This window comes from Suncus etruscus, chromosome 2, assembly GCF_024139225.1.
Source record: "Suncus etruscus isolate mSunEtr1 chromosome 2, mSunEtr1.pri.cur, whole genome shotgun sequence".
NCBI classification, from domain to species: Eukaryota; Metazoa; Chordata; class Mammalia; order Eulipotyphla; family Soricidae; genus Suncus; species Suncus etruscus.
The window spans coordinates 130,789,512-130,933,690 of NC_064849.1; the positions used below are offsets into that span (position 1 = coordinate 130,789,512).

The window sequence follows — 144,179 nt, forward strand, 5'->3', positions numbered from 1 at the left end:
CTTTTCTGTACATATGAGGCAAAACTGCCTTCTTCATTAGCAATTACCTTCTGCAAAGCAACAGTCCAATGCAGTTTAGCAAAAAATATATGGTCTCAATTTACCTATAACATGTGCCTGAAGATTAACAAAATTCTTCTCTGGAAAAATTACAGACTCCCTGTTCTGTGCAAAACTTGTCCTGTTTCCTTGTGAACACAGTTACCATTGCAAATAGAAGAATGCCAGAAGGATCTGCCAGAGTAAACAGACTCTGAGGCTAGATATCAGAAGGAACCAAGGGGAAGGTGTTTGATTATCATTTGTAAAGTGTAGCTGTCATGGACTGGGACTCAGACTCCCTGGGAGCAAAAGAACCAGCTGGTCAACATGCCTATCAGATCCAGCCTGGTCAACATGCATTTGGGAGCTAGCCTAGTCAATATGTGTGTTCAATTAGCAAGCAAATAACTTAGAGTGAGTTCTTTTTCCTTCCCATTTCATTTGGAGGAATGAAGATTAGAATTGGGGTCTCATCTCTCTTCCTATAAACTTTTTCATATTTAAGAAATCAGAACCAGTACTATAAGGTAGTCATTTCTGTAAAAAATACTGAAACTTTGTTTGGAATAATGAAAATATGAGCACTAAGTTTTGGATGATTGTTTAATGTGTAAGCTAACACAACTAAAATAAGAGTCCTCCTAAAACCTGGAGATGGGGCTCAGCAGTAGAATACAAGTGATGGGAATACCTAGGGCCCTAAGGTCCATTCTGCACTGAACAAAACAAGCAAGGAAAGGAAAGAAGGAAGGAAGGGAAGAAAGGAAGGTAGGGAGGAAGTAAGGAAAGATAAGAGGGGTGAGGGAAGGAAGAAAGTAAGGGAGAAAGAGAGGGAGGGAGGAGGGAGGGAAGAAGGAAAAGAGAAAAAAGGGAGGGAGGCAGGAAGAAGGAAAGAAGGAAGAAAGGGAGGGAGGAAAGGGGAGGAGGGAGAGAAGAAGGGAGAAAGGAAGAAGAAAAGGAGGGGAGGGAGGAGGAAGAAGAGAGGGAGGAGATGAGAGAAATATAAAGGGGGGAAAAGGAAGAATGGAGGGAAGTACCTTGAAAGATTAAATTTGGTCTACTAATAAATTTAAGAGCATTAATCACATAACACACACAAACACAACAAACACACCAGGCGCGCGCATCCTAAATCTGGGAACAGATTAGCTACAGGAAACAGATTCTGCATTTAAAGAGTTGAAGGTCAGATAGGGTTTAAAAAGCAATTGTTTTAATATTATGCTTGAGCTGAGCTTTTGATAATATTTATAAGATGAATTGGAGGAAAAATGTTTTTAAAATTAGTGATGGACAAAAGCTGGTGCTTGTAAATTATTGACATTTGTACGACACTGGGAACAACATCCCTTCCAGGCTCAAGTTAGGTACAAGCACCACCTACTAAATGGTGTGGCTCAGAATAACTCCTTTGTAGCCCACAGGACTCACTTAAATCTAAAACAGAATGCAGCAAGGGACTTCATGAAAAAAATCTGTCAACTCCTCATCAAAGAGGACTAATGGCCTGTGAGCTATGATCAGAATAACAAACAAAAAGAAGATCGTAACCCCCCAGAGAAACGTGGCAGAATTCATCTGTTCTCACACCATGCCGAAGCACCTCCACTAACTGTCTCATCTAATCTCCAGGCCCCCAAGCAGAAGGTCTACTAGTGTCCACTGACAGTAGAGTGAACAGGGAGAGCAGGGAAGAGCTCTTGCAATAATGTGGGTAAGAAATGGCAGAGGCAGAGGCTGCAATGAGACATTCTCAGGTCCCAGGACTGGGTTGAGGCAATGGCAGGGGATTTTTCATGGCATTTCCCATAGTGGTCCTGACTTTGGCATAAGGTAGAATAGGATAACTTGTATATTCCATAATGGGTCAGACCCTGAGACTCTAGCTTTCCAAAGCTAAAAATGTGAACCAAGGAAGACAGAGAGTGAGCATGGCACAGAAAACCTTTTCAACTTTTTCAACAGGTGGGTCAAAATGTTAATTTTTTTAATATCCATTACAATAAGAGTTTTGAAAATTAAAATACTGCCAGTAACTGGTACCTTAATGGATTCTCAGACTAGAAGCTTGATACTAGGGAGATTCCACACACAGGAGGAAAAAAAAAGTCTGAATTTCTAATTTTTGTGAAATTGGAAATGTTAGCATTTTCACCTCTTTCCCCATATGACAAGAGGCCTTTCATATCGCTTTCCATAATTTCAATAAATCTGGTAAGTGATATACGTACTCTGCATGCCAAGAAACATAGAATCTGTATATCAAAATAGATGTCTAGGTTAGTTTGTGACAAAAACCAGACTTCAGTGACTGAAGTGAACAAATCTGGCCTGGCTTGGGTTCAGCGAGTGGGCGAATACAGTCCAGGATCACTTTCTGCTTAGTTTCTCTTTCCTTCATTATTCAGTGTTTCTTCTCCATGTGCTTCTTCTCTAAAATCCCCGAACTGTCTTGATAATTTCTTCTTATTAACATCCCTTTCATAGCTGTCTTATGGGGATAGAATTTCTGGCTGATAGCACCAAAGACTCAGGAACTTGTTCATCTATTCAATAAATATTTAGTAAGCTCCAGCTTGTGCCAGGAATAGTTTAAGACACTTGCAAATACTTTTATGAACACAAGAAAGCCCCTGCTCACAAAGAAAGCCTGACAATCAAGAACGAATCCATACTCAATGTGTCAAGTGATCATAAATAATATAAGGAAAATTGAAAGCAAGGAAAATGGAGCAAGAGTGAGAAGGTGTCAAGGCCTCATTGACAAGATATCTGTCATAGACTATAAGAAAACTGAGGAGCTGATTTTCAGAATAGAGCATTCTAATGAGAGAGTGCATGTGCAAAGGCCCAGACATACACCCTTTTTTGAATTCAAGGACAAGTCAAGCTGAGAAAGACAGAGTAATAAGAGTTGAGGCCTTGTAGGTTTTATCATTGGATTTTATCCTTAATTAGGAAAAATGCTATTAATGAATTTTAAATAAGAGAATAACATGATATTACTTTATAGTTACTAAGTTTATTCTGGCTTCTGTTGGGGAATCTAATGAAGTGGCTGGGGGCTTTGGTGGAGACAAGAAAGTTTCCACAAAATTCAGCATTAGACTGAATTTTGTGGAAACTTTCTTGTCTCCACCAAAGTCTAATGCTGACAATGCCAGAGAGAGACTGTGCTAAAGGCAAAGTATACAGTGTATTGATCATAACATGTTAGGTGAAAGAGAAGGTGAGTTTTCTTTGAATTTTGTGTTTATAGCTATAGATGTTATAAATATTAAAAAGATGATCAAACCGCAGCTAACACCCATTTGTGCTATATTTTGTCCAAAAACATAAGGCTACATTAGCAGGTGTAATTTGAGAGTGTGATGATGCATCAGGGATCCTCTGATGCTGATCTCCATCATATTTTTTTGTTCTTCAACATTCCTAGTAGATATGGTCCTTTTATCTTTCCACTATTTAGTACATATCAAAATGACAGGCTTCTTCTCTGGAGCAGATTCAAAATGGCTACACTATAGTAACTGGTCCAGGTGTTGTGCTTGCCCAAAAGGAATGGATGGAGCATGTGGCTTAGAGTTGGAGAACACATCACCTGGCAGGTGTGAGGCTTCGGGTTCAAGCCATGGCATTTTTAAAAGGAATAGTAGAGCGCTCAGGAAGTAAACTCAAAATTTCCAATTTGTATTAATTTGACACACTGAGATTTATAGGCCAGGCAGTTGTTTTTCTCCATGGAATAACACTGTTTTATCTATTTATTTTTACTGATGTAACTTGGCTTTTAAGAGTGTAAATGTTTATGTTTTAGGAGTACAATGTTTTGTGCCACCAAAGTATCCATATCCTTTTACCACAGTCCATAGGACCCTTCCCATCTGCCTGGACCACTCATATTAGCACTGTCATCAAAGTCTAAGGGATTCTTTTCATTAGACATGCTATTGCTCTGCTTTATTTCTTTCTATATTATATGAGAGAGATCACTGGCCATTTTTCTCTTTATTTATGACTTATTTTGCTTAACATGACACTCTATTAACATTTTTTTATTCACATTGTAGCAAAAGGCAGAAAGAAGCAGTAAGGGCCTTGCCAGTACCAAAAACACTAAGATTTTTCCTCTACCCATCAGGGCACATGAGAAGCAGACATGTACTAAAATTCTGGGGATAAAGAGGATAATCGCTATGCAGGAAAAAAGTCTGTGTATAAAGAGGAAAATAAAAATGAAGCAAAAAGTCAAGGAGAGTAGAACACTTAATGTGATCCTTTCTTTCTTAATTTTATTTATTTTTTTTATCTTTTTTATTTTGAGAGGAACATCTGACTTTCTCAGGGCATTTTTCTGGCTGTTTGCGGAGGATCATTCCTATCAGTGCTCAAAAGACCATATGTAGTATCAGAGATTGAACCCTGGTCAATTGAATACATGGCACATACCTAACCACTGTACTATCTCTCTGGATCTTCCATTCTATTTTAAAAAGATATTATCCTTGTCCTAAAACACTTATCTCCTGAGAACATTCTTCTCCTTTTACTTTGCTAACTTTCCTGGAAAACCCAAATTTCTGTTGCTTTAAATAAGAAAAACAAATAAGTCCTCTTGTTCAACTTGGGGCTAATCCAGAGGTTCACAAATTTATTTGGTCAACCACTCCCTTTATGGGAAAAAATATCACTCAGCACCATTATGGAAATTTATCTTTTTTAAGCAAACAGAAAGCAAACCCTGACTGCATATGATTCTATCACCCCCTGAATCATTCCACTACACTTTCTGGGGGAACAGTATCACCCACTTTGGGAAACTGGTGTAGTTTCTAGACCACAAAAACTCATTAAATTATGGAGCACATGGGACCAAGGTTTGTCTGCTGGTATGAGCCAGAACCACTGGCCCACTCTGCTCTCTTCATTTCCTCTTTTCTCCCTGCGCAGCAGGGGCATAAAGATGGAAAGAAGGAAGGCTCCATTATTTCTTCATATGGCAGGAATCAACAAGAGTCAATCATTTTATTCAAGGAAGAACATTCCATGCCCCCACATCCTCCTCAGTTCTCTACCAGATGACATTTCTCTATCACTTCAGCCATGGTCTAAGTGAGGGTACAAACCAGCTTTGGTCCAACTACATAGAGTCCATACAACTCCAATTGAGACATAGAGGACAGCATTGGCTGCCCTTGACATTGCTATTGCTGTCCTGTTGCTTTGTCCTTGGACTTCTCTGTTTCTTTTTTTTTTTCCTACGCTCACCCTGAGAGTTTATAAATATTTCCTGGACACACACTGAGCAAATGTTTATAACAAATCTTACTCAGAACCCAGGATAACTCCCTGGGTTTTAGTTTTAGGAAAACTCCCTAATCCCTAAAAAATTTCCCAGTTAAAACAAGTCCATGGAGTTTCATCTATGCCAAGGCTACTACTGCCTGCAGGCTGAATGGCCCCTTTCAAAGCCCAGGAAGCCCTGCTGCAGCCAACAAGTGTCCATGCTTGTGGGATTTGTGCAGCTTTTATGGAGAGGACCTTCATTCAGATGGAGCACAATAATCTTTCATGGTTCCCATAAATCAGCAAGCTGCATATGTCAAAGAGGGTTATGTCTCTAGGGGGGCTCCTGTCTGGAGTTTAAGAAACAGAAAAACAAGGCTATGAAAGAAGCAGGGGGCAGGAATGTTATGAATTGTGTTCTGAAAAAAAATCTTCTCAACAGTTCTGAAAGGGCCAATATTTAGGCTACAATATTTGGCTAGATCTATTATCCAATTCATCTTCCCACAAGCAGACACAAATGCTCTTACTCTGAGCCAATTTATTTTTATGGAGTTAAATGAGTCACTATTTATAAGATGAAGAGGTTGCCGAAAGGTTATTTAAGAGGGTGTCATTACTTTGTCTACCAGTTTGTTTACCATTTGATCATTCTACGTTTCTTTTGTTTGATTATGATTCCTGAATCATAGGGTAGAAATTATTTAAAATTTGGGCAAAATCATTTTAGCTATTAGTGTACCTAGATCAATCATTTTTGGAGACGGAGTAGGGGACAGAATCGGAATGAACAGTTATATGGGTCTGAGGCTTGAGTTCCCTATGCCATTGGGTCATATGCTACCTGGATCTATGTTTTAATGAAGCAAGAGGAAGGAAGGAAGGAAGGAAGGAAGGAAGGAAGGAAGGAGGAAGGAAGGAAGGAAGGAAGGAAGGAAGGAAGGAAGGAAGGAAGGAAGGAAGGAAGGAAGGAAGGAAGGAAGGAAGGAGGAAGGAAGGAAGGAAGGAGGGAGGGAGGGAGGGAGGGAAGGAAGGAAGGAAGGAAGGAGGAAGGAAATGAAGAAAGAAAGCGAAGGAAGGAAGGAGAAAGGAAATGAAGAAAGAAAGTGAAGGAAGGAGGAAGGAAGGAAAGAAGAAAGGAAGGAAGGAAGGAAGGAAGGAAGAAAAGAAGGAAGGAAGGAAGGAAGGAAGGAAGAAGAAAGGAAGGAAGGAGGAAGGAAGGAAGGAAGGAAGGAAGGAAGGAAGGAGGAAGGAAGGAAGGAAGGAAGGAAGGAGGAAGGAAGGAAGGAAAGGGGAAGAGCTGGAGAGACAAAAAGTACACACACTTGCTTTGTGTGTTTCAGACTCAGATTGGATGGATTCTGTGTACAGAACCAGAAGTAATCTCTTGGTATGGTCCTAAAACAAACAAACAAACAAAGGAAACTAAAGGAGGGATAGAGGGAATGGAGGGAGGTGGGAGGAATCTAGGAAAGGAAAAAGAAAGGGATGGAAGTAGGAAGGGAGGGAGGAACAAAGAAGGGACAGTGGTCATCAAAGCTACAGGGATTAAAGTGTTTACCTTACATGTACTTGACACTGGTTTGATTCTTGACAGCAAATGTTTCCCTGATCATTGCCAAAAACAGCGAGTTGGGTGTAGCCTCAACATTACCAAGTATGACCAAAAATACCCAAAAATGAATAGAGGTATTAATTTAAAACTTTTCTTAAAATAAAGGGGGCCAGAGAGGTGGCGCTAGAGTTAAGGTGTCTGCCTTGCAAGCGCTAGTCAAGGAAGAACACACGGCTTACTTCTTTTTTCTTTCAGATCTTCCTTAAAAGAGTAACCTTTCCAAGATCAAGCCTAGTGTATTTTTAGCCACACCCTATCATATGTTGAGTTTTCCCTCATTTAATTTGTCACCATTAGTGAACTGGTGTATTTTCGTTTTCTATGACCTCTACGACCTGTTCCTCCAGAGTGTGTTCTGTGCAAGGAAAAGCTTGTGTCTATATTGCTCACTGCTGGATGTCCTGCTTCTAGAACACCATAGGGCACATATAGTCTTTTCCTGAATATTCGTGGAATGAATAAAAATCGCTTTCTCTGGGATTGGAAATAACATTCTAATGCTTTAAAATCATATATAATGATGAATGTTTTCTATGGCAACAGTACTTTCATTATTAGGAAAGCCAACTGGAAAATATCAGCTTAACCAACATTTGCTCTATTTTTCAAGCCTCCTAGACAACCTCTATTTTGTAGTTAGGGAAATATAGTTTCTTTTCAAAATATGCTAAGAATGATTTTCATACCACTAAAAGTTCTTTTTTTTCTGCAACAGTTCTACAAAGAAGGTTTTCACATTGTAGAAAATGACCTGCCTTGTCTTAGGCAATTTAGTAAATAATGTTTTTTCCCTTTTTGTTTTTGAATCAGTATAGAAATTACTACTCCCCTGGGGCTGGAGAGATATCGTGGAGGTAGGGTGTTTGCCTTGCATGCAGAAGGACGATGGTTCGAATCCCGGCATCCCATATAGTCCCACGAGCCTGCCAGGAGCAATTTCTGAGCATAGAGCCAGGAGGAAACCCTAAGCACTACGAGTGTGACCCAAAAATGAAAGAAAGAAAGGAAAGAAATAAAGAAAGAAAGAAAGAAAAGAAAGAAAGAAAGAAAGAAAGAAGAAAGAAAGAAAGAAAAATAAAGAGAGAAAGAAAAAGAAAGAAAGAAAAAGAAAGAAAGAAAGAAGAAAGAAAGAAAAGAAGAAGAAAGAAAGAAAGAAAGAAAGAAAGAAAGAAAAGAAAAAGAAAGAAAGAAGAAAGAAAGAAAGAAAGAAAGAAAGAAAGAAAGAAAAAGAAAGAAAGAAAGAAAGAAAGAAAGAAAGAAGAAAGAAAGAAAGAAAGAAAGAAGAAAAAAAAGAAAGAAAGAAAGAAAGAAAGAAAGAAAGAAAGAAAGAAAGAAGAAAGAAAGAAAGAGAAAGAAAGAAAAAGAGAAAGAAAGAAAGAAAGAAAGAAAGACAAAGAAAGAAGATAGAAAGAAAGAAAGAGAAAGAAAGTAAAGAAAAAGAATGAAAGAAAGAAAAGAAAGAAAGAAAGAAAGAAAGAAAGAAGAAAGAAAGAAAGAAAGAAAGAAACGAAATTACTACTCCCTTGAAGAAAGTCGAATAAAATATCATGGTCAGGATACCAGTTTTCAGTAAATTTCTTAAAAATGAGGTCTACATCTCTGCAGTGAATGCTCAATTTTCCTCAGGGAAGTGAATTCTTCCTCAGGGTTTCTCACCATAAATACAGTTAGAACTCTATGGAGTTTTAATATCAAAATGAACATCTACCCCTAAAAGGTCAAAACTTTAGAAAACCAAGCAAAGAGGATGTGAAAGACAGCTGGAGGAGAGGTCCTCTGACTATGTGTCTCACATCAGGCCTAGACTGCTGTGTGCCATAAAGGGAACTGCCATTTAGTCCTCCACTTGGAAAAGTCCAAGATTCCCTGGATCCCTGGGCTTGAGACAATTCCAAAAAAATGAAAAGGAAAACACTACATTATATTTAAGAACATGAAATTTATTTTTGTAGGGCCAGAGTGGTGGTACAGCAAGTAGGGTGCTTGCCTTTGATGACTTAGGACACACCACGGTTCAATCCCCTGGCATCCCATATGGTCCCCCAAGCCAGGAGCAATATTCTGAGCGCATAGCCAGGAGTAATCCCTGAGCGTCACCTGTGTGGTCCCAAAAACAAACAAACAAACAAAAAGCCAAAAAAAAAAAAAAGCCCACCACCACCAACAAAAAACCCAGAAATTTTATTTTGTAATTCAAGAACTGCAAATACTATGAAATTTTTTCTTGTCTTCCATGAATTCTCTTGTCCCTACCTTTCCTTAGTCACTCCATATCATGAGAGACTCCCAACAGTAAAAGGAGCTTCATTTCTCCCAACAGGCTGAAGCCATTCTAGCACATAGGACTATCTCCCCTGGAATTTATTTTCTCCTCACTATTATAAATCTTCCTTCAAGAGAGTAGTTTCAAAGGCAGAATAAACTTTTCTGAGGAACTTTATGTAAACTAGCAAGTGACCCAAGATTTCTTAACAAAGATTCCCACTCCCAGGAGGTAAAGATGCTCAGCTGGGACTCACAGAACTTCTAATCTCATCTGCTCAACAAGAGCAAAGTCAAGACCCCCCTCACAGGGTTCTATGATTCATGAAGAACTATAGGTCTCTTATTGCTCTTTCGAGACCATGCCAAGAATGACTTCATCTCACTGGATTATTAGCAGGCCTGATCAGGCAAATACTCTTCCATCAGTTCACATCAAAGCTGTCCCCACATATGTTCAAGCTGGTTGGGGGAGCCCAGTTTTCCATCAGCTTCATGCCCTACTTAAAAAAATTCCCAAGATGGTCTTGGCAACTGAGAATCACTGCTTGCCTTATTTTGCAACACAGAGAGAAGATGCAGAGAGCACTATGCTAAGCAATATTAATAGGTAGATTGTTTTTAACATATATCTCTATGACTGCTGAAATTTGAAATAAATCACAAAAATGTACTTATGGTATGCACCTGGGTTCACATGACATCCAATACCAAAACTGTGTGGGAGCATATATGACAGATTTAACTCTGATTTTAAGCTACCTGGTTTTACACTCTTGTTGTGTTCATACATATTGGCTATGCCAAGTGACCTGGGGCTCAGTTTCTTTTTTTCTAAAATGTAGAAAACAATATCCAACTTTATAGTGGAAGAGTATACTATTTAATTCATGGAAATAACTTTGTGCCATACCAAATTCATAGCATAATTACTCAATGAATGTTAGCTTTTATCATTAGACTCCACTTTAGATGGAATCTATTATATAGGTTGAGTAATGTAACCTCTCTACCAAAATAAAAGAAATACTTGACCTTAATCCTTTGCACTTCAATATATTCAGTACCACTCACATATAATCTTAGAAAAGTCTTTATAGGGATAATCAAATTAAAATGAGTTTATGAGGGCAGAGCCCAATCCAATATAGTTGCTTCTTTCAAAAAAAAAAAAGAATTATATGCACACAGAGAGATAGATACCCATGGAAGAAAGGTGATGTAAAGATACATAGGAGAAGATGGCCATCTCAAGCCAGGGAAGAGCCTGAAATGGATCCCTTCTTCACAGCACTCAGCAGGAAATACCTATGCCAACACCTCAACTTCAGGCTCCAGTCTCCCCATCAATGAGCAGGTACAGATCCACCTCAGAAATACTGTAATTTTGATCTCAGATCACTACCTTAAAGCAAGCCACACAAAATGTTTGGGTTCCCAGTATTTATCTAGTTAGGAAAACTATAGTGTACTCTACTCTTACGCAACAGATTTATAGAACAGCACCAAAGAAAATATGCTCACCTTAATTAAAAATCCAAGATTACTGAACAGTGCTAATTATCAGCAGAGTCTTCAGAGAGTCATCAGGTTTGGGCTGTTGGGTCTTCTACAAAACATAGTATCAACGAGGTACCACAGAGTGTTGTACAATGAAGTATGCCTGGGCCATGCTCTTATTTAAGCCATGGCTGTCCTTGCCAGTCCATACATAGTCCATTCTTAAATTCTGCATCTGGTCTTTTCTAACCAAGTTGTGAGTGATAACACTTGTCATAAGTGGGGCATTGGTCCCTGACCCAAGGGACTGGAGCTCTCCCAGCATTTTTTCTGGGAGCTCTGCCAGACTTTTTCAGTGTCAGAGTCCATTTGACCTGACAACCTCTTTTCCCAGTGCCAGAAATGTTAGGCTCTTGCATGGGGGTTGGTCCCCTGCCTTGAGAGACAGAGACACTAAATGGCGTATATATATATATATTTTTAGATCAAATCCAATGTAACCCACAGTGGCAGACTTGCAGGCATTTCCCACAATTGCTATGATCCAGCCCCAGCAGCTCTCAAGAATGAAAGTGCCACACACCATCGAAAGCAGATGGTTCCCCAAATGAGCAGATTAAAACATCAGAGTTGAACTTTGCTATAACTTCTCATGAACTCATCCTGAAAACATGTGGCTGAATAAACTAGGCTCATTCAAGAGACTTTGAGGGTTTGCTTAAACAATAATTTCTCTACTTAAAACACAATTTCATCTTATTCTATGTGAACTCTGACCTGGTCAGAAGTTTTGGGGTTGAGAGGATATAAAAAGAAGGGGGAAGCCACAGTTCTTTGTCTGATGTTATCAGTGGTTGTCTAAGAGTAATGCAAACTTAAAAGAGCTTTCATCTGAATTTCAACCAATTTAAGCCTTTCCATTTTCTAAATGTATCAGTTTTTCACTGTCCTGCGTATACTATTTAAGAGACGGATTTCTCCCATCAGCCTGATGGGTGACCTCATCACAGTTGTCATAATAGGGGGTGGGGCAGGAATCATTGCTGGGGAGTTATACTCTGAGACTAGACTGCATGTCACCTAGGAAAACCTAGTAGGTTCCTAATAGTTAGAAGTGCCTGGGACTGGAGAGCCTGATGACCTCTTACAATGGAAAAAGGCTCAAGGCTCATTTCTTGAATTGATAATCAACTTTCACTCCAGAAGTACCAGGAAACCACCAAGGGCTAGCCCCTTTTTCTTCTTTCTTGTTCTTTTTTTATTTTTGGTTTTTGGGCTACAAGTAGCAGTGCTCAGAATTTACTTCTCACTGTTCATATAAGGATCACTCCTGGTAGGACTCAGGACTCCATATGGGGTACAGGGGAACAAACCTGGGCTGACCACTGCCATACTATTAATCTGCCACTCCCCTTTCTTTCTTCATTTTGGTTTGGGTTCCCGAGCCCTACCTGGATGTGCTCAGAAGTTACTCTTACGGCACTATGCTCAGGTTCTCAGGAGTCTGTCCTGGCAGGACTTAGATATTTAACCTGGGTCAGCTTGTGTGCAAGGCATGTGCCACTATACTATTTCTCCAACTCTGATTTTTTTTTTTTTAAAGAAGATTGCTTTTTAAAAGATTTTCAGGAAGAACTGAAAGCATGAAATTAGAGGCCACTTATAAATGCTTCCAGGATAAAAGAAAATGCCTGTAAGAGCAAGAGCTCTCTGTTCAGTGGGTCTGGTCAAAGGAGGGTGAAGCTTATGAAGCAAAACGTTTCACACACCCACCCACCCATCTTTCTGTCTCGCCTGACTGGGATTTACATTGGTGAATTTATTACTCCGTTTTATCATCTGAAACCAGTGTGTGGATGAATTGGAATAACCCCTCCATCTGAGCAGATTTAGGACAGAGGGTGTGGAGTAGAAGAGAATAAATCACTGGTTCTCAATGCTGGCTGCACAGTAGAATCACCACCTGGAGAGCATTTAAAAATACCTTTCCCAGTTGTGGCTCCAGATACTCTAATTTGAAGGGCAGCACTAGGGTGCTGGCAAATGGTAGCTTTTACAAGTTCTCCCAGGTAATGCTAATGTGCCTCCTGAGTTGAAAACCAACTAAATAGACCCTTACCTCGGGCAATGAGGCAGCAAGACAGGTAAAGTGTTTCCCTGCTCCTGGGTGTGGTGGCCCCAGTCGGGCTGTCCAAAATCTGACTGAGAAGCTTCAAGACACAAATCCAGTTCATGGAAGATCAGAGGCAGCCAAGAAAGAGTCCACAAGTTAACTCCTGTGTGAAGCCACTAAAATCAGTCTCCAGAGACTGCTCTCTAGGCCTGAGAGTGAGAGTGAGAGGGCATGAAAGCAGAATATGAAATTTAAGGACAGATTTTTTTGAAAGGAGGGCAGAATTTTCTAACCCAAAAGAGAAAAATAGAAGTGCTCTTAGAGCACTTAACACGTTTGTAAAACCAGGATTTATTGCAAAGGCATATGGAAGAGTCGTCCTCTATAACTCTGATATGATTTTCCCACTCTGAGCTAAACTTTTCCTCTTGTTCTGGCACCACAGCATCCAAATAATTGAGAAAACAGCATTCATATAACCCATGGAGTAGTCATGACAAACTTCTTTCCTGTCTTCAGAATATGTAGAAGTGTGCTTTCACCCTTAACTTGAATGCTCTTGTTTGTACAGTTGATCCTTGCACATCATGTGCCACTAATGTACAGAACAACCCATTCTGCCATGTTAATTGATTAAATGCTTGGATATGGGGCACATACATGTGGATGGATCAAACACAAGTAATCTGAAAATTTCTCAGTGTGAGGAAACAGTGACCCCTCATTTTTACATAGGGGTAAATTGTAGTTCCTTTATGACATCATTTCTGTTCAATTGCTATTTTCTTCTGGAAGTGGAGGAATATGGAATGTCTTCAGTTTCCATGCTCCCTCCTGGGGTTGCTGAGTTTATGGTGCTTAGGGTCACTAGAACTTGAGAAAGTGATGAGCAGGGAATGAGTGTGACCATTCTGTGAAGGATCTTAGTCCTGCCTCAAAGCTGTCACTTTTCATTCTAAATTTGAGGGGTGCTTCTGGGCCATATTCAGTGGTATTCAAAGCTTATGCCTGGATCTTGTTCAGGGCTTACTTCTGGTGCTCATTGAACTAAATGCAGTACAGGAAAATGAGCCTATGCAAGCCATATGCAAGGCAAGTGCCTTAATTCCTGTATTCTCTGGCCCCCATCCTTTTGTGATGTGGTATTGAAAATGTACACATACAACTAATATCTCTGATGAGAGAGAAGTCACAAGTGGAAGTCTGTGAATTGTGGCATTAATTCTGAGTTACATATAAGTACTAAAACTTTTGGAAGTAATTGACTGATAAGTGCTCAAAGAATTCCTGAGGAGGTAACTAAACCATGTGCCTTTGTCAGCCAAGTTTTTGATTCTTGTGTCTCCTAAATCTCTGAATGAAGAGAATCCATAGCTCTCTAAGCATATCAGTAAACCACTAAGAGTTAAATGAGAATATGACATACATTGTCTCCTCTGAGGACATTTTGCTCCTAGGATGGTTCCTTCTGTACCATCAGGATTGAAAACTTCTAGAAGTGAGAAATGTTTTCGCCTCTTACCTACTGCAGGGGGAGTTGCTAGGAAGACTAGTGTGTGTGTTTTCTGATGGCCCTCTTAGCTCTTTTGTTCACAGAGCACCCCAAGCCCTCAATAGAGTCTTGTAGGTCTTCCGGGGGGCAGCAATACCCTGTTGTCCCTATAGTGGGTAGAAAGGTGGCATGAAGTAGCAAGGGAAAGCTTGTGTCCAGCTGCTGCTCCCACCTGAGCAGCTCCATCTTGAAACGCCACCTATAGGGCAAGCATTTCCTATGGCTGGTGAGAAGAGACACTAGGCTAGGAAATGAACACAAATTCTATGAAATGGAATGTAGAATGCAGCTTTAAAACTTTAAAACTTTAAAACTTCAGTAACCCCTTTTCTGATTAAGGTGGAATGGCTTTGCTAAACTGTTGGGCTCCTGTTGGTCATTCTTAACTACCACGCTAAGTGACCACAACTTCAGAGAGGAGAGAAAAGCTGTGTAAATGACAGCTCTGGAGAGGGTGTGGGCTGAAAGGGCGCTGCCAGGGGCAGCAAGCCAACACTTCCCTTCCCTCCTATGCCCTCTGGCCACAGAAGTTCAGGCCACACTCAATCCAGCCACGTGGCCCTTAAATTAATTTGGAGACTGGCCTGGACAAATTTTCCTTCCTTAGTCTATCTCTTCAACGGTCACAACTCAAGCATTAAATTCTCAAGAATCTCACTGACTATATCACTCTTCCATGAATGCTCACATCATACAGGCTCATCATAGCACAAGCCAAAGTTTTGTTATTTTACTTTACTGATTTACTCTCTAGGTGTAAATGGCTCCACACTCTGTAATCCCACTGGGGGCAGCAGGTCTGGACCAGGAAATAATCCAAACCTGGCTGGAAATAAATGAAACACAAATCCAGAGACCTTTAAACCATGTGGAGCAAGAGGAAGAGACAGGTCAGGTCTACAGTATGTATTGGGAAACTAGGACCAGTCCCATCAACAGGGGGAACTAAGGTAAATTTGGACCTGTCTAGAAGTTCTATCCACCTAGGTGGGTCTTTGACATGTAAAAAAGGAAGTCATCATTGTTTAGGGTGAATGTTCATTAACCAGACACCTTGGTAGACGAGACGTGTCATAAATCTAGTACCTGTGTATGTCCTATGTAGTTTTATTTCCATTATTCTACATAGTACCACATAACAGATACTCCATATTTAACTGGCCACTTATAATAAGATATGTACACTTGCACACACAATGTGAAAGCTTTCTATCTTATAAGCAACAGTAGATTTTACTTGAGGCATGGACATTAAAGGATGCCACACTGGAATTAGGACCATATGTGGTATCTGGGATAAAAACTGAATCAGCCACATGTGAGGCAGACACCTACCTACGATATTGTCATCATGGCTTCTAATCAACTCTTAAGTTTAACAACTATGTTTCAGAACAATAAGTCCTCCTATGTAAATCTACACACACTTACATAAATATGCATGCACAGGTGTATAAACTTTGATTTCCTTTCTGAAGGCAAATATGGATCATTAAAGAGCCATTTATTGGAGCTCCCGGAACAGGCCAGAGTGGGTGCAGGAGGTCGCCGACTAGGGCGGGTGGAAAGGGGCCATTCTAGGGAACCCTTAGCTTCCAGAACAGGCCAGAGTCGGTGCAGGAGGTCCCCGACTGGAGCGAGTGGAAAGCGGCCATTCAAGGGAACCTGGCGCTCCGGAACAGACCAGAGTGAGTACAGGAGGTCGCTGACTAAGGCGGGTGGAAAGCGGCTATTCTAGGGAACCTTGAGCTCTTGGAACAGGCCAGAGTGGGTGCAGGAGGTCGCCGACTAGGGCGGGTGGAAAGCGGCTATTCAAGGGAACCTCGAGCTATTGGAACAGGCCAGAGTGGGGCGGGTGGAAAGCGGCTATTCTAGGGAACCTTGAGCTCTTGGAACAGGGCAGAGTGGGTGCAGGAGGTCGCTGACTAGGGCGGGTGGAAAGCAGCCATTCAAGGAAACCTTGAGCTCCCGGGACAGGCCAGAGAGTGAACCTGCACTGTCTGGCTTGAAGGGAGTGGTGATTGTCAAGCTGGACTGAGGACGAGGGAAGGTCCAGAACTCAGTGACATCACCCAACATACGTAGAACCACATCCCAAGAAGAGACCCAGCCCCACACCACAGGTGGCAAAAGTGGGCTGAAACCTAAAGGCACTGCACTTTAAGCCAAGCCAATAAATGCAAAGAAAGATGGGTAAACCAAGGAAAACATTAACAACAGGGGAGATGGAGAGAAATCAGAACAAGTTCCCAAGTCCACCAAAACACGCAGACCCAAGAGAGGAATATCTAAAAGCAGCCATGAAAATAGAATTCCAAGCCAGGCTATAAGAAATGAAAGACACACTGGCCAGAGATTACAATAAATCAATAGATGAACAAATGAACCAATTTAAACAAGAACTCCTACAAAATATGAAAGACTCCATAAAAGCAGAATTAAAAGAAATTCGTAAAACCGTAGAAAACCAGAAGAGCAGAATCGCACAGCTCAAGAATCACATAGAACAACTCAAAGATAAACTGCAATCAAAAGACAATAAATAAGCCAACAACAACAACAAAAAAAATAGAAGGAAAAGCACATGAAGTAAAAGTCCAGTATTTATGAACAAAGACAAAAGAAACAATCTAAGAATTGTAGGTATACCAGAAGGGGAAGAAACAGGGAAAGGGGAAGAACAATTAGTCAGGGAGATAATAGCAGAAAATTTTCCCACCCTCTGGAAAGACACATCTGAGCAAATCCAGGAGGTTAAAAGAGTCCCCAACAAAATAGACCCTAACAAACCAACTCCAAGACACATAGTAATTCAAATGGTAAGAAAGAAAGAGAAAGGCGACCTACTTAAGCAATAAAGGAGAAAAACATCCTCACATACAAAGGAAGGAACATTAGAATCAAACCAGATCTCCCATATGAAATACTTCAAGCAAGAAGACAATGGAATGACATATTTAAACAACTGAATGAAAGAAATTTTCAACCTAGAGTCCACTATCCAGCAAAACTCTCATTCATATGGGAGGAAATACTAAAATCATTCTCAAACAAAAATGAACTTGCACTATTTGCTCAAACAAAACCGACCCTAAATGACCTACTCAGAGACGAATTATAAATCCAAACCCCCGATTGTAACAACCACCCTAAACAACACAACTGCATAACAGCCCTCTTTGTCATTAATTTCCTTAAATGTTAATGGACTAAACTCTCTCATTAAAAGACACATAATAGAGAACTGGATTAGAAAACATAAACCAGATTTTTGCTGCCTATAAGAAACACATCTACAAGTACAAGATAGGCACAGGCTTAGAATAAAAGGATGGAAATCAATTATCCAGGTCAATGGAAATAAAAAAAGCAGGAATGGCCATTCTTTTTTTTTCTTTTTTTCTTTTTTTGGTTTTTGGGCCACACCCGGCATTGCTCAGGGGTTACTCCTGGCTATCTGCTCAGAAATAGCTCCTGACAGGCACGGGGGACCATATGGGACACCGCGATTCGAACCAACCACCTTAGGTCCTGGATCAGCTGCTTGCAAGGCAAACACCGCTGTGCTATCTCTCCGGGCCCAGCCGGCCATTCTTATATCAGACCAAATTGCATTCAACCTCAAAAAAGTGATCAGAGACAAAGAGGGTCACTACGTACTGATCAGGGGAACATAGACCAAGAAGTGCTAACACTGGTTAACATCTACGCACCTAATGCAGAGCCAGCAAAATATGTACAGCAACTGCTTGCAAAACTGGAGAAACACATGAAGGGAAATTTGATAGTAGTAGGAGACCTTAATACTCCACTATCATCACTGGAAAGATCCACCAGACAGAAAATTAACAATGAAATAAGAGCCCTAAATGAAAAATTAGAAGAACTAGTGATAATAGACTTATATAGGGCCCTCCACCCCCAGAAAGCAGAATACACATTCTTCTCAAGTCCACATGGAACCTTCTCCAGAATAGACCGTGCCTTAGGATACAAATATAACCTGCATAAAATCACAAAGGTAAGAATCATTAGAAGCACCCTGTCAGATCACTATGCAACAGAAGTCAAAATTTACTGTAAAAAGAAACAATGGAGAAAATCCAACACCTGGAGATTAAACAACATGCTGCTCAAAAACAGCTGGATCAAAGAGATACTCAAGGAAGAAATAAAAAGATTCCTTGAGACAAACGACAATGAAGAAACAACATGTCAAAATTTGTGGGACACAGCAAAAGCAGTAATCAGGGGGAAACACATAGCAATACAATCCTATGTCAGGAAAGAGAAAAACGACAAAATTAGCAGCTTAAAGAACCATCTTAAAGAACTAGAACAACAGCAACAAAGAAACCCAAACACAACCAGAAGACATGAAATAATAAAAACCAGAGCAGAAATAAACAACATAGAAACTAAGTAAACAATACAGAAAATCAATGAGACCAGGAATTGGTTTTTTGAAAGAATAAACAAGATAGACAAATCACGGCAAGACTCACCAAAAAGAAGAGGGAAATAACCCAAATAAGCAGGATCACAAATGAAAGGGGAGAGATTACAACAGAACCCCAAGAAATCCAACACATCATGAGGACATAGTATGAACAGCTATACTCAGTTAGGCTAGAGAACCCAGAAGAAAGTGATAGATTCTTGGAAAAATACCAGCTTCCAAGACTAGAAAAGTAAGATTTAGAAAGCCTAAACAGGCCAATCACATCGGAGGAATTGAAACAGTAATTAAGAAACTCCCCAAGAGCAAAAGTCCAGGCCCAGATGGTTTTACAGGTGAATTCTATCAAACATTCCAAGAAGGATTACTTCCACTGATCTACAGGCTCTTCCAAACCATTGAAAAGACAGGAATCGTCCCCAATTCCTTTTATGAGGCCAATATCACTCTGATTCCCAAAGAGAGCAAAGATACCACCAAGAAAGAAAATTACAGACCAATCTCACTAATGAACATAGACGCAAAAATACTCAACAAAATCTTAGCGAACCAAATCCAGCACTACATCAAAAAGATTATACACCATGACCAAGTGGGTTTCATCCCAGGGATGCAAGGCTGGTTCAACATATGCAAATCAAACAACATCATATACCACATCAATAATAAAAAAGACAAAAACCACATGATCGTATCAATCGATGCAGAGAAGGCATTTGACAAAATCCAACACCCATTCATGTTGAAAACACTAAGCAAAATAGGTCTGGAAGGAACCTTTCTCAAGATACTTACAGCTATCTATGAAAAGCCCACAGCTAACATTATCCTTAATGGTAAAAAACTGAAAGCATTCCCACTAAGGTCAGGAACTAGGCAAGGATGTCCTCTCTCTCCACTTTTATTCAACATAGTCTTAGAAGTCCTAGCAATAGCAATCAGACAAGAGAAGGAAATCAAAGGAATTCAAATAGGGAAAGAGGAATTAAAACTATCTCTTTTTGCAGATGACATGATGATATACAAGGAAAACCCTAAAGAGTTCACAGTAAAACTCCTAGAAACAATAAACCAATACAGCAAAGTGGCTGGTTACAAAGTCAATACACAAAAGTCAGTAGCATTTCTCTATACAAATAACGAAGTAGAAGAGAGAGAGACTAAGAATACAATTCCATTTAAAATAGTATCAAAAAACATCAAGTACCTAGGAATCAACCTTATCAGGGAAGTGAAGGACTTATACCTGGCAAACTTCAAAACACTTCAGAAAGAAATTGAAGGGGATCTTGGGAAATGAAAGAACATCCCATGCTCATGGGTAGGTAGAATCAACATAGTCAAAATGACCATCTTACCCAAACTCCTATGTAGATTTAACGCAATCCCATTCAAATTCAGACATCATTCTTTAAAGACTTAGAACAATCAATCATAAAATTTATCTGGAACCACAAAAAACTAGGATAGCCAAACAGATACTAAAAAACAGGAAGCTGGGTTGCATCTCCTTACCTAACCTGAAGCTATACTATAAAGCCATAGTGATCAAAACAGCATGGTACTGGTACAAAGACAGAGCCTCAGACCAGTGGGTTAGAACAGAATTTCCAGACACAAGCCCAGATATACAGTCAACTGATATTTGACAAAAGAGCCAAGAACTCAAAATGAGACAAAGAAAGTCTTTTCAACAAATGGTGTTGGTACAACTGGAAAACCACATGCAAGAAATTCAAAATTAACCCATACCTCACTCCTTATACAAAAATCAACTCAAAATGGATCAAAGACCTTGACATTAGACCCGAATCTATAAAGTTTATAGAGAAGAAAATAGGTAGAACACTCGAAGACCTACATATCAAAAAGGTCTTTGAGGATGGAGCACCAATGGCAAGAACTTTAGCATCAAACATAAACAAATGGGACTAATCAAACTAAAAAGCTTCTGCAAGGCAAAAGAAACTCTACTTAACACAAGAAGACAGTTAACTGACTGGGAAAAAAATCTTTTCACCCATCATATCAGATAAAGGGCTGATATCCAGAATATACAAAACAATTAGAAAGCTGAGCCCCCAAAACCAAATAAAGCCATAAAAATGGGAAGATGAAATGAATAGACACTTCTCTGAGGAAGACTGAAAGATGGCCAACAAACACATGAAAACATGCTCACCTTCACACATCATTAGAGAAATCCAAATAAAGACAACAATGAGGTACCACCTTACACCAGTGAGGATGACTCACATTAAAAATAATAGGAACAATTTATGTTGGTGGGGATGCGGCATGAAAGGCACTCTCTTCCACTGCTGGTGGGAATGCCCCCTAATCCAACACCTATGGAGAACAGTCTAGAGAGTGTTCAAAGAACTCATAATTGAGCTACCATTTGATCCAGCAATTGCTCTCCTAATTATCTACCCCCAAGTTGGAAGGACATTCATTCCAAAGTATGTGTGCACCCCACTATTTATCGCAGCACTCAGTATAATAGCCAAGTCTTGGAACCAACCTCGATGTTCAACAACAGATGAATGGATCATTAAGATGTGGTATCTATACATAATGGAATACAACATGACAGTCAGAAATGATACAATCACAGACTTTGCAGCAACGTGGATGGACCTAGAACATATTATGTTAAGTGAAGTAAGCCAGAAGATGAAAGATAAACACAGAATGATAGCACTATTCTGCAGCACCACAGTGGTCCTCAAACTATGGCCCACGGGCCACATATTGTATTTGTATCTGTTTTGTTTCTTCATTGCAAAATAAGATATATGCAGTGTGCATAAGAATTCGTTCATAAGTTTTGTTTTTACTATAGTCAGACCCTCCAATGATCTGAGGGAAAGTGAACTGGCCCTGTGTTTAAAAAGTTTGAGGACCCCTGACCTAGAACATACACCTTATATACAACTAATACTCAACAATCAAATAACAGGATTTAACAGGGTAGAAATCCCAAACACTGTAACAATCAACATATACCGGAGAGCAGTGCCCAAAACACATAAAAGAGGAACAACACAAACTCTTGACTACACACTATACCACAAAAAAACCAGCAACAGCAGAAACAGCAGCATAGAAAGACTAGGTAAGTAATCAGCCTTTACTACAAAGGCCCATAATAAGCCTTTAGGGATCTTGTACAGGATTACAGGTAAAGGATACCATGGGAAACCACTGATTCCAACGGAAACATTCCATAAAAATATGTTTTAATGCCTTAATCTTTCTATACTTAAAATAACCTCTCAGCTTTTCTGTCCACAGGCGTTCTTGGACACAAAGGGTGGACAAACTAAGATGGCACTTCAGGGCCCAGTCACAAGAGATACCATACCCAGCTTACACTACGAGAATGTTCCGATAAAACTCTTTAACATACCCTTTATCCCTAGGTAATACCTTTATTTAGGACTTGAAGCACGTGACCACCCAGACCACTGAAGCAGCAACTATGACCTATAGACTTATACTACAGGCCCTACTCACCAAACACACTCAAACAAACTAGCATTCCCTCGCTCTTTTCTCTACTCTTCTCGCTACTAGTTTTTTTCTTTTTCTTTTTTTCTTTCCTTTTTAATTTATTTTCTCTTTTCTTTCCTACCCCTTCCATATACTTTCCCCTTTCACCCCTTTGAAAATTCGACTATCCCTTCACCCCGCAATCCCATCCAGATTCCCCACATTAAAACTCTTCACCCTCAGTTCCTATTTCATTAGGCATCAAGAATGACCTCCTACCCCAGCGAACCAGTACCCAGCACCCAAGCGAAGGAACAACCAGTCAAACCCACACCTCGCCCCCTACAAGAAAAGGCAACCAACTCCCCTGCTGACTCATGCTGTGTGGTCCTCCTTACCAACCCTTCCTAACGTGGACTGTTACTTGAAATCGGACTTAGCTCTACAAGTATCCCCCAATGCATGAACTCTTCCCAAGTCCTCCCTGCCGCAAATCTTTTGCCAATCTCAAGAAGGTCAGGTTGGGAGATAAAAAGGTGCCCGGGAACCTACACACCACAAGAAAATCTCAAAAGACAATGGGGAAACCTATACTACCATCATAAATATAAGACCTGTATTACACTACCTCTTTACCTGCTTTTCCCCAAATGCAAGATACTTTCGTGCATCACCTTGTTCCTTTAATTAATTTTTTACTTCATTCTTAAAAATCTTTTTTCTTGTCATATATATACATGAGCACATATTTTTTTATTTCTATTTTTATCTTTGTGGGGTGTGTGACCTGTTTTTGTTTTCTTCTCTCTCCACCCTCAAATGCACCGGCAATATAATGTAGCACCATTTCTCCCTGCAAAGGCACACTAAAAAAAAGGGGAAATCTTACGTATAAAAACAAGCTCTTATTTATTAGGGATAAGAACTCATACTTGTTTACAATACAGGGGTATCTCCCACCTTGAAAATATGTCACGTGAACCCAACTTAGACGCCAGGCGATTAGACACCAACCGTCCAGCCTTGAACCCTGGACCACAGACATAGAAATGACACACTTCTTCACAACAGCCACAGAAAACAAATCCCAATCGGGACATCCTTAATAGTGCTCGGACACCAACAAGTGCCAGCCCTAATATGATACCCTGACAACAAGGAAAATGGGAACAACTTGATCTAAGAGCAAGTTATCCTACCTCACCAGCTAATGATAAGACAAAATCAGAAGACTTGTCACCCTTTGGTCTGTCCAAATGCCAAGATCGTGATTTATAGATGACTGGCTGACAGAACCATGGCCAGACTGTATGTATTCTGGAACCAATAAGAAAGCCCTAGTCTAGGGTGTGAGCTACGACCTGCATAACAACTATGATCCCTAGTTCCAGAGGTCTGTCTGAGACTATTGCAACGGAAGGGGACCTCTGGAAACATAACGGAAGATGCTATCCCAGGCCCCTTCCTAGGATCAGCGCAACGACCAGGACCACCAACCACAGAAGACGGATTAAAATGACACTGAGCGAACAGAACTTCTAGATCCACAAAGAAAGACATAATCATAAGTTCAACTCCTTGACTCGTGCAGATACGAGACCTCTAGATGCAGAGGTCTTATATTATCACCTAGGACGGAGCAGAAGTCTTCCATACACCACAAAAGCACCAAGGGGAGAGTAAATGAACCTGAAAGGAGTCTATAGTTAATCCCATGACAATATACTTCAAGGGTGGAGAAACCCTGTATCTCTTAGGCAAAGAAAATTCCTTTTCGAATGACCCCAATATTTACTGTGCATCTGCAGGAGGGGGGAAAAAAGCACAAAACAATTTTTTATTATTATTTACTTATCTATTTTTTGTTGATTTCATGGTTGTGGTTTGGCTATTGAAGTGGATGTCTCCATTTATATTTATTTATTTATTTTCTTCTTTTCTTTTCTTATGTGCTTTGCCACATTTTTTTTATCTCACTACCATGGCTTTTATATGGTGCTTACCCTTTTGTTTTGTTTTGTTTTGTTTGTTTGTTTGTTTTTGGAATGCTCACTGTATATTTTATTTGACAGTTCTTTATGTACTGTTGTGGTGTTTCACCTTCTTTTTCCCCTTTGTCTCTCAAACCAAAGATGAAAGCCTCTAGAAGGACTCCACCCATTGCCGAAGTATCTAATTCTTTTTTTTCTATTTTTTCTCCAGGTTATTACTTTTCTCTTCTTCAAACAAAACAGCATAACTTGAACTATCTAGTCCTGCCTCCCAATTGGGGTGGGGGAATAAGGGAGGTACCAAGACCAAATAAGTGTAAGACCACTAAGTAGTAAGCTAGGCACAGGAGGGACCACTTATTCTAGCAGCCCTGGGGGTAAGGGAAGAGGATATGGGAATAAGAACGGGAATGGTGTTGAAGGGAGGACAATTTGGTGATGGGAATTCCCCTGATTTTATGTTAGTATGTACCTAAAATATTATTGTCAATGATATGTAAGCCACTATGATTAAAATTAAAATTATATTTAATAAAAAAGAGCCATTTATTGCCAATGCTTTGAGAGTCTGCCAGGTATCAGCCAATCCTTGTCTACTTCCCTTCTTCTATGAGTATACTAAGTCTCAAAGGCTCCAAGTAACCCTTTCCAGTGGTCCTCAAACTATGGCCCTTGGGCCACATATTGTATTTGTATCTGTTTTGTTTCTTCATTGCAAAATAAGATATATGCAGTGTCCATAAGAATTCGTTCATAAGTTTTGTTTTTACTATAGTCAGACCCTCCAATGGTCTGAGGGACAGTGAACTGGCCCTGTGTTTAAAAAGTTTGAGGACCCCTGCTAGACCAACAAAGGAAGTAAAAAGAAAATGGCTTCTAGAAAAATAGAGATATAAAACCGCAAAGGCTATGAGATTTAGGAATATAAACCATTAGAATAAATTCTTAAGCATATAATCTCATCCTTAGAAACACAATTCCAGAACCATAGTGAATCAGATGTGTGTTAGCTCCACCTCCATTTATTAAAGCCATCCGTTGGCCCTTTGAGGAAAAGCAAACTCCATGCTGTGCATTCTATGGCATCAGGTTAAAGAAACAGGCTGGTGAATGCATTTGGAAATGGGCCACACACTATTTCTAAGCAGTGGAACCTTATGGAATTGGTTCTATTCAAACCCTCTTGGGAGAAGGGGTTACAGAAATGTTATTAGAAAAATGCAATTGCAAAGCAGAGGAACTTTTTCAGATGCCCGAGAAGGATGGTGTGTGAATAAGACTGTTTGGCACTCGATCCAGCTAAGTGTTTAAGGATAGGGATTTAGTTTAGGTGGGGAAAATAGAGTCTGAACTAGTTTAACAATTTACTAAGTAAATCAAGTAAAGGAAATTATCTAAAATTAATAATGCTTTACTTTCATGTAAAAATTGAAATAATAATGGATTCTATCACATAAAGTCTCCTAGGAATTAGTAAGGTAATTTATGTAAAGCACATTGGCTCACATATAGAAAGAGCTCAATAAATTTATTCCGATATTAATATTACTAAGCATGAGATGGGATAAAATGTATACATTCTAAACAAACTTAGCTCCTTTCTGAGTGATTAAATAAAATATTATTCTATTATTTATTTCCCAATAAAACGTTTAAAAAAAAATCCCACCACTCCCATACTTACTGACCCACCAATGTCCCTTGCTTTGAGAGTAAATGAGGCTTCAAAGTAAATGAGATCTACTCATGTTTTCAAAGCTGAATTTTTATTTGAAATGATGTACTATTTAAGAGAATTATAGATAAGGAACATTTGGGGTTGTTTGGATACCATGAGTCAGGAGAAATTTGAGTGCATGGGATTACTGTCTTTTGTGCTATTGAGAATTCCAGCAACGTTTCTTTAAAGGTATATTCAGTTCTCCAGTGACTAAAGCATAGCTCTCTAAGTGATATGTCTCTCAGAACATTCCTTAAATGATTTGCTTTGTTTGAGGCTCTTTTAAGAAACCACATGTAATTATGTTCAAGTATTCAGAAGGTTAAGCCTCAAACTAGCAAATGCCAAGAAATTCAAAGTTCTGATTGCCACCCCATTTCTAATTCAGCAAGCGGGCCTTTGTTCCTCCCTTCAAGCATGATGCTTTCAGAAAAGAATGTGAGCAGCAGTGTCCACGGCTTCTGGCTTCTCTCTGTAGCATTCTTTTCCATTATTTGGGCATATCTTTTGTTATTAATAAGATCTAGTATTATTTTAAAACAGTCAGGAGAAGGTGCAAATGTATTTTAAGACAGTCACTGCATGCTAATAATGGGATGTTGTGAGTTTTTTTCAAAGTTCAATGCTGAGTTAGGAGGGCTAAAAATGATTATAAAACTAACTTCTACAAGGTATGTTATTGCTTATTTTGACTAACTTTTAGCATGTGTGTTCATGCCTCCTGCAGGCAGACATTTTGCTTTTATTCAGCATTGAAGAGCCCTTCATTGAATTTGATTCTTGTAATTACCTAAGACCATACCAAAAAACCCCACAGTGGTTCTTTATTTTCTTTTCTTTCATTCATCCTATTATTTCCTTCCTTCCTTCCTTTCTTCTTTCTTTCTTTCTTTCTTTCTTTCTTTCTTTCTTTCTTTCTTTCTTTCTTTCTTTCTTTCTTTCTTTCTTTCTTTCTTTCTTTCTTTCTTTCTTTCTTTCTCTTTCTTTCTTTCTTTTTTTTTCTTTCTTTCCTTTCTTTCTTTCCTTCTTTCTTTCATTTTTTCTTTTCTTCTTTCTTCACTTGCTTTACTTATCACCAATATAAATAGGAAAGAAAGAAAGAAAGAAAGAAAGAAAGAAAGAAAGAAAGAAAGAAAGAAAGAAAGAAAGAAAGAAAGAAAGAAAGAAAGAAAGAAAGAAAGAAAGAAAGAAAGAAGGAAGGAAGGAAGGAAGGAAGGAAGGAAGGAAGGAAGGAAGGAAGGAAGGAAGGAAGGAAGGAAGGAAGGAAGGAAGGAAGGAAGGAAGGAAGGAAGGAAGGAAGGCCAGGACCAAAGAAAGACAGTCTTTACTATGATTTGCAGTTAAAGACACATGTAATAACTCTGCAATACACCTGTCTCTGTGTTGCATTTTATTAAGCTTCTGTTGCTCAGGGACTACCTTCAATACTAATATGAATGGAAAATAAAAAAAGATTGCTGAGAGGTAGCATTGTATATGAAAACTTACAAACCATTGTTTGAAGTAGTCTAGCCAGGTACTGTTTGGGATACAGACACAACTGCCTGCACTTGTGGAGCACATTTTGGGAAGTAGGTCCATAGATGTATGTAGTTGTGGTAGATTAGTGTATGTGATAGCTAGAGGAACTGGTAATAAGAGAGGTATGACGAGGACGAATCAAGAACTCTAGTATCATAGAATAAGTGTCTACAAGTTACAAAAAAGGTGATCAAGAAAACCCTGCTAGTACTCAAACCAACAGATAAAATAATTAGCAATCCATGCAGAAATATGAGGGGAAAATGTATCCATAACAATCTGGGAATTCTCAAAAACTAGTAAGATTGGAGAGATGATAGAGGATATTAACAGTTAAGGTTAGTTAGGAACATGTTGAAATCAGGGATAATCATATATAAGGATGAAAAGATGTGGGGTTTTATTTCCCACAGTCATGATAGTGTTGTAAGTAGGGTTAATAGGAACTGGATCCTGCTCTACTAGACTCCCTGGACGCCATGTTAAGAGTAATTGTGTGGACCTGAACATTTGTCATGGGGAATTTACTTAGGCCTCAATTGATTGGACATTGACTATCCAATCCCAACCTTAAAACTAGCACTGTTTTTTGCACCAGCACCAGGAATCACACTCCTCCCAAGGGAGGCACTAATGCTGCTGTGGCACCAACTTGCTCCAGGTTAGGTTCATATGACACCCTGACAATGAAGAATCAACAACTACCTTGCCACCTAACAGTTAGATGAAATCAGAATATGCTCAGTGACACCCTGGCTTCATCCTAGGATCTCTGCAAAAACCAAGGTCTCTAATTACAGAAGACTGACTACTACAACCCTGACTAAGGAGAAATTTTCCTGGAACCATAAAGATCTTGGGGTTGAACAACTAACATGCCCAGAGCCTGTCGTCAGTTTTATGACAGTATGCTTTATGAGTAGAGACACCCTGTATCTCTTAGGCCAAGAGAATTTCCTTTCTAATTTCTCATTGTTTACAGTGCCTATAAAAAAAACCTGCCACATCAGCCCCTCATTTTTTATAAATTTATTCATATCTTCCTGATAGGGCTACCACCTTTTTCATAGAGCCTTGGAATATTAATTATTTTGTTTTGCCCCATATTCCTATGTCTCCCTACAAATTGAAAAAAAGAAAAAAAAAGTGAATAGTACCCAAGGGCCAAGTGGTCTCAGGTGCATTGAGCAGAAAAGTAAAGGGTCAGAACTAAATACTCATACCAGTCAATAACAATAGACTCAGAGACACAAACTATAACAAGCTAAATACAAAAAGGACTTGTTACACTGGTAGATCAGTGGGTACCTAAGATGCATGCCGAGAACTCTGTTGAAGGGAGGTCAATGCTAGTGGTGGGAATGGCCCTAATTCACTGTCACTATATGCCTGAAATACAACTATGAAAAACTTCTAATTCACATGGTCTCAATAAAAAAATAAAGAGTAATTGTGTGGAGATAAAGATAAAAGTGAGATGCAGAAAGATCAAAGCAGCAATTAGATTCTGAATTAGTTTAAAGGCAGAACAAATGGGACTTGATAATGAATTAAGATGAGTGTTGTGAAAAAATGACAGGCATCAATATTTTTGGTGTAAAAAATTTTAAATAATATCTTTATTTAAGCACCTTGATTACAGACATGATTGTAGTTGGATTTCAGTCTAATAAGGGACACCCCCTTTACCAGTGCAACATTCCCATCACTAATGCCACTCATCAACCTCTCTCCCCTTCCCCATCAGTATTCAAGACAGCCATTCTACTTCTTTCATTCATGAACATTGTTATAGTGTAGTTATTTCTCTAACAGCACTCACCACTCTTTGTGGTGAGCTTCATATCATGAGCCAGTCTTTCCAGCCCTCATCTCTATTGTCTATGGGCATTATTACAATAATGTCTTTTATTTTTCTTAAAACCCATAGATGAGTGATGGGGCTGGAGAGATAGCACAGCAGTAGGGCTTTTGCCTTGCACGCAGCTAATCCAGGACTGATGGTGGTTTGAATTCAGGCATTCCATATGGTCCCCTAAGCCAGCCAGGAATGATTTCTGAGTGCAGAACCAGTACTAATCCTGAGCGCCACTGGCTGTGAACCAGAAACCAAAAGCAAAACAAAACAAAACAAAAAATCCATAGATAAGTGAGACTATTCTGCATCTATCTCTCTCTCTTACTTATTTTACTCAGCATAATAGATTTCATGTACATCCATGTATAGGAAAATTTCATGACCTCATCTTTCCTGATGGCTTCATAATATTCCATTGTGTATATGTACCACAGTTTTTTTAGCCATTCATCTGTTGAAGGGCATCTGGGTTGTTCCCAGAGTCAGCAATGTTCTTTGTGATGTGTGCCAATCTCTGTGGCGTGAGATGGTACCGCATTGTTATTCTGATTTTCATCTCCCCGATGATTAGTAATGTGGAGCACTTTTTCATGTGCTTTTTGACCGTTTGCATTTCTCCTTTGAGGAATTGTCTGTTCATTTCTTCTCCCCATTTTTTAATGGGGTTAGATGTTATTTCTTGTTAAATTCTGTCAGTACCTCGTGTATCTTAGATATTAGCCCCTTATCTGATGGGTATTGGGTGAGCAGTTTCTCACATTCTGTGAGTGGCTTTTGTCCTAGGCACTATTCCCTTTGAGGTGAAGAAGCTTCTCAGATTAATATAGTCCCATTGATTTATCTCTGCTTCCACTTGTTTGAAGAGTGCTGATTCTTCCTTGAAGATGTCTTTAGTCTCAGTGTCATGGAGTGTTTTACCTATATGTTGTTGTATAAAGCTTAGGTTTCATGCCTGATATCAAGGTCTTTAATCCATTTGGATTTGGCCTTTGTGCATGATGTAGATAGAGGTCTGAGTCCACTTTCTTGCAAGTGGCTGACCAGTTGTGCCAAAACCACTTGTTGAAGAGGCTTTCCTTGCTCCATTTTGATGTAACATTTTTTTAATTGAGAAAGAGTAGAGAAAGTAGGGAGATTTGAAGTCTAATTTAAGTTTCAGATGCATATAGCAATACAACTAGAAATGTTGAGTAGGCAGTTTTGAGAGCAAAATACAGGATTCAAGGACAAATTCCATACTTTTTTTTAGTTTGAAGGAATCAGCAACACAGTATAGTGGGTAAGGAGCTTGATTTGCACACAGTTGATCCAGATTTAATCCCCAGAACCCAGATGGTTCTCAGAACAGCACCAGGAGTTATCTTTGAGCACAAAGGTAGGAGTTTGGTGGTCACACCTGACCAACTTATATGTCCCAAAACCAAAGAAATAATCACTTGTCCTTTGAAATTAATTGTGTATCCCCATTTTTCTTTGGGGAGACATACCAGGTGAGACTCAAGAGCTATTCTTGGAGCTCTACTCAAGGATCACTCCTAGCAGTGCTTGGGATTGACTCAGGTTTAGACACATGCAAGGGGAGAACCTTAATCTCTATTAGCTATTTATACCTTCCCCTTGTCTTTTAAACTTCTAATTGCTGCTTTTGATATGTCATTGAATTAATGATCATTAACTGTATTTTTCAAATAAAAAAAAGAAAGAAGAAATTAACAGAAAATATTGCAGGTAAAAACGACCTAGAAGAAGTATTTAGCTATGATAAAAAAAAACACTACAGTATTTTTATGGGTCATGGCTAAAATGAGTGATTTCCATAAATACAAAATATGAGCACGACATCAAAGCATGCTTGATAAAAAATAGATACCTTTGCTTCATGCAAAAGACCAAAGAAACACTCATGTAGTCAGGTGGGCTAAATAAATACGAGCTTGTCAGCTCATGCTTAAAGACCTTTGGAGAGACTGTAATCATTAAAAAGCTGTTAAATACTGAACAGGAATAACACATGACATCTAGCCCCGACTAGAGTCAAAGCAGACACATCACAAACTAATGAAAATATCCCTCTCAATTCTATTTATCTTGCAAGGTCAAAAGCAAGAATTCTTTCAACCAGAGCAAATAAGTCAGCTGTAAGCAACCACAGTAGGCCCGTGGTTAGAAGGGTGGAGCCATGTTTCGGCCCCATCTCCTCTTCTTCCGCTTGAGACACAAACACCACAGCAGGTAATTTTCTAGTTGAGCTAGCAACCAGTCAATCTTCTTAATCTTGACCTGTTTGGAACCTGAGCGCAGGGTCCACTCTCTAGCTTCAAGCCCAGCCAAGTGTCCAGAGAGCTTGCACTTTTGCAGAGATTACCAACAGGTAGTAATCAAAGACTGTCCCTTGGAAGATCAACGTTACAATTCTACTATGGAGACAGTAAAATCTTCCTCTCTAATCCATCCTTATCAGCCATACAGCAAACATGTCAGGTTTCAGTTACAGTGTCCAGATTTGAAAAATATATTGTATGCTTGATGTTTCACATTTTCCACTGCAGTGCTTCCTGATTTCATGTCAGAGTTCTTGAGATCCCGTGAAACCCAAGCCAGAAACTGGTGAGACACGCTGAAAGTTGGGGCTCCTTGGCAGAGTTAACTTTGGAGAAGAATGGAGGTTCAGTTCACAGCATGTGTAACCTATTAACACTGGGCTTTGAGGGTAAAGTCAAGAAGAAAGAATGGAAGGAGAGACTGAGATGGAAGAAATCACATCATGGTTTCAAAGTCTTAAGTTCTCCTAATTCTTAGACATGCAAAGAGTTAAGAGTTAGGGAAGCTTTACAATATAATGAATTTGGACATATGTTTGCATTTTCAGTTTAATAATAACTATATTCCACTTCAAATTTGTTAAAAGGCCAAAAGAGTTATTGTGTTAGCCATCTCATTTGTTATAGATACATTGCCAAGCATTAGCCTGAAAATCAAACTCTTTGATAATTATTTGTTATTAATAGCTAATTCTGAGGTAGCTTTGACACTAATTTGGGGATAGTTTTTAAATTTTAGACTAACAAGAAGTTGGGAAAAAGATAATTTCTAGTTTTCTGAGTCACATTCTTTTTTTTTTTTTTTTTTTTTTTGGTTTTTGGGCCACACCCTGTGACGCTCAGGGGTTACTCCTGGCTATGCGCTCAGAAGTTGCTCCTGGCTTCTTGGGGGACCATATGGGACGCCGGGGGATCGAACCGCGGTCCGTCCTAGGCTAGCGCAGGCAAGGCAGGCACCTTACCTCCAGCGCCACCGCCCGGCCCATGAGTCACATTCTTACAAGTTTTATATGTAATAAAATGTGAGAAACTTAACATGAGATTTATGTTTTTGCCATGATAGGCCATGTAAAGGCCAAATCATGCTTAGATTATAAATATATGCATTAACATAATCATAACGTGCTGTTTGAGGTCTCATCAGAAAACAAATAAGCACACAAGAAATGCTTTTTAAATTTGGGTCCTGTCTTAAAGTGCTAAAATTTGGACTGAGTTGATTCATATTTCGATTAAGTTTAAATTTCAAATAAGATTGGTTCATGTTAGATGAATAGTATATTTAGTTTTAAGTCTGATTATGGGTGTACATATTTAGACTAAAATTAATAACAAGCACAAGTGCAACTTCAATAAGAATTTATCATAGTTATGTCATAAATCCTAAGGTAATGTAATGTCTAGTTCATCGCTGTAGTAACAGGAGCCCTGATACTATTGCAAGATGACAACTACATTGTTTCTCAACAAGCCCAAGACACAGCCGAAAAATAGGAGATGTTAATATTAGCAAGCAACATCTGTCCCTTTTTATCAGAAATTCTAAAAACTGCACAGGCCATCTTTACTTACATAATCTGTTCTCTAATTCAGTTTAGTGGTAAAACCCAATGCTGAGGGAGGCTAAGAAAGCAAGAATGTAGCTACTCCATTTGAGCACACCATTTGAGAGGTGAGAGATGGAAGAAGAGTTACAGGAATAGATGTTGATTCATCAGAAAATCTATTGACAGAAATGTCATTGATCTAGGGATGAGCAACAGTGAAGTAAGTTCTGAACATAGGTCAGTTCTGAAACTTCAAATACAACGTTGACCATTGTCCACATTAAGACAAAGTTATACTTTCTTAATTAGAATTAAAAGTAGGAATCTGGGGTCGGAGAGATAGCACAGCAGTTACATTAGTGTAACATTCCCTTCACCATTTTTCCAAGTTTCCCATCCTCCCTCTAAGCTTTCCCCTTGTTAAGAACAAAATTATTTTGTATTGCTATTATAAGAAAATGTCTAATGGAATTGTTAAAAAAAATACTTCAGTAAAACAAAATGTGTGAAAATTATTATATCACAAGTTACCATTAAAGTTATTCTCTAAGAGCTTACAGAGGTGTTTGTTACTAGTTTTGCCTTCTGTGCTATTGTTTTTGTTAATTGAGCTCAGTTGGTTTCTATGCTACTCTCCGGCCTTGTATGCAGCTGACCTGGGAGGGACCCAGTTTGATTCCCAACATCCCATATGGTCCCCCAGCCTGCCAGAGGTGATTTCTGAGTGCAGAGCTAGGAGTGACCCCTGAGCATTGCTGGGTTTGGCCCCAAAACCAATCAATCAATCAAGCTTAAAAAATGTAGAAATCTGGACTATAAAAAACAATGGGTAAATTCACTATTAATTTTAAACTTGGGGGGGGGGTGTTGAGTTTAATCTGGCAATGTTCAGATGTTACTCCTGGTTCTTTACTTAGAAATTATTTCTTGTAGTTCTTGGGAGATCATATGGGATGCTGGAAGAGGGTAAGCCTGGGTTCCTTGCATACAAGAAAATTGTCCTATCAGCTGTACTATCATTCAAGACTCTTCAAACATTTTTATAATACTGTATAGAACTCATGGCAATCTCAGTACTTCCATTAAGACTAAAGACCAAGACTCAGTCATAATTACAAATGGGAAATTATAGTAGTTGTAAACTATACATGCTAAAAATCAATTGATGCTTAATATGATAATTATGAGCAGCAAATAATATATATGATACCTGGTTTAAATTGCATTTCTATTTTTATTGTACTAACATTAATTTATTGAATTATATAAGATTCAAGGTATATATTGACAACTGTTCTACCTTACACTTGTTGCCAAAAGTATAGTTCTGTGTACTAGTATACAACTCCCTTTAGAACTAATTCCTTCTAAACTTTTTTAAAACTTTATTTAAACACTGTGGTTTACAATGTCATTCATATTGCAATTGTTATAGACACTTAATGTTCCAATGCCAATCCCACTATTAGTGTAACATTCCCTTCGCCATTTTCCCAAGTTTCCCATCCTCTCTCTAAGCCTTCCCTCTTACTAAAAACAAAATTATTTTGTATTGCTATTATAAGAAAATGGCTAATGGAATTGTTGAAAAATACTTCAGTAAAAGAAAAAGTGTGAAAATTGTTATTTTACAAGTTATCATTAAAGTTATTCTCTGAGGGCTTGCAGAGCTGTTTGTTACTAGTTTAGCCTTATGTGCTACTGTTTTTGTTAACTGAGTTCAGTTGGCTTCAATGCTACTTTCCCATTTACTTTGATGTGCTCCTATTGGGCTGTCAATGTCATAGAATTTGGAGGTGTTGTGCAAGTTGTGTATGTGGTTGGGTGTTCCAGGAACTCCAGGTTTTGTAGAATTGGACTGATGAATTTCAGTTGCTTGGCTTGGCTTGCTTCAGTTTTGAGACTCATGCTCCAACTGTGAAGCTGGGCCATTGCTTACATAGTGGTGACTCTGGGATCAACAACAACTCCTTTTATATAATTTGCCCACAGTTCTATTCTTTTAACAAGCTTATACTTCGCTTGTTTATTTGTTTTGTTTCTTTACTATGATATTTCAGTGAAATAAAATATAATTTATACTTATTCTGACTGTTACAATAAGTATAGCATACTCTGACCCATCTATGCTGTCACAAATTGCATGATTTCATTTTTTTCTTTTAGCTGACTATATTTCATTGTGCATATCCCACATCTTTTTCTACCTATGCACCCTAAATTGATAGGCACTTGGTTTATTTTCAACTCCTAGTTATAGAATATAAAGGCGTGAGGAACATGGATATGCATAGAACTCTTCAGATTAGTAGTTTCATCTTCTTTGGATGAATTCCAGCCATGGGATTGCAAGATCATACACAACATTTTGTATCATCATCTCAGTTCTCATCTATGCATTTATTCATTCAAATAACCACACCAATATTGCATCACGCAATTCACACATTTAGTGGATATGTGTTTTGCCAAAAACTTTCTTGACTTTTTCTTAAACTTTTCTTAAAGTTTTTCCACTTCAGGAAAAACTTTAGTGCAACATAGATTGCAACCAAGATTTTCCACTTGAAAAGTATTACTCTCACTTGGGTAGAGATACAAAACCTATGTAGAACAAACAAACATTGACTAATAATAAATAATGATAAAATTTATTTTAAAATGGGCCTTCCACTTACTAATCGACCTGATAAGGGGTTGCAACCCACAGTTTGAGAAGCTGGGTTATGGATTCTGATCTGTAGCAGTAGTAGTGGGACCCCCATAAATTATATGGTTTAAACCAGGCCTTTAATTAAGGCCATAATGAGTGTGATCAAGCATAAATTGCTAAGAGAATGTCTTCAAATGTGACGAGCCCATGAAAAGAGACAAAGGTGAGTTGACAAGAACTCTACTTGAGATCACTTGTTAGATTCCAAGTTCTAGAAAATTCTCAGGAGTCAAAACGAGAGAAGAGAAAAGTAATCTTCAGGGTAGAATAAACATTTCTAGAACCTAAAAACCTAGCTAGCATTCATCATGACTCTAACCAAAAAAATTTACAGAAGAATATTTGTTCAAGCATACTTGAAAGTATCTGTCTTTACTGTTTATATCTAAAGCACAGTTAAAGTAATTGTAAAATAATGCCTCAAGTTTTGTTGTGGGGCAGGGTCAGAGTGCCAGTAAGTTACATAAGTTTAGTAGGCACAAGGTACTAAGTCTGATTACAGTGCTTCATGCCTTCTATTAACACAATACCATATGGTGTGTCCCTAGATACCCTTGAGCATGACCTGAGCACTAAACATCAGTCCTCAATGCCAGGTAAAAAACTGCTAGTTGTTCTAGGCTCCACCAACTTCCTCAGGTATAAACTCTATAAAAATGTTTATTTATAAATAAGATATATATCATAAGATATATATTATATATAAAATATATGAGATATATATCATTTGAAGTTACAATGAAAACCATTTAATTTCAAATACAAAAAGTGATCTCTAAAATTAACACTATTTATATTTAAGAGTGGACTTAATCTCAGAAGACTTAAACATACTATAAGACTTGTACAATCATTCTGTCTATTCTTCTCCTCTGACACATAATGGAAAAACTACCCAATGTCCATCTGATAAAGGGCTATATCTAAGATATACAAGGTACTGACAGAACTTATCAAGTAAAAAACATCTAACCCCATTCAAAACTGGAGAGAAGTAATGAACAGCTATTTCCTCAAAGAAGAAATATAATGACCAAAAGATACAAGAAAAAAATACATCACTAATCATCAGAGACATGCAAATCAGATACCAACTCACACCACAAAGAATGGCACACATTACTGTGATACCAAAACCAGACAGACATCCTGCCAAAAGAAAACTACAGACCAATATCCCTAAGGAACACAGATGCAAAGATCCTCAACAAAATTCTAACAAAGAAGATCCAATGCCTCATCATAAAAGTCATGCACCATGTCCAAGTAGGTTTCATTCCAGGAATGCAAGATGGTATAACATACATAAATCAATCAACATAATACACCATATCAACAAAAAATAATAAAAACAATATCATCATATCAATAGATGCAGAGAAAGCATTTGTAAAGGTCCAACACTCATTCTTGATAAAAACTCTCATCGAGATGGGAATGGAAGGAATTTTTCTCAATATAGTCAAGGCCATTTACCACAAGCCAATGGCAAATATTATTCTCAATGGAGATAAATGAAAGACTTTTCTCTAAAATCTGGTACAAGATAAGGCTGCCCTCTCTCACCACTCCTATTCAACATAATGCTGGAAGTTCTTGTGATAGAGATTAGGCAAGAAAAAGATATCAAAGGCACCCAGATTGGAAAGGAAGAAGTCAAGATCTCACTGTTTGCAGATGACATGATACTATATGTTGTATTAATTATTAATTGTAAAGTCATAGTGTTGTTGCATGGATGAATGGGGCCTTTCTAGGCCCAGCTCAGTGCCTGCCACCCGTTGGGCTCAGGGGTCTATAGGTGCAGGGTGATGGCGAATAAATGGTCCACAGGCAGTCAGATGAAGTTTCAGGGGACATCTAGTTTAATTACAAGGCCCAAACCTCTATGTGCATATTCCTCGTGTGGCCTCTAAGCTAAGCAGCCTCTCTGCTTCCATCCTGTCTCTGATCTTTCTTGCTGCATCTGCCTCTCACCCCTCCCCCAGGCCACTCTTAATACCAACCCAGACCCCTCCCAGCTGTGGGAGGGTCTCATCATCCATATAAGATTGGCATTTGGCTTTGGGGAGGGGTAACATCTCCCCCTTCCTTGTTTAAATAACAAAAGAGGAAAGGTTAACTTATTTTTCTGACTTCCACCTTTACCAAAGGCGGGAACCCTAATATTTTCCAAAGCAACTAAGTTTAAAGTGTATAATTAAAATATCAGCCTTTTCCATAAACAGAACTTATCTGCTAATACACTTGTAGTGTAAAATACTTAACACTATTTAACCAAGCACTTTTATAGTGGAACATCCTAATTCCTTTCTATAAACTTCTCTAAACAAAATTACAGGAACACTACTGCAGAAAATACAGTGTGAGGGGCGGGGGCAGTGGCGCAATTGGTAGGGCGTTTGCCTTGCAAGCACTAACCTAGGATGGACTACAGCTTGATTCCCTGGCATCCCATATGGTCCCCCAAGACATGAGTGATTTCTGAGCGCATAGCCCAGAGTATTTCCTGAGCATCACCAGGTGTGGCCCAATAAGCAAAATAAAAGAGAGAGAGAATACAGTTTAAAAACAGGCTACTACATTAAGATACACAGTAAAACATTATAGCAATTAGGAAATATTAATTAGGAAAAACTATAAAACACATTTTAACCAGCAACACAAGGACTGATACAACTAGGATTAAGAGATTAACCTGAAACAAAATTAAGATGCAGGAGGTTTTTAAAAATCAGCTTTTCAGTTGGGCTTCGCTGGGCTGTTCTTTTTGTCCTTTTTCTTCTTTTTCTTCACCACCGTCACTATGTTGTCCAGAAGCCAATAAACTGTGGGCGACTCTCCATGGTGCTCTGGTTCATCACTTGGCTTTGGCTCGAAAAACCCTGGGATCTGCGAGCAGCTTTGCTTTGGAGCCATGAACTCAGACCTCAATCTAACATCATGCACAAAGGTAAAATCCAAATGGATTAAAGACCTTGATATCAAGTCAAAAACCATAGGTTTATATAACAACATGTAGGTAAAACACTCCGTGACACTGAGAATAAATACAAAAGGCACATGAAAAAAATAATCCACATCACTAATCAACAGGGAATTGAACATCAAAAACAACAATGAGGTACCATCTCACACCACAGAAACTGTCACACATCACAAAGAACAAGAACAATCCGTGCTGGCAAGAATGTGGAGAGAAAGGAACTCTCATCCACTGCTGATGGGAATGTTGTCTAGTCCAGCCTTTCTGGAAAACAATATGGAGATTACTCAAAAGACCTGAAATTGAGCTTCCATATGATCCAGCTATACCACTCCTAGGAATATACTCTAGGAATACAAAAACACAAAACAAAAATCCCTTCCTCACACCAATATTCATTGCAGCACTATTTATAATATCCAGACTCTGGAAACAACCAAGATGCCCTTCAACAGATGAATGGCTAAAGAAACTGTGGTACATATACACATATACACAGTGGATATGCAGCCATCAGGAGAGATGAAAACATGAAATTTTCCTATACACGGATGTACATGGAATCTATTATGCTGAGTGAAATAAGTCAGAGGGAGAGAGATAGACACAGAATAGTCTCACTCATCTATGGGTTTTAAGAAAAAAAAATACATTGTAATAATGCCCAGAGACAACAGAGATGAGGGCTGGAAGGACTGGCTCTCGATGTGAAGCTCATCACATAGAGTGACTATGCTATCATGACAATGTTAATGAGTGAGAGAAGTAGAATGCCTGTCTCGAAGGCAGAGGGTGGGGAAGGAATGAGATGGGGGGAAGGTTGCACTGGTGAAGGGGGAGTTCTTTATATAACTAAAACCCAACTACAATTAATTGTATGTATGTAATCGTGGATTGTAATTGTGGTGCTTAAATAAAAAAAAATTTTAAATGGATGGGGCCAGAACAATAAAACAATGGGTAGGGCATTTGCCTTGCACATGGCCGACCCAGGTTCAGTCTCTAGCATCCCATATGGCCCCCAAGCACTGCCACATAAATCCTGATAGCAGAGTCAGGAGTAACCGCTGACCACCACCAGTTACAACCCAAAAATCAACCAATCAACTAACAAACAAATAAGTGAAATGCAGTCATTAGAACACAGTAAAAGATCTTAGAGTCTCATGACTTGGGCTTCTTTGCAGGGACATTTTAACAATTATAGTTCTGATGGTATATTTTCATGCTGGCTATTCACAAAATGGAAACTTAAAAACCTAATAAATGCATTCTGATACTCATTATTATTATTATTTATCATGGGTTTTTTTGTTTGTTTTGTTTTGGGGACCACACACTGTGACGCTCAGGGGTTACTCCTGACTATGCGCTCAGAAATCACTCCTGGCTCAAGGGGACCATATGGTACACTAGAGGATTGAACCAATGTCTGTCCTAGCTTGGCCACATGCAAGGCAAACACCCTACCCCTGTGCTATCGTTCCAGCCCTGGTATTTTTTTCTCTCAGAATCCTCTAACAAGTGAATTGCCCAACTCTAAAGATATAGATGTGAGGAGATAAGTTTAAAGAATTCGACAACAATATAATTTCATAGGTACTAAGAATGCAGTTTAGAAGATTAGAAAATACAAAAGTGGGGCCGGAGAGATGGCATGGAGGTAAGGCGTTTGCCTTGCATGCAGAAGGTTGGTGGTTTGAATCCCCACATCCCATATGGTCAGGAGCGATTTCTGAGCATAGAGCCAGGAGCAACCCCTGAGTGCTGCCGGGTGTGACCCAAAACAACAACAACAACAACAGCAACAACAACAACAAAATACAAAAGTCATATTTTAGAAAAATGAAGTGGGAAACTTCTTCTAAATTGAGATGACGCCACTTTTATGTGTGTGTATCCATTTGTGTGCATATACATGTGACTAGAGAGTAAACTCGGGGTTTTACACATACTAGACATGCCTTATCACTAAGCTATATCAAGGGAAAAATACAAGAATATTTTTCTTGTTTTTTTTTTTTTTTTTCTGTGCCAGGAAGCAAATCCCAGCCTTAAATATATAAAGCATGTACTCTTCCACTCAGCTACATCCCTGACCTCTGATGCAAGTTTTATTTATTTGTTTGTTTATTTATTTATTTACTTATTTAGAGTTTGTTTTGAGAGGCAAACCCAGTGGTGCTCCAGGAATACTCCTGGTTCAATGCTCAAGGAACCTAGCAATGCTTAGGAGCCATATGATCCTCCAAAGGAAACCTAAACTTTTTTTCCCAGCCTTTATGTGGGTCTGTAAAAATAAGTTATATGGACACTGTCATCATGAAGAAGCTGGAGGGGCATGCAGGTGATTTTTGGTTAGTTAGACTGCTTCCAAGAAGTTCTAAGAAGAAATAGAACTAGGGAGAAAAACAAAAAAGTGGGTTTCCTTGGGAAGCTGGGATCTGTATTCTTGAGTAATCAAGGTGCAAATTAGGAGAAATCTTTTTTAATTATTATGTTTTTCTACTGTTATACTTTTTATTTTTTTACTTAAACCATTGTGACTTACAAAGTTATTCATAGTTGTATTTTAGATATACAATGTTTCAGGACCAATCCCACCAGTCGACCACCAGAGTCAACCTCCCAGGAGTCTTTTAAGTTAGAGTTTTCTGGGCTCTTGTATCTACAACATGGAAGGTTAATACTTCTAGGTGAATTTGGCTGTTGAATGTGCTTGTCAGTTACCTCTAGCAAAAATGACCTTTTAGAAGAGGAGAAATCAGTTGCCACTGGAGTTGGCACCATCATTTTCTTTTCTTTTTCTTTTTTTTTTGGTTTTTGGGCCACACCCGGTGGTGCTCAGGAGTTACTCCTGGCTGTCTGCTCAGAAATAGCTCCTGGCAGGCACGGGGGACCATATGGGACACCGGGATTCAAACCAACCACCTTTGGTCCTGAATCGGCTGCTTGCAAGGCAAACGCCGCTGTGCTATCTCTCCAGGCCCCCATCATTTTCTTGATTTGTCTTAGCACAGTCTCAATCTTAAAGAATGAAGGGGCTGGCAAGGTGGTGCTAGAGGTAAGCTCTCTGCCTTGCAAGCGCTAGCTAAGGAAGGACTACGGTTCGATCCCCCGGCTCCCATATGGTCCCCCCCCCCAAGCCAGGGGCAATTTCTGAGCGCTTAGCCAGGAGTAACCCCTGAGCATCAAACGAGTGTGGCACGAAAAACCAAAAAAAAAAAAAAAAAAAAAGAATGAAGCCATCCACCTCTAACCAATACCACTCTTCACTCCACAATGAGTTTTCCCTATATGGAGAATTGAATGGAGCCTTGAAGACATCATTTCCATTTCTGTCAGATCTCCTGTATGAAATTATCTACTCAGCAACAAAAAATTCCATATATCTTTGCAAGCTTAAATAACACAACATAGAAAGGAGAGTAAAGAAGGAATGGGAAGTGAAATATGATTCTGCTTCTCAAGGAGAAAATCCTGTAAACTCTGGGGCAGTTAGGGAAATATTTTCTCTTTCTCCTTAGACATTTAGCTTCTGCTGGGTAGAGATACAGTAAATCAGCTTTGCACATGGCTGACATGGTTCAATCCTTATCCCCTCCATCCTATCTCCGGAGATCCCCCATGAGCACTATCAGAAATTATCCCTAAGCACAGAACCAGGAGTAAGCCCTGAGATCTGCAAAGTATGACAGAAATCAAAGAAAAAAAATAAAGAGTTAGAAGAGATTGCTCACAGATCAAGTGCATGCTTTGCCTGAAGGAGGTCTGGTTCCATTCCTTGGTACCATATATAGACTCTTGAGCATTATCGGGTATCTACCTCCCTCCAAATAAAAATAAAGTGTCTTTTACTTTTAAAGGATTCTTTAAAAAGCCTTTTTTGTATGTTAATATACTTACCATTCAGATAATTTTTTAAAAATAACAAGATAGGGGCCGGGCAGTGGCGCTGTAAGGTAAGGTGCCTGCCTTGCCTGCGCTAGCCTAGGACGGACCCCAGGTCGATCCCCCGGCCCCCCATATGGTCCCCCAAGAAGCCAGGAGCAACTTCTGAGCGCATAGCCAGGAGTAACCCCTGAGCGTCACAGGGTGTGGCCCAAAAACAAAATAAATAAATAAATAAATAAAATAACAAGATAGGAATATAACTCTTCTTGGAGTATATATGTTCATATATATACTCAATGAATGATTCTTGAATGAATCTATAAGAACGCCAGATTTTTTGCTGGAAATATCTTAGGAATCTGAAATAACCATGTTCACCATTTTCTATCTTGTTGGAGTCCTTTTGGGTATCACTATAAACTAAATAATTCAGGCTTATGGCTGGATGTGGGGGTTTCCAGGCAGAGTGCTGATTGCTCTACCTGCAGAGTCTCCACCCGGCTGTGCTTCTTCTGAGGAAACTGAGCACCTGAAGGGAGCCCTGTCCTATGCTTCTCTGTCTTTCCTGAACTCTGGAAGCTCTCCTCAGAGCCCTGGGAAGCGAACCCCAAAGAAACTACATTTGGAAGCTACCCAGCGAGCCAGGGAGTGAGTAAGAAATGGCTGGATGTGGGGGTTTCCAGGCAGAGTGCTGATTGCTCTACCTGCAGAGTCTCCACCCGGCTGTGCTTCTTCTGAGGAAACTGAGCACCTGAAGGGAGCCCTGTCCTACCCTTCTCTGTCTTTCCTGAACTCTGGAAGCTCTCCTCAGAGCCCTGGGAAGCGAACCCCAATGAAACTACATTTGGAAGCTACCCAGCGAGCCAGAAACTGAGCACCTGAAGGGAGCCCTGTCCTACTCTTCTCTGTCTTTCCTGAACTCTGGAAGCTTTCCTCAGAGCCCTGGGAAGCGAACCCCAAAGAAACTACATTCGGAAGCTACCCAGCGAGCCAGTGACTCTCCTCAGAGTCCTGGGAAGTGAACCCCAAAAATACAGCATTCTGAATACAGCTGCCCAGCGAGCGAGTGAAAACTACGCCTGACCAGTGGGGCCCGACTGTGAAAAACTGTGAGTGCTGCCTGTGTGTGTCTCTCTGCTATCCTGTTGCGTGAACCTCCTGAGAGTGGGCTGAAAAGAGGCTCCAGAAGGCACTTAGCTCCACTTCGCTACGCAGCTGTGCGCTCTTTCTAAAAAAAGAACACCATCACAAGAAGAAAAAAACCACACTAAGAACTGTGCTGGATCACAGAAGCAAGAATTTCTCTCCAGACTGTCTTCTCTGCTGCGTGCTCGGGCCTAAGATTTGATCCTGTGTGAGGCTTCATCCACAGAGGACTCCCCTACCTTGGAGGCAAGTCGGCCCATCCAGAAAGGGCGGAGCCAGAGAAGTGTGTTGCCTGCATCATATAACCAATGAATACCACCACAACACGTAGAAAAACCCACAATACAAGTGTGACAATGGGGAAACAACGCAGGCCAGCATCAGACATAGAGAATGAAGATGACAATTCTGATGACCAGTTAACGACCAACCAACTAATCAATCTCTCAGATAAGGACTTTAGAGTAGCAATATGGAATATGCTCAAAGAACTCAAAGAAACCATGAATAGAGTAGAACAGAACACTAATAAGAATCAAGAAAATATGAAGACAGAAATCACAAAACTCCAAACTGAAATAACATGTCAACTAACAGGCCTGAAAAAATCAGTAAACGAAGTGAATGACAAAATGGATAAGCTCTGGGACAGGGTATCAGAAGCTGAGAATAGACTTGGTGCTGTGAAAGATGAGATACATAACAATTCCATACAACAGGAGAGATTGGAAAAAAAACTTAAAACAAATGAACAGACAATGGAAAAATTAGTCAAAGAATGGGAACAGATGAAAATAGAGGTCTATGATAAGATCAACAGAAACAACTTAAGAATCATTGGAGTCCCAGAGACCCAGGAAGAAAATTTCCAGGAAATAATTCAGGCTTAAGAAAATAAAATGTCAGAAAAAATGAACTGAAGCTGGGGTATGGGGGATATAATTCCCTATGTACAATTGGGATTTTCCAAAAAGGCAATGACAATTTGCATACACGTTTCAGAAAGGAAGTTCTCTAAGAGATCAAGTCAGATGTGAGAACAGACACACATGAGTGACACCTTTTCCAGTCCTTGGAGTCTTGTCACCAGGATACAACATAGTGGAAGCCGTTAATGCCTTTCTCTTCAAATTGTTGTTCCTATTGGCTCATTCACACAGTCTTATGAATTCACACTGATGTGAATCATGCTTTTGTCAAGGGAAGCGAGAATAGGGCATGGCCCATGTTGCCTGTCTTCTAAGTGGAGAGACAGTAGCATTGCAACACTAAAGCCACAAGCCATTATCGAATGCCAAGATCTTTAGCAAGAGAAAGAGTGACATTTATGGAGCTGGGGAACACACACACACACTTTCAGGGTGAACAGTAGCTATTAGGGACTAATAATGGAGTTAGCCTGCCTTGCCCAAGCATATCACAGAGAACCAAGCCTTATTGGAAAAGGGAAAATGGTTTCTGATGTTAAGGATTGTAGTGTTAAAATTCTAGGCATGTCTTCCTTTAGTAACTAGTGTTTATCTCTCCACAAACCAAATGGGCGGGCTTGTCTGCTCAGACCAATGAAGCATGACAGAGGGAAGTTATGTGACTGCCAAACTTATGGGACACTCACCTTACTCTAGGCTTCCTCTTATATAGGTGCTCCAATTTACAACTCCACCTGAACCCAATTTTTCTTTCTTTCTCTTTTTAGGTTTTTGGGTCATACCCGGCAGCACTCAGGGGTTACTCCTGGCTCTATGCTCAGAAATTGCTCCTGGCAGGCTCAGGGGACCATATGGGATGCCAGGATTCGAACCATCGACCTTCTGCATGCAAGGTAAACACCTTACCTCCATGCTATCTCTCCAGCCCCTGAACCCAATCTTTCCTTCTTTTCCAACTCATTATGAAGAAATCTCTATATGATTCTTGTCAGAGCTGTTTTAGTTAGTTATCAATGAGTTCCAGGCACTATGGTATAGATATAGCCATGCCTACTGTATCCTGTTCACTTTTCTGATACCCCAGAGTCTGTGAGAATTATAAAATAATTGCTACTTTGGTGTCTCTGAGTTTGGGAATGTGTTAGGTTTTTAAACATAACCAGGACAGCCACTTTACAAATGTGATTCCATTGCCTGCCCTCCACTACTTTCCCATGGCTCACATTCTCTGCTCTATTAATTTATGCAAGATCCAGTAAACTATGTCTGTCTTAGCCATTGTCTCTGTTAACAATCATTGCCATGGGCAATTTGGTTGCATCAATGTGCAGGGTGCACTGTGCTAAAAGCATATTAATAAGGTTTTAAATATCTGATGAAGGGAGGTATTAGTTTATCAGTCCCACCAAACTTCAGGAAGTCTGACTGTTCATAATACCCTTCTAAACTGTTGCTTCAGCATAAAGCACCTCAAATAATCTCCACTGTTTTTTGATGTGTAGATTAAATCAGAACAAGGGCCTTGTTTAAGAACAGCTAAGAGCAAATTCTAGTGCCAGTCAATAAGCTAGAGATGCCCAAAAAATGACTGTAACTGGTCCAACTATATCCCTTTCTGAGAGAGAGACACACACACACAGTGAGACAGACACACACACACAGAGAAAGAGAGAGAGAAACACACACACACACACACACACACACACACACAGAATCTAGAGTAGAGTGCAGAGATAAATATATAGAAAAACAGAAAGTCACAAGCAGAAGTCCCAAGAGAGCTAAAACCATAGGAGGGATTGGAGAAATAGTATGGCATGTAGAGTATTTGTTTTGCATGAGGCCAGTCTGGGTTTAATTTCAGATACCATACTGAGTACTTCTAGGAGTGATATCTAAACACAGAACTAGATGTAAGCTCTGAGCACTGCCAGGTGTGGCCCCAAACAAAAGGTAAATAAATAACCGTAAATATGGGACACAGAGCAGAGCAGGACAAAGCCAGAAATAGACAGAATCTCTAAGACAATAAAAGGGGATCCAAGTCTATCATAGATATGAAAATCAGCAAAGCCAAGTAGAAAAGTGGTATTAGAGATCAAAGCAAAATCATTCCAAAGTGAGGTTCAAAGCGCATGTTTCACTTCAGTTGTGTTCACCAAGCTTTTACTCTCAGACAAATCTGTTAATTAGAAACTTTTTTCTTAGTGGTGACCAGATGCTTTCTGGTGCTACTAATAGGAATCTGTTTAAAAATAAAGTGTGTGATGTACCTGCTTATTGCTACAATGTAAAGCCATGCTGGCCACGGTCTGTGCCTTGTGGTGTTCGACTCCAGTACCACTCTCAAAAGATTTTTGTCAGTTGAACTAAGATGCTGGAAGGATCCCTGAGTCCTACTTCTTTTTTTTAATAATCTTTATTTAAACACATTGATTACAAATATGATTGTAGTTGGATTTCAGTCATGTAAAGAACATCCCTTCACCAGTGCACCACCAATGTCCCAAATCTCCTTCCTCCCCACCTCACCTCCCATGTGTACTCAAGACAGGATTTCTACTACTTCCCTTATTCATTCACATTGTTATGATAATTGTCAGTGTAGTTATTTCTCTAACTGCACTCACCACTCTTTATGGTGAGCTTCATATTGTAAGCTGGACCTTCTAGCCCTCATCTCTTTTGTCTCTGAGAATTATTGCAAAAAAATGTCTTTTATTTTTCTTAAAACCCATCTATTAGTGAGACTATTTTTTGTCTGTCTCTCTCCCTCTAACTGATTTCACTCAGCATAATAGATTCCATGTACATCTATGGATAGGAAAATTTCATGACTTCATCTCTCCTGACGGCTGCATAATAGTTCATTGTGTATATGTACCACAGTTTCTTTAGTCAGTCATCTGTTGAAGGGCATCTTGGTTGTTTCTAGAGTCTGGCTATTGCAAATAGTGCTGCAATGAATATAGGTGTGAGGAAGGAATTTTTGAATTGTATTTTTGTGTTCCCAGGGTATATCCCTAGGAGTGGTATAGCTGGATCATATGGGAACTCAATTTCCAGTTTTTTGAGAAATCTCCATTTAGCTTTCCATAAAGGTTGGCCTATTTCTAATGACATCATTGTCATAGCCAATAGCACTGGATTGTGAGTTCCAAGGCTACAGTAGTGATAGCTGCAGAGTCCTATCCTGAAAGGTATACTGAGGACCATGTGTCAGCTTCCTTCATGAGTCCCTTCTTGCTTCTGTAAACTCAATACTGGGCTGTGAAAGAGAGGCCAAGGAAAGGCCACAAAAGTCCTTGCTCTCCTTAAGTCATCTCCTAGTGATGGTGAGTAGCTTCAGAACCATCCAGAGCAGCCAGTAATGCTCCTGAGATCATCACCCCTCTGGAAAGATGTTGAAAAAAAGGCAGGTAGGTTTGAGAGTGCTTTTTCTCATCTGAACCCACATAGACCACCCCCCTTTTCTGCAGAAATTCTTTGAGTAGAAAACCAAGCAATTTCCCAAAAAGCCTGGGCCTTCATCTAGCAACTTCAGAAGTTCCTCTAGAGATGAGGCTGGGGCAGAGAGATCCATTTCCTGTCCTGAAGTCTACTTCTTTAAGTGCTAGCAAGAACCTCAGCATTCTCTAAAGATACTACAGGAGGAATTTCACCCAGGAGATGCTTTTACCATGCTAGCTCATACTAGCTCAGGCAACTCCCTGCCGATGACTGACCTGGGTATAAATTAAACAATGGCGATTTGTCTTATATACCCTAATGTTGAACAGCTGTGCACCCTCCTTAAGGCAGCTTTCAGTCTAAGGACCACTTAAAGTGTGTCTGTAAATGACTAGTGAAATGTCCTTAGCCAAACAGGTAGCTTCACATGAGCAAGATAGAAGGCTTATATTGGGAGTAGTGAGAGTGGAAGGGGTTGGATGCCTGGAGCTTGGGGAAGCTTGAAGTAATCCCTGTGTACCCTCATGCCATGTTTCCATGAAAAATCCACTTAGTCACAACAAATAGTTGCCTGAGAAATGGAGAGATGACAATATGTGCACAATAAAGAGGATTAGGGGTGCTTAGGCGGAACCCAGGAAGGGCCAGTTAATGTTTGGGCAAACAGGTAAGTTGACAGGTGTGGTGAGTTGTGTACACGAAATGGTGGAGAGGGCTGTGGCAGCTTCATCCAGCAGCTGGTTTAGTAATTTGAGATTTGCATCGAAGACCAATTGACATTCATTGTTAGAGCCTTTGGCAATAACTCTCCCTTTGTTCATGTCCTTGGAGGAAATAGAAAACCTCTCCTGGTTGATTTTGCTTTCATTGACTTTCTTTACCTTATTCTGGTCATGGCAAGGCAATGTGGATACCAGACTTTTCCACAGTTGTGACTTAAAACCAAATACTGAATCCTTTTGCAAGAGAGGAAGGAGAGGTTTGCTATGAGTTGGTCATTGTTCAAGAAATTGTGATTCTGGGGTGTACAGTATGGGAAGCACATCTGTCAATCTAAGTAAAAGATCTCTGACATCTGTCCATACATCTGTCTCCCTGACAGCATCTTTCTTTCATTTGGGAAAGGAAGTTCCACCTTTTACTCGCTGAATGCTCCTGTGTCTATCAGGGATAACTGGTATACCCTTCATCCCAGGATAGAGACCTAGAAAAGTTGAAGTATTCACACAATAGCAGTAAGCATTTTTTTTCCTCTTTGGGCCACACCCAGTGATGCTCAGGGGCCACTCCTGGCTATGTGCTCAGAAATTGCTCCTAGCTTGGGGGACAATATAGGATGCCGGGGGAGGGGGTCAAACTGCAGTCCATTCTAGGTTACTACATGCAAAGCAAATGCCCTACAGCTTGCGCCACCTCTCCTTCCCTGAGCAGTGAGCACTCTAAATGAATTATTGGAAATTGGAAGGTTGGGGGAAAAATTTAAAAAGCAAAGTTTTACTATGTCTTGAGTACATCCGCTCAAATGCTTATGGGGTACAAGGTGGCAAGGGAGAGAGAGTCCTTTACCATGGATAAACCTGGCCAACACCATCCTCATAAAATGATCAGAGTATAATGATTCACAATAAAATGAGAAAATAAATCTGTGCATCACCTAGGAGTATCCTAGAAAGAGTAATGTCATACCTCTGATATTACTACCTAAGAAAAATAGCCTGAACCTAAAAACCAGGAGACGTCATACAAATCAAATTACAAGGAATTTTATACAACAATTGACTTGTAAGCCTTATTTCAGAATTTATAAGTCATGAAAGAAACGACTGAGTAACTATTACAAACTTAAAGAGGTTAAAGACACAGAAAACTAATTACAACAATTAGTGGCTCCAAACTAAGTTCTTTTACTTCAACAAATACAAGACTACATTGGGTGATGTCATGCAAATTATATGCTCAGGCCATTGAACTATGCCTCTAACTCTTGTATTTAGGATTTTAAGAAGCTCCCAAAATTACTTGGACCCATTTAGCATACAAAGTCATAGGCTAAGTCCTAGACCTAGAGCAACTGGTCAGTGGTTTGCTCTTCCTTCCTGGCTCTGAGTATGCCTACTCAGCCCAAAGAGAATGTTGCCAGCTGCAGCACAAGTGAACCTATGTATGGCCTTGGGGAAACTGCTAATAGCAACCGACATCTTACAGCAACTAACGCTGAGCCAGATGTTTTGAATATATTATCTCTGATGTTTACAATAACTAGACGGTTGGGATGTCTGTTCAATTTTTCAGATAAAGAAACAGGTTTAAATAAGATCTGTAACTTGCCCAAACACAGCAAGAAACAATGTTAAGTTCTTGTCAGAGACTGAGATCCCCAGAAGCAAATAGTGCTCAAAGATTCACGTGAAAGTGCTTTGAATAAAAGAAAGCTCAAGGTAAAAGAAAAGTTATCCCAGTGAAGGTAAACTGTCAGGAAAGATCTAGAATGAGTTCAGAAAACAATACTAATCTCAATTGATCCCATTTGGGCCAAGGAAACTGGAGTAATTATATCCCTAACCCCTTTGGTTCTTAGCCAAGAACCACGACCAATAGGATGTAACACTCAGGTATTTCCAAGGTTTATTGAAAAACTGCTCTAGCATTCTGAGAGGAAAAAAAGAAGCCCAAACTGGCCATTCAGAAGGCAGATTGAGAATAAGGTACTTGTAAGTGAGTTCTAGAAAAAATGGGGAGTCTATGCTTCTTTGACACAGATGTGTTCATAAAGCTGATCACCTAGTATCTGCCTTGATAGTGGCCTTGACTGGCTGCCTCATTGAGGGAGTCTGGGCTGGGTGTTGGCAGAACCTATTCCCACAGAATATTAGAGATGTAGAGCAAGATCATTTAAACCTTCCATGACACTCATTTACAAGAGCCTCATTTTTCATACTTGGCTTACAGCAGAGATAATATGAGAGAATGGAGAGACATCATCATTCAATTTTGAATTCTGATACCAAGATTGTCTCTAATGTGCTACAAATTAATTTTTCTGTATTCCTGTAATTCTTTTATAATTAGCACATTTATATTATGTGACACCTCCTTCTGTGGTGGGACATTTGGGGTCTATAATTTAAGAATTTAATTAGTAGATTATGATTAGAATGTAGAAGTTATTTAAATCATAATGGTATTGATACTCTTATAATAGGTGGTATCATCAATGTTTAATGCCATATTATTTATTGTTCTATGAAACTTTTGATAGGCTACATCAATCACCTATTTTAATCCTATTTGTATATAAAAATTAAGTGTGATATATCTTATTTAAGGCATCATTTTCTAAAATGTACATTTAAAATAGATGGGATCAGAGAGATAGTATGGGGTTAGTACACGTTTTTTGTTTTGTTTTGTCTTTTTTGGGGGGCACACCTGGATGGAAGTGGTCAGAGGTTATTCCTGGCTTTTTACTCAGGAATTACTCTTCTGGCAGGACACAGGGGCTCATCAGGGATATCAGGGATCAAATTCAGGTCAGCCACATGTCAGGCAAGTACTCTACCTACTGTATTATTGCTCAGCCCAGGATAAGTCTTGTACTTAGTCCCACCCTAGTTTGATCCCTGGTATTACACACACCATGGCATCCCTGAATGTGTCCCTGAGTGTATCACCCCTGGTGATCCCTTGCATCACAGTACTCAAGCAACACTGCATATTTGGGATTTTTGCCCTAAATTACCACCTTAGTTGGTTGAGAATCTCTGAGAGGCCACCAGACCCTTTGAGTACAAGTTTGGAGGTCTGATATTAAAAAAATACATATACTACCAATTTTTTTTTTGCCAGTACTGGGCATCTTTGTTTATATATAGAATTGTGGATATACAAGGGAGGCTCAGCTTCTCTTAAATTTTGATGGAGGGCAGGAGCTTACTTACCAGGCTGCCTACCTGGTCCAATATCAATTATGATCCCCTGAGTACCACCAGGAGTGACTCCTGAGTACAGAGCCAAGAGTAAACCTTGAGCACCATCAGTTGTGGTGAAAAATAATGCATAAATAAAATCAAACTCTGATGGAGCTACCAGGGAAGTAGCAGAGACAGACATCAATGAGACAGCAGTCTTCCTGGATAAGAAAATCACCAAGATACTGGTTTTAGAAGCAGAAGGTCCCTCCTCCATGCAAATGGCTACCAAATATTTGTGCTTTGGAATTCATTGGGCAGCCCAAGAAGGTGAAATGTACTCAGTTAATTTGGGTCTACCTGAAAGGGTGAAGCAACCCTAAGACTCATGCAATGAAGCAATAGTTCCAGATTGCAAAAATCCTTTAGGAATTCTGAGACAATTTTTTGGAGGCAAAAAAATCATCTGAGCAACTCTAGAATCAAAGAGGGAGCCGGAAGCCAGATATCTGCCCACCCTCCTCCCCATGCCCCTTCCCCCAAGAGTAGGGTGGGGGGTAAGCCTGAGGACCCCTATAGAATCCACCTGGCACCCACTTCTGGCCACGTGAGCTGGCACCCAGGGAAGGCCTGGAGGCCAGGTGAGAAAGAGGGGGGCAGCTGGGGGCCTGCCACGCCTCCCAGCACCCCCCAAGCTAGGGAGAGGGCCTAAGGCCTGGGGCCTTCCCAAACCCCATACCTGGTGAGAGCTGGCCTCCAGCCGCATACAGTTTCATCCCTCTTCTGAGAGCTCTTCCCTCAGCCCTCTGAAGGAATCTTTGATGCAGGGAAGTCATTATCTTCCCTTTTTCTGGCTTCCAGAGTCTTCTCTTCCTTCAATTTCTGCCCTTTGTCTCTCATGCTCAACCTCCTCCCCATACCCTTGACCTAAAAAAAAACTTTATCCCAGAATAAGCAAAAGAAGAAGATAGCAGAGTCTGTACAAGAGGGGAGAGTTCTCCCTATCCCCACAGGGTACTTGATAAGCCTCATCCCTTCTCAAATGGCCCTTGAGTGTGAGGACTTCTGTTGGGCAGGCTTAGTATTGTTCAGGTAGGAAGAGTTGGTAAGCTGTTCTGGGGTCAAATGACTAAAAAGGGTACAGATCCTTTTCTGTTTTTTGTTTTTTCTTTCCCAAGTCTTCACTCATTTGAACTGTCTCCCAATTAATCTGCTATGGATATTCTTATGTCCCAGGTTGACAAGAATGGAAGCACTCTGCCAAGCCTTTATAAGCCATACAGTGACAGCACTTTACCGTGTGTGTGTGTGTGTGTGTGTGTGTATGTATGTGTATGTGTGTGAGAGAGAGAGAGAGTATACATGCATGCAAAGTATAGACCCAATCACAGTTTTTTCAAATCTTTTAAGGAGTGAAATATGTTTTCCTAGTACAAATGTGCATGAGTAGATAAGCAGGTTTACAATAATGAAAAACTTGGTTATAGTTGTAAGACCATTTTCATAGCTAGTTAACAGAAAAGCCTCATCAGTAAGTCATTTTCAGAAAGAGGTCCCAGTTTCTGGACTTGGCTAATTATGTCTATGGAGCTTTTTTTTCCTTGGGGGGTCGGGTGCATACCTGTGACAATCAGACTATTCACTCAGAAATCGCTCCTGGCTTGGGGGACCATATGGGACCCCAGGGGATTGAACCTTGGTCCGTCCTAGGTTAACACATGCAAGGCAGACGCCCTACTGCTTGCGCCACTGCTCTGGCCCCTGTTTTTGTTTCTTTTTAAATAAACAGCAAAATGGTGGTCTGGGAACAAGATGATTGCCCTTGTGGCAAGACATAACGAAGACCTTTTATTGAAGTGTTCATTTAGCTGTTTCATAGAATGCACAAACTCTGAAACCAAGAACGGCTGATGACTTGTTCTGTGATGAGTGCTGTTGAGTGGTCCTCAGAGTGGCATTTTCCTGATATCAGCCGGGATATCAGAGGAGACTGTGGTGATTCCCAGTTAGCAGGTCCAGGATGACTTGAGGAACTGCTCAATTCAGGGGCGATCCTTGATACCATGATAGTCAAATGGAGGACCCACCCCTCCAGAGAAAAGAAGGAACTTGTCTTCCCTATTCAGAAATTTGCCAATCTTCCCATAACCAGGAACTCAACGGACTCTCTGAAGGCCCCGGTTTTCTCTCCTGAGCGTTGGCTTGGACAACACACATCCCACACCTCCCAGTTGGGTTTACAGCCAAGTACCTGGCTCACTGCCCAGGTGGTGGGCAAGCGCTGGCTGCCCAACAGCTCATCAGTCATCTCTTTAAAATTCATTATCCAAATGTGCAGAAAGGGCCTTTGGGAGTTACTCTCCAATTTCTCTGCCATGTGACTCTTATTCGAAGGGATAGTATGTGGGGGGGGGGGGGAACGTGCCCCTTTGAGGGAGATGTTATTGCAGTGGGTTTCCTCTTTCAAAGGGTTCTCCCCTTTATCTAAACTATCAAATTGTTCCCAGTTCCATAAAAGCAGGGAAGCTATTGTGATGGAAATTTACATTCAAGGACTAAACGCTAAGCCTGTTGTTTGAAAGAAACTGCTAGAGCCTAACTAGATCAGGTGTGTTCCGGGGCAGGCATTCAGGCGGTGGATTCAAAGGCTAGTGGAGAGGAGAAGTCCTCCTCCAGCTCGCTTCCTTATTCAGGTTACAAAGGCCACCAAGGAGGAAACCTTTGCCTGGGATGGGCTAAGCACAGAGGAAGTTGGGTCGCTTTACCTATCCTGGGTGCAGAGCTCCTCCTTGGTGTTGAGTGCTAGGCTTGCTTGCTGCTCCTGTTGGGAAACAATTTCATGCTTCATCTGGGAGAACTGGACGATTGTTTTTCAAGTACACTTCTTTGTGTTTACTCTTCAACATCCCAGAGCAGGACACATCTGCTCTCTGCTTCTAAATACTATACTTCCCAAGAGATTAAGAACTACTCCTTGTGCACTCAAGATTGAATACATAAAGTCTGGTCTGTAGGCAGCAACCTTGAATCAGAAACCTTTTAGGGCAAGAGCGGTGGCGCAGCGATAAGGCGTTTTTGCCTTGCACACGGCTGACCTAGGACAGACCGAGGTTTGATATTCCGGCGTCCCATATGGTTCCCCAAGCCAGGAGCGATTTCTGAGTGCATAGCCAGCATAGCCAGGAATAACCCCTGAGTGTGGCCCAAAAACCAAAAATAAAACAAAACAAACAAAAAGAAAGCTTTTCAGTGGTTAGCAGGGAAAAGCAAAGAGAGCATTTTAAACTTTGCCAAGAACGTAAAGTCATAGTAGTAATAGAAATATTAATGCCTGAAAGACAAGTCTTGTGAGTTTAAATTCTGAATCACATATGCTATCACAACCTCAGGGGATTTTTGATCCTTGTGTTCCTGCTTCCAAAACTATGATTATACAAATAGACACAAGGATAGCCCACATGGCCCAATATCCGTGAACAATGTGGCAACATTTATTGTTCTCACTGCATAAAAGGGGCAAAATAAATAGAAAGGCATATGACATAATAAATAATAGACTAGAAACTCGATCACAGTTCATATTTCAGCACCACCAACACTTGTGTCTTTGCACATGTAGTTTTATGTATGTATAAAATGAATCGTAATTGTGCAAATAGCAAGACATTTTAGGGACGACTTCTGAGTCACATTTAATAGAGAAGAAACTGACCATTAGAGAAATTAACTGATATGATTAAGAAACCCTGCAATTTTTAATGCAGCATGCTTTTCAATTTCTGCTCAGTGCATTTTCTCCTTGTAGCCTCAGTTCTATTGCATAACACACAGGAGTATTCTTGAACACTTACCTAGCTCCTAAACGTCTTAGACAACCAAATGGATTACATTGAATTCCCAGTTATATGAAGTGGTTATTTTTTTATATAATTTTAAATGAATCACAGTGAAATACAAAGTTGTTCATGACTGAGTTTCAATTATACAATGTCCAACACCCATCCCTTTACCAGTGCACATTTCCCACCACATCAGTGTCCCCAGTCCCCCTCCAGAATCCCTCCCCCATGGTAGACATTTTGACCTCTCTCTCTCTTTTTCTCTCTCTCCCCCTCTCCCTCTCTCTTTCTCTCTCTTCCTTTTTTCCTTTAAGGTACTGTGGTTTGTAATATTGTAATTGAATGATATCATGCATATCACTTTATCTCCTTTCAGTTCTCAGTTTTTTTTTTTCCAGAGTTATCATTCCAACTATCAGAGTGGTGAGAGTTGTTCCTTATCTGTCCTAACTGCACTCCCCTACTCTTTGTGACAAGGACATGTACTGGTTTTTTTTCCCTTTTCCTTCTTAGGGTGAATGGCCCCCTCATATATTTTGTTAGACAAGATTAAAACTGATTTACCACACTTAAATATAATCAGTCACTAAATTCTATTGAATTTCCTTCTAATACCATCTTGTGCCTTTCTACTTTCCAGTATGCCTGATTTACCATTCATGTCTGGCTATAAACATTTCTCACTAGAATCACTGCAGTAGCCTCTTAATTGATCTTCCCTCATTCAATCTTACCCCCTTAAATAAATTATCAACACAGAAGCCAGAGGGGCTTTAAAAATTCAATCATGGTCATGACTATTCCTGAAATTAAAAAACCCTTTGATGATTTCTATTCCTATAAAAGTAAAAAAAAAAAACGTATGTAATTTATTGAAGTTTCAAAAAGATTAAAATACTTAGCACTAACTTAGCCAAAAAAAGTATAAAATTTATTCTCTGGAAACTGTAAAGCATTAAAGTTTTCTGTAAATGTATGCACTTTAAAGATAATCTGTAAAAATAAAAGATATAAATAAGTTCAAAGATATCCCCTACTTATAGGCCATCAAGACTTATTATCATTAAAATGTCAATCTACATTTAAATTAAATTATTAGTTTATAATAATCTATATCAAAATATTATATGGCTTTTATGCAAAAGTTAGTAATACAGAATATTAGTATTAATACAGAAAAATCTAGAATCTTAGTACTAATACAGAAAATCTAGAATTAAAATAGTAAAAGCAATCTTGAAAAAGTAGAATGAAGTAAAAGGAGTTATTATTTCAACATTTACTGTAGATCTTTAGTCTTCAAGACAGTATGATAACAGCATGAGAAAAACACATACATCAATGGAATAGAATAGAGAGTCAAGAAATAATATGATAGAGCTGGAGACAAGGTCTTTTAAGATTGTTGCCTTGTACACAACTGATCCTACTTTAACCTGAGTTCAATTTCTGATACCAGCAAGAATTGCTTCCTGGAACATGGCTCTCAGGACAACTCAGGAGTGACCCCCCCTCAGTACAAAGTCAGAAGGAGCTCCTAAGCAATGTCAAGTAGAATTCAAAAACTCTTGTAAAATAGTAAGAAATAACACCCTCACATTTATAGTCAGTTGTGTTTTGACAAGAGCATATCAAGACAAATCCATGGGAAAAGAACAGTAATTTCAAAAATAGTAATGCTAAAATTGAATCTTCCTATAAAAATGATGTTTGATCCCATTCTCATATGATACACATACAATAAAAACCTCAAAATGGAAAAACCCTTTAATGAAGATGGCAACGAAGGCCAAGAAGGAAGCTCCTGCACCTCCAAAAGCTGAAGCCAAAGCTGAAGCTTTGAAAGTTAAGAAAGCGGTTCTGAAAGGTGTTAACAGCCACAAAAAGAAGAAGATCTGAACATCACCCACCTTCAAAAGACCCAAAACACTGAGGATGAGAAGGCAACCCAAGTATCCTCTGAAGAGTGCCCCAGGAGAAACAAGTTTAACCATTATACCATCATCAAATTCCCTCTGACCACTGAGTCGGCCATGAAGAAGATAGAAGATAACACACTTGTGTTCATTGTGGATGTCAAAGCCAACAAACACCAGATTAAACAGTCTGTGAAGAAGCTCTATGTCATTGAGGTGGCCAAGATCAACACCCTGATTAGACCTGATGGAGAGAAGAAAGCATATGTTCGGCTGGCTCCTGACTATGATGCCTTGGATATTGCCAATAAGATGGGGATCATCTACCGGGGATCTCAAACTCTCGGCCCACAGGCTGAAAATGGCCCTCTGTACAACATTTTGTGGCCCTGCCCTAGAGGAATCTTTTTTTGTTTTGTTTTGTTTTAGTTGTTTGGGTCACACCCCCCAATGTTCAAGGCTTACTACTGACTTTGCACTCAAGGATCACCCCGACTTTGCCTCCTGCGGCCCGCAGGTAAATTGAGTTTGAGACCCCTGAATCCAGCTGGCTAATCCAAAATACAATCCCCCTCCACTTAAAAAAAAAAAAAACTCAAAATGGAGCATAGACATAACTTTAAGAGTTAAAACTTTGAAAAGAATAAGAATTAAAACTTTGCTATCTCAGGAGCAGTGGCACAAGTGGTAAGGCGTCTGCCTTGCCTGCACTAGCCTAGGACAGACTGCGTTCGATCCCTGGTGGCCCATGTGGTACCCCAAACAAGGAGTAACCCCTGAGCATCACCGGGTGTGACCAAAAAATAAAAAAACAAAAACAGGGGCTGGTGAGATGGCACTAGAGGTAAGGTGTCTGCCTTGCAAGCTCTAGCCAAGGAAGGACCGTGGTTTGATCCCCGTTGTCCCATATGGTCCCCCCAAGCCAGGGGCGATTTCTGAGCGCTTAGCCAGGAGTAACCCCTGAGCATCAAACGAGTGTGGCCCGAAAAAACAAAACAAAACAAAACAACAACAACAACAACAAAAACTTTGTTAAAGAGGAATCCATATCAGTCAATATTTTCATATAGGCTTTATAACTCCTGTGACCAAAGGGCTAGAACACATGCTTTGCATGTAGAACATTTAGGCTTAATCCTTAACATGATGCGATTTTTCCAGCACCAAGCTAGGAGTAGTCCCTGAGCACAGATGTGAAGTGAGGTGACATAAAAGCTAAACAATAAAAGAAAAAAAAAAACTAAAAAAAAAGGCTTTGTGACTTTTAACTAAGTCTTCTTCGTTAACACATCAAAAGCACATGTGAAAAAATTGATAAATGGGACTTCACTGGAATAATTTAAACTTTGTGCTTCAGGGATAGCATCATGACAGTTAAGAGCACTCCACAGATGAAAGAAAAATATTTATAAAACTCATCTCTGAGCACAGATTTTGCCTAGAACATTTAAAATGTTGTAGTTCAATTAAGAATACTAATAATAATTTTTTTTTTTTTTGTGGTTTTTGGGTCACACCCGGCAGTGCTCAGGGGTTATTCCTGGCTCCAGGCTCAGAAATTGCTCCTGGCAGGCACGGGAGGACCATATATGGGACGCCGGGATTCGAACCGATGACCTCCTGCATGAGAGGCAAACGCCTTACCTCCATGCTATCTCTCCGGCCCCACTAATAATAATTTTTTAAAATTATAATTGTTTACAAATAACCATTCAGCTTATTCCCTGAAAGAGTGTAAATATGATCAGTGTATTCAGGCTAAAGGAATGGAATTTGACATCAGTTCTTCAGGAGTTATTAAAAATATATACTTTAAGTTGTAGGCACTACAATGTCCAGTATGCTGAAAATCAATGAATAAAATTTGAAAAAGAAACAATCTGGAATTTGGGCATAAGAACCCTACTGAAGAACAGAAAGAAGATTACAGCAGCTGGTCAGAGAGGGGAGGATAAGAATAGGAGACAGAGTCAGAGAAGGCAGGTTTCAGAGCCAGACTAATTGTTGCTTTAAGATAAAAATACTGATGTGGGTTTTTACTCAATGAGATGGATGTACATTAAGTAATTCAAAAAATATTTCAAATGGTTACAGGAGGACATCAAGACTGAAGCAAGGAGCTCTGCTAGAAAATTATATGCAACAAATCCAGACAAGGGATGATGTTTACTTGAATAAAGGAATAAGAAGGGAAGATATGAGAAATTGTCAAATTTTATACATAGAAAGGGGAGTCTAATAAGATGTGCTAATGGTTGAAAATGGTTGGTATAATTGACAGCAAGGACTCGAAGGTGATTTTAAGGAATTTGATTATTTATTTATTTATTTGCCAAGAACAAAACTGAATGTGCACCTGTCATTTTTTTTGTGCACCTGTCATTTACTCTGAAATGAAATACTTTAGGAGAACCAATCACAGTAGGAGAGATCAAAATTCTGAATATGTTAGATTCAAAAGGCAAATGCTGAATCCCAGTTTGAGCTGAAAAATCATGGAATTTTCCGAGGAGCATGGCAGAGTTTAAAAAAGCCTGCTCACAAGAGCAGAATTTTCCAAGGCTTGGGAAATGATCAGTGACCTTAGTCAGTACCGTTCAGACATCTTCCTTTCCTTTTCAAATTGTAGGTTGGGTCATTTCAGATTTTTTCTTATTGACTAATCCAAGTTATGTGCAGACAAGCACCATCCTCTGGCTGTTCTTTATCCAGTATGAGTGCATCTTACCTAAAGCAGTAAAGAGATCATTCTACATAGTAATTTCCTTCATGGCTTATGTTAGACTCTTTCTAGACTGAATAGCAAAATGTTTAACTATAAGAGACATCAAAATCCAGATATAGGTAGCCCACTATTAACTCTGATAAGTATTTTAAATATGTATTATCATTTTTATAATGACTACCATGGAAAAATTTAATTGCACATTCATGTAATTGCATATTCATATATTGCATCTTATGAACCATGTTCCAAGCACCAATCCAAATCCAGAAATCAACCTGATAAGCTTGGGTGCTATATTTTTTCCCAAGGGAAAGAGACATTTGCAAACTGTCTACTCATTGTTTTATGCAATCTTCCTTTTGAGAAGACTCAGAAAGTAAAGTAACATAACAAACTTTACACAGCAGAATCAAGAACTACTATAAGTACATTCTATTTCACTAATCACTCCACTAATTTGCACAGCATTTCTCTGCTCTTCACAATCCACCTCTCTCCTCAGATCTCAAAGTGGTTCTACTGGAACAATCCAATGTGCATTGACTCAGAGCAAGACAGATTCTCCTGACCACTCAGATATAAAGACATATGGCACCAAGAAATGAGTCATAACATTCCTTATTTATATTTTGTTCTTCCTTGATTTTAAGTATTTGAGATGTTTTAGTGCACAACTTTAAAATTTATAAAGCTGGGAAAGAGAAACTTGGCAGAATGTTCTACAACAAAAGCATGATCAACCACAGATTTCTGTTTCAAATAAGCGTTTTTATGCTTAATAATAAGGAATAGTCTAGTGGGAAATCTAATTCATTCCCATTTCACAGGTGAGAAAAATGGGGACCAGAAAGGTTCTTTTGCCCCAAATCTATGTGGCTCGTAATAAAATCATTGCATTGTGCAACCACACAGATTTCTTCCCACTGTTTCTATAAATGACAAACATTAAGTGCTTAGAGATCACTTCCTAGTTGCTGTCAGAAGTACATATGTTAGCTGATTCCATTCTCACAACAACTCCATGAGGTAGACCCTCATAAGTACTATCATCTCCATATACAAATAAGGAAAGTGAGACACAGTGCTATTAAACAACATTCTCAGGACCACACAGCAGCTAGAAAGCAAGCTCGGTACTGTGAAAACTTGAGTCCACAGTCCTTATCCTTAACCACTCAACCATAATTTTCTTTGGCCTCTCCCAGTAGATTTGGGCAAGGTCAGACTACTCAGTCTTTGTTGGACTCTGAGCTCTGTACTTCCTTTTTTTTTTTTTTTTTTGGTCTAAGAAAAGCCAGAGTTTTAGTCCAAGTGGATAAATTTATGAAGAGAAAGAGAAACTCTGTGGGGTGAATACAGCTTGCAGCAGGTGTGCTGTCCTAAGGGGAAGGGGGTAGTGCAGAACTGGTTCCCTTGCCTGGTGGGTCTGTAGGCAATTAGTGAGCTAAGCAAACAAAGAAACAGCTGAGTGAGACCCAAGAGACTCTCTCTCTCTCTCTCTCTCTCTCTCTCTCTCTCTCTCTCTCTCTCTCTCTCTCTCTCTCTCCTCTCTCCTCTCTCCTCTCTCCTCTCTCTCTGTCTCTCTCTCCCGCCCTCTCCCCCCACCCACGTACACATACACGCTCACTTGTTGCATATTAGAAATTTCCCCATCATCATTTTTACAAATGACCCTGCCAGCTAGTGGTGAAAAAAAAAAACCAGCAAAGATCTGTGTTTGGTTGGCAGCTGCCACAGGAACAGCTTTGTTGGCAGGCAGTGACTGGAAGACATACACTGTGGGCTCCTGGCATTGGCAAAAGCCAGGTACACAGTTATTTCCCCTGCAGTGTTGTGAGTGTACATGTGTGTGTGTGCTTCTATTGGGAGGACAGTAAGGTAGGGTTCTGGGGAATGTCTCAGCAACAACCATAGTACAGGAAAAATTAATCCCTAAGTAATCTGAGCTACACATACCAAGGGCAAGAAATAGAGATTTATTAGGACTCATGGAGTCCTTCTGAAGTAGGGTAGAGACTCAGATTGTGTTTGCTTTTCATGAGGAGCCAACAAATTTAATGTTATATTGATGGGGCCTGCTCAAGGAGATGCAGGTCAGTGTGCAGATGACAGTCAGAGGGCCCTCCTGACCCAGAGCCTCAAAGACAGAGAATTCAGTTGAGAACTGCCACCTCCCAAGCAGCTGCAACTTCTAGAGTCCCCCTAGGTACATGCAAATATCAATGAAGTCTTTTAGGCAACTCTCTTGGAAACATCCCAGGAAATCCATTGATAGATCCATTAGTTTCTAGACAATCTGATGTGCCTTCCATGTTTTCTGACCATGGCGCAAAAACGTCATTCCCAGGAATGAGGGGAAAATGAGAGCATCATACAGAAAAGAGAAAATGAGTATAAAAACTCCTAATGTGTGAATCTTGTCTAGTGTCCAGGTATCCAGTCCTGTACAGTCTATTTTCAGCCACTGTTCATGAGTTCTATGATGGGCTTTCAGAGCACTAAGGAGGAAAAAAACTGAGAGGCTAGTCAACAGGATATGTTTGCAATGTTGATATTTTCCCACTGCCTCTTAACCACCAAAAATTTAAAAAGAGGAATCCCTGGATCTTAGCCCTGGCTAGGATTTCCTGACTTGGACTGATTTTGTTAATAGGGTTGAAATGGGCAACATAAAATTAAATTGGAGAAGCCTGAGAAACTGGAAGACTCCATTGGGCAGGAGAGGAAAGAGAGAGCAAAGCTGGGGGCCTGAGTAGGATGGAAGAGGAGAGGGGAGAAAGGGTCACATGTCTGAAAGCTGTATGCATGAAAGAGTTTGCAGGTGGTAGTACAGTATGTTGAGCAGTGGATAAACAGAAAGACCACAAACTTTCTGATAAATTTTTTATCATTTTAGTACTTAGAAAGGGAGGTGTAATGTACAAAAATGTGTATCACTACGTTTGATATTTTTCTTTATTTTTAAATCTCAATGAACAGTAAAATTACTTTTCAGTAGATTCACATATTAAATTGATATTTTCAAAGGAACTGGTTAATTCAGTTGAGCCACAATACAAAAAAAAATTTTTTTTTTGGTTTTTGGGTCACGCGCTCAGGGGTTATTCCTGGCTCTATTGCTCAGAAATTGCTCCTGGCAGGCTCAGGGAACCATATGGGATGCCGGGATTCGAACCACCAACCTTCTGCATGAAAGGCAAATGCCTTACCTCCATGCTATCTCTCCGGCCCCCACAATACAAATTTATAAGGAATTCAGTTCCTTTTAAACTCAATGACCTTATAGAAGGAACAGGTACTAAGGAAACTTAATTTCATGTATAAAATATTATATTAAATATTCACATTTGATGAATCCATAAAATTCTACTTGAGCCTCATATTTGGGTTCCTGATGGTGCCCAGATAGAAATGAGAAGAGTACAAGACAGAGTGAGACTCCATAACCAGAATAACTCCCTGTAAACCAACTTTTTCAGGGCTGATCACACGCCCTACGGCCTAGAGCAGGGGTCTCAAACTCAATTTACCAGGGGGCCGCAAGAGGCAAAGTCGGGGTGAAACAGGACCGCATAAGGGATTTTACAAAAAAAAAAAAGTAAGCAAATAATCGCGAATACTGCAATATTTGAAGGCCGGCCGTGGGCCACAAAATGTTGTATAGAGGGCTGCAAAGGGCCCACGGGCCGAGAGTTTGAGACCCTAGAGCCTGTGTCTTGAATGTCTGAGGACCCAAGTTTGATCCCTGGAATAAAATGTCCCTAAACAACACTGGGGATAGCTCCAGAGATGTTTAACCAACTCTAAACACTTTAGTCCTCAAACACATTCCTAGATCTCACCTAATCTCTGCCATATATATATATATATATATATATATATATATATATATATATATATAATCTTTATATATATTTATATATATATAAAGATTATGTTCAAAGGCAGCCTCTGCCCCTTAATTGTTGCTAATTCAAAAAATGAAAAAATTATTCAGCATGACTCAGGAATTCGATTTAAAAAAATAGGTGAGACTATTTTTGAAACACACCAGCATATGCTAAGGAAAACTGCACTGTTTAGCACATCAATTAAAGATAAAGAGCAACAGCACAACAGTTTTTATCACACCAAAAATCTAAAATAAGAAAACTCAAGTTAAATTTGAAGTACATTGATTTCATTGCAAACAATACGAATCAGTTGATTGACATAATTATATACTACTTAAATATTCACATTTGATGAATCCATAAAGTTCCCACTTGAGCCTCCTATTTGAGTAACCATCCCTTAGTTTCCTTTATATTACTACGGCCAGAAGTAACTTTTCTTTCAAGGTGCTTCCAGAGCCAATCAGTGCCCTTACACACAGGTAGTGCTGGGGACTCAGTCCCAGGTGATGTGATTCTGACTCATTTGGAATCAGCTACTACTAGTCCAGGACACAAAGAGAACCACTGCATAAACAGACCCAAAACAGAACCACAATGGATTGACATTAGCCAAGCCAGAGAATGTCAAGATTGCCTTTTCTCTCACCAGAGCTAGGTTTTCATAATGTGGGAGTTCTGTGGGAGTTGAGAGCAGAAGGAAAAACACATGGAAAGGCAGAAGTAGGAAAACCAGCATTCAACCAGAAGCAGCCAAGAAATTCCATATTTCTGTAGCAAGTAGTGTAGAGAACACTGTAGTCAAGGGAGGTGAAGATGGAAATGGAAATGGAAACAGTCAAGAATTTTCATGTTTGGAAGAGTCAACTAGGGGTTCGAGAAATAGTACAGTAGACAAGGTGCTTGCCTTGCACATGGTCAACTTAGATTCAATAGCCAGTACCCCTTATGGTCCCCTGAGAACTGCCAATAGTGATCTCTGAGTGCAGAGCTGAAAGTAAGACCTGTGCACCACAGGATGGACCCAAACTTAAAAAAAAAACAGATTGTTTATGAAATAAAGAAGAGTCAGATTTATTCTGCAGCTAGTTCTAAAATACATGCATTTACAATTTTCTTCTTTCCAAGACATGAATGTATAATATCGGATAATTTATAGTATTATATATTTTAATTTCCTCTATCCTTGCTCTTCCCTTTGTGTATGTGTCTATTGTGGGGATTGGTGCTCATAGTTACCTGTGGGAGTTCTTTGGGCTCTCTGTTCGCACATCGGATTTTGGTATCTACACATTGGATGTTGGGCCTCACTGAGGTTTGCATCCCCTTAGTTGTGATGCTTAAAAGGTACTCAAGGTGTCTTCTTTAATTGCATGTAGTTGTGTTGCTCACTCGAGTTGCTTATGGAGTGCTCACTTGTATTCCCCACGGGTCATATATCCTAACTATGGTGATTTCACATGTAATTTTAGTTGCAGTGCTCACTGGGGGGTTACCCCTTTGTACTACACACACACACACACACACACACACACACACACACACACACACACCTGACTGCAGTGGAGAAGAAAATGCCCACTGTACCAAGAAGCACTAACAATAGAGCTGCCAGACTCAAACAGCAGAGCCTCCAGGTTCATGCTGGGTGCAGGTAGCAATACCAGGGGTTTGAATTTGCAAGCATATGTTTGCATGGAGGCATTCCAAGTACTTTTACTATTTTTCTGGATACTCAAATTTCAATTTTTAAAGGGAGAAAAAAATCACTCATAAGCCTACCTCCAATAAGGACCACTATTAGGACACACACATATGCACACACACACGCACACACATACACTAAATCATTCCACATTTTAATGAAGCTATAGGAAGTATGAGAGTTTGGTAGTTCATTATTTATTTTCATGGTTTAAAATAACAGTTTCCAGGACTAGATAATAAGGCAATTGCCTTGAACCTAGGTTCAATTCCCAGCACCTTGAACTCCTTACTTTTAGGATTCACCCCTGAGTACAGAGCTAGGAGTCAAGAGCATAGCTAGGTGTGCCCCCTACCCAAATCCTAAAATAAATAAATATTATATGAAGCCAATGCTTCAGGGGCTGAGATGTGACCTTAGATCTTTCATGTTTATTGAAAACTAGCTCTTGAGAAGGCAGCACATCTAAACAAGGAATTCAACTTTAATGAGAGAATTTCTTCATGTCCTAGTAGTTTTGCAATTTCTTTGCCTTTGTTAGCCAGAATTTGTAAAGAAGATTTAATTTACTTTGATTGCTATAGGGTTAAAAAAAATTCTATATTCTTTGACCTTTTAATTTTTTCTTTTATGAAATGCCTATTCCTATTCCCAGAACATTTTTTAATTAGGCACTTTTTTCTGTTTCTGTTTTATGAAAGCTCATCATAAATTAATAATAAAAACGTTTTCTCTCGAAAATATTTTTTACAATTACATGATTTTTAGTAATTTTGTTTATGGGAATTTCAGGCCTAAGCAGTTTTTTAAATTACTACATAAGCAAAGTCATCCATCTTTTCTTTTATGCTTAAAAACATCATGACCTTTTGGGGAGCCTATAATCATTTATCTTCCAGTTCTTCTCCTTAAATATTTAATATCATAAAATTATTCTATTTTGGGGTCTGATCATTTGTCTCTGTAGCAGGCACAAGAATGATTATCTAAGGATCAGGTTTTAATTCTTGTAACCTGTACATGCTACTTGATTTAAAAAAATAAAAAGTTGGGGCTGGAGAAATAGCATGGAGGTAAGGCGTTTGCCTTGCATGCAGAAGAATGGTGGTTTGAATCCCGGCATCCCATATGGTCCCCCGAGCCTGCCAGGAGCAATTTCTGAGCATAGAGCCAGGAGTAACTCCTGAGCTCTGCAGGGTGTGACCCCAAAACCAAAATAAATAAATAAATAAATAAATAAATAAATAAATAAATAAATAAAAAGTAAATTCTCCAAATTAATTTGTAAATATAATTTATAAGTAAGAAGAAGCTTGATCATTGTGTTTATTTAAGGATTCTTCTGAGTTATCTAGATGGGTGATCCCTAAATCAAGCCACCAATATATTCTTAGAGCCACTGAAGATGAGAAAAACAGGGAAATCTAGTGAGAGAGAAGGGAAACAATCAGCTAACACCAATGCAAGACAGTTGCAGTTTAAATAGGGGAGCAGAATCTCCCCTGGAGACTCCCCAAGAATCCATCCTTGCCAACACACTAATTTAGATTCCATGAAACTGATTTCTGCTCTTGCCTAGTAAGTCAGAAGAGGAGATATTTCTGTTGTTCTAAGAGACCAGATAGTTGGCAGTCATTTGTTATCACAGGTACAGGCAAGAGTATAGCATCCCAGCAAATAGTTTTCCTAGAACAATAAAGAATCCATACTTGATCTAAAATCACATCTTGTTCACAGCTAAAGTATTTCTCTATATATGGTAGGTTCAGATACTTGGTATTTTGTTTTTCATTGAGGGATAGTCTTCCAAGCACTGCTCAGGAGACCTGGGGGCCCCTTTCTACTATTTTTAGCCAATTGGGAGAGCAGTTTTGTGTGAGGGTGGAGAATGCAGCACTGCTCATCCCTGAACCAGAGCCCAGCAATGCTTGGGGGGGAGGGGGGGAATAAGGTGCCAGAGAGCAAATCCGGTCACCACATAGAAAACATGTGACTTAATTTGTCCAGTATATCTTCAGTCCCTCTGAGACTTGATCACTTTCATTCACATATCTGTCATTTTAATTGTATTCTAAATTTTTAATATTTGACAACTATGTATATTTTATTTTTAAAATATGTGTTTCTTTTTATTTTTTTTCAGTGGTTGGGTACACCCAACTGTGCTCCAGGGATAACTTCTGGCTTTATTCAGGAATCACTCCTGGTTGAACTAGGGGGGACCAATTGGGGTGCCCAAGTTCAAACCTGGGTTGGCTGCATGCAATGCAAATTCTTTCCTGCTGTTTTAGCTCTTGGGCCCATGAGCTTTTTATTCTTAATGTATTTATCTTGCGAATGTAACTAGGTATTAGAAGATTTAGAACAGCTTTTTTCAAGTTCCTTAAAACATTTCATTTAGGATTAAAAGCCTTACATTTACAAATGAATTTGAAGAGTTTACTTTTTTTAATATATTACTTGCTCCCATTCCCGTTCTCTTATTAAAAGTTGTTTTGTGATCTATAGTAATTCTCAAAATAGCCTTTAAACAGCTCCTGAACATCTTATGCTTATTATCCCTTGCTTGTACTCCTCTCCTTTTCCTTTATTCCTCTTTCCCTCCCTCCCTGACTTCTTCCTCCTTTCTGTCTCTTTGTTCATCTTTCATCTGTTGCAGCTTATATAATGCCTCTGAGCAAAGAAATGACATATGATTTCTTCTTTGGCAGCTAATTAAATTTCTAACTTTGTTTTGTTGTTTTCTTGGGCTAATACTGAAACTCATTTTTAGGTTCTACCAGATGCCATGTGGGTGGTAGCAAGAAGCAGTACAAGCAATGGAGTGTGTGTGCTTTTGGGGGCCAGGGATAATGTCTGTAGTTCTTATTTAGCTCTCAACAATCAAGAAATAATTATTCACATATTTGAAACTGGCTGTAGGGTCTTATGACTTTTTAAAAGAGGAAAATATGTTCTAGTACAGCTTTCCTACCAAGGCCTTCTTGAAGTTGAATCCATTGTTGGCGTTCCTTTATTTGAGCTATGAGAGGGACATTCTCTTACAGTAACCGTTACCTTCAGATTGATAAGAGTCTTGAGTCTCACTTCAATCTTAGCACATTTTATATTTACAGAATTCTTTGGTTTCTCAAAATCCATATAGAAGAACTTTGGAAGAGAAGTTGGCTTAATCTCTAGATCTCTTGTCATATCTTTTCAGAGTCCCCCATACTTACTTCACTCATCCTCCTTATCTTAGAAAGAAAAACACTCAGCTCTGCTTGAAATCCACCTTCATTAAGAGAACAGATAGGAAGTACCCCCCGATTGCATCTACTACCACGACCATCCTTTTGAATCATCATATTCCCCAAGGAGCATATGATCCACTTGCCCATTTAAGGAAACTCTAATTTAAAAGAGAGAAACCGAGGAGACTTTCTCTGGGAAAAGGAGGAAAGAATGCGATCTACTTTGACTAGTGAAAAGATGAGGAGACAAAGAAACCTCCCTGTACTTTTCTTTGACCATCCTACATCGAGAAAAAATGCTGGCACACATTTTAATAGTGCATCATATTGAGCCCTGGGAGAATTTTCATTAAAGATTGATGAATGAGTGATGGTGATAATGACTGCAATATTATTTTTATTAAAGTGAAAGAGCATTTATTTTAAAAAGGATATTATCTTCTAAGCTAGGTGACTTTTAATTTTTTTTAACTCATCAACACTCTGCCAAGAAAAAGAGGAATGTCTGCCAGAATTTAAACTGGAAAAAAAAAAAGAATCCTCAGGCAAGTTTATATAAAACCCAAGAAAAGTGATACATAATAAATTAAATATACTGAGAAAAGCAAAGCATGAATATTTAACCACTTGGCTATTTTAATTTCAAAAGTTGCTGTGAGACTAAGGCTGGATCCAGTATAATAAAGTGTTTGAGCCCTGATTGGCAGGGCACTTTTCTAAATCTTTCTTTACCAGGAGATTGGCAGCCAGAGCCTGGCACCACCAGGGCATCATGCTACAGGCCAGGCCAAATGTTTGCCAAGGACTGACAGTGCTTCCAATTCCACATGGTCAGGAAATTTGGACACAGAACGGCACAGTTAACTTCTTACACATTTATCTGTATCCCCTAAGAAGCATGCAAACACCAAACAAAAAGTCACACACCATTTTGTTGGGACAGAGATGGGAACAGGTTCCCTCATGGAGACCAGTTCTTCTGAGTCAAATCCAGTAGCAGGGCTGAGTGCTGATTTTCACAAATCAACAGTGAACTTAAGGAATTATGAAGAGCAACAATTGGAGATAGTCCTTGATGAAGGAACCCCAAAGGAAAATGGGAAACTACGACTTAAAGAGAGTTTCCTGTTTCTGTTTCAGCAAAACAAGGTGCCAAGTCCTTGGGAAGATGTTTTCCCCTTTCTGGGTCTGTTTTCCATCTCTGTGTGAAAATAAGCCCAATATTTGGAGATTTGATATAAAGTTGACTCTGAACTTGAGTCGGAGTCAACCTAGTAAGCCCCCTAATGGTGTTTCTGTGCACAAAGTAACACCCACTTCCTACCCTCATGGGCTTTGTTGTTTGGGAGGGCAAAGGAATAAAGAGAAAATAAGTGGGCAGAAGTAGAGAGGAAGGGCTTGCTAGAGGCAGATTTTTTTTTTTGAGACAATAGTTCATGAAGCTGCAGAAACTTGAACAAAAACAAAGCTAGGTTGGCAATGCCACAACAGTTTTATGATCTTGGAAAGTAGCTGAGATGAAACATTTGCAAAGTGTTTATTTCTCCCTGGGCCTGCACTGAATAGTTCTCGGAGTAAGTATTATGTTCATCACCATTTTATGGATGAGATGATGATCCATATTCATTGGCTCAGGACCCGATGTTCTATATTCAGATGCTGGAGGACCTGATAACAAGGTCGAAGCTAATGAGCACAGGAACTGGCACCCAAATGCAAATACAAATACAAATCTCTTTATCCATAAACTGCCCTGCTTGCTGTCAGCCTTGCATTTTGAAATACAACACAGTCAGTATAGACAGCACCAGAGACAAGACTGGAGAGTCGATGTTTAGTCATATTAAAACCTGTCATATGGGGCTGGAGCTTATAGCTCAGTGGTAGGACATTTGCCTTGAACGTGGCTGACCCAGGACGGACCTGTGTTTGATCCCCAGCTTCCCATATGGTACCCCCAAACCAGGAGCGATTTCTGAGCGCATAGCCAGGAGTTACCCCTGAGCGTCACCGGGTGTGGCCCCAAAATAAAACAAAACAAAAACTTGTCATGTACTTATCATAGATGCTGCTTAAAATGCATTGTTAATTGATACTTATAAACAAGTGTGACAGAGAATTAGAAGATGCCCAGTAAAGCACCAAATTAATGTACCTAACTGTAAGTGAAAGTCGATTTTTCTCTTAGACCTGCAGAACACAATGAAAAAATGCTTTGCAGTTCTATAGCTCTTTGTACCTGATAGTTTAATGTTTCCCCAAATTCTTGGAAGCTCCTCTCTGTCTTCATTATTTTGACTTGCCCCAATATCCCTTAGTAAGCTGCAATGCAATAAAACCATCTTTTTGCTTTTTTTCCCTCCAGTATTATCATTAAAGCCTTAGTTCTACATTTATTTTGCTTCAAGGAATTGAACTCTTCCTGGTTGTGCATTTAGGGACCAGGGAATAGAAACAGAGGAATCTGATTATCAAAGCAATATCCTCTTTGAGATTCAAATCACCTCTTGGCAATCAGTAGACAGAAAAACTCCAAGTTTCCTAGGAAGAGAACACCTAAGTAGAGATTCTTATCAACAAATCTAAAATACTTTTCACAGTCAATAATGAAAAGGCTCAGGGGAAATTCACTTTGGCAGGATTTTTTTTTTTTAAGCTCTATAAATGCTAAGGCAGGGAGAGAAAGGAGAGGAGAAAGAAATTGTTTTAAAAGCATTATTTACTGGTGACTTTTGTCAGAGTTTTTAAAATAGCTCAGGTTGATTGTGATGTTAAATTTGACTTGATTCTTGCACCCATCAGTTGTAGGGAGGGTTTTCTCTCCTAGGGGTTCCATTTAACTGGTGCTTTTTGCTTTGGTCCTAATGATCAGCTTTTTACTACATGGTTGAGTCTGATGTTCCAGCTGTCTTTGTCTCTGATTGTCTTCCTTCTACTTTGCCTGCAATATGGGAGAAAGGGAGAATGCTTCAGGATAACTCCAAGGTGCTGAGCCAACTGTGACCAGCATATTTCTTCTCTTGCTCAGAGGGAACCAGATCCTGTAAATTGGATTTTTAGACTTTTTTAGGGGCCCATTAGAGTGAAAAAAAAATAGCCAACTATGAAATTGTGTTCTGATACTAAATCCACCGGTGCTTGTATATGTATGTTTCTTTTTAGTTTCTTCAAAAGTGAATGCTTTGTTCTTATCTCATTTTTTTCCTTTGGTAAATAGTTTAATGGTGAAGGATATTTCATTTTATATGTTTCTATTTCTATTATGAGCTACATAATAGAATATACACTTGTTATATTTATTTATAGTTACTGTACTTCTTGAATTTTTATCATTTGAATATATGCATAGATTCTTGTGCAATATAAAATACATCTTAAAGTTAAATGTCACATTTACATTACTATTTTAAAAATATGAATATGTTAATTAAGAAAAAACTTAGGATACACTGAAAAATATATTCTATTCAGACAATTCATAATCAAACTTTTCAGAGCAGTATCTGATAATACTATAATGTACAGCATTTTATCCAGTTTTATCCTGGAAATATATGCATACATGCAAAATTATATGCATAAACTTCTTTATGCCATTTCTATTCCTTATCCCTTTCACTTAAAATATGTTTTGAATGTCTTTCTGTTTATCTCTCTATATCTATATAAATATCAGTATAATCATTTCTAAGATGAAAAAACGTTTTATTGCTAACTGTTACCATCAACCTCTATTTTACTACTAATATAAACAATACTAGAAATACTCTTTTCTATGTATTTTCATAGAATTGCCCTCCAGATAAGGAACTGCTTGATCAAAGGGCATATATGTTCAAAGGGTTTCTAAAAGAACTGCCAAATTGCCCTCAAGAAAACTGTGCTAATCCATCCTCCCTAGAGCGATGGATGAGTTCATTTCCCTATTTTATATTTGCCTATGAAATATAAACAATGAGGACTCATTTTACTTTGCCTAGCAAATTGGTAAAGAGTAAAAAGAAATATAAGATCCACAAGGGAAAATGGAGAATCATTTTTATTACAAATTTTATTAGAGAAGCTAAATGTTTTGTGCTTATTTTTGATTTTGTGTTTCTTTGGGGGGAATTAGCTTTTTGTTCACATTTTATCCCCTGTTGGAATGTTTTTTTCCTTTCTAATTTAGTTGTAAAAGTTCTTCATGTATTAAGAATAAAAATTGATTCTCAGTTTTAATTTTTCTCAGTTTGGTTTACAGTATTTTTGAGATGCTCACGTTTTAATTTCACCTTAGGCAAGTGTCAGTGTCTTTTTTTTTATTACGGCCCTACTATTGAGATTATTTGCTATTCTGTTGTATTGTATATTTTAAGTTATATCTCAGGTGAAATATAAACTTGTACTTTACACTCTAAGCTATTTTAAATGGCAGACTAAGCTCAAGGTATTTTAAAAATCTTTGACAGACTAGCAAGTGATGTTTGCAAAAATTAGAGTAAAAAGCCTACATAATGAGAACTTGTATGACATTCAACAGTATTTAAGGACACAGTATATTGAAAACTTGTGTCTAAATTGAATCAAAGGCTTTAACATCTGTAACTAAAATATAGCCTTTGATGGACAGAAATATTTTCAGTATTGTTTATTTTAGGAAATTTAGCATTGATAGTGATAGTTAACAGCAAATTTGTTGTTACCTTAGCAGGGATCCTCAAACTTTTTACAGGGAGCCAGTTCACTGTCCCTCAGACCATTGGAGGGTCTGCTATAGTAAAAACAAAACTTATGAATGAATTCTTTTTTTTTTTTTTTTTTTTTTATTTTAGGGCCACACCCGGTGTTGCTCAGGGTTTACTCCTGGCTGTCTGCTCAGAAATAGCTCCTGGCAGGCACGGGGGACCATATGGGACACTGGGATTCGAACCAACCACCTTTGGTCCTGGATCGGCTGCTTGCAAGGCAAATGCCACTGTGCTATCTCTCTGGGCCCATGAATGAATTCTTATGCACACTGCATGTATCTTATTTTGCAATGAAGAAACAAAACAGATACAAATACAATATGTGGCCCGCGGGCCATAGTTTGAGGACCACTGCCTTAGAGTGTTGGAACATAGTATGCCTTACACTCTATTATAAAGATCTTTGTTAAAAAAAAGAAAATAATTATTGTATAGACCAGGGGTTAAGGTATATGCCTTGCATGTGACTGATCTCAGTTTGATTTTGGCACCAGACGATTTCCTGAGCATTATTAAGAGTCACCCCTGAGCATTACTAGATGTGACCCAAAACCCCTTCCTACACACACACACACACACACACACACACACACAATATTGATTAGATGGATATATATACATACATACAGAGATATTAATATATAGAGATATGGGCAGATACATTGATATACAAAGATAGATAAGACATACTCACCATGTTTATCCTAGCTATCCGTATTATTTCAAATCTGAATCTAACAGGAGATACCTGAAATGTATCTCTCAATGCCCCTCCCATAATTTTAACATTCTTACTTCAAAACACCAGCCTTTTAGCTGCTTCCTTAGCTGAAGGGAGGCATTAAAAGACCTCCCATTCATGCAGTCGAGGAATCATCCCTTCTCCTTCATTGAGAACTGACTTCAAACAAGAGTTAAATAATCTTCTCCTTCCTCCAATTCCCAGGTAGGTGGGATAACACTGAGGTGCTTGTTATAAATTATTTTCTAGATTCCCCAGAGAAACTTCTTTCCACAGTGAAAACTCACTTCTTTAGGACACCTTTGTTTCTTACCTTCCTTTTTGTATCTCACTTCCCTAACTCTCCTGAGAAAGTTTTCTTTTTTTTTTTAATTTTATTTAAACACCTTGATTACATACTTGATTGTGTTTGGGTTTCAGTCATGTAAAGAACACCACCCATCACCAGTGCAACATTCCCATCACCAATGTCTCAAATCTCCCTCCTCCCCACCCAACCCCCTCCTGTACTCTAGACAGGCTTTCTATAACCCTCATACGTTCAGAAAGTTTTTTTTTTTAATTTTTGTTTGTTTGTTTGTTTTGTTTTGGGGCCACACCCATTGAAGCTCAAGTGTTAGTTCTGGCTCTGAGCTCTGAAATCACTCCTAGCTTGGGAGGACCATATGGGATGCTGGGGGATTGAACTGTGGTTCGTCCTAGGCTAGTGCTTGCAAGGCAGACGCCTTACCTCTAGCGCCACCATGCCAGTTCCCAGAATAAATTTTTATTTTTATTTGGATGCCCTCTCAGTTAAAGTCAAAGTCTCTCAGTCTCGCTCAACATCTGGCCATAGGGTGGCCTTCTGAGAATACCTAAAATAATTTTGAAAATGGACAGGAAGTTATGATGTGATAAAAATATTTTAGTGCCAGCGAGTTAAGAAATACATAGTTAATAAAATGATAAACTATGAGAAGAGACCCTCCCATGATGAGAGCTTCCTAGGAGATGGTGTTGGGTGAAACCAAGTGAACTCTGGAGGGCAGTAAAAAATTAGAGTATGGGACAGACTGGGCCTGGAGGCATTTCTTCATAGAGGGATTAGCATGACAGAGGGCTGGAGGCAAGGAATTTGGACAGTTCAAAAGAGTTGAGACAAGGATGAGGATGATTGAGTTGAATATTAAAGCCAGACAGGTAAGAAATTCATAGTTTATAAAGGACCTTGTTTATCAAGCTGAGGAAATAGAAAACTAGGCCTATTTCAAGAGAAATTTTTATCATTAACTATTTTAGGTCCTCCCTAGGATTGGGATATAAACTATGAAACTTGTATAGTTTAATTATTTTTCTCTATGTTTTTCTTAAAGATTAACCCCATCTATATTGTTCTGCTCTTTCATATGCTGCTACTTTTTCTAGCAGGAGTTGTGTGTGCCCTTGTCTTTTAGGCTCTAATTTAAAGCTTAGCTTCTGAGAGTGGAAATTATTCCCCATTCTCTCCTCCAAAACTCAAACCACTGGTTATGGTAAATGCTGCTGCATCTTGGTATCTAACTTGTCCATCCCTTTTCTCCTTCTCTCTCCTGTTCTTCATTCTACCTCCCCCCACCCCCAACATTTTTGCAGTCAACCCACATGTATGAATCACAACAGCACTTCTTAAAGGGTAAATCATCTCAGCCAACCAGCTGGCTCAGCCTCATTCCATTAACATTGTTGAGTGGGAATGTCCCCATTACACAATCTATTTCATCATGTGGAGACTAAGACATGGTCCCTAAAGAATTCCAAAATAGGGGGTTTGGTGAGAGTCCAGAATGTGCCAAGTGTGCCTCTCCCATCTCATTATACTCATCATCTTTTCTATCATCTTTCATCTTGTTCTCTTTTACTCTGAAAGCCTAATTCTTTACTTGCAATTCCCACTTTTCACCCAATGCATATGTTTTGGTCTTCAACATGAGAATAAGTAATTTTCAAATTTATAAGAAATATGTATTCCCTAACAGTGGGCCTATAGAAAAAAGATGATTTAAGGTAGAGACAGGTTATAAAATTTAGTGCATATCCTTTAGACAATACCCTTTAAACCTGAGTTGATCAAAACAATTCACTAAAGGATCAAATCATAGATGTTTGAAACTTTGTTCTATCATAAGACATAGTTAATCAGTTCTGCTATAGCAGTGGGAAAGCTCTCAACAAAACTTCACAAATGTCCTATTGTATGCTACAGTTCTTATGCACAGTGGAGATAGAGGCCTAGCTGACCCATTGGCCTTGGTTTACTAAACTTTGATTCTACTCTCATTCAAATGGAGATCCTGAACCCCAGATGGAAGAACTGAGCTGAGAGACTGAGATTCCTGATTTTTCAGTCCTTCCCAGCTAAGTTTTGCTTTTTCTTCTTTGATTTATGTTTCCCACCATCACAGAGTATCTCTTGCCAGCTTATTACAATATAATCCTAAAAGTTTGATGAACTTTAACATTGAGAAAATAGAGGAACCATAGGAACCCAAAGACTTAGAAGGTTGTGGTTCCTTTCCCTGGTTTCCTGTCATTGCTGTCATTTAAATATGTTCCTTCTACTTTTGGAGTGACCACTCCTCAATTCCAGTGGTCCATGGTATGTATGAGAAACAATTTATAGAAACACATCCACTTACAAATAATAAAAATATTGGCATAAAATCAGATGGAGTTTGACCAAGTGAGGAAAATGTTCTAGGTTTCTTATCTCAAACTGATTTTAGGAAGAAGGTTTTTACATAATACAATTATGAAGAAATTAAAAATGAAAAGTCAAGTAAATGAAACTTCACTGAATCGCTGGTAGAAGATACCAAAATCACTTAGTAAGTTATTCATAACACTTTATTTTGTTTTGGGGCCATACCCAGCAATGCTCAGGGCTTACTCCTGGCTCTATACTCAGGGATCACTCTTGGTGGGCCTGGGCGACTATATGAGATTCCAAGGATCAAACCTAGGTAGCCATATGTGAGGCAAGAGCCTTACCCACTCCACTATCTATCTCTCTAGTTTTACTCAGCTACTTTGACTTTAAAAGATAAAAAAGAGAACAAAACTCATTCCCATAGTGGAGATTGTTTTGCCTTATATCTCAGCAAAAATACAGGTAACTTGTAAGGTCTTAAAAATGTTTCCATTAGGGAAGAAATGATGAGTTTTTTCATATAGGTAGCTTAACAGGTATTTATCAAAATATAAAAGTAGCTGGAATGAACATTTTCTTTTCTCTTTTCTCTTTGTCATTTTTGGGTCACACACAGAGGTATTCAGGCCTTACTCTTGGCTCTGAGGTCAGGGATCTCTCCTGGAGTGGCTAATGGGACCATATAGTATGCTGGCAATCCAACCCTAGTCAGGTATGTGCAAAGCAAGGGCCCTACCAGCTGTTCTATTTATCAGGATCCTAAACAGTTTTAAACTGTTTACAGGGGCCCGTGAGGTGGTGCTGGAGGTAAGGTGTCTGTCTTGCAAGTGCTGGCCAAGGAAGGACCGTGGTTCGATCCCCCGGTATCGCATATGGTCCCCCCAAGCCAGGGGCAATTTCTGAGCACCTAGCCAAGAGTAACCCGAGCATCAAACGGGTGTGGCCCAAAAAAAACAAAAACAAAAACAAAAAAGTCCGATACAAAGTCACTGCTGGTCTCACTTGGATTAAAAAAAAAGTCACCGACTGTGGCATAGTTGGACAGGACAGCAATAAATCACTATGACTGTTCTTCCATCTAGTCTAAAGGATTCACCCTAATTGCTAGACTGAGTTCAATTTTCAGAAATAGTGACTCTAAATGTGCAGATAAAGACAATTGTTATCTGTGCACAGTGAGTGATTCTTCCCTTTCCCACTGGCCATTTCAACCACTCTTCCCAGACAGGACCAAACTAAGTTCACCAGGTCATCTTCAAAATGACTCTACACTTTAAAATATTACATTAATAAGCAAGTGGCATAAGTAAGAGATATATCTGGAGTGTTATTTTTTATTTCTAATTAAGACCTAGAACTGATATAAAGTTCTTAGGTTTTCTTTTAACTTTGGCCGTGACTACAGTGAAAATTTAAGAATCTTCTCTGAGGTAGAGAGATTGTATACCAGGTAAGGCATTTTCTTGTTTACAATTAACTCAAGTGTAATCCCAGCACCACATATGAGCACTCAAGCACTGCCAGGAGTAATCCCAAACACAGAGCCAGGAGTTGCCCCCTCTCCACCTCCACCCCCAATTTTCCTTCTTTGACTCATTGATACAACTACTTTTTCAATTTTGACTCTCAACATCCAAATCTGTCACTAACTTAGAAATCAAAGTAGAGTTTACCAAAGTTAAGAAGACTCACTCTTAAAAATGGGGCCAGAGTGATAATACAGTGGGTAGATAGAGCATTTGCCTTGCATCCCATAGAGTGCCCACACCCTTCATGCACAGTCCCAGGAGTTACTCCTGAGTGCAGAGCCAGGAGTAACCCCTGAGCACTGCTGGATGACACAAAACAAGACAAAAGTGAGGGATTAGTATACCCTTCCCTCTGGCCAGGTCACTTCCCCAGTATTTTTTGGCCATGATTCCAAGATTTAACTCTATATTCACTATAATATGTATTTAATAAATAAAATGCGTGGATTATACAGATAATATGTAAAGTAGGGCTTATCTTGCATGCAGCCTACCCAAATTTAATCCACATGGTTCCCTAAAACTCTAAGGAGAGTGCAGAATCAGGAGTAATCCCTTAAGCACCACAGAGGATTAAAACGTGATAAAATGTAATAAAATAAAATAAGTAAAAAGCTAAATAGTCTAGCTGAAAGATATCACCCATTGGCAATCTATTTTATTGAATTAATTTTTCTCTAATATTTTTAAAACTTAATAAATTAATGGTGAATAAAAAAATGAAAGCAGAAATAAGCCAACAGAACTACCTTATTCATTGTGTATTTATCCCCCCCCCCCCCCACACACACACAAAAAGCCTCTTCTTTCCTCTACCTTTAAAAGAGCTCCATGGAACAGAGATTTTTTTTTTCTCCCAACCATTAAAGACTGTTGATAATAATATTTTGAATAATCTAATAGAAGAAAAAACTTGTTTCTGAAAATATGTTGTGCCAGATTCTTTACTTTGGCTATTTTATCTAATTCTCATTACTTTCTTGGGGTGAGGATATGGAAATTCCAAGAGGGTAAGTGTTTTTTCAAGGTCACAGTGAAGATACTCGGTTAAAATCTTGCTCTATTTGATCTACTGCTTGTAGTAAATCATATCCCTCTATTTTGTACCAATGAAGGAAAGCAAAGCAAAGTAAAAAGGAGGAAAAAAAAGGAAAATAAAAGAGAAGTAAAAAAAAGAAAAGCAAAGAAGAAAAGAAACAGGATTTATTTCTATTTCAAAGGCAGAGATAGACACTGAAAATTAAAATTAAGTTTCCATTAGAAGGGCCAGGTGTCATAAATAAAAACCCCAAACTTACATTCCGAACAAATATTTATTTCAGTTTTGCAGATTACGTTGATTTAGACACTTTAAGTCAAGAACTTAGATTGGCGATAGTTTGAAATTTTAAATATAAAGTGTACTATTCAGTGAAAGTTTTACTAATTCAGTTTTCATAAAGAAAATATGACTGCCATTCTAATAAAATGTGAAATATTTACACATTTTATACAATAATCAATAACACAACTTTTATAGTGGATAACATGTGATATTTTTATTAGTAGTAGTAAATGTTTTCCTACTTAAGTCCACTAGGGAATTATCTGAATACTTTGAATACTGGAGAATCTCCCAAGCAATTGGTTCAGGTCAAGTGCCCTCAGAATCACTCCTGGTGCTCCTGATCCTGGAAGTATTGAGAGGTTGTAGGGGCCACACACAGGACACAGTACAAGTGTTTCAGTACTTGAAGCTATCTTCCTGGACCCACAATCTGAACACTGGAATGCTGGCATTGGTGGTGGGAAGGCTGCACTGGTGAAGGAAAGGTGTATATTTTTTATAACTGAAACTCAACTACAAACATGTTTGTAATCACGGTGCTTAAATAAAGATAGTAATAAAATAAAATAAAATGAGATAGATATTAAAAAATTCTGTCTGAATTATATTGTAAGGTAAATATTTTCCCTATTATTGTTTTGGACAGTTTGTTGGAACTCACATCAATTTTTATGTGTAACTGGCCATGAAGTTCTTTATATCTCTTTTTACTTTAATGGGGCACTGATCATTCCTGTAGTTTACTTGACTAAATGCTACATATCATTTTTAAGTAGCTGCTAGGGGATAGAATCCAAAACAAATTATATAGTAAAGTTTTTATTTTACTTTTTAAAGAGGTAGGGAGATGTTAATTTAAAAATTGTGATTAAAAATATGTAACCAAAAAAATAAAAAAAGTAAAAAAAGGGGTGGTCCCAGCTAGATAGCACAGCGGTAGGGCATTTGCCTTGCAAGCGACAGATCCAAGGCTGACCTTGGTTAGATCCTCAAGCGTCTCACATGGTCCCCTGAGCCAGGAACGATTTCTGAGCACATAGCCATGAGTAACCCCTGAGTGTCACAGGGTGTGGCCTAAAAAAGAAAAAAAAATTTAACCACTGGATTACTTAAGCAAAAATATTCCAATATGAATAGAAACAAGTTCTTCAAAACTGCTTTTTTGTTTGTTTGTTTATTTGTTTTTGGGCCACACTCGGCGATGCTCAGGGGTTACTCCTGGCTGTCTGCTCAGAAATAGCTCTTGGCAGGCACGGGGGACCATATGGGACACCGGGATTTGAACCAACCACCTTTGGTCCTGGATCGGCTGCTTGCAAGGCAAACACCGCGCTGCTGTGCTATCTCTCCGGGCCCTCTTCAAAACTGCTTTATGTATAAGGTTTTCAAATTGTATTGATCTAATTGTTGGCCATTATACTGAAAAAAAAAAAAACTGCATCTACTGTTAGGTTGAAAGAACAAAATAAGCAAATCATCTCAGTCTTCTCAGGATAATTAATAAAGTCTTAATCACAATTTAGTATTTAGTTTTTTGGAGGAGATATTAGGATACAAGAGAGTTGCTACAAAACAACCCAGCAAACCACTCAGTATACACAAACACTTGTTTCTTATTGTTGAAAAAACTAAGGAAGATATTGTCAGGGAGGTCAAAACTCTGTTGTGGAGTTCAAAACTCTCAGCCCAGTCTCAAATTACCAGCCCGTGAAAAACTAAGGGAAAGGTTGTTAAACGGTAAGAAATATGCTTTGGGAAGTAAGAGTTCTCGGAAACAAATTGTTTTCTTAAAACTAAATTGACTAAGAAACTGTTATTCATAGTACTTCCAAGTGGAGAAGTTGTGAATCAAACAGCGGAATGAATTACTTTCTTTGAAGGCAAAAACCCTTGATGTGGTGACCATCTGACCATGGGGTCATTCACAGACTTGGCCTTCTCAATCTATTCCCAGTAGGTCGTTACTCAATAAAGAAATATAACAGAAAGGTGGCCCCTTGGTACAGTCTACATTAATGCCATATTGTGTTGGAAGTCAGACATGACTTTGATCTAAATTCTGTCTGTCCATAGTGCATATTGGCTTGCCATCTTTCATCTATACTTAACATTTTCTCTCACCCATATCTCTTTAAAGATTGCATACATAGCTCAAAATTTAACCGCTTACTCTCCTTTTCTGTCTTCCCACTTCCTATCCTTGCCACATTATTAGAGTGGGATTGATACTTCATCCAAGCAAGTTCACTCAGATTTACTTGGAATTTTTATCCAATTGAATTGAGTCAGTTAGCTGTGATGAGGGTAATGGAAGAGACCACACACACAAACACACACACACACACACACACACACACACGGAATGGGACACTTGACTAGAGATAGACATGGTAACCACTTGCAAGTAAAGTGAATCTGGAAGTGAGTCTGCAAATAATAATAAATAAAATTTATTATTTGTGTGGAAGCAAGGAAGAGAGATCAGTCTTCCAGTGCTTTTCTAGTTTTCAAGAATCCCTTCCTTAGAGTTTCATTGCATTCTATAATAGGCTTATTGTTTTTTTTTTTTTTATTTAAACACCTTGATTACATACATGATTGTGTTTGGGTTTCAGTCATAAAAGGAACACCACCCATCACCAGTGCAACATTCCCATCACCCAAGTCCCAAATCTCCCTCCTCCCCACCCAACCCCCGCCTGTACCCTAAACAGGCTCTACATTTCCCTCATACATTCTCAATATTAGGACAGTTCAAAATGTAGTTATTTCTCTAACTAAACTCATCACTCTTTGTGGTGAGCTTCCTGAGGTGAGCTGGAACTTCCAGCTCTTTTCTCTTTTGTGTCTGAAAATTATTATTACAAGGGTGTCTTTCATTTTTCTTAAAACCCATAGATGAGTGAGACCATTCTGCGTTTTTCTCTCTCTCTCTGACTTATTTCACTCAGCATAATAGATTCCATGTACATCCATGTATAGGAAAATTTCATGACTTCATCTCTCCTGACAGCTGCATAATATTCCATTGTGTATATGTACCACAGTTTCTTTAGCCATTCGTCTGTTGAAGGGCATCTTGGTTGTTTCCAGAGTCTTGCTATGGTAAATAGAGCTGCAATGAATATAGGTGTAAGGAAGGGGTTTTTGTATTGTATTTTTGTGTTCCTAGGGTATATTCCTAGGAGTGGTATAGCTGGATCGTATGGGAGCTCGATTTCCAGTTTTTGGAGGAATCTCCATATCGCTTTCCATAAAGGTTGAACTAGACAGCATTCCCACCAGCAGTGGATAAGAGTTCCTTTCTCTCCACATCCCCGCCAACACTGTTTATTCTCATTCTTTGTGATGTGTGCCATTCTCTGGGGTGTGAGGTGGTATCTCATCGTTGTTTTGATTTGCATCTCCCTGATGATTAGTGATGTGGAACATTTTTTCATGTGTCTTTTGGCCATGCGTATTTCTTCTTTGTCAAAGTGTCTGTTCATTTCTTCTCCCCATTTTTTGATGGGGTTAGATGTTTTTTTCTTGTAAAGTTCTGTCAGTGCCTTGTATATTTTGGAGATTAGCCCCTTATCTGATGGGTATTGGGTGAATAGTTTCTCCCACTCAGTGGGTGGCTCTTGTATCCTGGGCACTATTTCCTTTGAGGTGCAGAAGCTTCTCAGCTTAATATATTCCCATCTGTTAATCTCTGCTTTCACTTGTTTGGAGAGTGCAGTTTCCTCCTTGAAGATGCCTGTAATGTCCTGGAGTGTTTTGCCTATGTGCTGTTCTATATATCTTATGGTTTTGGGGCTGATATCGAGGTCTTTAATCCATTTGGATTTTACCTTTGTACATGATGTTAGCTGGGGGTCTAAGTTTAATTTTTTGCAAGTGGCTATCCAATTGTGCCAACACCACTTGTTGAAGAGGCTTTCCTTGCTCCATTTAGGATTTCCTGCTCCTTTATCAAAAATTAGATGGTTGTATCTCTGGGGAACATTTTCTGAGTATTCAAGCCTATTCCACTGATCTGAGGACCTATCCTTATTCCAATACCATGCTGTTTTGATAACTGTTGCTTTGTAGTACAGTTTAAAGTTGGGAAAAGTAATTCCTCCCATATTCTTTTTCCCAATGATTGCTTTAGCTATTCGAGGGTGTTTATTGTTCCAAATGAATTTCAAAAGTGTCTGATCCACTTCTTTGAAGAATGTCATGGGTATCTTTAGAGGGATGGCATTAAATCTGTATAATGCCTTGGGGAGTATTGACATTTTGATGATGTTAATCCTGCCAATCCATGAGCAGGGTATGCGTTTCCATTTCCGTGTGTCCTCTCTTATTTCTTGGAGCAGAGTTTTATAGTTTTCTTTGTATAGGTCCTTCACATATTTAGTCAAGTTGATTCCAAGATATTTGAGTTTGTGTGGCACTATTGTGAATGGGGTTGTTTTCTTAATGTCCATTTCATCCTTATTACTATTGGTATATAGAAAGGCCATTGATTTTTGTGTGTTAATTTTGTAGCCTGCCACCTTGCTATATGAGTCTATTGTTTCTAGAAGCTTTTTGATAGAGTCTTTAGGGTTTTCTAAGTAGAGTATCATGTCATCTGCAAACAGTGAGAGCTTGACTTCTTCCTTTCCTATCTGGATTCCCTTGATATCCTTTTCTTGCCTAATCGCTATAGCAAGTACTTCCAGTGCTATGTTGAATAGGAGTGGTGAGAGAGGACAGCCTTGTCTTGTGCCAGAATTTAGAGGGAAGGCTTTCAGTTTTTCTCCATTGAGGATAATATTTGCCACTGGCTTGTGGTAGATGGCCTTCACTATATTGAGAAAGGTTCCCTCCATTCCCATCTTGCTGAGAGTTTTGATCAAGAATGGGTGTTGGACCTTATCAAATGCTTTCTCTGCATCTATTGATATGATCATGTGGTTTTTATTTTTCTTGTTATTGATGTTGTGTATTATGTTGATAGATTTACGGATGTTAAACCAGCCTTGCATTCCTGGGATGAAACCTACTTGATCGTAGTGGATGATCTTCTTAACGAGGCATTGAATCCTATTTGCCAGGATTTTGTTGAGGATCTTTGCATCTGCATTCATCAGTGATATTGGTCTGTAATTTTCTTTTTTGGTAGCGTCTCTGTCTGGTTTAGGTATCAAGGTGATGTTGGCTTCATAAAAGCTATTTGGAAGTGTTTCTGTTTGTTCAATTTCATGAAAGAGTCTTGCCAAGATTGGCAGTAGTTCCTCTTGGAAAGTTTGATAGAATTCATTAGTGAATCCATCTGGACCTGGGCTTTTGTTTTTCGGCAGACATTTGATTACTGTTTTAATTTCATCAATGGTGATGGGGGTGTTTAGATATGCTACATCCTCTTCCTTCAACCGTGGAAGATTATAAGAGTCCAAGAATTTATCCATTTCTTCCAGGTTCTCATTTTTAGTGGCATAGAGTTTTTCAAAGTAGTTTCTGATTACCCTTTGAATCTCTGTCATATCAGTAGTGATCTCTCCTTTTTCATTCCTGATACGAGTTATCAAGTTTCTCTCTCTCTCTTTCTTTGTTAGGTTTGCCAGTGGTCTATCAATCTTGTTTATTTTTTCAAAGAACCAACTTCTGCTTTCGTTGATCTTTCGGATTGTTTTTTGAGTTTCCACTTCGTTGATTTCTGCTCTCAGCTTTGTTATTTCCTTCTGTCTTCCTATTCTTGGGTCCTTTTGTTGAGCATTTTCTAGTTCTATTAGCTGTGTCATTAAGCTACTCAGGTAAGCTCCTTCTTCCTTCCTGATGTGTGCTTGCAAAGCTATAAATTTTCCTCTCAGTACTGCTTTTGCTGTGTCCCATAAGTTCTGATAGTTTGTGTCTTTATTGTCATTTGTTTCCAGGAATCTTTTTATTTCCTCCTTGATTTCATCTCGGACCCACTGGTTATTGAGCATGAGGCTGTTTAACTTCCAGGTGTTAAAGTGTTTCTTCTGAGTCCCTTTGGAGTTCACAAATAATTTCAGAGCCTTGTGGTCAGCGAAGGTAGTCTGCAAAATTTCTATCCTCTTGATCTTATGGAGGTATGTTTTATGTGCCAGCATGTAGTCTATCCTGGAGAATGTCCCATGTACATTGGAGAAGAATGTGTATCCAGGTTTCTGGGGATGGAGTGTCCTATATATATCCACTAGGCCTCTTTCTTCCATTTCTCTCCTCAGGTCTAGTATATTCTTGTTGGGTTTCAGTCTGGTTGACCTGTCCAGTGTTGACAAAGCCGTGTTAAGGTCCCCCACAATTATTGTGTTGTTGTTGATATTATTTTTCAGATTTGTCAACAGTTGTATTAAATATTTTGCTGGCCCCTCATTCGGTGCATATATGTTTAGGAGAGTGAATTCTTCCTGCTCTACGTACCCCTTGATTAATATAAAATGTCCGTCTTTGTCCCTTACCACCTTCCTGAGTATAAAGTTTGCATTATCTGATATTAGTATGGCCACTCCAGCTTTTTTATGGGTGTTGTTTGCTTGGATAACTTTTCTCCAGCCTTTTATTTTGAGTCTATGTTTGTTCTGACTATTCAGGTGCGTTTCTTGTAGGCAGCAGAAGGTTGGATTGAGTTTTTTGATCCATTTAGCCACTCTGTGTCTCTTAACTGGTGCATTTAGTCCATTGACGTTGAGAGAAAGAATTGTCCTGGGATTTAACGCCATCTTTATTTCAAAATTTGGTGTGTCTTTTGGGTAGTCTTGTCTTAGATTAGGTCTTTCAGTTTTTCTCTTAAGACTGGTTTTGTGTCTGTGAAGTTTCTGAGCTGTTTTTTGTCTGTGAAACCATGTATTCTTCCATCAAACCGGAAAGTGAGTTTTGCTGGGTATAGTATTCTGGGTGAAGCATTCATTTCATTCAGTCTTGTCACAATATCCCACCACTGCTTTCTGGCATTGAGCGTTTCTGGTGACAGGTCTGCTGTAAATCTCAGGGAAGCTTGCTTGAACATGATTTCCCCTTTTGATCTTGCTGTTTTCAGAATTCTGTCTCTATCTGTGGGATTTGTCATTGTGACTAGGATGTGTCTTGGGGTGGTTTTTCTGGGGTCTTTTGGTTGGTACTCTTCGGGCATGCAGGATTTGATCACATATATTCTTTAGCTCTGGGAGTTTCTCTTTAATGATGTTCTTGACCATTGATTCTTCCTGGAAATTTTCTTCCTGGGTCTCTGGGACTCCAATGATTCTTAAGTTGTTTCTGTTGATCTTATCATAGACTTCTATTTTCGTCTGTTCCCATTCTTTGACTAATTTTTCCATTGTCTGCTCATTTGCTTTAAGTTTTTTGTCCAATCTCTCCTGCTGTATGGAATTGTTATGTATCTCATCTTCCACAGCACCAAGTCTATTCTCAGCTTCTGATACCCTGTCCCAGAGCTTATCCATTTTGTCATTCACTTCGTTTACTGACTTTTTCAGTCCTGTTAGTTGACATGTTATTTCAGTTTGGAGTTTTGTCATTTCTGCCTTCATATTTTCTTGGTTCTTATTAGTGTTCTGTTCAACTCGATCCATGGTTTCTTGGAGTCTGTTGAGCACCTTCCATATTGCTAGTCTAAAGTCCTTATCTGAGAGGTTGATTAGTTGTTCAGTCATTATCTGGTCCTCAGAATTGTCATCTTCATTCTCTATGTCTGATGCTGGCCTGCGTTGTTTCCCCATTGTCACACTTGTATTGTGGGTTTTTCTACGTGTTGTAGTGGTATTCATTGTCTATATGATGTAGGCAGCACACTCCTCTGGCTCCTCCCTTTCTGGATGGGCTGACTTGCCTCTAAGGGAGGGGAGTCCTCCGTGGATGAAGCCTCACACTGGGTCAAATCTTAGGCCCGAGCATGCAACAGAGAAGACAGTCCAGAGAGAAATGTTTGCTTCTGTGATATAGCGCCGTTCTTAGTGTGATTTTTCCTTCTTGTTGCAATGGAGTTCTTTCCTTAGAAAGAGTGCACGGCCGCGTAGCGAAGCGAGCGGCCGTGCTCCTCTGAGCCTCTTTTTGCCCCACTCGCAAGAGTTTCACGCAAGAGGACAGTAGACAGACATAGACAGGTCACACTCACAGTCTTTCACAGCTGAGCCCCACTGGGCCAGTGTACTTTCGCGGATTTTCCCCGCCTGGTGTCACACACAGGGAGCCAGCTTTTGCAAAGGTTAGCCGGTTTTTATGCTCTGAAGTCCCTCCCTGAAAATGGCGTCTGGGCGAGCGAGGTTTCTGGAGGCTCTTTTTGCCCCACTCGCAAGAGTTTCACGCAAGAGGACAGTAGACAGACATAGACAGGTCACACTCACAGTCTTTCACAGCTGAGCCCCACTGGGCCGGTGTACTTTCGCGGATTTTCCCCCAGGCTTATTGTTAATTATTATTAATAGGCCTGTTTACCTGATTTCTATTGCCAGAAACCAAAAGCACCTTGGCTACAACATTCTCAGCTACTCCGGCAGTTTATTTTGAACTAACCATCTCCCTGCCCTTGTCTCCAAGAAGCTTTCATTGCTATTGACTGTAGGGAGAGACTGACTAGTAAAAGTTGCATGGTTTGTTGATGAGAAATGGGAAAGAGGCAGACAAAGAAACTCCTGAGAAGTAAACAGTGAGGAACATTACCAAGAAGATCAAAGTTCTGTCCTGTCCTAAACAAGAAGTTAGAGCCTCATAATGAGCTTTGAAACATATGCTATCCTTTCTCATCTACCTTAAGTAGGTCTCTTGTTGTGTTTCCATAATATTTAGAGCAAGAACTAAAAAAAAAAAAAAATCAATGCAGTTCAGATCTATTTTCTTTTATTCCAAGAGAAAGATTTACATAAATTGATCCCTTAAACATACAATTTTATTTGACTTCACAGATAAGAACTACATCTTGCATTTAAACTACCCATTATAGATAATTAACAAGAAAGTCTTACTTGAAAAAAGAAACTGAAACATTTATAAATAAAACTACTTTAAAAAAAAAACCCAGGATGCCAAAATGAAAATGAAAGTTGGTTCACTGGGGGAAGGAAAATAAATCAGTGTGTTTATGTGTATGTGTGTGTGTTGTTTTAGACCTCTGTAACATGTAAAGATTAGAAGATAAATATGGTTCAGTGACTTTCCTTTTCTTTGAAATTGAGGTGTTTATTATGAGAAAGAAATATGAGAAGGCACTATAAAGAGAACTATACAACAAATAAGTAACAAAGTCATAGGAGAAGGACATCTTTCATCTTTTTTATAAAGAGGTGTGGAACTACAGAAGTTAAATAATATCCCATGTGGGATATAAATAAAGGGGACATGATGGTAAAGGCAGTCCAAATTAATCATTTCAAGGCAGCCAGTGGGATTATGGACTAGACTTTGTTTGGACTATAGAGTTGTAGAGAAATATTCAGAGTATGGTATCTCAAAAAAATGATTCCAGAATAACTGGTGTTGTTCAGATGACAATAAGTCTCTCTGACCATAACTACCCTGGAACCAAAGATTGAATATCTGCACACTTGTTAACACTTCTAGGAAAGAGAGGGCTTGTGCTCAGGATAGAGACACATCGTTTAGTTGCCTGAAGTCATGTTCCTATATATGGGGTGGGGGAGAGATGAGAGAGGGGTGGTGGGAATTGATAGCAACCCTCAAAACTGAAAATTAAAATAAGAAGATGTTATGCATTCAAGACTCATTAGAAGTATTACTAGGGTACTTTATGCTCTAAAAACACTTAAGGTACTGTTTCAAGACAGGTTTTAGCTTGGTCCCTAGATTTCCATGTTATAAAATTTCCACACTACATATAAGACAAGCATTCAGGCCCCATTGCTACAGAAACATTGATTCTTTTATGACATTCCTAGAGAGTGGTAAGGAAGTTTGGGGGAGTGTGCTCACTGGCCTGGTCACTGTGCTGATCAGACATGTGTTTCAATGAAAAATATGTTTCAGGCCCCGAAACTCTGGGGCTTACCTGGGCCACCCATGATGTTCATGGGGCTGCACCAAGCAGTAATCTGGGGGCTATATGGTGCCAAGGATTGAAACAGAGTCAGGGGCATGCAACTGTACTATTTCCCAACCCAGAGTTTGATTGTGTTAACTGCTTCCCCTGAGGCCAAAGGCAAGTGATTTTCTTGTGACCATTCATAGAAGCATTTTGGTTCTTAGTTTGTGCTCATAAAATAACTCAGGTTGGGCAGGAGCGGTAGCACAATTGGTAGGGTGTTTGCCTTGCATGCAACTAACCTAGGACAGACCTTGATTTGATCCCCCAGTGTCCCATAAGATCCCCAAGTCAAGATTTCTGAGCACATAGCCAGGAGGACCTCTGAGCGTCACCGGGTGTGGCCCCCCAAAACAAAAACAAAACCAAAACAAATCAAAAGGATAATCCAGGCTTCCTCTGACTTAGGAGTCTTAACAACTTTTGTTCATATGTCATTTATAAAACCCTTTCTCTGTGCATAGCCATCAACTATGCTACCTAAACTCTAACATATCTGTCTTAACCTCTGGTCCTCTCTGGCTAGTATATGAAGCTATGTACTTTTTTAAAAGCATTTTTATGTAGGTGGGGGAATTTTTTGCATAAGTCTGGTGTAACTGCAATCTCACTGGAAGTTCTTCTCAACTCAAAAGAAACAAAATTCTGAATCCAGAACTAGGGAAAAAAAAAATTTGCCTTGGGGCCTCAACTAATCATGGACAGGACTTGCTCCTGGGCTATGCACTCAGGGATCACTCCTGGAGGCACTCAAGGGACGCTATGGGGCTGCTAGGGATAGAACCTGGGTCAAGGCCAAGAGCCCTACCCTCTGTACTATCTTATCTTTCTGTCACCTTTGAAACATTTGTTTCATAACAAAATACTCAATAAAGGGAAATTGAAAGAAAGGAATGACAGAGTTAGAAATATAGAATTACATTTACCCTTCATGCCAAGCTATTATAAGCTAAAGCAATCTATTTGAGAAGATTTTTAAAAACTATTTGAAATTAAATTCTTCCATATCTTAGGATATTCTAGAGTTTGACCTGTGAACTTGGCATTGAAGATCACTTGCCTCTCACACTCCTCCCTCATGTGATTAGGGTTCTCACTCGGCCTGATTAGTCCTATTTCTTTGACTAGATTGTAACAGAATTAGTGCAGGCAGGTACTATTTCTCATGCACACGTCACCTCATCTCACTATGCGCACATGCATTGGCCTGTGCACCCACATATACAACATTCACAGGTGGTAAGAGCCTGAGCTTTGCTTTGGAGAGAAGTGAAGTTTGTTGTTCAAATTGGTAAGAATGCAGGAACAGGCAGTGGGAAAAATAAGTGAGCCTTAGATTCTCCTAGAAAAATAAAGATTTTGCTTTACCTGCTCTAACCACTCAAGCACATCATGTTCGAACATCAAATGGGCCTGGACTGGGCACCAAGGACGATTCACAATCTTGGCTATGTTGACTATTGATAATTTTCATTTCCCCCAGCGAAGCCTCATAGAAAACAAGTAATTGAGTTGTGATTGCCTATTGATTATATCATACCAATTAATGAACCAACTTGGCCAGGAAGTGAAGTGCTTGGTTAAGTGAGCTTCCTGTTTTAAATAATTGAGGAGTTAGGAAGCTGAGTCTAAATTCTCCTTTAAGCACACTCAGAGCTATTGATGAATTTAAATTAATAAACACTTACCACATACGTAATATAAATGTCTGAGCATGGGTGCAACCTTGGATTTCTATCCAGACTCTACATCTTATTGGCAGCATGATCTTGGGAAAGTTATTTAACTCCTAAGCTTTGGTTTCCTCACATCTAGATGGGGATGATAAAAACCATTTCCGAGGATTATTGTGAGGATTATATTAGGTCACAGCTGAAGAATGCTTGGCATGGGTCCTAATGGAGAGACCATGCTTGCTCAGCAGTACCTATTATTGCCATTATTGTTATTAAGAAACTAAAACTCTCACAGAGAAGCTCTCATGGTATGACGCATCCAGGAAAGACTTAGAACATTCCATACCAAGAGTTATTTGAAGAAAGGTGGGGTTATGAAGAGATGGGCCTATTGATTTGCACAAGAGAGAATGTGCACAGAAGGGTTGGATCCTGTGCAAGCCCCTGGTGACAGACTTGATACTCCTTAAATCTGTTGTCCAAGAAGAGAATTCCTTATCCTTCTAAGATGCAGGTCTCTAACAGACTCACTATGATTTTTAAAAAAGTTTTTGGATTGGCTGCTATGCTAGATCCCTTTAATTAAAGCCAAGACTGTTTTACTGAGTAGTTCTAGGCTGGTTAAAAAAAAAAAAAAAAAAAACAAAAAACAAAAAACAAACATAGCCTTGAGGAGGCTAGGGAAAAAAACCTAGTCTATTGTCATTTGCTAAATTCTGACCAGTGAACCCTCATGTAGCTGCAGATGGTTTTAGGCAGATCGGGAGATATTTGTTATTCAGAAAGTCATCCCCCCACCTTTTTTTGGCCTTGCCAGCCCCCTCCAAATACCTCTCTCTGATTTCTCACACAGTGTTTGTTCCTCAGGGAATGTCTTTTCAAGAGGCTGGGAAAAAGGAGATTAGGCCTTCCAAGGTTACCAAATTTATCTCTTTTCCTTGTTATCCAAACAATTTGCGTGAAGGTCACCCAGATTCCTACAATTAAAGAAAAGCTTGCAAGAAAGAGTACGGCCAAGGCTGTTTCATATTCTGCCAAGGGGCAGCTTGAGTTGCTTCTATGGAAGGTCTCCACTGCCTTGGCTAATGCAGTAGCCTATCTTGTCCCCAAGAAGGACAGTGCACACTGGATTTGGACCAACAGTCCCAGGTTACTTTTTTTTTTTTTTCCTTGAGTCTGCTCAGGAACCACATATAAGAAAAACCCCAACATATCAGTGGTTCTCAGAGAGGCACTGTGTCATATTCACATTTCAGAAACTGTGTTTATAATAAAGGAATAAAGAAATAAAATAATAAAGACTCACCATGATTTTAAAAAAACTTTTGGATTGACTGCTATACTAGACCCCTTCAATTAAAGCCAAGACTGTTTTTCTGAGTAGTTCTAAGCTGCTTAAAAAATCATAAATAAAGGAACAAAGGAATAAAGGAGTAAAAGAAGCATTCCAGAGTCTTATGAAAACCTTAGTGTGTCCATATGGGTAAGTGGGTCCATTTTCCCACCTACAGGTCATTATGACCAAAGAAAGAAGCCGTGTAAGGATGCAGGCAATGACTGCTCAGAATACAATGAAGATGATGAGCACCTGTGGTTTGTATCTATCTTGATTTCTCTTTTGTTGATGCATGTTTTCAGTGTCATATACAAACATAAGTTTCTTTTTCAGAAGAACATATGAGAATTCTCAGTCTGGCAAGGTGTACATAAGATCCAGGACAGGCAGGGAAATCCAAAAAGAAATACTGGTGGGCCACTTTTCTGAGGGGTCAGCACCAGAACTCCACAAATGCTTATGAGGCCTCAGAGGAAGAGAAAAGACTGCCCGCCAAAGGCAATAGAAGCAGAAAATGAATGAAGCAGACAAGAGCAATATCCCTCAATCCTCAACACCACACACACACACACACACACACACACACACACACACACACACACAGCTGTGATAAATCACTTCTATGCACAAAGCCACAAATTCTGAAACTCCTCCCAGTGTGGCCAAATATGCTATACATATATACAAGACAAATGGACCCATAACCTAGGTATAATTGAAATTCTGTAGGCCAATGAATATCAAGTGAACAGACTATTAAATAAATATGATCTCTTACCTTGATAGATATGTGCACAGTGGAATTTTATAATTTTCGTACTTCTCAGAGTTCAGGCCTACAACCTTGCAAGTAGAAAGTGACCTACCCTGGTCTCTGGTCCATTCTTTTCTCTTCCTGCCTCAAATTATCAGAGCCTGGTACTGCTCTAAATTCCCCCCCACACACACACATGTCCTGAAATCTTAGTGTCAGTGAGTGGCTGGGTTTTGTGAAGATCTTGGATTGGGAGATTCGGTGTTGGAGAATTTGGAGTTTTAATTACTTTGATCATGGTCCTGATATGAAGATGGCTCTAGGTGGGCCTATGAACCCAACCAATTGACCTGTGGATTTCTCACATTATGGGGAAGAGTGAGGAGAACAGAACAGTCCCCTGAAGAGTGGGTTCAAAACAGGGACCATCTTTGCCCAGGTCTGAGTAAGGTACCAGATAAAAGAGAAGAGTGAAATAAATAAAGGGGGGGGGAGATTTGAATGAAATACTTTGAAATGTGGTATTTACTATTAATTCATTTATGAGGGACTTCAGATAATACTGAGCATCCAAGTCATGGTTATTCTTTTGGATTGATCCAATTAGATACATTGTGGAATGAAGTAGGCATCCACGTGTAATCAAGTTTTATTCCTTCTGCCCCCATGCAAGATAGAACCAGAGACACCTAATTTTCCTCTTCTGACCACATATCCATAACTTCCCATGCTGCACAGTAAGAAGAAAGAAGAGAGGAAGGAAGGGAGGAAGTTAGAATTACAGACCAGGAGCTTTTTGGGGTGAAACAAAGGAGTATTTCATCATGAAACAACGAAAAGCAAGTTTTCACAGAAAATTGGTAACTTGATCCAGCTTTGGGGCTATATGATATGGCCTTGCTGGCAGTTGCCTTAGCTTCTGATATTGCAAAAGTTTTATTTGCAAAAAATCCTCATGCCAATTGTTTTCTGTAGATTGGGTTTTGTTATTTTCTGTTTAGCAAACTTGAAACATGATGAATATTCTTGGAAATGTTTTCTTCCCTAGGCTTACAAATGCAAGAGTGTGAAAGGCAGCATTCACTGAGGAGCTATATAAATACATTTTAAGTAGAAGAAGGCCAATCTAGATATGACTATTCTTCTACTTCCAAAGTCATTATTTTATTTTATTTATTTTGGGGACCATACCTGACTGTACTAAAGGGATACTTCTGTTCTGCACAAAGGCTCAAGGGACCTATGGTACTGGGGATCAAACCAGGGCCTGCCATTACAACACTGTGGTATTTCTCTAGTACCCAAAATCATTACTTAAATATTTTATATTTTCCTGAGAAAAAAATATTTACTAAGGATAAAAATCAATGGAAATAATCATTGAAAAAACAGTAGAGAGGCCGGAGCAGTGGTGCAAGTGGTAGGGTGTTTGCCTTGTATGCATTAGCACTAACCTAGGACAGACCACAGTTTGATCCCCAAGCTTTCCATATGGTCCCCCAAGCCAGGAGTGATTTCTGAGCATATAGCCAGGAGTAATCCCTGAGTGTCACCAGGTGTAGCCCAAAAATTAAAAACCAAAAATGAAAAACCAAAAAAAAAAAAAATTAATAGAAAAACATCATGCAAAAGATATAAATTGGGAACTACAAACTGGGAAGTAGATGTACTACGAATATAGCAAGGGGAACAATTATTTATATATTAAAACTGAACATAATTATTAACGAATTTCCAATTTTGAATGTACAAATACTAATAGAAAAACATTCACAGAGAAAAATTACAATGACTAAAAATGTTTTGAGTAATTCAAAGAATGCAAAATAAAAATGAGATGTTTAATGTTATAACTCTTCTCTATATAGTTTTATAAATGATCTATATGCCTTTAAAAATATGCATGGCATTGACTCTGTCAATTTGAATAAATACTATAAATGTGGAGGTTTTCTCTCATAAAATATAAAACATTGGATCCAGAGCAATAGCACAGTGGGTACAGCATTTGTCTTGCACATGGCCAACCTAGGTTTGATCCCTGGCTTCCCAAATGATCCTCTGAGCCTTTTAGGAGCAATTTATGACTGCAGAACCAGGGGAAGCCCCTGAGCACTGCTGGGTATGGCCCAATCACGCCCCCCCCCCCCACACACAAAATGAAACATTGAGATAGACAATCCAAAGTTGGTAGGCAGCTATCTAAATTTCTCTAAAAACATTCATATTCTGGGTATCTTTTATCTTTATGTCTTCACTTTTTATGAGTCCCAATTTCAAGGTCATCTCCCAGTTTTATGATAACTGCTATAATTCCAGCCATCATATCCACATTCCAGAATAGAAGATAGAAATTTTTGAAATTCCATTTGAGATTTAATAAAACAAGATCTTTGAAGAATAAAAAATATCAAAGAGAGATCATTTTTTCATTATTTATTACAAATAATTATTGGAAAGTATGTCACTTAAATCTGTAATCATATTCTCTTTTATTGGTACCTAGCCCATTGATGTTAGGGGCTTATTCCTGGCTCTGCACTCAAGGATCACTTCTGGTAGGGGTTGGGTACTGTCTTGGATACCAATGATCAAATTTGATGGGCCATGTGCAAGACAAATGCCCTACCTGCCCTACTATCTCTCTAGCACTATCATCATATTCTTTGTACTATACTAAAATCCATCTCTAGTCAGTGAATGAGGCAGAGGAATATGTAAGTCTTAGAAAAAAGTATACTTTTGGGTAAGGAAACAGTAGATAGAATGATGCATTCTTTTTTCTTTTTTACAATCACATCTAATCTGTTCTTGTATAATTCCATAAATGATGAACTATTGATATTGGAGTATTTTCTGAATCCCTCATGTGCCAAATAGCACCAGTAACTCTTTGGTTTCCATCACCAATTGATTTTGACTTCCTAAATAAGGTTCCACAACTTGCTTTGTCAATATAATTATACTCATAAATCCTGAATTTCCTTTTTACAAGTTCATATACCTAGACTGCAGTTTTCTAAACTATACTCCCAGGATTTTGATCCTTGGGGACCCTGGGGCACATATGTAAAATCATATAAGAGATAAACACACAAAAGCACTGCTTTTATTGGTTACAAGGAGACCCACCAGAGTATCATTCAAAGGAATATAAGAGAAACTTTTATTGTAGAACCAGTCTACTCTGATCACGCAGATATACCTGGAAGGCTGAGGGGTAGGGAACAGCACCACAATGGCTGTTACATAATGGAGACTATCCCTATATTCTGTAAAATTCAAAAAACAAAACCTCTAATTATGGGCACAAAGTAATTGTATAGTAGTTAGGACACTTGCTTGTATGTAGCCAATCTGGGTTTGATTCCTGGAGCCCTATGAGATTCCCCAATCTTTCCAGGAATGATCCCTGAATGTATAGGTAAGAGTAAGCCCTGAGCATAGATGGATGTGAACCTCACAAAAACTCAAATCATTAGGAATATTTTGTAACCTGGAATCTTTTCTTTCTAAAGCTTTGAATCACAGAAGCAAAAAGGAAATAAACTAAAATAGCTTCTGATTCTGGCCATCACAGACAAAAAGGCTTAGGATATAATGTCCTTGAAAGAATTTCTAATGTGTAGGAAAACTCTACCTTGAAAGGTTAATCAGATATTTCCATTTTAGCCCAGAAATCACAATAGGTCACTGAGGGTGTAATTGAAGTCTAATGAAGATATGGATTTGCTAACACAAATGGTCTACAAAGTCAGAAGCTTATTGCTATTCTCATAGTGGAGTAACAGGTCATTTGCCCATTCTTTAATAAGACTTGTTTCTATGGAAACCCCCTCGGGCAGATAGAAGAAAATATAAGTGTTATCAAAGAAAAATAAATAAAAATTTGGAATTATATAAAAACAGGGAGGTGAATAACATAATTCTCTCCTTGACCAGATATTTCAGATCATGATTTTCAGACCAATATTTGTATGATTATAACTGATCAATACCTATTATAAGTTACAGAGTCATTTTCTTATTGCTACTTATTTTTTAACCTGCTTAATTATCTTTTTGACAAATTTTTTTCTTCAAGAATCTATGTAAAAATTATATTTATGCAAGACTTTCAACTGCTCCCAAACCCTGAAAAAGAAACGATGCTGCATCTGGGAGGCCTGGGATCAGGTTTCTAGAGAATTCTTATTCCCATGTGAGGCAGAAACAACTTAATTCAACCTAAAGTAGCTTTGGAAGATAAAACTTCCTCTTGCAACATCCCTAAAGAATTAGAGATGGTTTTCCCTGTAGAGGAGAATGTTGCAGGAGAGACAGTATAGAAAACTACCATTAGAAATTGAAATAACTATCTCATATGATTGAATAAAATAAAGGAGCCTTGAGATCCTAGATGACAAAGTTTGTAGACTTAACTTTTTGGTTAAGAAGACTTTGAGAAAAGTTTCAACCAACTCTGCAGCATACTCAGAGAAAAAAAAAAACCTGACTCCATTTCACTCTTCTATTAAGTTCAAAAAAAGCATTTTAACTTATATCCTGCCAGACACACAATTATGTTCTAATCATATATTTAATGTATGAGGAAACATGTCATTCACACAAGCACATGCAAATTTAATATCGACCCCAAATCACGCTACTCATAGCCAACCATATGCATAGCCCTCATGCTTAACTTACTCCTTTAAAAACCCTTGCCTCAATTCTTCCTTAAGAACATCTACACCGGGGCCGGAGAGATAGCATGGGAGGTAGGGCGTTTGCCTTTCATGCAGGAGGTCATCGGTTCGAATCCCGGCGTCCCATATGGTCCCCCGTGCCTGCCAGGAACAATTTCTGAGCCTGGAGCCAGGAATAATCCCTGAGCACTGCCGGGTGTGACCCAAAAACCACACACACAAAAAAAAAAAAAAAAAAAAAAAAAAAAAGAACATCTACACCATGTAAGGAATATGTACTATCTCCTTAATATTTTTCTACTTTTACCCACATTAGATCTTGAATTATTTTTCTGACAATGACTAAGAACCTATTTTTCAGGGCAAAGTCCTCTCTTACATCTCTTTCTTTACCTAAAGAGTAAAAAAAAAACTATTTTCTGAGACTTCCTTAAGATTCAGGGTGAAAGAGATTAACTCCCAGAGTTAGCAGAGGAAGAGGATAAATCTGTGACCATATACTCACAGAGAGGGTAACTGGAGCAGGAATTCACCAGGTCCTCTGGTAGTTTCCTACATCAAGATCCTCACCAAAGTTGTTTACATCCATTATAGTAAAATCAACCCCTTTTGTTTGTTTATCTAATCCCAATCTTCCTTCCTGATAATCTGTTTGAATAATGTAAGAGTTTGTTTCTGTCTTGTATGTTAGCAATGTTCTTTATCTTTCTCCCATAGATGGAATCATATAAAATTTGTCCTTTTTCTCTCCTCTTAACTACTGAAGAGTTATTCCCCAGTCTTACCTGACTTAAATATTCTGTTTATATATTCTTACTAAAGAGAAAGCAAAAACTGAGGATGTCTCAGTGGTAAAACATCTCTTGCAAGCCTTAGGCCATGAGTTTGGTACCCAGCACTATCTCATATGCCACTGGCTCTGGAAGCATCGTTATTTGTAATGCTTACTTGCTCCACAAAGGACAACAAAGGGTGCAATGACTCCTCACAACTACAACAAAGAAAAGGAAGGGTAGGTAGGAGTAAAGAGTGATTGAAACAAGTACCAATTAATGAGGAAATGTAATATATTAGGACTCAGCTTCTGGATACCAACCAGACAAGAGGACATTGAAAATCATTTGTAATGTTGCATGTTAAAAATGTATTCTAGGACAGCGGCACACTAGTGTGTCATGAGATATTGTCTTGTGTGTCCTGGAAAAAATTTCAATTTCATCTGTAACATGCGGCTTTGGCATGATTGGTCTATTTGTGAGTTGAAGCACGTTACAGACTATAAAAACTAAAGACAGAAAGAGACTGAGAGCTGTTGACGAAGAGCTACTTGTGTGTCTTTCTTTGATTCCTGCCAGAATATCAGTTTTGTGTTCAGCCAAACAGGCCCAGGTTTCTCACGGAGTAAGTAAACAGAAATATGAATGATTATAAAAGAAGTTATTATTTTATAATAAAGTAATTATAAAATAATTTCTTTGTGTTTATTTGATTCCTATTCAAGAGAATTACTTTATATATATCAATAAGGCACAGAGTTAATTTTTTTTAACATTTTTCTAATGGTAGTGTGCCTCCTAACATTTTTCATGAAAAAACTGTGCCGTTGCACAAAAAGGTTGAAAAACACTGTTCTAGAGGTTAGAGAGATAGTATAGCTGGTAGGAAGCTTGTCTTGTATTCAATCAATCTGGGTGTAAACTTTGGCACCCAGATTGTTCCCCTACACCACCAGGAGTGATTCCTAAGCACTGCTGAGTGTGGCCCTAAGCACAAAACAAAACATAAATAAACCAAAATGAGTTCTAGACACTTAAACTCATATATAAACTCAAACGGAAAATAATCAGTGATTTCTTCCATTTTTAACAAAGCTACAGGTGGTGATGTGGGGGTATTCTTTGGGTTTAAACAGTATGTTTATAGGTTCTAGGACTTTAAAACTGTTGATTTCATATGAAATTAGAAGGCATTGTTATTCTTATTTATCCTTATGTAACATCCTGCTGTGGTTATTTTGTGCCAAATTGCCTTAAGAGATTAACATTAAGAGCAGGCTATCTAACAAATCATACAGATAAGCACCTTAAAAAGCTACCCAAATGATCAATTAGCAACATGTATATACACTGTTAGGGCCCCAGGGCTCAGTGGAGCCTGGCCTTACTAAATGACAACAGTTGATCTATAGACAGGTTCATACTGGCTTGAGAATAAAGGACGGGTCCTGAAGAACATAACAAGGTGTCTTTTTTGGGGCATGAGGTGGGGCACATACCCAGCAGTTGACAGAGCTTCTGGATTTGCACTCAGAGATCACTCCTGTTGAGTTTTAGGGACAAAATGGAGTGCTGGCGATTTAACCTAGGTCAGCTGCATGCAAGGCAAGAACCTTTCCTACTGTATTGTCTCTAGTCCCACAACAAAGTGTCTAAATTAGAAACTACACCACAGTTTTCTGCACAAGGTGGAAATTTGAGGTCATATTTTATATTTACCTATAATTCTAATAAAGTGATTAAGAAAAACACTTTTTTAAAAAAAATCTTATATAAGGGAGCCAGAGCAGTGGTGCAGGGCATAAGGCATCTGCTTTGCATGTGCTAGCCTAGGACAGACCACGGTTAGATACCCCAGCATCCCACAAGGTCCCCCAAGCCAGGGGTGATTTCTGAGCACATAGCCAGGAGTAACCCCTGAGTGTCACCTGGTGTGTCCCAAAAGCCAAAAAACAAACAAAGAAAAAAAAAATCTTATATAGGAGTTAGAGAGAGTGCAGCAAGAAAGGAAGGCACTTTGCCTTATACATAGCCTGCCCAGATTAAATCTCTGGCATTCCATATAGTCCCCTAATCTTGACAGAAGTGATCTCTGAGCACAGAGCCAAGAATAAACCCTAAGCCCTGCCAGATGTGGTCTCCCACCAGAAAAAGATAGTTTTTAAGATTCCAACAAATACAATTTCTATTTCTAAGAAACAAGAAAAGCATTTACAAATATATGAGATCTAGGGATCTCATACAGCTGAGAAGGTTTCATCTAAGATTATTCTAGATTGTTTTTAGATTATTTTTAAGTTAGCAAATTCAAAATGAAATAAAGATATTTGAGTTGAAAGTAGGAAACTAGATAATAAAAAATGAGATTTATGACACCATAAATGTGTCTGCTATTCAAAGGGGAAATAAATAAATATAAATATGAATAAATAAATATAAAGAAAAAATAAAATGAACCATAAAAGACATAAATGATAAATTCAGGAAAACAATCTTTTTTTCCAAGATGAGTAGCAGTGATGTACCTACAAAGACTTGATATTTTTGAGCCAGAGAGATGGAATAGCAAGCAAGACACTAGCTTTGCAATACTCAATCCAGGTTCAATCCCTAGAACCAATAGGGTTCTCCAAACCCTGCCAGGAGTGACTCCTGAGTACAGTGCTAGGAATAAGGCTTGAACATTTCCAGGTGTGCTGTGTGCCACCCCCACCCCAAGACTTGAGATTTCTTTTGTTTAGATTTGAGGTGTTTTTTTTTGGGGGGGGGTGTCACACCCAGCAGTGCTACCAGTGTTACTCTTGGCTCTTCACTCAGGAATCACAGTTGGCAGGCTCCAGGACCTTATGAGACGCCAGGAATTGAACACTGATTGGCCACAATACTATTACTCTGGTTCCCTGACTAGAGATTCCTAAGGAAAAGGATACACAAATTATTTGGGTAGGGTGTGGGGGGGGTGGAATCTACACATTAGCCTACTTTGGTGATATTTTAAAATTTAAATTAAACTGAATTTAAAGGGTATTGTGAAACACAAATACATTGTTATTTAAAATAACTGCCTTCAAATGAGATTAAAGCAGAGTATCAGAGTTTCCTGTAATTCCAAATGACAACAGAGTCAGATAATAGCTTCTAATACTGACAAATAATTAGAGCAAATAAGGTAACCTGATAATGTGGTTGGTTACAAAATAATAAAAAATAAAATATCTTTTCCTGTTCTGTACAATGTGGCAAAGTAAAATCAATTTTGAAAAATGCCAGGAAGTAGGAAGGAAATTGAGGCCTGAGAGGCTAACAACAAAACCAAGAGAAACACATACAGAGAGACTAGGCTGATGGGGATTGATTGAGGTCTGGGCAGACATGAGCTGGAATAACCAGCATGGGCAAGACTATTTAGCATTTAGTGTTTGCCCAAGCAACCTTCTGCCTTGGGTCAATCAAAGTTTCCACAGTGATACAGGAAGCACAGCCTCAGCCCAGAGCTAGCTATGTAAGTTGATAGTGCTGGGGCAATACCAGGTGATGCCGTTCATAGACTAGGTGATATGTAGCTAAGAAGAGCAGCTACTATGTGCAGATTAGCCCATCAGAATGTCCTTCTTGCCCAGCACCCAGAGTGACACTTTATATTCCTGTCCTCACTAAAGGCCAAAGATGTATGCATTATTTTTCACAAATAAATTGTGAAATTTATTCACAAATGACATGGGTCATTTAACATTTTTTCTCCCCAACTTTGCTCAATTTTATTTATTGTGAAGGACATATACCAAGAAGAGGATCTTGAAAGATGTTTTCTCTTTATCCATAACATTTTATTTCTTTTTTCAAGGTACCTCATACCTATCAGCATATCATACCTAAAACACACACACAAAACACACACATCACCATCATCCATCACACACAGCACTAACACACTACCAACATGCACACTGCAGATACCTACTGCACACGTCGTGTGGTATGCCACATATTCCACCTCACAAAGCTACACAGTTATACCACTATCATCACTATCAAGTGTTATACACAGGCCACATACAATATAACTAGGTCACACATACAGAACACACTGTCCAACCCATTACTGTAACACACCATGCCACCACCACAGTGCTGTATTCATAATACACATATCATACCATACACACTACATATATTCAACACAAGCTCATCATACATATCATATCCCATACCATGTAACACATACAAGTCACCACAATCATCATACACACATATACATGAACCTCGAATGAAAGATTGAATAACTTTTTACCACAATGTGATGATCTTTACAATTTCTTGGTGCATGATCCTGAGGAGAATAAACCTGCAGGCATCTTTTCTATGTTATATGTTATATTCTATGTTATATTTTTATATGTTCTAAATAAAGCGGAGGCTTTAAACTTTAAAAGGAATGTAAGAGGAAACTGTTGTCTATTTTCGTGTTGCTGCTTCTCCCACTGAGGAAAGGTTTAGTGCCATCCTGAATCACACCCCCACCATACCACAGACAGGCTTTTACATTCACTTCCTGTCACATCCTGTTGTAAAATACTTCTGAAGGCTGAGCCAACCCTTCTTTACGATGTGTCCATCAACCAGCTGACTTAATGTGGCAGCTCTGTGAGTGGTTTCTCCAGGATGTTTCCCTCCCACAGGCCCAAAGGAGACTGAAGGAGACTGATGTGTTTGATCTGGAATGGAAAGGAGCAAAGTCAACAATCCTCACACTCTTGCCTTTTCCAATGAATTTTGATCTTGTCACAATAATCATAGAAGGCCTTGCTGTGCTCCAAAGTCCCTCTCATGGCCTGGTGAGGATCTAGATCTTGACTTGGAGGGTCTGATAAAAGAAAGGAGAAAGCGCAGTCCCAGACTGGGTTATTCAGGAAGTGGCCTAGCAATGGGACTGCTGGCCATGTCCTCCCTTTGACATTGTCCCATCCACCACATGAAGTCTTCAGCAGAATCCAACTGACCTTAGTGTTGTCCCTCAGACCATCAGAAGGAGAGAGGAGGGAAGAATGGAGGGCAGATGGTCTAAGAATCAACACAGTATTTAATCAAAGCTTCCTTCTGGCTTTATTTCTTGAAAATGTCATCCAAGAGGAAAAAGTTTAGGAACATTGAGAACCCCAAACTGGGCGTTAGCCTTCAGCCAATTGGCTCACTTCCATTAGAATTTTCTTAAGCCTTGTGTTTAGAGTGAGGGAAACATTTTCCCATTAGGATCAGATCGTGCATTAAGGCCAGGCTCTAAGGATAGTCACTAATATCCATGAAGGTTCATGGTGATCTTTTAGTTTACAGGCTCACTTTTAGAACAAAATTTGCCATCCACAAAATCATATGTGCCATATCAGAGTCACATGAGTCTTCCCTTCAGGACCTCTGAGCAGGAAAGGCCGAGACAAAGGCCTGAGTTCCAAGGCAACTCTACTTTTCCAGTTGGCTCTTACACCTTCTTAAAATGGATGTAATGGGGCTACCTACTAGATTCTCATGCAGGAATAGTACAGTGGGTGGGGAACTTGCCTTGCACATGACAAACCTGTGTTCACTTCCTGGAATCCCATATAGTTTCCTAAACACTGCCAGGAGATTCCTGAAAAAAAGGCTAGAGTAAGCCCTGAGTATCACAGTGTAGGCCCCAGAAACAAACAGACGAATAAAAAATTCCCTCTACATTCTTGTGCAAATAAAGTGAGACATTGTCAGTGAAACAGTTAACACAGCTCCAAAAAGATCAGAATTAAATGAACAGTATTTTTTAATCTTCAGCTGAACTTGACCAGGTTCTGTACAAGGAATGGGGAGGAAAACCCTAAATTCCTTCTGAACTGCTTCCCAAGTTTTAGGTACAGGAACTTCAGCCTTGTAGTAGTCTAGCAGTGGAAGGGAGCATGTTAGGGAGAGGATTTCTACCATCTCATCTCCTGATGATTTGGGGATCTTAGATACACTTGTCACTCTTTCCTGTTCAGAGGCAGTGGTGTCACTGTCCACACCTGCCTGGTCTATATCTCTATTGCTTCAGCTCAGTCTATCTCTTCCCTCACCCCCATCAGCAAGATAAACTGTTTCCAGCCCAGCCTGGTCTCACCTCTCAGTCTCTCCTGACTGACAGGAAAGCTGAGAAGCTGCTTTACAGAAGATAGGACACACTTCCAGGATGATGCACACTGGCCCTCCCTCTTTTTCCTTCCATAACCCAGAGGGAAAGAACCTCTGTGTGTCAAGGTTCAAGACCAGACTTGAACCAAAGGATTGAAGAAGAGAGGAGAGAGAGAGAGAGAGAGAGAGAGAGAGAGAGAGAGAGAGAGAGAGAGAGAGAGAGAGAGAGAGAGAGAGAGAGAGAACCCTGCAGGCACACTTCTCTCTATCCCCCATCACTGCCTCCAGAGAACAGGGACAGTAGAAGCAGAGGCAGGAAATGGATCAGGTATGAGGATATGAAAGAGAGAAAAATGTCACAGCCAAGGGTATGGGAGGAGAATTGTTTTCTCAGTGTCCACAGAGCTGTGCTCAAAAACCCCAGTGACCACAAACTTCTCAGCAGCACTGTAAATAAGTTCAGATGCACCAGAGACTGCCCTTGTATTTGTAATATGTTTGTATTTTTATTCCAAAACTGGTTCTAGAACTGGAGAGATAGTGCAGGGATTAGGGCATTTGCCTTGTATACAACCAACTTTAATCTGATCTCAGTACCCTACATGGTTCCCTGTACCTCACTAGGAGTGATCTCTAAGCACCCCAGCACCCCTCTCCCAAAAATCTCCAGTAAGAATCTTCAGCCTTGATCTGGTTTAATTTCTAGCACTGCCTGTCCTCTGAGAATTACTAGGAATAGTCCCCAAGAATCCTAATATGAACCCCCCCAAACTCAAACAAAAAAATAAAATAATCTGACTTTTTTAAAAGTCAGAAAGCCCAACACTTCTGCAGATCCCCACGAGCTGAGAGTGGTTGAGGGTTTGAGGGTGAGCTCTTATTCAGCCTCTTGCTTCCCTGAAATTGCCCACAGGGAATGATGGGGCAAGGATTCCTGCAGGACTCACAGAGAAGTAGCAGTCTATAAAAGTCATGCTTTGTGTGGGGGCCTCTTTCCTGGTCCAAGCCAGATTATTATGAAGTTATTAACGATTAACTGTTGTTTAGTTAAGGATCAGGGTCCAAACAAAAACTGAAGCCCCACACAGTCTGAATCCTTATGGTCTGGAGGCTTCACACACCTGCCAGAAATGCTGCCTGCTCAGCCACCTTCATCAGTTCTAGGAAACTCATAAAGCTTGGGCTTACTTCACAGCCTTCTTAATTAGCTATGGGTGGGGTGAGTTTTCTCCTCTTCCTATAAAGGCCCGCACTCCCCTCTTTTGCCCCTGGCCATCTCCCACTGCTTGAGACAGCTGGGGAGACTATTCCTACCCACCTACTAACACTGAATCAGGAAACACATCACAAACAGGAAAACACCATTTACCCTGGATCCAAAGCAAATAGAGAGAGGAAACACTTTGGTAGTGAGCATGAGAAAATAACCCTGCAAGGCCAAATCCTTGGGCTTTCTTAGAACAGCAGAGCTGGAAGTGGTTCATATTAATTGAAGTCTAGAAAAATGGCTACATAGACTGGTATTGTATGTACTCAATAGAAGAGATAAGTCAAGAATAGAAAATCAAATGGAAGTGCTTTTCATGACAAGGGAAAAGGCTGACCCTACCAGGTCCTGTCAACAAAACAAAGCCAAACAGATGCAAACATGTATCTCATCTCTAATTATGCCAGTAAATTTAAATATTCATGGCTCGGATTTGAATGACTCACTGGAAGGCTGAAGCAATTTAGCCAAATCTGGTGTAGGATTTTCTTGTCTTTTACTTTGAATTGTGTGGATTCTTTGATCAGATTTGCCTGTGCACAGGTAGGAATGGAAAGGGAAATGGAAATCAAAAATGTGTGAAGACTCAGCCAGTTCTGGTGAGCTCAGTGGGAAGACACATATCAGTAAGCCTCCAAACAAGCCCCCGGGGCCCAAGTAAATGAAAATATCCTAATAGGTGCATGGGGAAAGGCAAGGGGATTACAAAGAATCCCCAGAAAGTAACTCTTCCCCTAGCCCAGAAACAGCTGCCTCACTAAGAGCTGCCAAAAGACTTGGCCCCTAGCCACTAGAATTGTGAAGTGGCAGAGTCTGTCCTGAGCATTGCAAAAGGCATGGCCTTCAAGAAACTCATCATCTGGTCTGGAGAGATAAGGTGCTTGCCTTGTTTGTGACTTGCCCAAGTTCTATCCCCCAAATCCTATATGATCTCCCAAGTCTTCCAGAAGTAATCTCCGAGCATAGTGCCAGGATTAACCCCTGAGCACTGCCTGCCAATTGTGGCTCACAAATAAAAGTAAGAAACAAACTCATCATCTTCCTCCTGATCAATTCAGATATGTAGTTGCTTATCTTTGTGTTCCTCTGCACCCAGAATAGGTTAGTCACTTCTGCTAAACTTGGAGATGGAATAAATGGGTCTCATAAGGAACATTCCAGAGATCCACTGCAGAAGGTAAACACATTTCTAGGCTGGGGTTTTCTTCTTTATCATTCTAAAGGGGAGTAGAGGACCTCTCTGAGGAGGTGGTGATGCATTCAGAGGAGAAAGACAGATGCGTGGGAAGTCTGGGTGAGAAGAGCATCCCATATGTGCTTGACAGGATGAGTCCCATTTACTAAACTGCTCCTCTTCCAGTCCCAAAGGGAAGCAGCTGTACTGTGGCTCTGTCCAGTTAAGGAAACACCAGTGTTAGAGAAACAGCTTGAACTGATCCTGGTTGTTATAGTTTCAGGCTGCCTCAAAGGGTTGGAAGGAAGCAGAGGCAGTCACACAATGGCCACAGGGCAGTTGGCGATCATAGCTTCGAGTCTGGTATCACAAAGTTGCTGATAGACACAGGAGGAAATTCTGCAGTGGCACCTGGCTGGGCTCCCCAGGAAACCAGCTTACTTTCCCCTCTGAGGAATTCACTGCAGGCTTGTAAAATGCATTTGTAGTTTCAGTGCTTCTGTTTTCAGGCTGATGTCTGTGTTGGTCCTCACACTGTCACTATCCTTTACACATCTTCTTTGAAAGATTGGTCCTGTAGAGTTTCAGGAATGCCTTCAGGACTGTGAGACAGTGACAATCAGTTGCTGTATTCTGGTCATCCAAGGGTATCCCTACATTTGGGGGCAGTTATTTCTCCCTGGAGAAAGAAATCAGAGCTCAAAGACATTCTACAATCCTTCAAGCACTTCCAGTGCTTACAGACTTTATACTTGCTCTCCTGAGGCAGTATTTTTCTGTGAAGTTTGGCAGACAAAGGGAAAAGATTTCCCGGGGGTGGGAGTGGGGGGTGAGAGGTGGTCCCTGGAAATAAGCTCAAAGGAAGAAAACCTAATGCCCAGAATATATTATGCTCCTAGGCCAATTGGTCAAATATGAATAGAGATCAATCCCATTAACCGTTGAATTTACGCCAAGCCATTTTAAAGCACTGACTTTGGAATTATCTATGTGTTGGAAACCCTCTGAAAGTGGGCAAGAAGCAAGAACTTATAGTCAAAAAGGAAAACCCTGGAGACACTCCTGAGAGGTAGACACTGTGAGAAGGGAAGATAGGAGGAAATCCACAGGTCCTTTTTGTAGGCAAATGACCTAATCCTACAAGGATCCATGGACCAGAGAGAGAATATATAGTAAAGTTAAGACACTTTCCTTGAAGTTGTCTGTGGTCCTGATAATGGTTCAAATCTTGACCCAAGCTCTACTTAGAGTACTTGATTATTAGTGAATTTATATTTATATCAGTGTCATTTTATATTTGATATTCCTTCCTTCCTTCCTTCCTTCCTTCCTTCCTTCCTTCCTTTTCTTTCTTTCGTTCTTTCTTTCTTTCTTTCTTCTTTCTTTCTTTCTTTCTTTCTTTCTTTCTTTCTTTCTTTCTTTCTTTCTTTCTTTCTTTCTTTCTTTCTTTCTTTCTTTCTTTTCTTTCTTTCTTTCTTTCTTTCTTTCTTTCTTTCTTTCTTTCTTCTTTCTTTCTTTCTTTCTTTCTTTCTTTCTTTCTTTCTTTCTTTCTTTCTACTTCTTCTTTCTTCCTTCCTTCCTTCCTTCCTTCCTTCCTTCCTTCCTTCCTTCTTCTTTCTTTCTTTCTTTCTTTCTTTCTTTCTTTCTTTCTTTCTTTCTTTCTTTCTTTCTTTCTTTCTTTCTTTCTTTCTTTCTTTCTTTCTTTCTTTCTTCTCTTCTTCCTTCCTTCCTTCCTTCCTTCCTTCCTTCCTTCCTTCTTTCTTTCTTTCTTTCTTTCTTTCTTTCTTTCTTTCTTTCTTTCTTTCTTTCTTTCTTTCTTTCTTTCTTTCTTTCTTTCTTTCTTTCTTTCTTTCTTTCTTTCGTTTTTCTTTTAAGATGCTAGAGTTGAAGGAGATTCAACCAAAGGGCCTAGGAAAATAATATATTCTGGGCATTAGGATTTCTTCCTTTGAGCTTACTTCTAGGGAAACCCCTACCTCCCAGGGAGACCTCTTTCCTTTGTCTGCCAAACTTCCCAGAAAAATACTGCCTCAGGAGAGCAAGTATAAAGTCTGTAAGCACTGAGTGCTTGGAGGATTGTAGAATGTCTTTGAGCTCTGATTTCTTTCTCCAGGGAGGAATAACTGCCCCCAGATGTAGGGATAACCTTGGATGACCAGAATACAGCAACTAACTTTCATTGCCTTACAGTCCTGAAGGCATCCCTGAAATTCTACAGGGCCAATCCTCCAAAGAAGATGTGCAAAGGACAGTGACAGTATTAGGGGCAACATAGATATAGCCTGAAAAGCAGAAGCATTGAAACTACAGGTGCATCTTACAATTGCAATATTGCTGTCATATAGATATGGCAAGGAGAAAACTTGCTGCAGTCTGTAATCACACTGGGTGGAATACTGTGAAACAAGATGTTGTGATCTAAAATGCCTGTTGCAAAAAAAAGCAAACATCAGTGGTAAAAAGTTTTTGCCTACTGATTCTTCCCCCACCCCCTTTTTTTGGTTTTGGGTCACACTGGGCTCCATGCTCAGAAATCACTTCTGGCGGTGCTCAGGGATGCTGAATATCAAACCCTAGTCAGCAGTGTAAAGCAAGTGCCCCCCTCATTGTACTATGGCTCTGGTCCCTCCCTTTCTACTTTGCAGTTGCTATCACACTCCCATAGTGTGTCTGTCCAGCAGCCTGGACCCATAGGAGTCACGAAACCCAGCAGAAGGCACTAACATATTTATCATCTAAAAGGAGCTTGAGGTCTCTGGGATTGAAATCATCTATGTAATTACTAATTGTCATCAACACTGATCTGTCGGGAGAAACAAGTCTAAGGGAAAGCTGGTTTTCACCAAGGACCAAGGCCTCGCCTTTGCTGATCAAATACACATTTCAGATTTCCCAGCCTGGCATGTTCACACCCCACCATGTGCAGCCCATCTGGACTACACAGTCCATGCAAGCAGGGAGAGGCTGAAGTTGCCAGTAAGAGACACCCCAGTGCTAGTGAGTGCTGCTTCAGTGCTTAGCTGTTTAAAGTCAGAGAAGTTGTTAAAGTTCTCTGAACTTGTTTTCTCTGCGTTATGAAAGCATATTGAGCAAGAAAGGGTCATGTCATAGTCACAGTGATTAAAAAAAAAGAAAGAAAGAAAAAAAGAAATTTTCTCTCTCTGAGTTGTGTACCTTGAGATTTCCCACTTTGGTTATTGCTCTAACCCTTTTGTCTCATCTTCAGATGCATTTAGTATATATGTAATGGAAATAGTAGGAAAATTGGCAGTTTATTCAAAAGGGAGTAAGTCCTTTATGTTGCTTTATATCTGAAGAAAAAGATAGATTTCTTTTGTATCGTATAGCTATCAGCCTCACCACCCATCTCTACTCCTCACCAGCACACTTATTCAATACCTGCCGTGAGTTAGGCATTGTGCTGGATAATCAAAAGGGATACAAAGGTTTATAGTCATGGATTTTATTAAAAGGCAAAAATCTTTTCTGATAATAGACACATAACTTCAACTAGATGCCACATGTTTTTTTTTTATTTAGATGTGTGACCCAAGTATTTGATATAACCAGAGGTAAAGTGATCTTTCTATATATAAAATTTAATGTCATGTGCTTTAAACCCAATTTCTTCCACAGTCTCAGAACCATTAAGTCATCCTCCATTTCTGATATTTCCAAAATACACAACCACTTCCTCTCATTGACTAATTCTTGTCAAATATTTCAGAGGCTAAACTATTTTCCAACCCAAACAAAAATTCTCACTGGACCCCTTGTCACTCCTCCAACTTCTACCATTCCCAGGATGACATCTCAAAGGATGATGCTAATATCTGATCCACATTAACTCTTTTCTTCCTTTCTTACTTATTCTTGAACCCCTTCTTACCCAAGCACCACCTTGAGTTAGTTAGGGAACATTTTACAATTCTCATTTTTCTTAACCACTTAACACTTCTGATCAGCTTATTTCCCCTTTTGTACTTAAATAAACTTTTATGAACATAGAATACAATATAGCAGGGGCTGGCGAGGTGACGCTAGAGGTAAGGTGTCTGCCTTGCAAGTGCTAGCCAAGGAAGGACCATGGTTCGATTCCCCGGCATCCCATATGGTCTCCACAAGCCAGGGGCAATTTCTGAGCCCTTAGCCAAGAGTAACCCCTGAGTATCAAACGGGTGTGGCCTGAAAAAACAAAAACAAAGAAAAAAGAATACGACATAGCATAAAATCATCCTTAGTGCCATGTTTCCAACCCCAGGTGAACGAGTCTGAAACTGGGTCACACATGAAATAATCCAAGCCAGGCTGAAAGTGAACACATATAGTCTGGCATATTCTACCTTGTATCTCCCACAAGTTTCATGCCAGAACTGTTTTTATTGAGTGCAGAGACCACCCCCAAGTGGGGCAGTAAGGACATAGTAAAGGCAGATAGCTCAGGCTATCTTGAAAATGTCCTGCCCAGGTTTATATAGAAGACAATCTTTGTTTTGGGTGAAATCAAGTTGTAATCAAACAGAGACAAAGAAACTAGGGATGACCTTTGTTTTGGGTAAAATTAAATGTAGCCTAACAATCTAGGAAAGTAAAGATGATGTGGAATGTCACCTTGAACCTTTGAGAAAACAAGTATTTCTCTACGTACTAAAAGTAATAATAATGGTTAATGGCTCCTAGCTGAATTCCTCTTCAAGACTTTCTCTAAATGAAAGGAGTCTTGCCAAAGTTAATGTCGCTCTCCTGTTGGTATCCCACATGCAAAAACAAGTGGATGAGGGAATATAATAACCTGACTCCACTTTTCCCAATTCAAAAAACTCAATTGGACCTAGTACCTCAGCTTCTTTTGATTTTAACAAGCAAGCCATTGTTGTCACCTCATCAGAGCTCACATCCTGCTTCTGCCCTATCTAGTTTCCTTCTCTCATTTGGGATAGTGACCCTCAGTATACTCCCAATAAAATTCCTGCAAACACATCTCTGCTTCCTAGGAAACTCATGCCTGATGCCACTAGACTAACTTCTAACACCTTTGATTGTTGTATGTGATTTCATAAAATAAATAGGGTTACATATATCCTTTTGTGTCTGTTTTTCAACATTATGTGTGTAATATTATACATTGGCTATATGGTAGCATTTACATATTCTGTACAATAGTTTGTTCTCCTTTGAATGTACTCAAAGTAAATATACCACAGTATGTTTTTATTACTAATGGCATTTTATGTACTTTATAATTTTGATGATTATAAATAATACAATAATAAATATCATGTGAGATCTTTTGCTGCAACTATGTAAGAAATTATGTTGACTACATGCCTACTAAAAGCATACTTTTTGTTACCTAAGATATTATAACATTGTTTTCTAGTGATATTGCTAAGTACTAGATAGAACAGTTTAATTTATACTCTAACAAAGTATGTGGTCTAGTTATAATTTTTCTCTTGCCCTTTATGTACAAAAAAAGTGCAAAAAGCTTGATTCTCCCTGTGAGAAGCAAAAATGAAAAACTTAATCCTAATATAGAAAAGTACCTTATACACTTCAGAGAAAGATAAGGATAGCCATTAGAGTAGTTAGAAAAATACAGTTGATGTTAGAGATTAGCAAACATTTTTCTTAAATTTTAAATACATGATTTAAAATTGTTAAAATATTTAAATTGTTAAAATACATAATTTTAGGCTTTGAATTCTATAAGATATCTGTCATAGTTTACCCTAACATTGTAACTCAAAGGCTGTCAAAGACTGCTTTGGATTGAAAACTGAGATTGGCTATATTTCAAAAAAATTTTTATTTGATATATTCAAATTTGAATTTTTATCACTTTTGCATTGGTACAAAATAAAATCACTTGAAAATAATTTTTAATCCCTAGAAAATCTGAAAAAGATTTATAAGGTTGAACAAATCCAGGTCAAATTAATTGGCATTTTGGTTTGTAGATAGAATAGCCCTTAATAAAAATCTAAACTTCTGTGGTCAGGAGTGATAGTATGTAGGAAGGAGTTTAGCACAGTCTGGGTTTGATCCCCAGCATTGCATATGGTCCTCTGAAGACAACCAGGAATAATTCCTGGATACAGAGTCAGGAGTAATCCTTGTGCACCAAAGGGTATGGTATGGTCCCCCCAAATAAAACAACAACAAATTTTGAGCTTCATTTGATAAACAAAATATTTAGATTTTTTGAAGAAGAATATGTTGTGTCCAAAACAGAATAGTAGGAATTGAGGTGGTAGTAATATCTACGGTGAATTGGAGAAAGTGTGATTGGAAATAAGCAACTAATGACAGGCAGCTAGTAAGGACAGTGATAGAGATATAATCAGAGATGAGTTTTGCAAAAAGATAGTTTTACAAAAAGTTTCAAAAACATTTGATGATGGAGGAGAAGAAAAAAATGAGTCAATGCTCTATTGTACTGTTTTATGCAAGGGACTGAAAGAGTGAGTGTTTAATGATAAAATGATAAATTTAAGCAAAAGGAATTCAGTATTTAAATGTGCACTGAGGTCAGATTCTTGAATCTAAAACCTGGCTTCTGGCTCACTTGCTGTAATCTCTATTTCCTTCTCTGTCAAATGGGCAAATAATAGCATTTCCCTCTTGACGTTGTTTGGAAGACACAGGAGCTAATTTATATAAAGTACTGAGAACATTGCTTGGCACACAGTATGCTTGCATCAAATTCTAGCATCTGCTATTAGTTGTATGGTCTTGTTTTAAAAAACACAAAGGAGGGCTGCACAGATAGTTCAAAGGACCAGAGTGCATGCATTGCCTATGTGAGTTTAATACCTGGGACCACAGCCCTCACCCTTTCCCCTACAACTATGTGGCCTGGATGGTCTTGGAGGATGGCTGTATCTGGCATCATCAAATCACAGGACAACATTTAATCTTGTTGACTGAATGAACCAAGGGCCCCTAAGCAATACTAGGAGTCCCTCTAACAATAAATAATTAATTTAGTGCAAATGTGTTAATGAAAACTAAAAATAAAGTGTAAAAGATTTAAGAGAAAGAGCACACGCAAAGGCTTTAGACACGTAAAAGGCTTTAGACCTGTGAATTGCCACTTTTTTAGACAGAAAGTAGAGAAAAATGTAGAAAGGAAATTTGAGTAAAAAGTCAAGAGATGTGCCATGGCTACAGATGGGAGTTCTGGTGATGGTTAAATAGCAACAGCAGCAGAAGGTCAAAACTAGCAATAAGAAACTATACATACTTTTAACAGGGCCTTAAGCTCTGGTTAAATCTGGTCTCTGTCTCAGGTTATATGAATCTCTGGGTGCATTACTTGATGTTTCTCGAAACTAGTTTATGGTCATAGGCTATGTAAAATGGGCATAATTACACAAGCAACTATACAAGTGGTTTTAAGTCTGAAGCAAAAAAAAAATGTGGACTAGGAAAGTGGTACAAGAGTTTCAAGTGGTAGAGCATACTTGCAAATGAGAGGCCTTGGGCATAGCCATGAATACCCACTGGTATTCCAGCACAATTAATTGATTAATGTTCAGCCCAAGCAGGAGTGTTTGATATGTGTTAGACTTATTATTAGAATATCACATTGATATTAATATTAAATCTATAACATACCAATGTAGTGATAGAATAGATTATAACTAACTACATTTACTAAAACTGGAGAACAGGAAAAATAAAATACCCCCCAAAAAGAACAAAGACATTTAAGAGAGAAAGATGGCAAAAGATTGTTTTAAGTTTATCCACACCAGTGATGGGATAAGAATTCTGTGAGAATTCAGCCAGTTCCTTTATTATCAGTGACCTACATCTCAAAAGTTCCCCATCAATGTTGTAGATCTGAAGCTGTTTGATGGAAGCAGCTCCTTTTCTTTTTTTTTTTTTTTTTTGGTGGTTTTTGGGTCACACCTAGCAGTGCTCAGGTGTTATTCCTGGCTCCAGGCTCAGAAATTGCTCCTGGCAGGCACGGGGGACCATATGGGACGCCAGGATTCGAACTGATAACCTCCTGCATGAAAGGCAAACGCCTTACCTCCATGCTATCTCTCCGGTCCAGCAGCTCCTTTTTAAGTGGCATAACATTTAGGTTGCCCCGACAGTTCTGTAACTTACCTAAATCTCTCCATTGAGTCAGACTCGTGTCAACCCCCACATCAAATTTCTCTTTTCAATTTGGAGAGAGATGCAGTTCCCATTACTAGCCAAGCTCAAACCCACCAATGGCTTCCATGTCTATTTCTACCTCAGAAGCTATTCATCTTCAAATACATACACACACACACACACACACACACACACACACACACCTCTCTATTTATTTATTTATTTATTTATTTTTGCTTTTTTTTTTACACACAAAATTGTTCATAGTTAGTGTGTGACACCTTATGACACCTGAGTAGTGCATCAGCTCCTGCTCAAGCAGCATGAGTAGGGTATCAGTTTCATATCAGTCAGAGATGTTAAACAGACTGAAACAGACTGTATAAACTGGAACTCTTCTCCTGTTGTTTCTGACACCTTGACATTTTTTTCCATTTTATTACTGAGATGATATAAAATCATACTTTTACAGTACTTGCATCTTTAGCTGAGTAGGGAGAAAATTTGGGCTAAAAGTAAACTTAAGGTATTTGGGGCTTGGGTGTTTATTACCTTATTTTTACAAGAAGAACGTGCTTTTTTTAATGGAGGAAAAATAAAAATGTCAGCTAGCTCCAAACATGTGAAAATGCTGTTGAATTCTAGCAGGGAGCTCAGCCTTTGAGAATGGAGCAGTCTTTGTTCCCCTGATGGATGACGACCTTTCTGGAAATCAGAGGACCATTAAGCTAACAGGGCCCAGGTCTGGATTCTATAAGACTTGGAGAGGTTTATTCACTGGAGTCTTTCAATTAATCCTTTCTCATAGACTTCCCCCACCCCCCACCCCACCACCACACCATCAACCTTCTTCTCACTCATAAATCTGATGCTGCTTTGTTTGAAATACAACAGATTTACTTTCAGTTTCCTTTGAGTTTGAAGTGGGAGGTTGCAAGGGTAAAGTCTGGAGTCCAAGAATAAGTATAAGTTATAATTATATTTCTTCATGTTATGCCTTTGATTATGTTTTGAAGTGATGGATTGCATACCCCCTACTACACACACCGGAATCCTTAAACCAAATTAAACACACATATTTTCATTAACCTTCCTAGTGACTTCTCAGAAATAGTTCTGGAGAAGTCTTCCAGAGTTCCTCCTTAGTTTCTCTTACTAAACTCTTACCTCATGGTCACAAAATTACTAATAATAAGTACACTCCAGAAATCATACAAGCATAGAAGCTAGAGAGGCCCTGGTGGGAGCATTTTCATTGAGTTGATTAGTTGTTGGTTTTATTTATTTATTTTTTTGGTTTTTTGGACCACACCTAGTGACACTCAGGGGTTACTCCTGGCTATGTGCTCAGAAATCGCTCCTGACTTGGTGAGGACCATATGGGACGCCGGATGATCTAACCACAGTCCCCTGGGTTAGCCACATACCAGACAAATGCTCTACTGCTGCGCTATAGCTCCGTCCCCTAGTTGTTTTATTGAAATATCTAATTAAACAGATGATGTGTCTCTGAAGTGATTGATTCTTGATTGAAATGGTCAAATCCCATATTAGCTACTTTTTGAAGTTTACACAATGATGATCTCAGGATTTTGCAATCTGAATCTAGAAACTATTTTCTTGTTCATCAGCAAACACACACACATCACTTTTGGTGTCAGTATGACTATAAAATGATAAACAGATACTTCCATCTGTAGTCAAAATGATCAATCAATATTCAAAACTAGTAAGGAGCTCAGGAGAATTACTCTTAAAGAACACTCAGTAATAAAAAAAATAGAGTATAAAATAAGGGGTTGGAGTGGTGGCACAACTGTAGGGCTTTTGCCTTGCACGTGGCTAACCTAGGACGACTGCAGTTCAATCCCCTGGTGTCCCATTGGGTCCCCCAAGCCAGGAGAGATTTCTGAGTGCATAGCTAGGAGCAACCCTGAATGTCACTAGATGTGGCCCCCAAACCAAAAAACAAACAAACAACTCAGTAATGTTTATTGTGATTTTTAGCAGCCATTTGCCTTGAGTTTATAGACAAAGAACACTTGACTTTAAGGAGAAGTAGAGGATGAAAGATGAACAAGGTTATCTACTTTGGAATTTTAACAACCCTATTCCTGAGAGAAAATGAATAAAAATCTCTTTTTCTGTACCCCATATTCCTCTTAGGCTGTTGTTGAGATCTCTCGGTCATGGGGGGTTAGAATAAATATGAAAAAGGCTGGATTTGGAGAGCCAAAGAAATAATAGAGGGATTAAGGTACTTGCCATGATTGTGGCTGGCCACAGTTCCAGTCCCAATGTTGCATACAGTCAGTCCCTTGAGCACTGTCAGCAGTAATTCTTGAGCACAGAGCCAGAATTAATTCATGACCACAGCTGGGTGTGGCCGAATAAACAAAGGTGAAAGAAAGCTAAAGTTTCAAATAAACTTTGTGAGATTCTGGACAACAGTGCTTCACTATCTTAAGAGTCCTTGAGTTGAAAGGAAAGCCAGTCAAACCTGGGCTCTATGGATCCTAACTGACAGCATCATTGGTACAATGAACCATGGGTATATTTTCACATGGTGCCAAGTGGGAAAATGGGGCAGTAGAGCTGCAAAAAAAAAAAAAAAAACTGAGTCCAAGGGGAATATGTATCACCTATTGAGGGATAGACTGTGGTTCACACATGGTCTCCAATAAAGGAGAGATACCCTATAGGATAGCAAGAAATGCATAGCAGAAGACACTTTAAGAAGAATGAGGAGGGTGGGAAAACCTGTCACTTCAAAAGCAAATGAGGATGAGAAAAAATCTAAGAACAATTAATGTCACTGTGGTTTCATTTGTAGTCAGAAAATTATTAATTAAAATTGCTTTCAAACCTGTAGATGGACTCCTCCCAGGTATTTTTCTTTTCTTTCTCTTTTTTTTTTCCAACAGAATCACATAACTTGAATCATCTTGTTCTGCCTCATAAATTGAGGGGGGGGAAATGGATGGTACCAGGACCAAACAGTGGTATGACCATTGAATGGAAATAAAAAATGATCAGACTTAAACACAAAACCCAAAGTCAACAACAGAATCGATACCCAATTTACCACAAGATAAACACAGAAGGGACCAGTTATACTAGCAGTTGGGGGGCGGCAAATGAGGGAGTGATGGGATGTATGTTGGGAACAGGGGTGGTGGGAGGACAACACTGGTGGTGGGAATGGCCCTGATTCATTATCACTATGTACCTAAAATATTACTGTGAAAGATTTGTAATTGACTTTGGTCACAATGAAAATGATTAAAAAATAATTGTTTTGAATGATTTTTTTAATATAATTTTTATTTTGATCATAGTGTCTTACATATTGTTGACAATAACATTTTAGGTACATATTTACATAAAATCAGGGGGGATTCCCATCCCCAAATTGTCCTCCCTACCCCTCCATTGTTGTCCTACCTCCCATTTCCTCTTCCCTCACCCCCAGGGCGGCTACAATATGTGGTCCCCTCTGTATCCAACCCACTACTTAGTAGTCTTGCACCTGTTTGGTCTTGATGCCTCCCTTATCTCCCCCTCTAACTGTAGGCAGGACTAGCTAGTTCAAGTTGCGTGGTTTTGCCTGAAAAGGAGAAGATAAATAAAGTGGGGTAAGAGTCTAATACTCCCAAAATGGGTGGAATCCTTCTAGAGGCTCTCATCATCGATATGGGAGATGAAGGAGAGAAAGAAGGTGAAACACTCCACCGGTACCAAAAAAAGTGTCAATTATCCAGTGAGGACTCCAGCTATATCGATAAGCACCACAAAAAAACAGCCGAAAAACAAAGCAAAACAGACAAACAAACAAACAAAAAACAAAACAAAAACAAACAAACACACCAAAAACACGCCATGGTCTTGAAATGAGAAACATGGCTTAGCACATAACGAAGGAAAAGAAAAGAATAGAAAAAAAAATAAGTATAATTGGGGACGATGATTTCAATAATCACACCCAAAACAGAGAAATCGACCAAAATAGATAGGTAAATAAAAATAATAATAACAATAATAAATGAAGGTAAAAGATATATATGTATATATATATATATATATACACACACATATATACATATATATAAAATACCAAGGTTTTGTGCTTTTTTGTATTTTTGTTTTTTCCCCTCCTGCCCTGGCACAGTAAATATTGGGGTCATTTGAAAAGGAATTCACATGGCCTAAGAAATATGGGGTTTCTCCGTCCTTGGGGTATACTGTCATGGGATCAGCTCTAGACTTTGCTCAGGATCATTTATTAAAAAAAGACAGAAACTGATAATGAACGTATGGATTTCTTTCTGGAGTCTCTTTTATTTCATTTTTCTAGGTATTTATGTTAATATTTTACTGTGTGATTTACTATAACTTATTAGAATAAACTTTAAATATGGTAAATTAACAAAAACACTAATAAAATTGAGGTTTATTGACCACATTTATTTGGGCTATAGTAGGGACCTTGCATTGCCATATACAAGTTGTAATTGCTTTATATTTGAAAAATAAAACTTACCTGTTTTTAGATGAAATTTGACGAAAGTCAAGGAAATTCAATGAAGAATGTAGTCTTTTCAGCTAATGTTGCTGAGTGTTAGAACATTGATATATATGTATGTATATATATACACATACATATATGCATATATACATATATAATCTCAACATAGGCTAAATTAACTAGAAATGGATTGTGCAAAAGTAGCATAATAATACTCTGAGAAGAAAATAGTAAAAGAAAACACACAAAAATATTGACTTCATTAAAGAATTATTTTTTGTGTGTTTGTTTTGGTTGTTGGGGGTGGGGCACACACAGCAGCCATCAGAGGTTATTTCTGGCTTTGCACTCTGAAATTACTTCTGGCAGGCTCCAGAGACTATATAGGTTGCAGGGGACCAAACTCAAGTTAGCTGCATGCAAGGCAAATGCTCTACCCTCTGTGCTATTGTTCCAGTACCAGGTCCTGCTTTTTAATGTTTTATTTAAGAAATAATTCTTTGGGACTGGAGCACAGTCCCACTGGAGTACTCACTGGAGTATAGTGAGTAGGGAGTTTGCCTTGCAGCTGATCTGGGTTTGATCCTCGGCATCCATATGGTTCCCCAAGTACTACCAGGAATGACCCCTGAACACAGAGCCAGAAGTAATCCATGAATGCTACTGATATGTCTCCCTTCCTCTCAAAAGGCAGGAACTATGAAAGCACAAATTGATAGCTGGAGAAATAGTACATGGATTATGGTATGTACCTTGCATGAAGCTTACTCCATTTAATCACCCCCACCTCCATCCAGTACCATGTAGTTGTCCATAGAGCATTGCTAGAAGCTCAAAGGATTTTTTTGATGTTTACTTATGACTGTGTGCTCAGAAAATCATTCCAGTCGGGGCTCAGGGTACCATATGACCAGAAATGACTCTGTGTTACTTCTATGTAAGGTGAGTGTCCTACTTCTTAGTGATTGTCTCTAGCTGGTTCTATATTTTTGGGTTAGAACCTAGAGCTCCCAATATCTTAATGAGTCTATTAAGATTCTCACTTCCTGCATTTTTTTTTCTGTCAGATGACTTTTATATGAAGACTGCCTTTACATAACTATATAATTTAAACAAATGAATAGCCTTTTTTCTTGAACTTTGGATTCTTGGCAGCTACAGAGCTTGACCCCAGCATCTTCATATATGGGGAACAGTGATCAAATAAGCAGTCATTACTCTTTGGTTTACGAGGAGGTCAGACAGGACAATGAGCTACATGTCAAGGTAGTGGAAGAATTGAGGGTTGCTGTCCTCTTCACAAGCCAGTGAACTTGATTTTGGCTGATTGGGATGTGAAGAATCTAGGGCTATTTCTGGAATGTCAACAATGTTTCTCGAAAGCTTCTTTGATCTCTTTTTCTTCTTCATGTTTGGTCATTAACTGGAAACTTTTGAGACCAAGCCTGTTGGCTGCCTCTTATCAAAGGCCAGTCCTCACAGCTTAAATAAATCTCCTCCTATTGTTCTCTCTTTTTGTTTTCCCCTGGAAGAAAGAGCACCCATCCTCTCATCTCTGGAAAAAAGAGCTCCGTCTTCAAATTTTTCAAGACTGTTTACTTCAGCCAATGCACCCTCAAAGGAATGCCTTTGAAATTAGTAAAGGAAAATTGGGTCTCCAGGCAACACATCCTCAAGTTATAATTAGTGCCCTTCTATCTCCTCCAACTCACCCTCAAATCTCAACAAAATGGCGTTTCCTGTGGCTTTAGGAAATTCCTCCCAAAGGAGGGAGTGGAAATTGTGCATAGTTTCTATTGTATCTGGTCACCAGAACAGCAATTGTGTCTTCTCTACCCCCTTTCTTTCCCTTTACGCTTTTAATTGCTAAAAGAGGCAATTAATATAAATTAGGGCCAACAATGCCACTTTATTCTTCGTTCTTCTGGAAACAACAAGTTTAGTAATGGTTAGGCCTTCTTACCTCCTAGAGAATTCAGCAGGGGTTCCTTGTCAGAAACCATCCCAAATCCTCACTTCCACATCAGTAAGGATCAAAGCAAGAACTCCATGATCTCCTTTTTAAATTCTGTACCTCTCTCTAGCCTGAGCAGTATTCTTTAACTCAAATTCTTTCCACCTATGTCTGAGGTCCAGGGTCTGTCATCTACAAGGTTTGCATGCTTTATTGTATTTTCCTAAATTAAGAGGCCAAATTCCCTAAGAGTAATTACTAAGACTTAAGAGTCTCTCACCTTAGGAAAAGAAATCAGCAGCACACTTGTTCAAACAGAACACGGGCCAGTTTTCTTTATTTTACAATCTTACAAAAATGTTTTACTTACACCATGGGACACTGAACATGTTTGTGAACATACTTACACATGGGACACTGAACATGTTTGTGAACATGTTTTCCAAAGGAGTTAAAGTCCAGAATTGGAAGTGCAACCATGGACTGTTGTTGAATTTGGGAGAGACATTGAAAGGCACAGTGTCCTACCAGCTCTCCCCTTTGCCACTCACTGTCATCTTACCTTGCCACAATGCTCCATAGCCTTGACTTTCTTGAAGGACAAAGTATTCTAAGGGCATTTTACAATGAGCTGTTTGCATGACCATTGCACAAATGTTTTCCAGAGCACTTACTCGGTTGCTATTTCTTGCTTCCCACAGAAAGTGGGACATCATCACAACATTTGTGAGTCCGGAGACATTCTATTAAATCTAGTATTTTAGTTGATAGGTATTTATGATGCACATACTCCAATCAATCAATACAATTTTATTTAGGGATTCCTAATGATTCAAATAATTGGTATTCAGGATGTAAATAACCTTTTAAAAATTTGTTTTACTGTATCAGTCCAGATTTATTTATTTTGTGTGATTCAAACAGCACATCTGTGTTCTGTAGCATTTCTGTCTCACTTGGTTGAAGCTTTGTTATCCCTGTTCTTAGCATAGACTGTAAAAGCACTCAATGCTAGATTACCCCAGAAATTAATTCATGCATGTTTAGGGAGTTCAACATGGCATTTAGATTTGCAGCAGATCCCCAACAAATAGAGTCTTACAAAACAGCTGCATGTGGCAATAATTATTCAATTTACAAGACATTCACCTTTAGAATTCTTTTGCATTTAAAGACTAAAATAATTTCAAATGATGCCTACAGTTTTATGAACATATTTAGGGTGATTATAGCTCTTTTTCTTTCCCTCATATGAGCACATATTACTCAAACTTCCTTCCAAAGTAAGTAGAATCTTGAGAATAAAATTATTATGGGGGGAGGAAGATATAATACAAAGGTTAAGGCTTGCCTCACAAAATCTGTGGCCATGACAATAGTTCAAGTCCTGTCACTGTATATGGTAGGTTGAGCACCTACGAAAAAAATACTCCCCCCCCAAAAACAAACAAACAAACAAACAAACAAACAAGGTCCTTATTGATTTCCTCTGGTCATTCTGGCTTCCTCTTAGAATCAAAATGTTACATGAGGACAGCCAAATCGCGTGATTAAACCTCATTTTATGGATAAGAAAGCAAGGCTTGGAGAAATTAAAATGATTGCACTAAAGTTATGATAATGTTCATTATTCCCACTAAGCAGGGACTTGAGTTTGACCTACAAACTATGTACTTCAAATATAACACAGCCCACATCACTGCTCATTTCACAAGATTCTGTTCCCTTAACTGCAAGGATAAGAGTTCCTATTTTCAGAAACTTAGAGAAAAGACAGCTCCATCTGAGAAACACATCTTTCTGATTTAATAATTTACATACTCCCTTTCTCTAACTTCATCAGAACTGTTCAAATTATGGGGGAAGAGTCATGTCCAGATGGAGAAAAGCCAAAATGGTGACTATGCAATGGTCCCAAGTGCTTCTTCTACCTAAAATGGTTTTATATATACTGTGCCCTAAAAGGCTTGTTTTCTTTTAACAAATCTCAATATTCCCAATTCCTTCAGCTCTGTCTCCAAGCCCTCTGTTTTATTATTTAATGTCCTCATAGATTCCCCAGCCTCCATCTAAATTCTTACCATCCCTTTTAAATGGTGCAGCTTAGATAGGGCCATCCAGAGACCCTGCTTTGTGCTAGTCTTTGAAGAAAGGGAGCATAGAGTTATTCAACAATTTGAGTTGTTTTCATTTTACAAATTTTAGCCCTGTCCTTTGATTAGAGGAAAATTTCCATAACTGAAATCATTTCTTTTTCTAGAGAACTTTGCTAAAGCAGCCATCTACTGGGAGCTAGGAATTGGAGCATGCAATTTTTATCATTACTACGATTGTTGCAACAGACCTTATTTTTAAACGATTTAATATATGACTTCTTAGAGGCCTGATATGTTTTTCCTTTGAGGGGGAAATATTTGTCACAATTTTGTTCTGCTGCCCAATAAATCAAAGTGTTGAGTCTCTTGTAATAAAAATAGTTGCTTTGAAGTCTAACCTTAAGTGTCTAGTTTCCTACCAGCAATAATGAGGCTTTATCCAGCCATTGGGGTGGGGAGGTACTGGACTTTCTTTTCCTTTCCTTTTCTTTTTTTCTTGTCCTTTTGTTTTTCTAACATGTAGGCTGTCTAATGATCAAATTTTGTATTCCAGATGTTTTGGCGAAAGAAAGCCATAAGCAACGGGCACACATCTCAGACTTCCATACCACCCAAGTGGCTGTTACGTCACTGGCCAGCATGAGCCTATCCAGACCATCTTGGGGGCACCCCACCCTTTTATTTAATGTTTCTAACCCTTTAGTCATCAACACAAAATAACTGAAATTCTTTCATGCGGCTATTATTACACAGACATCCAAAGAAGGGAAAGAGAAGCTAAAACCACTCCGAAATTAAAACCCATGTGGCTTTAATAAGAAGAAAAGAAAGAGATGGTTTAATTAAGTAATAAGACTAGACTCCCTGGCGGTTAATAAGGTAATTTGCCACATGATTAAAGGTAAAGGCAAGTAGAATTTCTGTGGTAATGTCTAGCTCAGATGGATGCTCTTTGGAAACTGGATTTGTTAGTCATTTGAATGCTAGGACTCTTGAAAGGAAAAGTGAGGCAACAAAGAGTTGCTCTTGAAATTACTTCATTATTCTCTAAATGTTTGCACAAAAGCAGAGAGAAGGGAACCCATCATCTGTGGCAAGGTCATCAGATCTCAGAATCAATCGCATCTATGGCTCTGTCCTTAACTCCATGAGAAGAATTGTGGAGGTTTTCAAGGGAGAAGAGACCAGGCCTGGCTCTGCACTGGACAAACTGAAGTTGAAGATTGACAAGCCACAAGTTCTTTAAAAGGGTACTTATTCATTGGTTTATTTAACATCTACTTTTTTTTTTTTTTTTTTTTTTTTTTTTGCTTTTGTCCTTCTGCATTGCCATGGCTTGTCTGCATGGCCTTTGGAAGCACTTTGCTGTCTTGTGGAATTCCCTTTTAGCATTACTATCTATTTAGATGACAGAGTTTTAATGCAAACCTCCAGGAGCCCTTGTAGCTGAGGAAAGAATGGAAGCTGACAATAAAAAGACACTGGTTTCTCAGGGCTCCACTCAATACCTAGGTATCAAAAGACTCTCTTTCCTGGGCTCCAAGATCCTAGCTACCTGCTTTTAAGGTATGTATGTTTGTGAGGGTATTTGCCACTTATCTATTGGCTGGGAGGTCAATGCACAGCTCAAATGACTCAATCAATTCCAAACACATGTCAGGTTTCTGTCACATCTACTCTCCCCATCATCTTTCAAGTTTTCTCAAGGGAGCTTCTGACCTTGGGGTAAAGAGATTTCAGCCAGCTTTATGTTTATAACTCTTTATTCAGTCATGCATTTATCCACTTCCCCAGCTAATACTTATTGATTTAAAACTACAGCAGTGAATAAGAATGCCAAGTCCCTACCCTCATAGAGCTTACATCTATGCCAGATACACACAAGATACACACATTTATGCCATATACACACAATAAAATTATTAAAGTCCTGAAAGTAAAACTAAGGTAAGGAGAAAAACAATAGGCACAATATATTGGAGATCTCAAAGGTTAGATAGAAGTGCTTTGACAGAAACTCAAAAAAAGAACACAAAATATAGTAAAGAGAAAGGAGGAAAGAAATAACTTGGAGGGTAAGGGAGCAGAAAAGCACTTTGAATCATCAGTGAGGCGAGGTCTGAGAAATATAAGGTCCAGATTATACAGAATTCTGCAGGCCTTGGTAACAAATATAAGTTTTATTACTTGTGCTAGTGGAACTATTAGAAGTATTAAGCCCAAGTGTGGTATGATCAGATGACTTTTTAGAATGTTACTTAGAACTTTATGTTACTTAGACTTTAAGGGGACAAGTTGAAAGCAAGAATAGCAAGAATTTTGAATAGTTCACATGAACTATGAATGAGGTGTTTTGGTGTAAGGAGACGGCAATGAATAAAGAAATGAGAACTCTTAAACTATAGTGGGAAGATTGAACAAGGAGGATTTGTTGATGGTCATCCTGCACAGCGAATGAACATCGTCAGGGTAGACTAGACTGTGGATACAGAAGATTCAACTGGAATGAAAGGGAGAACATTCCAAAGCAGGAGGCTTTCTATTTTATTCTCTAGGAAAGCTGTGTTTGTGGGGTTCTCCATTAGCACCTTCAATGTCCCTGAAAAGGGATATTCTAAATAAACTATGGCTTAACCGCATATGACTAAAAATAGGAAAATCTATATATTGATTCCCTTGAAAGGGCACAGGAAACCAACATGTGTTCCAGACACAAAATGATCTTGTTTCAGGCTGGCCCACAGACGCCTCAGCTCAATTAGTGTAGTCCTCATCCACCAGAACTTAACTCAAATGTCTTAAAATCGCTTGGGTTTTTCCCAGACATAAAGTCAAACAATGACAACAGGAAATACATGTAGCTTTCTTTCTTCCATCTATTATCTTCCTTTCAATGTTCAATATTTTTATTTAAAAATAATAAAAAGATTTTCAGGAAATTTCAAAGATGTTATGGAGAATTTCTTTGTACCCTTCACTGATTCTCCCAATAACTTCATATTATATTTACTAGAACTCGCTTAAAAATAATTTTTAAAGCTCTATTGCCAGGGATTAAAGCCAGAAACTCATATATTCAAGGCACATGTTCTACTACTGAGCTAAATTTGTGAATCCTGCTACTTACTGGCTCTGTGACCTTTTGGACAGACTATTTAGCAGTTGCATCTAAGTCACCTCTAGAATAGGTTATGAGTATATTTCCACTGCATATGTGTGGGAAGAAAAATCAAAGAGTAAGAGAGGATAAAAAGATGATATTTTTATAACTGATACAAATTGTTCAGTTAAGGAACCACTATTTTCTCATAAGAGGATATTCTGATAATGAAGCCAAAACTAACAACTGTCCATTTCCTAAGAAGGACCCAGACAGAGATCAGGAGAGGAGGAGGCAACATCCCATAATAGGTCCTGACAAGCCTCCTGTAAAATGTGCTGGAATCTACTCTGCCTCGAAGATGCACAAACCACCAACACAGACCAAATAAAGACACAACAATTTTAAGAACTCTGGGCTGGGGGCCGGAGAGATAGCATGGAGGTAGAGCGTTTGCCTTGCATGCACAAGGATAGTTGTTCGAATCCTGGCATCCCATATGGTTTCCCATGCCTGCCAGGGGTGATTTCTGATCGTAGAGCCAGGATTAACCCCTGAGCGCTGCCGGGTGTGACCCCAAAAACAAAACAAAACAAAAAGAACTTTGGGCTGTGGACCATAAGGCAGAGTCATCTACCTTGTGGCTGCATTGCTCTGTGCTCTCCACTCAGGCGCCCTTTTCCAATAATGACTCTTGCTTGGGTCTGTACATGAGTTTCCTCATATAAATTTTCCAAGGACTAGACAAGAGCCCCCTTTGGGGTTCAATAGTATGTGAGCAGTGAGAACATTTAAACATAAATTTATTATGGAAGACAAACCAGAGGAGCACACATATGTGAATTTTGTTTAAAGAAAGCAAATACCCACAAATAAATAGGGTTACAACAATCAAGAAATGTAATAGCTCTAAGATGTCAGAAGTAGTGTCCAAATAGGCATTACAATTTAAAAACTGATTTTCAGATGAATAATGAAGAGTTTAAAACTATACATTTGTCTCAGGCAATATTTGGAAACACCTTACTAAAATACTATTATTTATTTGAAATTCAAATTTAACTGGGAGTCCTGTGTTTTATTTTAAAATTTTTCTTAAAAAGTTACTCTGCACTACAAGTTCAATCCGAAATTTTGTGTTGTTTTTTTTTCTTTACCATTTTACCACCTGTGTGTTAATTTCCCAATTATAATTACGTTTCCTTTATTTTAGGCTGTCATGGTTTTTCATTATTATTTTCCTTTTTCCTAAATTTTGTTTAATCCAGATCAACTCTCCACTCAGTAGATTTTTTTTAACACTGTATCACTTATTATGGTTTCTAATATCAGGACCTGGTGATTCAGGAACACGTCAAGGAAATTCAGGAAAGGGGTCTGAGGTTTTCACCCTCAAACATGCTTCTTGCTCACATAATCCTGACAAAACTAGGTGGCCCTGTTGGTGGCTTATCTCTCATCCTGTCTCCCTAGCCTTGAGGACTCTTGGATTTTAGATTCTAGTGACCTCATGCAACCCTGCGCCATTTTCTCTCTCTCTAATACTTTCTATTGCCTAAGAACTTGTGGGCTAAGGTTACACCACTCTTGAACCAACCAAACACCACTTTTTTTTTCATTTTTTTCATCTAGCTTTTATTTATTTATTTATGTATTTATTTATTTGTTTGTTTATTTATTTATTTTTGGTTTGGGGGCCACATCCGGTGGCTCTCAGGGGTTACTTCTAGCTATGTGCTCAGAAATTGCTCCTGGCTTGGGGGACCATATGGGACACCAGGGAATCGAATAGAAGTCTGTCCGAAGGCTAGTGCTTGCAAGGCAGACACCTTACCGTTAGCGCTAGCACTCCGGCCTCGCTTTTTTTTAATTTTTAATTATATCTAAAGATATAATTTAAGCACCATAATTACAAACATAATTGTAATTGGGTTTCAGTCATAAAAGGAACACTCCCCTTCACCAATGCAATATTCCTACCACCAATGTCCCCTATCTCCTTTCTGCCCCACTCCCTTCCTGTATTCGAGACAGGCATTCTACTTCTCTCACTTATTAATATTGTCATGATAGTTGTTAATGTAGTTATTTCTCTAACTGCACTCACCACTCCTTATGGTGAGCTTCATATCGTGAGCCAGTCATTCCAGCCCTTTACTTAATTGTCTCTGGGCATTATTACAATGTCTTTTATTTTTCTTAAAACCCATAGATGAGTGAGACTATTCTGTGTTTATCTCTCTTCCTCTGACTTATTTCACTCAGCATAATAATTTCCATGTCCATGCATTTTTCCTGTAGAACTCTCCTCACTCTGCCCCACCTTTCTTTTCCAACTCTTAGGAAAAAAATAAACTCTCTCTCAACATTACTGTTTGTTTCTTAAGAAGGTTTAGAGACTGAGGGTCAAAATGCTGGATGATTTATGAAGCCAATGGCCCATTACGATCAAAGACATGGTTTATCTTTCCTAAGGGAAAGAAGCCTCAACCTTCTTTTTTCACATTTACCAGAGTAATAATGGCCTCTCATCCCCAAGGAATGAAGCATTCACTGCTTCTGAGCAGCAAAAATAAATAACATGGCTATATTTGCATATTCTGCTACATTAAATTCTTAAAAATTTACATATAAAGTATTTATCTTGGTGCCTATAAAATAATGAGTCATTAAAATACAGTATTAAAAATACAGTATTATATTTCTATTTTATTTTCTGGTGCATCAAACTTTTCTCTGCAACATGTAGTAAATTACAGTCTCTACAACCTCAAATTTACCAAAAAACATTTTATCAGAATTCTGTTTTTGGTTTGTAATTTTTTTAGCTAGGGGTGGGGAGAGATTTAGGACACACCTCTCAGTGTTTAGGGCTTCTGTCAAGAGTGAATTTTGGCTCTGGGTAAACCTCTTTGGTGCTGAGTAAAGAAGTCGAATTAACTAACTGTATGTAAAGCAAATGATTCACCTCCAGGTTTACACTGGAGAAAATTTATATAAAAGACATTATGGAAAGGGAAAACAATCACAGAGTGGTTGTAAACTGTTGCGTTGCAAATTGCAAGGGCATAGGAAAAATAAGAGAAACTGTCTTACTACTCTCACTGTAATGAGTAGGAAGTAAATAGGCTCTGTGCAAGAAAAGGAGCTTCTGATCTCTCCTCCACCACCAGGCAGGCTTTTTATACCCACAAAGGCTCTTCTAGTCTCTGTCCACCTAAGCCCCATAAAACAGCTTTCATCAATAGGGCAGGGAAAGGAATAAGTCAGGGAGAGCTGGTTTAGTCAATATTTGTTGATCACCACATTGACTACTGTCTGTCAAACCAATGACACAATAAGAACAAATCCATTGCAAATGTCCTGATTTATTATGACCAAAGATCAAGGTCATTGAGAAATAGAAGAGCTGAACCATAATGCTATTTAGGAAAAACTTGTCATCTCAAATCTACAAAGTAAGAAATCTCTCTATAATTGAAAAAACTGGGGGTGGGTGTAGGTGACTATACTTGGTTTTGGTTAGGGGTCACTACTAACTGTGCGTGGATATTGAACCTAGGGTTCCCATATGCAAAGCATGTACTCCAGTCTTTTAAACCATCTTCCAGCACAGAAAAATGATTATTGTTGATGGAAGTGGTATGTGTGTGCACACTTATGCAAGTCCATATGTATAAAAGAATTTGGGGAATCAAGGGCCGAGCAATAGCACAGTGGTAGAGCATTTGCCTTTCAAGCAAGGTGACCCACGATGAACTTAGGTTCGATCCCTAGCATCCTATATATTTGGTCCCTCAAACCAGGAGTGATTTCTGAGTGCATAGCCAGAAATAACCCCTAAGCGTCACAGGGTGTGCCCCCCACAAAACAAAGAATTTGGGGGACCAAACCCAAGGCTTCAAACATTCAAGACAAGTGATTTACCCATAAGTCTTACTTCCAGTCCTTAGAGCCTACTTCTTTTGTAAAAATTAAAAGTAGTTGGAGCTGAAAGTTACCTTAAAGGGCTGAAGTACATACTGTGCATATTGGGGCCCTGGGTTTGATTTCTAGACCATATGTTTTCCTGAGCACTTCTAGGAGTGATTCCTGAGTACTAAACCAAGATTAGCCCCTAAGAATCACCAAGGGGAAATCTGAACTATAGATTTCATCTCCCACCCCATTTTGAAAAATCTGCTGCTGAAATATAAAAGAAGAAGAGAATGGACAGTGGCAGATGGTCAGAATCTAGTGTCCACTTAGTCTGCCCTAGAATTCTGACCTTCAAAAACAGCAGATGGGGGAGGTATTTCTAATTTTCTTCACATATGAACTCTTCTTAAGTTGACTATTCTTGCTTCTAAGTCTCCCACCCAGCCAGGGAATAAACCAAGAAAGTAGTACAAGCATTTCAGAACTACCCATACCCCTTACTTTCCCACACACATACAGAAAAACCTTTCTCACCATCTTACTCCATGGAAAGCCCAGGGGCCCTATGAATCATGACCATGGCCAGCAAGATGAACACATGGTCTGTCAAAGGAAAATTGTGCAGAAGAGAGTGTACAACTGAAACAATTAACAAAATTTCAGAAATGAAAGGGGCATCAGGGGCTGTACACTTCATAGTCTGCTCAGCCAAAGAGCAAACAATGTGCCCTCTGACAGGACCCATAACCCCCAGAGGATGCTGCAGGAAGCCCACAGTTTAATAACTTTTCATTTCCAATTCCAAAGGACACCACCAGTCTTGTTTGGGTCTACAAAGGAGGGTGTTTTCTGGCTTAAGAAGCAGGAAGAAAGGGGATCATGTGCTTTTTTTTTTCCTTTTTCTTTTACTTAGCCAGAGTAGCATCTGGTCCAATCCAAAAAAGAACCACTGGATAAGAGATATGAATTATTGTTCTCAAATAATAATCTTTAAGATTCCCATAAAAGTTCTTACCATAGCTTTTGGAGAGGCAATTTGTCTTCCATCCTCAGCTCTGCTGGAGGATTTGGCATCAGCAGACATGTCACTCAGCAGTTACAAGCTATGGGTTAGTATCATCGCCTGCTGGATCAATGGCCCACCTGCTGTTTGAGGACCTGAGATTCTTTCCAAGTGATTTCCATTCCTATGTGAGAAAGATGTAAAATTTCTCCTGCAACGTCTCTAATTTTGATAATAAACCTGTTGGCCTGTTTCTTTTTTAAGAGACATTCATAAGCTACTGGTTTTATTTATGAGCTATTGGTTTAAATATAAATCTTTAGGATGTTTAATTAAACAAAGATAAATTAAGAAGAGATTGTAATAAAAATATATACTGTATGTATAAGTATATGTATAAGTATAATATGCCTCTCAAAGGAATATTCAAAGGTATAAGCATCAAATTATAAATACTAATAAGCATCAAAAATAAAAATATTATACCTCGGTGGGTAAAATGGAGTAATATTAAAGAAATAGAAGATATTAGAACCAACTGCATTACTGTTAGAGGTTCATGTTGTCGTTAACTTATTTGTCAAGATGAGTTTCCTCTGTCTTACAGTGACCAAGAAGCTAAAGGTTTTGTGCTTAAAGAAATGTTTCTTAGGAAAGTGGAAGTAGCAACCATTAGCACGTTAAACTTTTCACAGAAAGGCACTATAACACCAGAGAAACTGAAAACATTGGTGAATAGGGGGAAACTAGGAAAGGACTAATGTCAACAATAACATCAATAGAAACAAAAGGGCAATCATAATTTCTACCAGGAAAGGAATACCAGGCACAGAGAGAGCCTTTCCGTTTTATTCATGAGAAGAGTGTAAGTTAACCAATTTGCTCATCATAATAAAGCCAATGAAGGGATAGTGAAACGCCTAAATTTGGGCTAGAGACTTGAAGACTCCATCACTTCATAGTTAACCAATGTAGTTCACAACAATGAAATTCATAGTGCTGGCTCATCTCCACTGGACACATTATAATAAAGGGTTTGAAGTTTTAAGACTTGCTCCTTCCTCTTTGTCTTTTGCTCCACATGTAGGCAATCTGAAGTCCCACACTGATTTGAAACCGTACATGGGAATTTTCTCTTTGGTCCCAGCACTTGTCACATAAAAATATCCAGCCAATATCCATTGTTTTTCAGATAAATTTTGGACCTTTTTATATTCTGCTGTGTCTTCCCAGAAAGTCTTATTAATGGAGTTAAAAATCTTAAAACACTCTTTGTATAGATAAAACATTATCATTCTCAATATCCAGACTGAATTCTGTGGTCTGCCTTGTCTTCTTCTCACTCTATTCCATCCTCGAATCCAGTGGTTCTCAAATGTAGGGCGCGCCCCTCTCTAAGCTCCATAAAGAGGGGCGCTTTTGAATTTGGCAAATACTGTCATAACAAGCTAAGCCCCATATTTATGTCTCTGTATGTCTGTGGAGCTGAGAGTTGCTGTGTCCTGCTTCAAAACCCGCTTCGAAAAGCTATGCATTGCAAAACGTGCTCAGTGTAGCCATTAATCCAGACATCATCTCTGATTAAAAATCAGCTCAAATTATTTTATATATTTTTGTTTTGCAGGTTAAAGTTTTTTTATTAAAGATACTATTTACAGTCACGCGAGGGGTGTGAAATATGTTTTCTTCTTCCTAGGGGGGCATGACAGAAAATAATTGAGAAGCACTGCTCTAATCTGTGGGTGCCCTGGAAGACTTGCCTTCCAGACTGAGTCTTGCCCTCTGACTTCCCACTGGGTCTAGACAATAAAAAGCAAATCATATCAAAGAAAAAAGAGTGGATAGTTGAGATGTTCTCTGTTTTCTTTCTCAGTTGATGCCATATTTTCTTTAAAAATATGTCATAATTAAGGTTGTATATTATCAATACTGTTAACAATTATGGTGTTAATGTAAATAATTACATCCCTTACCAACACCAAAGTGCCCAAGACCCTCCACCCATGCCCCTATACCATCTCCTATCCACATCTTCCTTTCCAATATGGAGCTCTCAGTTTGTATCTTAAAAGTTTATTATCAATTGATGTCATTAATTTTCTTGTTGTATTTCCCTACCCACTACAAATATGAGAGATTATTTATGCTTGTCTTTTTTACCATGCCACATTTCTGGAAGTGGCAACATCACTGTGGAATATTGGGTCCCACATGAGAACACTCTCTATTTCCTCCTCTAGGCCCTTCAGTACCAGGATTTCTAATAGTTCACCATAGTGGTAGTCTCTGGTGTCTCAGCATCCTTTGATAGTTCCCTTATGAAGATTCTACATTAAAGATTCTTTATTGCAACATCTGAATTCAATTCCCTTTTCTGACAGGACCCTCATTGATTCACTCATTAAGCCTCAATCTTCACTTGGAAAAGAGAGAAAATGCTAAAAAAGACAATAAAAGAGAGATGACTAGTGATGACACATACAGGATTATTGTGGTGATTAAGTAGGATAATCCTGGCAAGTAAACTGCCTAGATGTACATGTAAACTATATTAGATGTTTATTATTTATAACAGCAATAAAAACAATAAACAATGACACCAAAATTAAATCAGGTCTTTTCTGCTTATAAAGTTCAAGCTTTTCCCACTAACTTATTTTTCTTCTTTTCTTTAAAGAAAAGAGGTTAGACAGCTCCCTCCAGCCCATCTTGGAAATATCATATTTAGATTGTCACATGAATGAAATCATTCCTTATTCCTTTACTTAAACAAAGCTTCTCCTGCTCAACAGATTTGTCAGTTAAATGGGAGCTCGCCAAAGGAACAAAATGTACTGTTTTGCTTTTAACACGGTAATGCCAGATATGAGTCTTTCACCCACCAGGAACTTTGAGAAAATGAAGTAACTCACTAAGTGGTCAATAGAGCTCTATATAAATCACAGTAATTAGTATTCAAAGGATAGGTGTTTGTTACAAATCCATTCTCAGAAAGCAAATGTTCATTAGGCAGTAGACATGACCTTTATAGCTTCTAAACATTTGTGATTCCTGCTTGAAATGCTCTCCATCTGCCAATGCTCAGACAGACAATTGCTCTGAAAGGGAAAATCCCATAGTATTTGAAATGTAGAAATGTAGAAAATATAACTCTCAGAGAGACTCCCAGGCCTTAAGGACTCAAAATTACATTTTTTGTGTAGAAGATAAAGATGGTTAGAAAAGGGCTGAGCGAAATAAAGGGCATCAGGATGACTGTAGAAATAACTAGATTTGCCCCCATTTCCCTCCTCCTCAACCCCTGCCTGTCTTCAAGACAGGCATTCTACTTTTCTCACTCATTAACATTGTCATGATAATTGTTAGTATAGTTATTTCTCTAACTGCACTCACCACTTTGTGTGGTGAGCTGCATATCCTGGGCCCGTCCTTCCTGCACTCCTCTCTATTGTCTCTGGGCATTATTACAATAATGTCTTTTATTTTTCTTAAAACCCATAGATGAATGAGATTATTCTGAGTCTATCTCTCTCCCTCTGACTTATTTCACTCAGCATAATAATTTCCATGTATATTCATGTATAGGAAAATTTCATGACTTCATCTCTCCTGACGGCTGCATAATATTTCTTTATGTATTTGTGGTGGGAATGTTGTACTGGTGAAGGAGGGTGTTCTTTATATGACTGAAACCAACTACAACCAACTACAAGCACTGCAGTGCTTAAATAAAGATAATATTTTAAAAAATAAAATTATAAACTAAAAAATATAAACAAAGATTTAACCAAAAAAAAAAAAAAAAGAAAGAAATAACTTGAATTTAAGATATCACCTCACCTGCCTTCTCAGTTATTTTTTTTTCTACCTACAATTGTCTCCTCTATCATGGGGCTCAGGAAGCAGTGACTCAAAGACACAGCCATTTTTGTAGGCTGTTTCTTGGACAAGGTTTGCATCAGAGAAATAATTTTTAAATATTAGTCTTTCTAAGACACAATCTCTCCAACAGAAGAATCATGTACAAGCACTTGCACTAATATAGTGGTAGAAAAAGAAGGACTAACAGAGAACATAAGGGCTCTGAAACAATGAAAACCAGTTCAAGTCCTTACTCTACTATTAACTAGTTACTATAAGCAAGTGATTCAGACTCTCTTGGCCACTTTTACTTTAGTAATGAGAGTGTTGTTGTAAAAAATTTTTTAGACTTATGGGAGCATTGTTAATGGAAGTTGACACTGTGGGATTTGTGTTGAAATATTATATGTCTAAAATTTAACTAAATAATTTTGTAGACCAGTTTTTTTAATTAAATTTAAAAACATTTTTTAAATAGACTCATCTCACATTGAAGGAAACTATCCAGCACGTAGTATATCTTTAATGAAGAACTACTGTCACATAGAACACTAAGTAAATTACTTGATTATGGCTAATTGGAGAACAGATATTAGAGAAATGGTTCCAAATACTCCAAAGCCTCAACATGGAAGGCAGGATTTCTATCTAATTTGCCAATAATTTACTATGTGACTGAGGTAAATCATAGTATTTTTGATAATAATAATGGTTTTCCAACTACTTCTAAAATTTCAGACTATAGGAGAGCATCTGTTTTTTAAAAGTAAAGCCACACAGGCTTTGCCTTTGTTTTCAGAAGGAACTTTTATCTTCAAGTCACTAGATTTCCAAAATTGTTTTATTTTACATATGATTTTGAATTGTTGTTACAAACACTTAATTAGTAGAACTGAAAGTCTATTGCTATTGGTAAAGTATAAGGTTCTGGCAGGAAGATCTGATAAAATATATGGAAGAAATTGCCAAAAGATATTTGTTGAGTCCCAAATCAATTTTCCAAGGTGCTCTTAGGAAAGCATCAGACTTTTATTGTTTTTATTAAAGGTCCAGAAACTACAGAACTTTTCCCGTCTTAAAGAAAGTAAAAGGAAAGCCAAAGAGTTGACACAAGCGGTAAGGTGTCTGCCTTGCATGCATTAATCTAGGACGGACCTCAGTTCGATCCCCCAGCATCCCATATGGTCCCCCAAGCCAGGAGTGATTTCTGAGCTCAGAGCCAAGAGTAACCCCTGAGCATCACCAGGTGTGACCCAAAAAGCTGAAAGATATATATATATATATATATATATAGAGAGAGAGAGAGAGAGAGAGAGAGAGAGAGAGAAAGAGAGAGAGAGAGAGAGAGTGAGAGAGAGAGAAAGTAAAAGGTATTTCTTTTTATTTTGCTTCTTTCTTAAAACACAAATGTTTCTAGTCCTGTAACACCAGCAAAGACTGCCCATCTTTATACAATGACTCTTTCAGGCCTTTTATCACTCATAGATAAACAAGGACATGAAGTATTAACTTACTCTTTCAAAAAAAATTGTTGTGGACAAACTCTGAGCCAGAAATGCTTTAGATAACAGAACACAGCAGTGAACAAGACAGAAAAATACCCTGCCTTGTGGAGTATACATTCTAGTGGGAAAGATAGATAGAAACCAAATAACCAAACAGAATAGTTATATAGAGCTGTGAACAGCCTTGAGGAAAAACAAAGACTAGATAGGTTTACAGAGATAAGGAAAAGTATAGTGGAGGTGAAAATTGAGTGGATACTTGCAGCTCAGAATTGAGTAGTGGTGATAGCTGGGGAAGAATGATCTGGAAGGAGAGCAAAGCTGGCGTGGGACTGAACTTGGCAGTGTTGAGGAACCATTGGCCATCGCAGCTGAAGAGGAGCCAACTTGGAGTGGGTGGTAAATGGAGCAGAGGGGTGGCCATGAGCCAAACCCTGTGGGGCCTTGAGAACAACAGTCAAGGCTGTGGATGTTCTTCCAAGTATGCAAGGGAAACCATTGGATAGACTTTCATTAGGAAGGGACAGTTTACCAAAATCCCACTCACAGCAAGTCTGGGGCAGGGACACTTGATAATAATACTTAATAATACTTGAACCAAATAGTCAATAAACTATGAGATGACTACATTAATAGCAAGAGTAGGCTGCCCTCTTCTTGTCCCTGGACTTGAAACAAGTTGTTCCCCCACTAAGTAGAGCAAGTTTGTGCCCTGTTTGAACCCCTTATCCCACTCATTAGACCTGGAAATCACTCAAAGTAATTGAATTCAAAAGCCCATTTTTAATATGAAAATTTAAATGACATCAAAGAGTATTATAAGCAAATGCAAAGCCTTCACTGAATTATGCAGATTCTAAATTTGAATAGCAGCTATAATTCACAATTTATCTACTTCTCAATTTAGACAGATCTTGCTATGCCAGTGTTTGAGTGTTAGTTGAAATACAGCTTCTTGGCTCAGAAACAATGATAAGGGACACAGCCATATTTTAAAATTTTTTCATTTTTTTTTGCTAGTCTGCCTGGCACAAAGGCCGGGGTATCCTTTCGATCTATAATGCCCGTCCTTCAAATATTTATTACTTCAATTTTTGACTTGTCAACCAGATAATTAGTATGAAAGCTTTCACTAAGGCAATGTACTTGAAAGGTTTTTCAGATTTTTCTTTTCAATCAGTTCCAGAGGGAATTAGCACAGGTGCCACCATGGTCTGAGAATATAATTAGAAATGTAAGAAAAACTAAAAATTGTTTCAAATATCTTATTCTAAAAATATGGTTGTGGCTTTTAGTTATAGGCCACACATCATAATAAAGCAGTAATTCTTTGTGATGTGTGGCATTTTACATTGTATTTTAAGATGTGCATTTAAGATATCAATTCAATGGCTTGATTTTTTTGTTGTCTCTTGCCCCCTTCATATCTAAATGTAGCAAGCCTCCTTATTTAGCATGTGAATTTTAACCTCCCTGCCTTTGCAGGATAATACCTGGCTTCCAATCTTCCTTCTAGTCAGCCCACCCAAGATTTCTAAAGACAGTCTACATTACTAAGTCCCTCATACATAATATGACTTCAGACCATGATCAGCATTTTTATTAGACATTAATGTAAAGGACAGCTTTGTTTATAGCCATTTGTTATAGAATAACCCATACAATAAATTATTCTCAGTGTATAGCAAATTTCTCTTAGTGGCATCCCATGCTTCAGAAAACAAGAATTCACCAATCCAACCCTTTTCTTTCTTGATTTGATTGATGGACTACATGGAGGTATGTTTTGTATTCAACATTCTCCATTCTTAATCTGAGATTCTGATATAATTACTCTTCCAGTGCCACCACTACATTGCATGTTTTATTCATCTGGCTTTAGGGTTTGAATATTCCTTTAAATGTCTTCAGGTTTTGTGAAGCTATTATTTCTTCCTATATACATTTTTTTGGGGGGTTTTGGGTCACACCTGGCAGCGCTCAGGAGTTATTCCTGGCTCTGTGCTCAGAAATCGCTTCTGGCAGGTTCGGGGGACCATATGGGATGCTGGGATTCGAACCACCATCCTTCTGTGTCTAAGGCAAACGCCTTACTGCTGTGCTATCTCTCTGGCCCCCATATATACATTTCTAAACTGTTCAAGAAGTTGTCTTTGTAAACAATTCCATAAGCTTGTGTATGAAGGAAAGAAATAGAAAAGGCCATTCATTCCATCAGCCAACACTGGTAGAACCTCCTCACCCAGTCCTAGAGAGTCCAGAATGAAAGGGGAAAGAGGTTGCATTGGTTATTTTTCTTCTCCTCATCGAGGAGAGAATAAAGGGCCTCTTAATATCTCCAGTAAGTCAAAGCTTCACTTCCCTTTTCTTTACAAAAGAACTGAACTTAAAAACTATGTGGCCTATGTTCTCAAACTCTACTAGGAGGACATTATTTTGTGGCATAATTCACTAGGCTCCTGCATCTCACTCTAACCTCCAGATATACTGTCCTGAAGTGTTACTTGTTTGTGACCAAAATTTATTTTGCTTCATTTGTCATTTTAAGAGTAGTGCCTACCTGAAATTACCTCAGCCATGTGGAGACTTAAAATAAGGTACATGTGTTTACTGCTTCTGAAAGCTCAGATACCAGCTAGGAAGTTATTCCCTGCATATAACGGGCCAGGTTGGAACAAAGGACTCAGGAATCTTGGGAATAAGTACCACTTGACTAATTTGCTTCTAGTCACACAATAAGTCAATTACCAGATGCCCTTCAAGAGAAAATTTCAGGAAGGTATTTCTAGTCCCCAAGAAAAATGACAATAATCTCAGTACTTTTTGCTTTGAATGGTTTCCACATGGTTTTATAGCATCTGCAGCAACTGTTTCTACTTTGCATAGTTCTAAGTGTCCACATCTTACAGATCCAAGATCTCCTCCCATCAGAAGTCTACCTGGGAAGAAACCAGCCATCCCCATTGCCCCCCAAACTAGCATCCAATGTAACCAGCACTATTCCCCCACCTGAGGGACTATGCTCACAGTAGGCAAAAAAAATAAAAAAGAAGTTTTACATCAGAACTGCTGAGTATCCATCCTTCTGACTCCCACAGTATTCAATTCAGACTTGCACTTCCCCCAGACAACGTCATCACCTCAAAAAGTCTAGAATCCTCTATTATGTCATGTAGATGATTAAAAGACAGAGTTATTAAATTACCTTATAATTAATTGGCTCTCTTGTTGCCATGACAGAACCCTAGAGGCAGAGACCCTTTATTGTATAATATAGTTATTACTCAGCCAACTCCAGCAAATTATAAACATCTATAAAGACAACATTGAAGAGGGCAGGGATCGGTATGATGCCATTTCTCACCCAGGTACAAAATTGCTCTTGCAAGTGGGATTGACTTATATACAAAGATGAATTGAGAAATCTCTATAAAATTAGCCTCCCCAGAAGATACCAGGTTTGCACATAGAGGTCATTACATAAATATTAGTAGGCTAAAATGTTTCTTAATATGTTAATATATTAATTGGTCCTGGACAGACCAATAATTTCTTCAACCAAAAGAAGCTCTGTAGTTCACTCTCAGAGTCAGGGTGGTCCTAGTTTTAGGAAGACGCATTTCTTGGCCTGAGGGTGGGGAAGAAAGTCTCAATGCTATATGCGTTTTGATGCTAACTTTCATCAGGAATTTTCTGATCATTGTAATGGATCTCCTCTCTAGTTCCATGGTAGTTGTCTCCTGTTCCTCTTTGGTCATTCTTCCTTTATCAATCCCTTGTTAAAAAAAAAAAAGAGGCATTGTTTGCTGTGCCTTGTTAAAGTCATGTTTAGTCTAAGATCCCATCCTGAGACCCCACCCAAACTTCTACAAATACGTTTACTCTATGCCATAGACAAAGTTTTATACTCTATACCCATGCACATCTCTAGACTCCTGTACACGCACATATACTTCTGTACACACACTTCTACACCCATACACATACTACACACACATATACCTCTATACAGACACTTATACATACATTCTACAAACATAAACACACTAATAAATACACACTACTACAAGCATATGTACTATGCACATACATACACTTCTGGATTTTTGGGTCACACCCAGCAGCGCTCAGGGGTTACTCCTAGCTCTATGCTCAGAAATCACTCCTGGCATGCTCAGGGGATCATATGGGATGCTGGGATTTGAACCACCGACCTTCTGCATGCAAGGCAAATGCTTTACATCCATGCTATCTCTCGGGCCCCATATACCATATTCTTTACATGACTTTCTTTCCTCACTCCTATCTTTGGAAAGTTTACTTCTCAAACCCTCTACTTATCTGTACTTTTAAATCTTTCCATATATAAACATGTTTCCAAGATCTTGCTTCCCTTCCCTCCCACTAGCACCTTTTTTTTTCTCATGCTTTTTTCCTAGGATGACAAGGTTTGCCACCTCCTCTTCTCACATCCTATTCTCTCCTCAGCACCTCAACATCTTCCATATGTCATCTGTCTCCAACCCTACAGAGCATCAGTGAACAGGGGACTATCAGTACCCTCAATCTGCCCACCACAAGCTTTCACTGCTGTGTTTGTGGTGCCTATGGTCTTGGCTACATCTTTGGCTGGTAGTCCTCCATTTCTCCCTGGCACTCTTATCCTCTGACCTTTCTTTTTCTGGTGACTGCAGTTCTTAACAGTTTGATGTATGCCTGTTTGTCTCCTTTATTTTTTCTTTTATTTGCCTTCACTGGAGATAGGCTGCTCCTTACTAACACATAAATCCAGCTCACCTACTATCTTATTTGTTCTATTGTACTAACCTCCTACTTTATTGGTCACTCTCTACAGCATTTATCCATCTAAATCTTTCCAATAGATTAGCCATTCTGAAGCACAGAATTTTTTGCATCTGTTTTTGGCAAACTCATTCTCAAAACAAATGCTACTATTCCTGATTTCAGGCTAGTCCATCAAGTTGTCTATTCAAGTGAATCACTAGCTTTCTACTACTGAAATTTAAGTACTAGAAAAGCATCAAGTCACCAACCCATCTCAAGAACATAGCAAAGGGAAAGGGGAATCCAGCTCTGAGATTCTTACTTTCCACCATCATGCCTTAACTGTACTGTTTCTCTGGGATAATTCTATATGAACTAGTCCCAAAGAACTGTTCTCACACTCACCCAAACTGTTCATCTTTTTAACAAGCACTTCTACTTGGTGACATGATACTGACAATTCTAGATCCAAAGTGACCCCCTCAGTCCTGTCTTTCCCCCATCTCTGTGAACATCCATCGCAGAGCACTAGTAGCATAGTTAGGTCAGCAACGTGCACAATGGAACAGGCTCTGACTGGCCTCTCGACAGCTTACTACTCAGGCTCAAAACATAAGAGCAGCTTAATACTTTCCCAAAGTATCTCACACAGGGCTGATAGAGCTGGGTTCTGCTTCTATATAAACAGAGTTTTTACTTGCAATAATCCAGTTTGAGGGTTGGAGAGCCAATATAGGAGTAAAGATGCTTTTGCCTTGCACGGGGCACCTCAGGACTGATCCCTGAGCACAGAGAAAGGAGACAGTCCTGAGCACAGTGGTATGACCTCGTCCTTTCCCAAATGAATTCAGTTGGACCCAATCCTTTGGGTAGTTTTGTATGGTTTTTGA

At 38.9% G+C, this 144,179-nt stretch overlaps 1 pseudogene; it reads left to right on the forward strand.

The window, feature by feature from the left end:
• The first annotated feature begins 57,923 nt into the window (after nt 1-57,923).
• LOC126001867 (60S ribosomal protein L23a-like) lies at nt 57,924-61,396 on the forward strand (annotated as a pseudogene).
• The last annotated feature ends 82,783 nt before the right edge of the window (nt 61,397-144,179 follow it).